General features: G+C 53.0%; 6 protein-coding genes across 10 annotated transcripts in view; 3 read left to right on the top strand and 3 right to left on the bottom strand.

Annotated features, from left to right (window-relative positions):
• Positions 1 to 5,734: 5,734 nt before the first annotated feature.
• On the bottom strand, positions 5,735 to 8,880 carry LOC138811360 (SERTA domain-containing protein 1-like). 3 transcript variants are annotated; one of them, XM_069999104.1, is made up of 2 exons: positions 8,745 to 8,880; positions 5,735 to 6,782 (listed from the first exon to the last, which is right to left on the bottom strand). In XM_069999104.1, the coding sequence occupies exon 2, from the start codon at positions 6,780 to 6,782 to the stop codon at positions 6,072 to 6,074; it is 711 nt and encodes a 236-aa protein (XP_069855205.1). In that variant the 5' UTR covers positions 8,745 to 8,880; the 3' UTR covers positions 5,735 to 6,071. The 3 variants fall into 3 exon arrangements, with proteins under 3 accessions (XP_069855205.1, XP_069855207.1, XP_069855206.1); XM_069999106.1 differs by lacking the exon at positions 8,745 to 8,880 and adding an exon at positions 8,382 to 8,702; XM_069999105.1 differs by lacking the exon at positions 8,745 to 8,880 and adding an exon at positions 8,402 to 8,702.
• A 4,900-nt stretch (positions 8,881 to 13,780) lies between these two features.
• LOC138811215 (SERTA domain-containing protein 3-like) lies at positions 13,781 to 17,169 on the bottom strand. The gene is made up of 2 exons (XM_069998895.1): positions 16,515 to 17,169; positions 13,781 to 14,969 (listed from the first exon to the last, which is right to left on the bottom strand). Exon 2 carries the CDS (start codon positions 14,961 to 14,963, stop codon positions 14,370 to 14,372), a length of 594 nt encoding a protein of 197 aa, XP_069854996.1. The 5' UTR covers positions 14,964 to 14,969; positions 16,515 to 17,169; the 3' UTR covers positions 13,781 to 14,369.
• Positions 17,170 to 18,849: 1,680 nt separating this feature from the next.
• Positions 18,850 to 29,572, bottom strand: LOC138811214 (flavin reductase (NADPH)). The gene is made up of 5 exons (XM_069998894.1): positions 29,410 to 29,572; positions 22,514 to 22,678; positions 22,285 to 22,374; positions 19,755 to 19,883; positions 18,850 to 19,098 (listed from the first exon to the last, which is right to left on the bottom strand). The coding sequence occupies exons 1-5, from the start codon at positions 29,486 to 29,488 to the stop codon at positions 18,941 to 18,943; spliced, it is 621 nt and encodes a 206-aa protein (XP_069854995.1). The 5' UTR covers positions 29,489 to 29,572; the 3' UTR covers positions 18,850 to 18,940.
• Positions 29,573 to 33,162: 3,590 nt separating this feature from the next.
• On the top strand, positions 33,163 to 93,637 carry LOC138811212 (spectrin beta chain, non-erythrocytic 4-like). Of its 2 annotated transcripts, XM_069998892.1 has the most exons (36): positions 33,163 to 33,286; positions 35,094 to 35,280; positions 38,991 to 39,142; positions 39,894 to 40,067; positions 40,544 to 40,635; positions 41,671 to 41,751; positions 42,987 to 43,102; positions 44,030 to 44,142; positions 44,228 to 44,415; positions 44,500 to 44,617; positions 45,708 to 45,866; positions 46,838 to 47,140; positions 48,271 to 48,421; positions 50,822 to 51,791; positions 53,812 to 53,949; positions 54,940 to 55,690; positions 56,923 to 57,125; positions 58,917 to 59,007; positions 62,488 to 62,634; positions 63,924 to 64,187; positions 75,506 to 75,730; positions 76,695 to 76,784; positions 77,427 to 77,705; positions 77,825 to 77,955; positions 79,905 to 80,109; positions 81,121 to 81,501; positions 81,935 to 82,179; positions 83,934 to 84,072; positions 84,166 to 84,250; positions 85,717 to 85,913; positions 86,897 to 87,522; positions 88,695 to 88,767; positions 90,085 to 90,377; positions 91,175 to 91,348; positions 91,518 to 91,560; positions 92,525 to 93,637. In XM_069998892.1, exons 2-36 carry the CDS (start codon positions 35,109 to 35,111, stop codon positions 92,681 to 92,683), a joined length of 7,728 nt encoding a protein of 2,575 aa, XP_069854993.1. In that variant the 5' UTR covers positions 33,163 to 33,286; positions 35,094 to 35,108; the 3' UTR covers positions 92,684 to 93,637. The 2 variants fall into 2 exon arrangements, with proteins under 2 accessions (XP_069854993.1, XP_069854994.1); XM_069998893.1 differs by lacking the exons at positions 33,163 to 33,286; positions 35,094 to 35,280; positions 38,991 to 39,142; ... (13 more) ...; positions 56,923 to 57,125; positions 58,917 to 59,007 and adding an exon at positions 60,433 to 60,510.
• A 611-nt stretch (positions 93,638 to 94,248) lies between these two features.
• On the top strand, positions 94,249 to 104,875 carry LOC138811211 (SH3KBP1-binding protein 1). 2 transcript variants are annotated; one of them, XM_069998891.1, is made up of 18 exons: positions 94,249 to 94,369; positions 94,603 to 94,656; positions 94,795 to 94,840; positions 94,974 to 95,047; positions 95,604 to 95,662; positions 95,908 to 95,988; positions 97,165 to 97,326; positions 97,408 to 97,498; positions 97,606 to 97,796; positions 99,005 to 99,120; positions 100,291 to 100,378; positions 100,470 to 100,586; positions 101,584 to 101,754; positions 101,890 to 102,045; positions 102,454 to 102,550; positions 102,825 to 103,003; positions 103,303 to 103,414; positions 103,551 to 104,875. In XM_069998891.1, exons 1-18 carry the CDS (start codon positions 94,284 to 94,286, stop codon positions 103,780 to 103,782), a joined length of 2,112 nt encoding a protein of 703 aa, XP_069854992.1. In that variant the 5' UTR covers positions 94,249 to 94,283; the 3' UTR covers positions 103,783 to 104,875. The 2 variants fall into 2 exon arrangements, with proteins under 2 accessions (XP_069854992.1, XP_069854991.1); XM_069998890.1 differs by having other exon boundaries at positions 103,300 to 103,414; positions 103,551 to 104,870.
• Positions 104,876 to 113,101: 8,226 nt separating this feature from the next.
• LOC138811210 (latent-transforming growth factor beta-binding protein 4-like) overlaps positions 113,102 to 130,934 on the top strand; it is a 22,804-nt gene continuing 4,971 nt past the window's right edge. The window contains exons 1-23 of the mRNA XM_069998889.1: positions 113,102 to 113,356; positions 116,439 to 116,630; positions 116,761 to 117,008; positions 117,086 to 117,201; positions 118,765 to 118,826; positions 118,910 to 119,032; positions 119,251 to 119,415; positions 120,028 to 120,177; positions 120,253 to 120,426; positions 120,886 to 121,017; positions 121,113 to 121,238; positions 121,971 to 122,096; positions 122,438 to 122,680; positions 123,227 to 123,352; positions 123,439 to 123,558; positions 124,599 to 124,727; positions 125,013 to 125,138; positions 125,476 to 125,598; positions 125,924 to 126,055; positions 127,550 to 127,681; positions 127,767 to 127,892; positions 129,123 to 129,269; positions 130,632 to 130,901. Of these exons, the coding sequence (XP_069854990.1) occupies positions 113,116 to 113,356; positions 116,439 to 116,630; positions 116,761 to 117,008; positions 117,086 to 117,201; positions 118,765 to 118,826; positions 118,910 to 119,032; positions 119,251 to 119,415; positions 120,028 to 120,177; positions 120,253 to 120,426; positions 120,886 to 121,017; positions 121,113 to 121,238; positions 121,971 to 122,096; positions 122,438 to 122,680; positions 123,227 to 123,352; positions 123,439 to 123,558; positions 124,599 to 124,727; positions 125,013 to 125,138; positions 125,476 to 125,598; positions 125,924 to 126,055; positions 127,550 to 127,681; positions 127,767 to 127,892; positions 129,123 to 129,269; positions 130,632 to 130,901 (3,529 nt within the window). The 5' untranslated portion in view covers positions 113,102 to 113,115. The remainder of the gene's footprint in view (positions 113,357 to 116,438; positions 116,631 to 116,760; positions 117,009 to 117,085; positions 117,202 to 118,764; positions 118,827 to 118,909; positions 119,033 to 119,250; positions 119,416 to 120,027; positions 120,178 to 120,252; positions 120,427 to 120,885; positions 121,018 to 121,112; positions 121,239 to 121,970; positions 122,097 to 122,437; positions 122,681 to 123,226; positions 123,353 to 123,438; positions 123,559 to 124,598; positions 124,728 to 125,012; positions 125,139 to 125,475; positions 125,599 to 125,923; positions 126,056 to 127,549; positions 127,682 to 127,766; positions 127,893 to 129,122; positions 129,270 to 130,631; positions 130,902 to 130,934) is intronic.

Raw genomic sequence — 130,934 nt, 5'->3', positions numbered from 1 at the left:
CTCCTCTGAGGGCCTGGAGGGTGGGGGGCGCAGGACCAGGATGGCAAGATGCCAGAATGCTGGGGACCTCCCTCCTCTCTTCCAGAGTGTCCCCCTGCCCACTCTTAGCCACTGGGGAAGATAGGAATGTGCTGAGCTCTGGGAAATGCCTTCCAGGCCTGGGGCGGGGCCGGGACCCAGCCAGCACCGGCGCCAGCCTTCAGGGACCATGGAAGGAAATGGGCCTCTGTGGTCAGCGTTGCTGGAAGAGAGACCTTCCCTCTCTCACTGTCTCTCTCTCTCCCGCCCCCCTCTTTCTGATTGACTCAAAAACATTCCCTTATTCATTTATTCATTCAACAAACCTTCCAGAGACTGAACCCTTGGGGGGACCTCCATCTTGGGGATAGACTGGCTGGAACCACAATCCTCAGATTGCAGCCTCCTGAGGAGCTGACATGACTGTGAGCCACTAGCACCTGGCTTTGTTGGTTGTCCTGGGGCTTGAACTCAGGTGCTGTCCCTGAGCTTTGAGTTTTTACTCAAGGCTACCACTTGAGCCACAGCTCCACTTCGGGTCTTTTTGGGGTGATTAATTGAGATGAGAATCTCATGAGCTGGGTGCTGGTGGCTCACGCCTGTCATCCTAGCTACTCAGGAGGCTGAGATCTGAGGATCATGGTTCAAAGCCAGGCCAGGCAGGAAAGTCCGTGAAACTCTTATCTTCAATAAACCACCAGAAAACTGGAAGTGGTGCTGTGGCTCAAGTGGTAGAGCGCTCGCCTTGAGCTGAAATGCTGAGAGACATCACCCAAGCCCAGAGTTCAAGCCTCACAACTGACAAAACAAAAAAAGTCTCATGGACTTTGCCTACCCAGGCTGGCTTTGAACCTGAGTAGCTAGGACTATAGACGATGGCCACCAGCACCCATCTTTTTTTTTGGGGGGGGGGCCTGGGCATCAGCTCTTCAGCTCAAGGCTAGCACTCTACCACAGCACCACTTCCAGTTTTCTGAGTGGTCTATTGGAGACAAGAGTCTCATGGACTTTCCTGCCTGGGCTGGCTTTGAACCACAATCCTCAGATCTCAGCCTCCTGAGTAGCTAGGATGACAGGCGTGAGCCACCTGCACCCAGTGTTCATTTTTCATTTTTAAAACTGTCTCACTCTGTAGCCCAGGCTGTCCTTGAATTTATCATCTTCCTGCCCTCAGTCTGCCTAGTGCTGGGATTTCAGGTGTGTGCCACTACATGCAGCTCCTCTGTTTTTCTGTCTCCCTGTCTTGCTTCCCTTCATCCAAGGGGGTGTGGCTAGAGGAAGTTGAGTTTAGCAGGCTGGGGGGGGGGTCTGAGGGGTGGCACTAGTGTCCGGTTCCTGCCCAGGTCACTCCAGTAAACACAGGACATCCTGTGGGGCTGGGGTGGGGGGATGGGGAGGAAGGCGGAAGCCACTCCCCCAGGGACCACCCTCTCCTGTCCCAGGCAGGCAGAGGACTCATCCTGTCCTGCCCAGTGAGGCCCAGCCCATTCATACCCACCCTTTCTGCCATGCCCGCTCTCACTCCCTGCTCTGGGAGCAGACCCCCTGCTTTGGGGCCCTTTGCACCGGCTTGCTCTCAGATCTGCTCTTCCCCCTGGTCACCATCCCTGGGCACCCCGATCATCCCCCTCAGGTCCCCACACCTCCTTGCACACCCCATCCTCCATCACCCTCACAAGTCCTGCGGCCTCCCTGTCCCTCCCCTGGGCTTCTGGACTCCATTATTTACTTATTTATTTTTTTGGTGCCAGTCCTGGGACTTGAACTCAGGGCCTAGGTGGTATTCCTGAGTTCTTTGGCTCAAGGCTAGAACTCCACCATTTGAGCCACAGCTCCACTTCCATTTTTTTCGGTGGCTCACTGAAGATAAGAGTCTCATGGACTTTCCTGCCCGGGCTGGCTTTGAACCTCGATCCTCAGATCTCAGCCTCCTGAGTAGCTAGGATGACAGGCGTGAGCCACTAGCGCCAGCAGAAACCTCCCCTTCTCTTTCAAGCTCCTTCCCTCAGTAGTGTATGAATGTCATTACATTTCTGCAAGGTAATATTCTCCCCTGTATCTGCTTGGCCTATGATTTTCCCTCTCTCCAGTGCTTCTGAGTTCTGTTGTGCAGACAGCCTCACACACAGACTCCATATTAAAAAAAAAAAAAAAAAAAAGCATATCCTCTGTACAACTAGTCTCCATATATTTGTTTGTTTCTTTGCTTTGCAGATCCTGGGGCTTGAACTCAGGGCCCTGGGAGCTGCCCCTGAGCTCTTCACTCAAGGCTAGCGCTCTACCATGTTGAACCACAGTGCCAATTCTGATTTTCTGGTAGTTCATTGGAGATAAGAGTCTCATAGACTTTCCTGCCCAGGCTGGCTTCAGACTGTGATCCTTACATCTTAGCCTCCTGAGTAACTAGATTACAGGCATGAAGTACCAGTGACTGGCATACAACATCGCTCTTAACAAGTACTCAGTTGCTTATCATATGATGCTCTATCTTTGGCAGAGAAAAGGGTAGGGAATTTTGTTTGTTGTTTTGATTTTTCTTTTGCCAGTCCTGGGGCTTGAACTCAGGGCCTGGGCGCAGTCCTTGAGCCTCGTTGTGCTCCACCACTTGAGCCACAGCACCCACTTCCAGCTTTCTCTGGGTAGCTTATTGGGAGGTAAGAGTCTCATGGACTTTCCTGCCAGGGCTGCTTTGAACTACAATTCTCAGAGCTCAGCCTCCTGGTTAGCTAGGGTGACAGGGTGAGTCACCAATGCTTAGTTGTTTTTTGAGTTTTTTTAAAAAATATTTTTTGGTACTTGGGGGGGGGGTGTCAAAGCTAGGATGTTGCACTTGCTAAGCAAGTGCTCTCTTCAACCCAGCCCTTATGTCCATGTTTATGGTGACAGTTTTACAACAGAGGCCTGATACCTTGGGAAAGGAGCATGTCCTTTTGCACAAAAGTACCACTCTGGTCCCATCCTTCTGGAATCCCTGAGCATATGAGGGGTTCAGGCCTGAGACCCTGCCTCTCTCCACCTCTGGCCCCCCTTCCATGCTAGACTCCCACATGTTGGGTCGGCCCCTGGGGGCCAGGGCACCTCAGCCAGCAGATTCCAGAGCCCACGTCATTCCCGGCAGAGCCGCCCGCCCTGGCACCACTACTGCTTTTCACAGTGCCTTTGTGTATTCCAGTGGGGACCCCCCACCCCAGCCCCACCACCCACCCCAGGCCAGCTGCGCCCTAGAGTGTTCATTGACAGGCAGCCCTGCTACCCACACACATTTCCTGACACCTGGAGAGCTGTCTTAAACTTTCTCCCCTCCCTCATTTTTTAAATCCTTCCATCATTCAGCAGAGATTTATGCCCACACCTCGTGTACCTAGCCCCAGAAAAAGTTTGGTGGTCTTTTTTTTTTTTAAGTCGGTCGTGGGGCTTGAACTCTGAGCCTGGGCACCGTCCCTCAGCTCTTCAGCTCAAGGTGAGCACTCTACCTCTTGAGCTACAGTGCCACTTCCAGTTTTCTGGTGGGTAATTGGAAATAAGAGTCTCACAGACTTTCCTGTCCAGGCTGGCTTTGAACCACGATCCTCCGATCTCAGTCTCCTGAGTAGCTAGGATTACAGGCGTGAGCTACCATCTCCAGACTCCTTTTTAGTTATTTCTCAGATAAAATCTTGGGCTCTTGCTCATGCTGATCCCAACTCCATCCTCTAAGTCCTTGCCTTCTAAGTAGCCAGGATTACAGGCATGCATTACCACATGGGACCCCGTTTCACTGCAGACCAGCAGACTAGCTGAGAGTGCAGGATGCAGAGATTTCCCCACCCCACCCCCAGCAGAAGCAGCCCCCCAACCCCTGTGCCCGGTGAGCAGAAGGTAAGGCCGACCTGGCCCTCCCGCTGGGCCCCCCCCCCCGCCCCTCCCGCAGGACGCAGGGCCGGGCGCCAGGGGGCGCCGGCGAGCGCGGCGCGGACTCCCGCGGTCTGGGTGGTTCGCGCCGGGCGGGGATTCACCGGGGCGCTGGGGAAGACCCTCATGCCAGCCCGGGCACCTGGACACACCCCCCCACCCGCCTCCCCCGGGCCCGGCACGGCAGCTCCGGGAAGCCGAGTTCCGGCCGCCCCATCCCTCCTCCCAGCTCCACCCCGGGCCGGCCGCCGCGCCCGGAGCTTCCGGCCCGCGGGGAGGAGAGGGGAGGGGGAGGGGGAGGGGGAGGGCCTGGGGTCGAGTCCCGGCCGGCCTGCGGCCCCGCCCCGGCCCCGCCCCCTTCCGCCCCTCCCCCGCCCGCCCCCGTCCCGCAGGAAGGACGCCGCCCGGTCCCGTGCCAGGCCCGCGCGCGCGGCCCCGCCCAGCCGGGCCAGGAATGCGGCTGGACGGCGGGGGCGGCCGCAGGCGCCCGGCCCCGGATCCGGCTCCAGCTGCGGCTGTGTGGCTCTCGGGCCCGGCCTGGCACCTGGGCAGGTGACCCTCCCAGCCTGCCCCCGACCCCGACTGGCTGCTTCTGGAAGGAGAGCCCCACCCCGGGCGCCGGTGCTCCCTCTCCCGGCCACCGAGCCAGGGGGCTCCGGTTTCAGCTGTCCTGCCTGCCCTTTGCCCAAGGCGATCAGAGGCTAGGAGACTTTTTTTTTCTTAACTGAGGCCGTGTCTCCCTCTCCCTCCCCACCCCCCTTTTACTATTTTCCTAGAGAGTTTGCCCTTGCCCTGTGGGGTTCTGCTTTCCTTTCTAGCCTATTCTCTTGGTTAGCTTTTTACTTATTTTGGCCAGGTCTGGGTTTGAACTCAAGTCCTGTGCGCCGTCCCTGAGCTTCTTTAGCTCGAGGCCGGTGCTTTACCACTTGAGTCCCAGCTCCACTTCCAGCTTTTTGGTGGAGATCAGAGTCTGACTGACTTTCTTGCCTGGTCTGGCTTCCAACCGTGATCCTCAGATCCCAGCTTCCTGACTAGGTAGGATGACAGGTGTGAGCCACCAGCACCCAGCCTGGTTTCCTTTTTGAAGTAGGGGTTGGCTGTGTATCTCAGGCTGGCTTTGAACTGTCTGCCCTCTTGCCTCAGCTTCCCCAGAGCTGAGACTACAGGTGTGATCTATCTTGTCCTTTCTAGAAGCACTCTTCCCTCTCCCTGCAAAATACACTGGGAAGGACAGATTTATTCTTTTTTAAGTGGCCTAGGGCTTCACACTTAAGAACACACAGGTGGGGCAAGGAAACAGGGCTAGGTGTTCTGGAGAAAAAGTCCCACCAGTTGTCAGACTAGTTCTGCTTCTTCAGTGAAATCCATGGTTTGAAACAGTTCCCCCAGTGGTCATTGCCAGAGCCTCAGTCTCTGTCATGGTTGTTTTGGGATTAAGTGAGCTAATACGTGTCAATGCTTAGAACAGGCCTGGAGCCCCATTTATGCTCAGTAAAGCTTCATATCTTCGTTTTAATAAACTTACGTATTATCAGCTGTGGGGCTAGAACTCAGGGCCTAGGTGCTGTCCCTGAGCTCTTTTAAGGATAGCACTCTACCACTTTGAGCCACAACCACACGTCCAGTTTTCTGGTGGTTCATGGGAGATGAGTATTACAGACCTTCCTGCCTGGGCTGGCTTTGAACATGATCCTCAGATCTCAGTCTCCTGAATAGCTAGGATTACAGGCATGTGCCACAGCTGCCTGGCCTATGATTTTTTTTAAGGTGCTATAGCTCATGCTTTTATTAATGAGATCAGACAAAGAAGCACACAAAGTTGAGATTTCTCAAGAATGCTTTTAATTTCAAAAAAATAAGTTGAGATCTCTTCCCATATTAGGGAAGGAAAAGCCAGGGTTAGTGCCCCAGGAAACACAGTCTAGTACAGGGCCTGGGCCAAGCATGTCAATCACCAGGTCCTGTCACTCATCAGTAGGGGCCTATTCCACTCCACCACCAGCCCCAGACAAGAGGATGGACGTGAACTTGCCCAGGGACTGATTCTGTCTCTCCAAGATGGCCAGGCCCCATCCTCTGTTCCAGGGAAGCAGCCGTTTGTCTCTAGGAAGGGCTGGTCCTACCACCAGACTCAGCTCAGCTAACTATCCCAGCCCTGGGGGTCAGCGCTCAAGCCCCTGTGTGCCCACCAGCACATCCATGAGGTAGTCCAGCTCCGCCTCATCCAACACAGGCGCTTCCTCCTTCCCCAGCCCGTTCTCAGAGTCCGGTTTATGGCCCTCGGCAGCTGCAGGTGCCCAGAGTTCGCTGTCATACATAGAAGTATCAATATCCTCAAACAGACCCTCCAGTCCATCGTCCAGCAGACAGCCTGTGGCTGGGCCTAGCAGGTCCAAGGCACCCAAGCCTGCTGGAGTTCCCCCAATGGGGCGGCCTGGTGGCCCCTCGTCTGGAAGGGGTTGTGGGGCCTGACTCAGGCCCTCAATATGGCTAAGGTCCTCCAAGAGGCCAGCCATGGATGCTGAGAGGGCGGCATCTGAGCTGGCCAGCAAGTTATCAGTCTCCATGGGGGCCGGGGGTGGGCTGGACACGGAGGGGAGGGCTGCTGAGGGGGCCATGGAAGCCTGGATGCGGCGTAGTGTGTTCACCACCAGCACCAAGTGTCTCAGGTCAGGTTCGCTCTGCCGTAGGCTGTGATGGAGCTTGAGCACGGAGAGGTCAAAGAGGGAGTTGGAGGCCACAACTGGAGGGGCTTGTGCTGTTGGGGGGCCTGAGTCCAGCCACCAGGGATCCACTGTCAGGGTTTCCTTCTCCACCACCTCCTCCTCCTCTTCCTCCTCCCGCTTGCGCTTTAGACCCTTGCTCAGCATCATCTGCAGGGAGGGAGAGCAAATATTAAGTTCACACACTGGCTGTGACACACTGGACGTTGGTTTGTTTTCTTCCTTTTTTCTTTTTCTTCACCCCCTCCCCTTTTTTTGGTACTATCCTGGGACTTGAACTCAGAAACCTCAGACTGTAGCTCAGCTTTTTTTCTCTCATAGGTGATGCTCTATTACTTGAGCCAGGCCTCCAGTTCTGGCTTTTTGCTGGTTGATTAAAGATGAGTGGCTCAAACTTTCTGTCTGGGCTGTCTGGGCTGTCTTCAAACCATAATCCTCAGACCTCAGCCTCCTGAGTCGCTAGGATTACAGGTGGGAGCTACTAGTGCCTACTTTGAGCCTGGGCTTTCTAAGGAAACTTTGAAGATTTGGATGATAGTTATTCCTACTTTATGCATTGTTTCAGAGATTAAGTGAAATAAACAAAAAGGACTTGAGGGAAGGATGGGTTTAATGGGATACATTGTATGGCAATGAGACCCTGGTACAACTAATAAATGCTAATTTAATGAAAGCACTAGCAACACTGCCTGTTACTTGGTAATTGCTCTTATTACTAAATAACTTCATAATATCTCTTCACCAAATGATGTGGAATACTGAGCCTTCTTTTCATTTACAAAAGCACCTGTTCGACATAGCGTATCTGTTATGCATTGAACACTAAATTTAAAAATGCAGATAGTCCTAAGAAGACACCAAAAGATTCTAGAGGTAATCTGGGAAGACTTCCTGAAGGAGGTGACATTGGAACTGAGCCCTGATAATACGAGGTAGGAGCCATGGAAGACCCAGGGGAAAAAACATTCTGGGAAGAGGTCACAAGGCAAAGAAACATCCAGAAGCTTGGTAAACCAGAGCTGCAAAAAAAAAAGGAAAAGTCCAGTGTGTGGCCTGCCCACTCTGAGGGACCCCCGCAGGGGTCCGGGTGGGGGTGGGGCACAGGGAGAAGACCGCAGCTGGGAGGAGCAGGGAGCTGGGCTTCTGAGTGGCGGGAGTCACAGGCCGGAGGGTGTCAAGCAGGGTGTGATCTGATTAAGTTTCCAGAAGATTCCCCTTGGCTATGGCAAGGGGGAGGGGGTGTCGCAGGGCGGTTGTGGGGTCTGAAACCCAACCCATTGAGGGGGTCTCCCTAGGTAGGACAGGAGATGCTGGTGATGGGCATGGAAAGGGGTTGAGGACTTCTACGGGAGATAGAGTTGGACGGGGCTTGCGAATGGGGGTTGGCGGCAATCGAGATGGGCACCGTGGGGGGGGGGCGGTGAGAGACAGACAGGGGGTCGGTGACTGACAGACGTTTCAAGACGCAGGGTGCGAGGGCCTGAAGGTGTTTGGACCACTGACCCCAAACTACATGGGGGGGGGTTACCAGGAAGATCACAGGGTCCAGCCCCCCCGAGACGCTTCCTAGGCGAGATCTCACGACTCAAAACGGTAGTCCCCTTGGCCCCCTCGGCCACAGGCAGCCCGGGAGTCCGGGAACCGCAGGAATTCAGCCCCCACCCTGGCTCCGCCCCCGGGCCCGCAGCGCCCCCTAGCGGCGTCCGGGACGCCCCCACCCCCATCCCAGGGGATTCCGGCCCTTCTGACCCCGGGATCCCCAACACTGCCTTCACTCTCGCCCTGCGACTTCTGCCTGCCGGGCACGACGTCGGGACCCCGCGACGGGCGGTTCTGTACGCCCCGGGCTTCCGGAAGGCCGTGGAGGCGGCGGCGGCGGCGGCGGGGGCGGGTGAGTCACGCAGCCGGAGCCAGGGAGCCCGGCGCCTCCGCCCCCTTCTCGGGCTGCGGCGTGATTCACCCAGCCCGGCCCCGGGCGGGTGGCACGTCAAGGCCCGGACGTCTCGATCCTAGGTAAACCTTCATCTAACCTAAGCCTTGAGGATCGAACACGCCAAGAAAGCGGGGCCCGCCGGTAACCCCTTCTCGCCCCAGGCCCCTTCATTTACATACCCAGTTCACTCGCTGCCAATCAGAACGAAGACGTAGCCACCTGCAGCCAATCAGGAAGTGGCGGCGGCAGCATCGCTCGCTCACTTTCCACCGGCAACCGGCGCCCGGCTCGGGAGACGCAGTTCTGACTCTGGCGCACGACTTCAGACTCTCGACTACCCTTAAGGGCCGCCCACTCGCGTGGCGACCACGCCCTCCTTCCCAATGATTGGTCCTTGGCGGGGGTGGGCGGAGCCTGGATGCGGTCGATAAAAAAGGCGAGGTCGGCTTTAAAGGCGCATGCCCAGCTAGCTGCTGGCGGCTAGGAGTGATTTGCCCGAAGGGAGGCGGGAAGGGAGGGGAGCTGAGGCAGGTTGGAGAGGCCTTTTTGGCTTTTGAAACTACAGATTCGTGTTCCTGCCAAACCCAGTGGGTTAGGTACCCAGACCCTCAAAGGGGGTACACTCTAGGGCTCAAATCCTATCTCTATAACTCACTAACCTGTGGAGAAAGGCCTGAACTCTGCGCCAAAAATCTGTTAAATGGGAGTCTTCTTGCTTACCTCTTGAGAGTTAAGGTCAGATCGTGTCTGTAAGAGCATTCTACCAGATTCAGCGGATGATGGACAGTTGGATTCAGTTGTGGTTGAAGACCCAGGGTGAGGTGGGAAGGGAATGTCACCTATGGGTGCCACCTAGATAGGCATAGGTGGCTTATTCTTGTAATCCTAGCTATGCAGGAGACTGAGATCTGAAGATGGAGGTTTGAAGCCAGCCAGGGCAGAAAAGTCTGTAAGCCTCTTATCTCCAAATAAACAGCTAAAAGCTAGAAGTAGAGCTTTGCTCAAGCGGTAGAGCACCAGCCTTGAGCAAAAAGGCTTAGGGACAGAGCTCAGGCCCTGAATTCAAGCAGCAGTACCAGCACAAAATGAAAAAAAAAAACAAAAACAAAGGGAAGGGGGGTGGTAATTGGGGGAGAGCCCTTGAAAAATACTATGTAGTATCTTTATTGCAACCAAAGTAGCAGGTGAACCTTTTAGTTAGTTCTTGAGTTCGGATAGAAGGAAAGCAACTGTAAATGACTTTTACCCAGGCATAGCAGTGTCTACTGGGAGTTCTAAGCTGGGAAGGATCTCCTGGGTTCAAAGGCAACAAAAGATATTTGAATATGAACTGGATAGTAGGGGCTGTATTAGGAAGATCTTCCATCTCCACTACAAATATCTTAAGGAAAGTAACTTAATGGGAAGAATTATTTTACTCAACAGTTTCAGAGTTTTCAGTCCATCCTGAAGGAGGGGTCGTGAGGAAATACAGCAGCTCACCTCCTGGCAGCCAGGAAGCAGAAAGAGGGAGGGGGAAGAGGGAGGGGGAAAAAAAAGAGAAAAACAGAGTACTAGCTTTTTACTCTAGGAAGCGTCCTCCTTTGTAAACCCTTTTCCTTCAGTCAACCAAGTTCTGTGGGATGGTGGCACCAGCATTCAGGGCCAGCCTTCCCCCAGAGTTAATCATCTCTGGAAATACTTTCATAGACACACCCAAAGGTAAGCTTCAACTAATTTCCTAGGCACTTTCCAGTGCAATCAAATTGGCACTTAACTTTAACCATTGCAGGTGATATTGTGGAATTCTCCATTCTCTTAATATGGGAAATAGTATTTCACTTGTGGTTTGTAAGTGAATATTCTTTATTTCTTTTCTTTCACTTTGGGGGTATTGGAAGAGAAGCCAGTGACCTCAGGGTGTTAGGCAACCACTCTGACACTCAGCTCTACCTCAGTCATCACCCCTAGAAATATCATTGACCATTTTTTCTTTCTTTCTTTCTTTCTTTCTTTCTTTCTTTCTTTCTTTCTTTCTTTCTTTCTTTCTTTCTTTCTTTCTTTGGCATTGGTTGTCTCACTGTACAGCCCAGATTGGCTTAGAATCCAAAATCCTCCTCCTATAGCCTCTCAGTGCTGGAATTACAGGTATGCATCCCCATGCTCCACTTAACTTTTTTCTTTCTTTTTTTCTTTTTGCCAGTCCTGGGGCTTGGAATCAATGCCTGGGTGCTGTTTCTGAGCTTCTTTTGCTCAAAGCTGGCCTTCACCACTTGAGCCACAGCTCCACTTCTGGCTTTTGGTGGTTCATTGGAGATGAGTCTTATGGTCCTCCTTACCCGCGCTGGCTTTGAACCATGATCCTCAGATCTCAGCCTACAGAGTAGGTAGGATTATTGGCCTGAGCTACCAACATCTGGTGGGCTGATGGCTTTTTTTTGGTCATGGGGCCTGAACTCTGGGCCTGGGCGCTGTCCCTCAGCTTTTCAGCTCAAGGCTAGAGCTCTACCACTTGATTCACAGCGCCACTTCTGGCTTTTTTCTTTTTGCTTATGTGGTGCTGAGGAATCGAACCCAGGGCCTCAGGCATGCAAGGCAAGCGCTCTACCACTGAGCCACCTTCCCAGCCCTCCTGATGGCTTTTTAAGAGGCAGAAAGTCAGAACTGGAGGCATGGCTTAAGTTACAGAGCACTGAGTTCAAGCCTCAGTATAGTAATGAGGGAGGGAGACACAGGGGGAGTGGGGGGGAGAGAATCCTTGAGCACTGTGGCTCATGCCTGCAATTCCAGTTGTTCAGGAGGTAGAGATCAGGACAGTCCACATTTGAGGCCAGCAGAGGCAAAAAAAAAAAAAAAAAAAAATTGTGAGACCCTTATCACACCCAATATGATTTCAATTAAGCAGGAAGTATTGATAGGAGGATCATTGTCTGAATCAATCTGGGCAAAAAAACAGGAGACCCTATCTGAAAAATAACTAAAGCAAAACAGGGTTGGTGGTAGAAAGGCCTACCTTCAGTTCAATCCCCAGTACTTTCACAAAACAAAGGAAGAAAAGAAATACAAAGGGGCCAGGCAGGTGCTGGTGGCTCATGTCTGTAATCCTAGCTACTAAGGAGGCTGAGATCTGAGGTTCATGGCTCAAAGCCAGCCCGGGCAGGAAAGTCCGTGAGACTTAATCTCTAATAAATCACCAGAAAACTTGAAGTGGCGCTGTGGCTCAAGTGGTAGAGCACTAGCATTGAGCTGAAGAGCTGAGGGACAGTGCCCAGGCCCACCCAGAGTTCAAGCCCCACAACCGACAAAAAAACGGGGAGGGAGAATAAAGTACAGAGGGAGAGAAGTGAGGAAGCGTCATTTGAGCAGACATGACAAAATTCAAGCAGCAGCAAAACTCTGGGCATTCTTACTGGGAACAGCCAGTGCAAAGGCCCTGAGGTGCTATATGTCAGATAGCAAAGTTAATTGAATTGGGAGCTGCCTGGGAGATGGAAGAATGTATCAGGACCTTTGGATCTTTTGGTGGATCTTCTTTCTCCACCTGCAGAATTGGGTGATGCAAAAATCCCTGGAAGATGAATGAAGACAAAAAAGAATTTCTGCTTGTGTTCAGGGCTAAAAGAGAAGAGAGGCCTGGGAGTGAGGGGAGGGGCCTTGGCTAGGGGGATTAGACTGAGCTTCTCCCGAGGATCCGGAGCAAGGAATTCAAAGTTGGGGAAAAGAGAGGGGGGGGGGGGAGATAAAAGGGGATCAGAGAGGGGGGAGGGAGAGGAAGGAGGAAGGGGGAGGGAGAGTGGGAGAGCGAGAGAACGAGAGCGAGCGAGAGAGCCAGCAGCACTTGAGAAATGAAACCAGAAGGGAAGCCACCAACCCTGGGGGGGGGGGGGGGGGAGGGGGAGGGAGGGCCGATGGCCTGGGGAGTTCAGCCTCAGCCACTGGCCCCGCCCAGCCTCGGCCTCCAGGGAGGGAGGAGGTGCCAAGGCGACTCCAGCGGCCTTAGTCTCTCTGGTCTCCTTGCTGGCTGGCCAGCCAGGGAGGAGGGTTGGTAGGTGGGAGGGGCAAGGCCTCCCTGTCCCGCCCAGGGCCACCTCGGCCCATTTTACACGCCCCCCCCCCCCCCCCCCGCAGTACGGCGGGGGAGGACGGGTTGGGGAAGGTGGACTCTGCCCTCAGGGGCTCCATTCCTCCTCCACAGGGCCAGCCTTTCCACTTCTGCAGCCAGCGTTTTGCTGGGTGTCACAGGAGCCTCGATGTTCCCCTGCACTGGGGGGAGTGACCCAACTAGGCCTCTTGTCTTGCAGCCCAGTAGCAGTGGCTCACATCTGCAATCCTAGCTACTTTGGAGGCTGAGATCTGAGGATCCAGTGGTTTGAAGCCAGCCCATCTGTATTGATCTAATTAACCAACAAAAAGCCAGAAGTAGAGCTGTGTCTCCAGTGGTAGAGCACTAGCCTTGAGGAAAACAAAAAAGTGACAGCACCCAACCTTAGGACTGGAATGCATGTGTGCACATAATCTTTCATTTAAAACGGAATGAATGTTGTGCATGCTACAAGAACCTAGGGTCTGGGGCTGGGAAGGTGGCTCAGTGGTAGAGCGCTTGCCTTGCATGCCTGAGGTCCTGGGTTCGATTCCTCAGCACCACATAAGCAAAAAGAAAAAACCCGGAAGTGGCGCTGTGGCTCAAGTGGTAGAGCGCTAGCCTTGAGCTGAAGAGCTGAGGGACAGCGCCCAGGCCCAGAGTTCAGGTCCCACGACCAGACCCCCCTTCCCACCCCCTTCCCCGCACACAAAAAAAAAGATAAAATTAAAAGAACTTAGGGTCTGAGACTTGCTCTACCACTGATTACTCCAAACCATCACACTTCAAGGATTTCCTAGGTAATTAAACTCTGGGCCTGGGCGCTGTCTCTCAGTTCTTTGGCTGAAGGCTATTGCCTTACTACTTGGTCCACAGCACCACTTCCCATTTTCTGGTGGTTCATTGGAGTTAAAGTCTCATAGACTTTCCTGCCTGGGCTGGCTTTGAACCTCAATCCTCAGATCTCAGCCTGAGTAACTAGGATGACAGGCGTGAGCCACCAGTGCCTAGCATACAACAGTGCTTTTAACAAGCACTCAAACACTTACCATACAAGGATACATCTGCTCCATCTTTGACAGAGAAAAAGGTAAGAAATTTACTAGATCCCTCCCATCATCCCAGGGACATTTACACACTGAAAGCAACATCAGCTCTCTCCAAAATACTTTTATTAAAAAAAAATTACAATAATAAAAAAAAAATCCCCAAACCCACAAACCCTGCCTTTCTTAAATATAATGTGGTTTCCATCCATTATTGCACATGGTCCGGCCTGGTTATGAATCAGGCTGCTGGAACTGGGCTTCTGCCAAGGAAATGGGGTTCAGCCTGGGAGGAAGATGATGGAGGGAGACCAGTCTCTCCTCCTCCCTCAGAACAAGCTGGCTGCACAGTGCTGTCACTCTTGGACTGGCCCAGTTTCATCTTTCCTGAGGCCCCTGTGTGGTCAACCAGGGGAGTGGGAGGTGGACATGGACGAAATGTGGTCATGAGAAGGCAGACTCCAAGCAAGAGTCTCATTAAGGCATCTGGAGCAGATAAATTAATTCAGGAAGAGCCACCTTCACAGAAGGGTGCGGTAACCGGACATACACACGTGCGGGACAGTTTGTGGAACCCTGGACAGGAAGAAAGGAGGTCACAGTCTCTTTTTCAGAGTCTAGACACACACATACACACAAAGTCACATCCAGGGACCCAGCCCACTAAGGCTGACTGGAAGAAGGATTGTGGATGGGTTTTAGGACCCCAGAATGATTTCCATAATGTGGTCTAGTTCATTCCACTCCCAGGACCCAGGGGCACAGAAGAGGTTGTGTGAAGGTTCTGGGGCAGCCAGTGCAGGTTCCTTTTCCACTCCAGATGTGTCAATGTCCATGAAGAAGTCATCCAGGCCAGAGTCCCCCAGGTACCTAGAGCTCAAAGCTTCTAAGAAGACTGGCCCAGGTTGGGCCAGCCCTTCATTCTGAAGGCCTGGGGCAGCCACTGGAATCTGAGGCGATTCTGTCTCCATGGAGGTCTCCAGCTCCCTGAGGATGGAGCCAATGGTCGTGGAAAGGGAGAAATCTTCTTCGCCCAGAAAGAGGGGCTCAGGGGGTAGGGCCGGAGCTGGGGACAGATGAATGGCAGCCTGGAGCTGTTGCAGGGTGTTGTGGATGAGGACATGCCTACGGAGGCTGGGAGCTCGGGGGCCCAGGCTTTGCTGGACTTTGTCTAAGGAGATTCGGAGCAAGGCCTGGTGATAGCTCTGAAGGCGTGCTGGGCTGCAGTCCCATTTCTTTTCCTCCTCTTCCTCATCTAAGTCCGAGTGTTTCCTCTTCAAGCCTCCCACCATGATGCCCTGTGGAGAGACAAATGACAAATAAGGCATAATAGTGGCCTGAAATCGCATTTCTCAGGCAGGCCTGTGGAGCTGGAAGTGATTTTGTCTGTGTGTGTGCACCAGTCTTGGGACTTAAACTCAGGGCCTGGGCAGTTTCTCTGAGCTTTTTTGCTTAAGGCTGGTGCGCTAACACTTGAGCTACAGCTCCACTTGGGACTTTTTGGTGGTTAATTGGAGATCAGAAGTCTCACATACTTTCCTGCCAGGGCTGGTTTTGAACTGCGATCCTCAGATGTCAGCCTCCTGAGTAGCTACGATTAAAGGCTTGAGGCACCGTTGCCCTGCTGTCTCGTTCTTGGTCTTAACTGACTGGGAGCGCACCCAAGAGCAAGGAAGGAGCCGCCTTCCACATTCCTTCCAACAGCGCCTCTGATTTCCCTAAAGTGCGCCCCAAAGGAAAGCTTGCTAGATCTCAACTAGCGCCAAGCACCGCCCCCTCACGGATCACCCAACCAGACCTCGGCGTCCCAGAGGCCCCGCCCTCCCCCGGATAGCTATTGACCATCTAGGACCGCCCCCACTTGCCCCGGCGGCTTCTGGGAAATGTGGACCCACAGTAGCTCGGCACGCACAGTGACGTGAACGGGCACTACAATTCCCAGGGGGCTTTGCTCTTCAAGGGGACGGGTTCCCCCGCCCCCACCGCGGAGCAGGCGCACTAGGCTCCTGGCTGGTGGGGGGAGGGGAACCCGGACGTCCAGCTGCCGGGCGCCAGCCGAGCCCCGCCCTCTATTGCCTCCGGGGCTGTGGGTCTGAGCTCCACGCCCGGAACACCCATCCCCCACCCGACTCCAGCTCTAAGACTGCTTTCACCCCGTCCCTACAATCGCCCCAAGGTCCGGGATTCTTCCCCAAACGGCGGAGAAGTCTAGAAACCCGGGCTCTCATCAGTTTGTTCCAAGCTTTCTGATACAAATGCTTTTGTAGGGGGAAGACTTAGTATCTCAATTCTGAGATTTTCCCCCCAACCCCTATTCTCCGATTATTTTCCTATTCTCCGACTACACGACACCCCTAGATTTCACCTCCTAGTGCCACGTCCGGCAGCTGAGACCCTCCAACACTGAACTCTTTCCCGGCATACACTCCCTGCCACGGCGTCTGGTGAAGAGTCTGGGGATTCCACAAGTCTCGGGATTGTCTAGAAATGCTCGACACCCCAGCCTTACAGTTTTCCCAGAACCATCACGAAGTTCCCAATCCAGGCCGTCCCGAGAAGAGCCGAACTGTCCTATTAAATTCTTTGCTCTCCAAAAGTTTCTTCCTCTGATTCGCTCTCGTATCCAAACCCGCTCCCCTCGCCAAAGCGCAACTCTAAACTTCCTCCAGTTCAAAAACCTTTCCTTGCCTCCCCTCTGGGATCTCGAACTCAAGTCTCCTCCGGTCCTTAGCCCTCAAAACCGCATCACTCAAGCTTAATAAGGAGCGTCCTCTACTCCGGCTCAGACTCCTCCTTCGCCCGTCCCTTCCCGCCCCCAACCACAGGTAAATCCCACTCCTCACCACAGCCTCCAGGTTCGCAACCACCACCTCCAGGGACGCCGGCCAGACGAGCGTCCGAACAGAGCCGAGTAGAATCCTCGCTCACCTTCCTTGGGCCTCCGAGTCTCGGCCTGGACCCATCCAGCCCCGCCCCATCCAGGACCGCCACCTGCGATTGGCTGGAATTCTGCCCAGGGCAGGGCGACGATTGGCTGGGCGGAGCCGCCGCCCGACGCCCGGCACCGCCCTCCCTGCCTGCCCCTCCCTAACGCCCGGGACCATTTAAAGGATTTTTGACTTGTCAGGGGCTGGGTTAAGTCTCTGGGCTGGAGGATGGCGAGGCCATCAGAACGCTTTTTTTTTTTTTAGTTTCGCCGGGCGCCGGTGGCTCCTGCCTGTAAACCTCGCTACTCAGGATCTGGCGATCGTGGTTCTGAAGCCAGCCCAAAGAACCATCCACAAGCCGGAAGTGAAGCGGTGGCTCAATAGGTAGAGTTCTAGCCTTCAGCGAAAAGCTCAGGAAGGCGTCCCAGGCTCTAACTTCAAGCCCACGACGGACACACACACACAGAATCTCTTTTTTTATTCGGCTAAGATTCCTGCCACATAGAGCTCTCTCTCTTTCTCTCTCTCTTCTTGGGCTGAACTTCATCTGGAAGAAGGAAGGGTGGCACTCCCCACCCCCACTCGGCGTCTCCCCCCCTCCCCCCCGGCTTCACAGCAGGGCGGGGCTGAGCAGCCGGAGCAGGCCACGCCCCCGGGTTTCCCGAGGCGGGCGCTTGGGAGCGGAAGGTGATGACGCACTAAATACCAGCCAATAGTATGGTGCGGCCTCTGTTGCTTGGCGACCTCAGCCCCGCCCCTCTTAGGCTCTGTGCACCCGAAGTAGGAACCCTGTTTTAAGGTTGGTTGGTGGTTTCTCTGCGCGTTTTCTGGTGGTCCCTCCCAGATAGCCACTCTGCAGCTGGAAAGTTTTCATGACTCCCCACCACTCTGGAAATAAAGTTCAAAGCCTTTGTTTGTTTGTTTGTTTGTTTTTGAAACGGACTGTTTCAAAGGGCCAGGCTGGCCCTTCCATTTTCCTAACTCCACCCCTGAGTGCTAGGATTATAGTAGCACCACTACCCTTGGCTCAAACTTCTTACTTTCCCCTGGAAGCCTTTCAGGATCAGGCCAGAGACGCCTGGCACTATAAAATTCACTTTGTTTCCTGGCTATAATCTTGGCTATTCCAGAGACTGAGATCTGAATATCCCGTTCAAAACCAGCCTGGGCAGACATTAGGATTCCCAGATTTCTAGTTTCAATTAACCAGCAAAAAGTGAGCCAGGTGCAGGTGGCTCTAAAGATCTCCTCTAGCTGGGCGCTGGTGGCTCACGCCTGTAATCCTAGCTACTCAGGAGGCTGAGATCTGAGGATCGCGGTTCAAAGCCAGCCCGGGCAGGAGAGACCGTGAGACTCCTATCTCCAATAAAACCACCAGAAAACCGGAAATGGCGCTGTGGCTCAAGTGGTAGAGTGCTAGCCTTGAGCTGAAGAGCTGAGGGACAGTGCCCAGGCCCAGAGTTCAAGCCCCAGGACCGACAAAACAAACATACAAACAAACTAAAGATCTCCTCTGTGATCCTATCTACTCACAAGGCTGAGGATCACATGTTTGAAGCCAGCCCAGGACAGGAAAAACCAGAAGATTTTTTTTTGGGGGGGGTCCGGTCGTGGGGCCTGAACTCTGGGCCTGGGCGCTGTCCCTCAGCTTTTCAGCTCAAGGCTAGCGCTCTACCATTTGAGCCACAGCGCCACTTCGAGCTTTTTTCTTTTTGCTTCTGTGGTGCTGGGGAATCAAACCCAGGGCCTCAGGCCTGCAAGGTAAGCGCTCTACCACTGAGCCACCTTCCCAGCCCCCAAGCCAGAAGATTCTTATCTCCAACTAACCTTCAGAAAGACAGAAGTAGAGCTGTGGTCTAAGTAGTAGATCATCAGCCTTGAGCAAAAGAAAGCTCAAGGACAATGCTTAGACCCTGAATTCAAGCCCCAGTAACCAAAATTTAAAACAAAACAAAACAAAAAACTTGAGAAAAGGGCTGGGAATGTGGCTCAGTGGTAGAGCGCTTGCCTTGCATGCCTGAGGCCCTGGGTTCGATTCCCCAGCACCACATAAGCAAAAAGAAAAAAGCCGGAAGTGGCACTGTGGCTCAAGTGGTAGAGTGCTAGCCTTGAGCTGAAGAGCTGAGGGACAGCGCCCAGGCCCAGAGGTCAGGCCCCACGACCGGACCCAAAAAAAAAAAAAACTTGAGAAAAGAATAAGTGAACAAAGAGATAAGCTGAGAGAAGAGTCACAGAGTTGAGTCTTCTGGAATAAATTGAAGCTCTGGGCTCAAGATTTACTTATCGGTCATTCCTCAGGGCTCATTTCCCAGAATCCCAGCCTTCTAGGCAGGGGCAAGGTCTTATTCATACTGATGGGATGGGTAAGTACAGTGCCCATTGTACTCATCCGTGGTAAGACAGCGCAGCATGAAGTGACCCAGGTCATGCTTAGAGATGACCCTCGAAGGTCCCCGTCCATCCAGAGTCACAGTGTAGGCCCCAGTGAGTGGCTGGTCCCCTGAGAAGTAAAGAAAGGCAGGGTGAATTTGATGTCCTTTTTTTTTTTTTTTTTTTGGGGGGGGTCTGGTCATGGGGCCTGAACTCTGGGCCTGGGCACTGTCCCTCAGCTCTTCAGCTCAAGGCTAGCACTCTACCACTTGAGCCACAGCGCCACTTCCTGCTTTTTTCTTATGTGGTGCTGAGGAATCGAACCCAGGGCCTTGAGCATTCAAGGCAAGTGCTCTACCACTGAGCCACCTTCCCAGCCCCTTGATGTCCTTTCTTTCTCCTCCCCTCCCCCATTTTTCCTACTGTGTATGTGTATGCCAGTACTGGCACTTGAACTCAGGGATGAAAATGTGTCATCAGAATTTGTTAAAACAAACAACAACAAAACCATAAAAAAAAAAAAAAAGCTGGGTGTTGGTGTGGTTCACACCTACCCTTTTAGTTCCTCAGGGGGCTGAGATCCAAGGATTTGGGTTCACAGCCTGTCTAGGCAGGCAGGCAGGAAAGTCCTTGAGACTCTCATCTCCAATTAATGAATTAGCCTCAAGTGCTGAGATGACAGGCTTGTGTCTTCTAACCCAGCTCAATTTTTACTTTTAGAATAATGAGAAGAATCCCTATAGATACCTCTGGAAGGTGTGGTGGAACAGGCTGGTGACAACTTACCTATATGTGGAGGCATAACAGCCACATACTTCAGGCCAGACTCCTGCAGAACTTTGTGCATCCGTATGTGGTCATTGGTCACGTCCTGCAGGCGCGGGGGCACCTTGGCAGGGTCCCATAACAGAAAAGCTGCAAGGGTGGGAGGGAATATATGGAACAGGTCAGCCAGAGCTGCCTTGTCTTTACAGTAAGGACAGAATCTTTCAGCAGCTGAGTGCTAGTGGCTCACACCTGTTAATTCTAACTACTCAGATGGCTGAGATCTGAGGATCGAAGTTCCAAGCTAGCCCAGGCAGGAAAATCTGTGAGACACTTAGCTCCAATTAATCAGAAAAAGCTGGAAGTGAAGACACAGTGCAAATGGCTGAGTGCCAGCTTTGTATGAAAAAGCCCAACGAGGCTGGGAAGGTGGCTCAGTGGTAGAGCACTTGCCTTGCATGCTCGAGGCCCTGGGTTCGATTCCTCAGCACCACATAAGCAAAAAGAAAAAAGCCGGAAGTGGCGCTGTGGCTCAAGTGGTAGAGTGCTAGCCTTGAGCTGAAGAGCTGAGGGACAGTGCCCAGGCCCAGAGTTCAGGCCCCATGACTGGAGCCCCCCTCCAAAAAAAAAAAAGAAAAAAAAAAGAAAAAGCCCAATAAGATCATGAGTCCCTGAGTTCAGTACCAGCACCAAAAGAGGGGGGAAAAAAAACCCCAGAAAAACAAAAAAACTTGGCCTGGTGAGGCAGGCATTCAGGAGGCTGAGGCAGGAGGATCCTAAGTTTAAGGTTGGCCTGGGCTACACAGCCACATTATGTCTTCTTCCAACACACTTCCTTTTGGGTTCCATTTCCCCTTCAAAGTTTGAAGTAAATGAGTCTGATGGCTCACACCTGTAATCCTAGCTACTCAGGAGACAAGGATCTGTTTTTGTTTTGTTTTGTTTTTTTTGGGGGGGGGTCTGGTCGTGGGGCCTGAACTCTGGGCTTGGGCGCTGTCCCTCAGCTTTTCAGCTCAAGGCTAGCGCTCTACCACTTGAGCCACAGCGCCACTTCCGGCTTTTTTTCTTTTTGCTTATGTGGTGCTGAGGAATCGAACCCAGGACCTCATGCATGCAAGGCAAGCGCTCTACCACTGAGCCCCCTTCCCAGCCCAGGATACAAGGATCTGAAGATAGAGGTTCAAAGCCAGCCGAGGCAGGAAAGTTTTTGCCACTCTTATCTCCAATTAACCACCAAAAAGCTGAAAGTGCAGTGCCCAGGCATTGAGTTCAAGCCCCCATACCAGTACACACACACACACACACACACACACACACACACACACACACACACACACACACACACACAAAGAGCAACAGAAAGTGCAGTGCCCAGGCATTGAGTTCAAGCCCCCGTACCAGTACACACACACACACACACACACACACACACACACACACACACACACACACACACACACACAAAGAGCAACAGAAAGTGCAGTGCCCAGGCATTGAGTTCAAGCCCCCGTACCAGTACACACACACACACACACACACACACACACACACACACACAAAGAGCAACAGAGATGACTTTACTCAAAGGCCTCTGGGCCTTTGCACATGCTGTACTTGCTGCCTCAGACCCCTTATCACTATCTGGCAGCTTTCCAACAATACAATCCAGCTGCTCCCTCACAAGGGAGGCATCTAAGGATGATGTCTATGATGACAGCTATGGAGAGACTCTGGTGTACCTGCCAACTGCCAGCGGTGTCAGCTGAGATGCAGTAAACCCAGCTGGGAGCCAGCCATTGGGTTTGCTGCTTCCTTCGTGGGAGAGTCTTACACACAAAGGAATTCTGAGTTCCCTGAGAGGCTCTGACAAGGGTTTCAATAAATGCTGCTACACTGATTGCCTGTAACTCTTGTTAGCCACCGCAGCCTCCCTTCAGAGCAGAGTGTGTGTGTGTGTGTGTCTGTGTGTGTGTGTGTGTGGTGGAACTTGAACTCAGGGCCTGGGTGCTATTCTCAATCTTTTGCTCTCAAGGCTAGCACCCTGCCCCTAGAGCCACAGCGCCACTTCTGGCTTCTGGGTAGTTCTCTGGAAATAAGAATCTCACAGACTTTCCTGTCCAAGATGGCTTCCAACTGTGATCTGCAGATCTCAGCCTCTTGAATAGGTAGGATTAGAGGCATGAGCCACTGGCTCAAGCTTTTTTTTTTTTTTTTTCCTTTTCTCTTTCTTTCCTTTCAGTGCTAGGAATGGATCCCAGGGCCTCATGCATGCCAGGCAAGCACTTGGGCCTTGGCCTTGGCTAGATCCCAGCCCCTCAAGACATCTGATGGTATAATGGACATCCATCCATAATGGGGTCACCACCTGGAACCCCTCTGTGAGCTCTGTCAAGCACATTCAACTGGCCAACAGTTTGTCCCTTGAGTCAGCCAGCACACAGGTCAAGGCACACACTTGGTGCTCAACAGATGCTGGAAATGCGAGAGCCCTGGCTCACCAGCGCGGTTGGCACCTCCCAGCTCAGCCCCACCTCCAGGACCCACCACCCACCCGAGGTGCACGCCACGACCTTGTCCACTCCGTGCACCTTCATGGCCGCCACTATATTCCGGGTGCCCTGGGACATCACAGTCGTGGGACCTTAGAGGGGACAGAGAGTGGCTGTCACTGCTGGGTGGCGGTGGCGGTGGCAGGGGTGGCAGGGGAGGGGCTGGGGGTGGGACTGGTGCTGGGGGCCGCGGTGCAGGGGTGGGCCGTGGGCACAGGGGGGGCTCAGTACTGAGGTCAGTGCCAGTGCCCAGGAGGATAATGATGGCTTCCTGTCCGGCCACCGTCTTGTCCACATCGGCGGCCTGTAGAACGTCACCCACGACCACGTGGGCCGGCTGGGGCCCCTCAGACGGCAGCCTGGATGCGTCCCGCACCAGCACAGTGACTTCATAACCTGTGGTCAACCAGAAGTGAAAAGGGAGGTCAGCGGATTTGTGGGAGAGCGCTTTTGGAGTCTGGATGGTGCCATAAGTCCCCAAATCCATTGCCCACATCCACTAGGCTGAGACACTGGTTCACTGGTATAGGATTTTTGTTGTTGTTGTTTTCTGCCAGTCCTGAGGCTTGAACTCAGGGCTGGGCACTGTCCTTGGGCTTCTTTTGCTCAAGGCTAACACTCTACCACTTGAGCCACAATGCCACTTCTGGCTTTTTCTGTTTACCTAGTACTGAGGAATTGAACCCAGGACTTCATGCATGCTAGGCAAGCACTCTACCACTAAGTCACATTCCCAGCACTGAGATACTGGTTTGAAAGGTACTGGTTTGTAATCATTTCCCTCCGCCCCCTCTCTTTTTGTTGGTTGTGGGGCTAGAACTCAGGGCATGGGTACTATCCATGAGCTCTTTTCCTCAAGGCTAGCACTCTACCCCTTGAACCACAGCTCCACTTCCAGTTTTCTGATGTTTAATTGGCACTTTCCTGCCTGAGCTGGCTTCTAACTGTGATCCTCAGATTTCAGCCTCCTAAAGAACTAGATTACAGGCATGAGCCATCAGTACCGTCCCCCCCTTCCTTCCTCCCTCCCTCTCTTCCTTCCTTCCTTCCTTCCTCCCCTCCCTCTCTTTTCTTTCTTTCCCCCTACCACTTGAGCCACAATTCAACTTTTGAGATAAGACTCTTGGGGTTGGGAAGGTGGCTCAGTGGTAGAGTGCTTGCCTTGCATACATGAGGTCCTAAGTTTGATTCCTCAGCACCACATAAGCAGAAAAAGCCCAAAGTGGCGGTGTGGCTCGAGTGGTAGGGCACTAGCCTTGACGTGAAGAGCTGAGGGACAGTGCTCAGGCCGAGTTCAGGCCTCACTACCGACAAAAAAAAAGAAAAGAAAAAAGAAAAGGCTCTCATGGACTGGACTTTGCTGCTTAGGCTGGCTTTGAACCATGATCCTCAGATCTCAGCCTCCTGAGTAGTTTAGGATTACAGGTGTGAGCCACCAGCACACACTCTCTCTCTTGTTCTACCACTTGAGCCACAATTCTACTTCTGACTTTTTTCTTCTTAAACGGAGATAAGAGCCTCATAGACTTTTCTGGCTGTGTTGGCTTTGAACTACGATTCTCTGGTCCCAGTCTCCAAAGTAGGTAAGATTACAGGTGTGAGCCACCAGTGCTGGACTCCAAGACTATGGTCAGAGCAGGTAAATCCACAGAAACAGGAAGTGGATAAGTGGTTGCCTCGGGCTGAGGGAAGGTTAGGGCAGAAAACAGTGAGTAGGTGGGTGGGGGCAGTGAGAAAGGAGATGACTTCTAGAAGTTTCTTTCTAGGATGATGAAAATATTCTAAATTGATTATGATATCCTTTGCCGAACTGTGAATATATTGAGAGCCATTTAATTGCTTTTGTTTTTTGTTGGTCCTGGGGCTTGAACTAAGGGCCTGGGCACTGTCCCAGAGCTTTTTAGCTCAAGGCTAATGTTCTACCACTTGAGCCACAGTTCCATTCTAGTTTTTTTTTTTTTTGTTAGATAAGAGTCTCCTTGACTTTCCTGTCTGAGTTGGTTTTGAACTGTGATCCTCAGACCTCAGCCTCCTAACTAGCTAAGATTACAGGTGTGAGCCATTGTTGCCTGGAGAATTGTGCATTGTAAATGGAAGAGTTCTATAGTAAGTGAATTATAGCTCAATAGAACAGTTACAAGAAAAAAAAAAAGCAGGGTCTGGGAAGGTGGCTCAGTGGTAGAGCGCTTGCCTTGCATGCATAAGGCCCTGGGTTCGATTCCTCAGCACCACATAAGCAAAAAGAAAAAAGCCGGAAGTGGCACTGTGGCTCAAGTGGTAGAGCGCTAGCCTTGAGCTGAAGAGCTGAGGGACAGCGCCCAGGCCCAGAGTTCAGGCCCCACGACTGGACACTCCCCCCCCCAAAAAAAAAAAAGAAAAAGCAGCCAGGGCATGGCACTTCATGCCTGTAATCCCAGAACCTGAAAGGCAGAGGCAAAAGGACAAACCTGGGCTTCATAGTGTTCTACCTGCTCCTATCTTTCCGGACAGATCTTTCCAGTTATGTCTAAGTGTCTCCTTGATCAGATTCTTCTAGGGACCTGCTCCCCCCGCCAAGCCTTGATACACAGCCTATTCTCCTCAGTACTGTCTCTTCCAGGACCCCTCAGGACCAGGCCTGGTCTATCCAGACACTGCACTCCTTTCTGTTCCTCAAACACACATGATATTTCCTGTCCCCTGGCCTTTGCATGTGCTGTGCCTCTGTCTGGATCACCCTTCACCTTCTTTCCCCATGTCCCCTAGCCATTTGTACTTCCTCTGTCACCGTGCTCCTGCTGACAGGAGAAAAACAAGAGCCCTGCAAGTACAGGGCTGAGTCATTTGTCACTACTGTCTCCCTGACCCCACACAAACGTGAAAACTCAGGTTTGAATGCCCCGTGGACCTGTTTTTGTTTTGCTTTGTTGTTTTGTTTGTTTTGAAATAGCCCAAGCAGACCTCGAACTCTAGACCTCAAGAATCTGAGTTTACACACTGGCTTGGTTACTGATTGCCTAAAGAAATTCATATAATGCCTTCCTCCACTGGGCCTCAGCTGCCTCTCCTGTAGTCACTCCCTGTGATCACTCTTCTTTCAAAAAACAACAGAAAAAAGACACACAAAAAAACAGTGGGCACTGGTGGCTCCTGCCTGTCATCCTAGCTACTCAGGAAGCTGAGATCTGAGGATTGTGGTTCAAAGTCAGCCTGGGCAGGAAAGTCTGTGAGACGCTTATCTCCAATGAGCCACCAGAAAACTGGAAGTGTAGCTGTGGCTCAAAGTGGTGGAGCACTAGCCTTAAGTGAAAGAGCTCAGGGACAGCGCCCAAGCTCTAAGTTCAAGCCCCACAACCAACAATAAAGAAAGAAAGAAAGAGCTGGGCACCAGTGGCTCATGCCTGTACTCCTAGCTACTCAGGAGGTGAGATCTGAGGATAGCAGTTCAAAGCTAGCCCAGACAGGAAAGTCCATGAGACTCTTATCTCCAGTTAACCACCAGAAAACTGGGGGTGAGGCTGTGGCTCAAGTGATAGAGTGGCCAGGCCCAGAGTTCAAGCTCCACAACCAACAAAAGGGAAAAAAAAAAGAAAGGAAAGAAGGAAGGAAGGAAGGAAGGAAGGAAGGAGGGAAGGAAGGAAGGAAGGAAGGACACAGGCCTGGTGTTGGTGGCTCTGTAATCGAGGCTCATCAGGAGACTAAGAGGTATCTAAGCTATCAGTTTTGTTTTTTATTTTGTTGCTGTTATTTTTTTTTTAATTTTTTTTGGGTCCGGTCGTGGGGCCTGAACTCTGGGCCTGGGCGCTGTCCCTCAGCTCTTCAGCTCAAGGCTAGTGCTCTACCACTTGAGCCACAGCGCCACTTCCGGCTTTTTCTGCTTATGTGGTGCTGAGGAATCGAACCCAGGGCCTCAGGCATGCAAGGCAAGCACTCTACCACTTTCCAGCCCTTGTTGTTGTTATTGTTGAAGGCTTCAGCCACTCCTCCACTTCCACCCTTTTGGTGGTGAATTAGAGATGAGCTCACAGAGTTTCCCACTGGGCTGGCTTTGAACCAAGATCCTTAGAGCTCAACCTCCTGAGTAGCTAGGATGACAGGCAGGAGCAACTAGTGCAGCAGCTAAAATACATTTCTGTCGTTGATAAGCCATCTAGTGGATAGTATTTGTTATGGCAGCCCAAACAGTTCTCAACTCAGCCCTGGCTTTGACTCTGAGTTGGTGTTAAGTAGTAATGAGAGGCGACAGACACACAGAGAATTTCCAACGTGACAAGGGCTCTGCTTCACTCTTCTCAGGAGTGAACTGGGTGCTTTTTGTTTGTTTTTGGCTTTTTTACTTCTTGTAGTGATGGAATAGAACCCAGACCCTGGGTTCTATCCATGTAAGGTAAGCAAGCACTCTTTTTCTTTTGTGCCCATGCTGGGGCTTGAACTCAGAGTCAGAGGCTGGGTGCTGTCCCTGAGTTCTTTCACTCAAGGCCAGCGATCTACCACTTGAGCCACAGCTCTGCTTTTGATTTTTTGCTGGTTCATTGGAGATAAAGAATCTCTCAGGGCTGGGAAGGAGGCTCAGTGGTAGAGCGCTTTCCTTGCATGCCTGAGGCCCTGGGTTCGATTCCTCAGCATCCACATAAGCAAAAAGAAAAAAGCCAGACGTGGCGCTGTGGCTCAAGTGGTAGAGCGCTAGCCTTGAGCTGAAGAGCTGAGGGACAGCGCCCAGGCCCAGAGTTCAGGCCCCACGACCGGACCCCCCCAAAAAAATCTCTCAGACTTTCCTGCCCAGCCTGGCTTTGAATCATGATCTTCATATCCTAGCCTCCTGAGTAGCTGGGATAACAGGCATGGACACCAGTACCTGGGATTACAGGTGTGGGCACCAGTACCTGGCTCCAACAGACCTCTTGGCCTTAACAGAATCACAAGGAGATAAATAAGCCCCAATTTATCCAAACCCTTCCTATTTCCTTTTTTTTTTTTTTTTTTTTTTTGTTGGTCATGGGGTTTGAATGCTGGGCCTGAGCACTGTCCCTCAGCTCTTCAGCTCAAGGCTAGCACTCTACCACTTGAGCTACAGTGCCACTTCCTGTTTTCTGGTGGTTTATTGGAGATAAGAGTTTCACGGACTTTCTTGCCTGGGCTGGCTTTGAACCTTGATCTTCAGATCTCAGCCTCCTGAGTAGCTAGGATTACAGGCGTGAGCCATCGGCGCCGGGCTAGCCCTTCCTATTTCTGATAGGAACAAGGGAGACCTTGCAGAGTTCTCAGAAAAGGCTGAGCACCCCTATGTTCCCCACCCCCTTAGCCCACAATCCACTTGGGTCAGCCCAGGGACCAGCAGGCATGTAAGTGAAACCTATGGATTTAGGGATTAAGGTGAAAGTAGTCACACACACACACACAAAACCAGATATTTAGGATGACTCAGCATGTTCCAACTTCTCCCTCTTCCTTCCTATCCAGTCCCTAGAAATGCTTATCAGCAAATTAAAATTTAATTGAGCCCTGGGCTCACTACTTCCTCAAATCCAAGATCCTCATACAAGGCCCTAGGAGCAGAGGACAGCCTGCCTAGTAGTGGAGAAGAGTCCCCTCTCCCTAGCAGCAGGCCATGGTAGGGCTCCTATGCAATCCCAGCCGTTGTGAGGTTGCGATGGAGGATTGTGAGTGTGAGATCAGACTTCCAAACTGTCTCCCCACCCCCCCCCCCAAAAAAGTGCTGGGCAGTGGTGGCTCATGCCTGTCATCCTAGCTACTTAGGAAGCTGAGATCTGAGGATCATGGCTCAAATCTAAGGGACAGTGCCAAGGCCTTGAGTTCAAACCCCAGTTTACAGAGAGAGAGAAAGGGGGCGGGGGGGGGGGAGACATTGGCTGAAAACAGCAAATTCTGGATACTGAAGATCTCCACTCCTTTTGGGACACACAGATATTTTATCTTCAGGGTCCCTGAGGCTTACTGGGGTGGAGCCCCATATCTGGAAGTCCCAGGCCCTGCTGGTCACTGGTAAACTCTAGAATGAGGGGCAAGAGGTAACAGATAATCCTGCACCCTCTCCTGGTGTAACCAGAATTTTCAGCCCTCACTGACATTTCTAGGATTAGAGCAAGTGTTCACAACAACCTTTCCTGTAACTTTTTCAGTGTTCTTTTTCTGTTATCCAAGTCAAAAATCAGCAAATTCCTTTTGTGCTTAAGAGCAGGACCTGGCACACTCGTAACCCTAGCTACTCAGGAGGCTGAGATCTGAGGATTATGATTTGAAGCTGCCAGACGTTGGGGCTGTGGCTTCAGTGGTAGAGTGCCAGTCTTGAGGGAGAAAGCTAAAGGACAGCACCTAGGCTTCTGAGTTCAAGTCACAGTACTGGTGCGTGCACACACACACACACACACACACACACACACACACACACAGAGGTGTTTAAACCTTAGCACTACCACCTAACTCCTGTGTTATATTGGGTGAATCATTCTCTGGGCCTCAATGGTCTCCTCTATCAAGTTGCCCTAATACTATCCCTCTCCCCAGATGAGGGCTGTCAGGTTATAACACAAGTGAACAGAAAGCACTGCTGGATGGCAGGCAGAAGCTGGCTGGGTAAATTCTCTCTGGGTGTACCCACAGTCACCACTACAATCACCGTGAATTGCACAAGAGCCCTGGATTTACCCACTGCTGTGTCACTGGAGTCCCCCAGGCCCTCATGAGCTGATTTCAGTTTTTTGTGCCTTAGACTCATGTAAAACGAAATCTCGTGGCCTCCCTGCATTCATTGGCCCCGTGGTCTTCTTCCTTTGCTCCCTGACTCTTCAGTGCACCTGACTGGGACACTGAGGGCTCTATCCAGCCCCCGCCTGGTCCTATGACACCCTTTCTTTTTTTTTTTTTTTTTTTTGTCGGTTGTGGGCCTGAACTCTGGGCCTGAGCACTGTCCCTGAACTCTTCAGCTCAAGGTTAGCCCTCTACCACTTGAGCCACAGCGCCACTTCCGGCTTTTTCTGCTTATGTGGTGCTGAGGAATTGAACCCAGGGCCTCATGCATGCAAGGCAAGCACTCTACCACTGAGCCACCTTCCCAGCCCTGACACCCCTTCTTAATGCTCTGCCATGTGCACCGCCCCCATCCCACCAACAACGACCCCTGCTCATGCCTGCTTGCACCGCCTGCGCCATGGTGGTGAGTCCGGTCTTTCCAGTGGCACCGAAGATTGCGATCTTCTTGACAGTCATGCTGCCGGGGGGTCCAAGGGTCTGCCTGACCTGAAGCTTGGGACGGGCGGGAACCCAATGGCCGCTGGCAGGGTTCTCCGCCCTTCTTTAGTTGGAGGGACGGGGCGGAGCTAGTTTAAAGAGCCACGCCCCAGGCCCGCCCCTGGTTTACAGATCCAGGGGCGTGGTCATGAAACCACGCCCCCTCGACTGGGCGGGGCAGGAGTCCGTTTTCACTTCCTCACTGTCTAGCGCCACCCTCTCTCACGCTTACACTTGAAGGCCCCGCCCCCCATCTGGGAAGGGCGCGAGTAGGAGGAATCAAGAGAGCTTGTCACTCATCATCCCGCCTCCACGCTCCAGCCAATCAGAGAAAGCCAGGCTGGGCGGGAGTCACGCCCACTGCCTCTGCTCCCTTTCTCCCAGTCTTCCCAGCATCTAGGGTCGGAGGTGGGACTCTGTTCCGCTTAGAGCTTTCCTGACAAGCTAAGGGCCAAAGGACAGGGGGCGGTGGGGGTGTGCCACTGTAACGGTGTGACTATGCACTTGTGTGACCGTGCTTGTGGGTGCCGTCCCGTGTGTGTGTGAAGGCGTGTGATCCCACGTGTGGGCGGCACTCCATGTGTTCTTTGGTGACCTTGGGTGACACTGTGACAGCTAGTGTCAGCCTGTGAGACAGCACAGGAGTGTGGCACACGTGTTGGGGATTATTCGATTGTTACTGGGACACCACATTTGTCATGGAAAGATGTGTGAGCTCAGAGCCCCATAGTCGGTGTCTCTGGGGGTGTTACTAATGGTGATGACCATGTGATTGATGTCTGAGTGTGTCCCCTTGTGCCTGGGTGTTTGGTGTGACAAGTTTGAATTATTATTATTTTTTTAAATATTGGTCGTGGGGCTTGAACTCTGGGCCTGGGCGCTGTCCCTGAGCTCTTCAGCTCAAGGCGAGCACTCTACCACTTGAGCCACAGTGCCACTTCCGTGTTTTGGTAGTTTATGAGAGTTTCATGGACTTTCCTGCCCCGGTTGGCTTTGAACCATGATCCTCAGATCTCAGCCTCCTGAGTGAATAGGATTACAGGCGTGAGCCACCAGCGCCCAGATCACAAGCTTGAATTTTACTTACTTATTTTTGTGCTGGTATTGGGGGTGGAACTCAGGGTCTGGGAGCTGTCCCTCGGTTTTTGTTGTTTTGTTTTTTCTTCACCCAAGGCTGGTACTCTACCACTTGAGCCACAGCTCCTCTTCTGGATTTTTTTTCTGCCAGTCCTGAGGCTTGAACTCAGGGCCTGGGCACTATCCCTGAGCTTCTTTTGCTCAAGGCTAGCTAGCACTCTACCATTTGAACCATAGCACCATTTCTGGCTTTTTCTTTATGTGGTACTGAGGAATGGAACCCAGGGCTTCATGCATGCGAAACAAGCACTCTACCACTGAGCCACCTTCCCAGCCCTCTTCTGGATTTTTTGCTGGTACATTGGAGGTAAGAGTCTCATGGACTTTCTTCCCCGGGATTGGGGTTGGGGTTACTCAGCCTCCTGAGTAATTAAGATGACAGGTGTGAGTCACCGGCACAGGTGGCTGATGTGACAAGCTTGAGTGTGTAAACATGAAGGCAACTATGAGCTGGTGAAGATGGGTGATGGTGTACAACACCACATTGTTGTTGATGGTGATAGTGTCCTATTTGCACATGTCACAGTGGGACAGACACTCTCTTCTTGTGTGGGATAACTGGGTGTGACAGCTTGAAGGTCTGACCCAGAGTGATCTCACACAGGGAGTGACACAGATATGGAGAATGTGCTTGTGATGTTGTGGTGACCCAGTGTGTGTGTGTGTGTGTGTGTGTGTGTGTGTGTGTTTGTGTGAGTGAATGTCAGCGTGGGAATGTGTGTGTCAGTAGGGGTGTGGGCAATGTGTGTGTGCATGTGTCAGTGTGGGAATGTTAGTGTTGTGTATCAGTGTGGGATGTGTCTGTGTGTCAGTGTCAGTGTTTGTGGGGGTGTCAGTGTGGGAGATTTCAATGTGTGTGTCAGTGTGTGGTATGTTCTGTGGGTGTCAGTGTGGGTGTGTGCAACAACCGGTGTCAGCGTGTCAATGTGTATGTATCAGTGTGGGAATGTTAGTGTGTCAATGCGTGTGTCAGTGTGAGATGTGTCCATATGTATGTCCATGTGTGTGTGTGTCAGTGTGGGTGGTGTCAGTGTGGGCAGTGTCAGTGTGGGATATGTGTCTGTGTGTGTCAGTGTAGGTGTGTGCAACAATGTATGTCAAGGTAAATGTGTCAATGTGTATGTGTCAGTGTGGCAATGTTAGTGTGTCAATGTGGGCAGTGTCAATGTGTGTTGTGTGTGTTAGTGGGGTTGTCAATGTGGGGGTGTCTGTGTAAGTGTGTCAGTGGGGGTGTCAGTGTGGGGTGCCAGTGTGTGAGTGTGTGTGTGTCTGTGTGTCAGTATTGTGACAGTGTCAATGTGTGTCTGTGTGTCAGTATTGTGACAGTGTCAATGTGTGTCTGCGTATGTGTCAGTGGGGGTGTCAATGTGTGACAGTGTGTGTCAGTGTGCATCTGTGTGTGTTGTGTCTGTAGGGTTGTCAGTGTCGGAGTGCCAATGTGTCCGTGTGTGGGTATCAGTGTGTGAGTGTGTGTCAATGTGGGGTGTCAGTATGTGGGTGTCAGTGTGTGTCTGAGTGTGTCAATGTGGGGTGTCAGTGTGTCAGCGTGGGTGGGTTTCAGTGTCTGTGTGTCTTCTGAGTGTGTCAGTGTGGGAGTGTCAGTGTGTGTGTCCGTGTGGGGGTGTCATTGTGTGTGTCAGTGTGGGGGTGTCAGTGTGTGTGTCAATGTGGGGGTGTCAGTGTGTGTGTCAGTGTGGGAGTGTCAGTGTGTGTGTGTCTGTAAGTGTGTGCAGTGTGGGGGTGTCAGTGTGTCAGTGTGTGTCAGTGTGGGGGGTGTCAGTGTGTCTGTCAGTGTGTGTGTCCGTGTGTGTCACTGTGGGGGTGTCAGTGTTTGATAGTGTGGGGTGTCAGTGTATGTGTTAGTGTGTGAGTGTGTCAGTGTGGGGTGTCAGTGTGTGTCCATGTGGGGGTGTCAGTATGAGTGTGTGTAGGGTGGGGTGTCAGTGCGTGATAGTGTGTGACTGCGCTGTGCCCTCTCTCCAGCGGAGCGCACGCCGCGTGCGGTGGGGGTGAGGCCGCGGGATCCTGGGGTCCGGGGCGGGCGCGCGGGGTCCTGGGGTCGGGGGCGGGCGCGCGGGGTCCCGGGGTCCGGGGCGGGGGGGGCGCGGGGTCCCGGGGTCCGGGGCGGGGGACGCGGGGTCCCGGGGTCCGGGGCGGGGGGCGCGGGGTCCTGGGGTCCGGGGTGGCGCGCGGGGTCCCGGGGTCCGGGGTGGCGCTCGGGGTCCCGGGGCCCGGGGCGGGGGGCGCGGGGTCCCGGGGTCCGGGGGGACGCGCAGGGTCCTGGGGTCCGGGGCGGGGGGCGCGGGGTCCCGGGGTCCGGGGCGGGGGCGCGGAGTCCCGGGGTCCGGGGGGACGCGCGGGGTCCCGGGGTCCGGGGTGGCGCGCGGGGTCCCGGGGGCGCGCTCCGCTCGGCGGCGGCGGCCGCGCTCGTGGGGGAGGCGCCCAGGCTGGGGGAGGCGGAGGAGGCGGCGGCGGCGGCGGCGGCGGCGCATGCGGATCTGGCCGAGCTGGGGACCAGCGGGGCCGAACCGAGCCGGGGCCGGGCCGGGCCGCGGACACCGGCGACGGGGAGGAGAGCTGCCGGGCGCGGCGACGGCGATCGGCGGGGAAGGCAGCCCCGGCGTGCGGCCGCGGGCCCAGGTGAGCGGCGGTGCGGGCCGGGCCCCTCCCGCAGCATCCTCCCCGGCGCCCCGGCCTGAGCCCCTGCCTCCCGCATCCCGACGCGGATCTCCCAGAGCTGAATGGAGGCTGGGGTGGGGGGTGGATCGGAGCAACACGAGCCCCCGACCCCCCATCTGGTCCGTCCTCGGAGCCAGGTCTGCCCGCAGGCCTTGTCCTTCCCCGGCCCCCCCTCCCCAGGATGACCGGTCCTGCGGGGACACAGGGAGGCATTGCCGCTCGGAAACGCCTGGCATTACCCATCCCACCGCGGCCCGGCTCTGCGGCCCGGCCAGGACCCCGCACCCCTCCCCTCCCATCGCCTTCTCCTCTCCCTGCTTCCACTCGGTTCTCACCTAAGGCCACTGCAGCTCCCCGGCTGTGTGCGACCCAGCTCGCCAAGTGCTGTATAGAGCTTTGAGCCCTACTTCACAGGGAAGGAAACTGAGGCACCGAGAGGCCAAGTGGAAGATAGCGGCTGAAAGATACAGAAAGAATACAAGCAGGGAAGTGGAGCTGTGGTTCAAGGGGTAGAGTGCCAGGCTGGAGTGAAAAAAAAAAGCTCAGGGACAGTGCTCAGGCCCTGAGTTCAAGCCCCAGTACCAGCACACACTAAATCAGAAATCGTATTGAGAGCCTGCCGTGTGCCAGATACCACAATCCCTTGCTTTATTCACTCGTTTTATCTTTCATCACCCCCTGGACTTTAACAAAGGAACCAACCGAAGATCAGAGAGGGGACGTGATTTGGCCCAGGTCACACAGGTGGTCATAGACTTGCTTAACAGCTTTCCCGAGAAGCAAAGAATAGCAATGGATTTTGGTGTGTCCACGAAAGGAGATAATTAACTCCACTTGGGGCTACAATCCAGTGGATTGCAAGTGTCTGGGTCTTTGTGTATGTGTGTGTGTGTGTGTGTGTGTGTGTGTGTGTGTGTGTGTGTGTGTGTGTTGTGTGTGTGTGTGTAAGAGAGAGAGAGTGTGTGTTATGGGGTTTGAACTCAGGGCCAGGGCATTATCTCTGACCTCTTTTGCTCAAGGCTAGTGTTCTACCACTTTGAGCCACAGCTCCTTCTGGTTTTCTGGTGGCTCATTGGAGATAAAAGTCTCCTGGGCTGGCTTTGAACTGCAATCCTCAGCTCTCAGCCTCCTGAGTAGCTAGGGTGACAGGTGTGAGCCATGGGCACCTGGCTCTTATAGACACTTTTGCATGGCTTGTTTTCTCCAAGCACTCTGCTGCTTGAATCTACTTCTGGCTTTTTCTTGATTAATTGGAGACAAGAATCTGATGGTCTTTTCTCCTTGGTCATTAGTGTTATTATTTATTTATTTATTTTGGGTCCAGTCATGGGGCCTGAACTCAGGGCCTGGGCGCTGTCCCTCAGCTCTTCAGCTCTCTATCACTTGAGCCACAGCACCACTTGCGGCTTTTTTTTTCCTGTTTATGTGGTGCTGAGGAATCGAACCCAGGGCCTCAGGCATGCAAGGCAAGCGCTCTACCACTGAGCCACCTTCCCAGCCCCTCATTAGTGTTATTTTACTTTGAGTTCTGTTCTTAATGTTATTGTTTAATAATAATAACAGTGACAGGTTGTGGAGTGGTTTTTCTGGTGTGTGCCACTAAGTCATGTGACATTCACATAGTCTTTTGAAAGTAGTCAGGATGTCACCCTCTCTCAGGGACAAAGGCTACTGGACTCAAAACCAGTCATGGGGGGAGGGGGAATCTGAGCTCAGACTGTGGTTCCAGCCCTAACCTACCTTTTCCCATCCCTCTCCCCCACCCCAGGCCTTACGTTCCCCAATGGCACAGGTTCCAGGGGAACTGGACAACATGGAGGGCTTGCCTGCCCCCAACAACAACAACCCTGCAGCCCGCTGGGAGAGTCCAGATAGAGGCTGGGACCGGGAGCCAATGGCCACCTCCACAGCAGCTGCTTCACTCTTCGAGTGCTCTAGGATCAAGGCCTTGGCAGGTCTGTAGAAGAGGGCTGAGAGTGTGGGATGGGGCGGGGAAGCGGGAGGACAGAGCCGGGAGAAGAGAGGGAAGTGGGAGGGGATCTTGGGGGAGCCTTAGACACATTACTGCCTAAGAACCTTGCTAGCTGGGAGTAAGGAGGAAAGTAAATGAGCTTTGCCCAACAGAACTTTCCATTGTGAGGGAAGCCTGGCTCTGTGGTGGCTCTAGAGCACTTGAACTGTGGTTAGTGCCACACTTGAGGGACCACTTTACATCTTAGTGTTTTAATTACTTTTAATTTATGTAACCACGTGGAGCTCAGCGCAGAGCTGAGCATGGGCCAGCCCCACCTTAGAAGCAAGCTCTCCCTCAGTAGCTAAGGTAGCTTCAACTCCCTGTGTAGCCCAGCCTGGTGGCAAACTTGAGACCCTTTGCCTGAGCTCCCTGGACGGCTGGGATTATAGAGGCAAAGCACTATTCCTGGCTCATAAAATGAAAATAATTGCAAATATATAACTTTACAGTCACAAGCCTTAGAAATGTGTGTGTGTGTGTGTGTGTGTGTGTGTATGTGTGTGTATGTGTGTGTCTCGCTTGAACTCAAGGTTTCTAGTACTCCCTTAGCTTTTTTTTTTTTTGTCAGTCATGGGGCCTGAACTCTGGGCCTGGATGTTGCCCCTCAGCTCTTCATTTGAGCTACAGCTCCACTTCCGGCTTTTTCTGCTTATGTGGTGCTGAGGAATCAAACCCAGGGCCTCATGCATGCAAGGCAAGCGCTCTACCACTGAGCCACCATCCCAGCCCCGCCCTTAGCTTTTTTAGCAAGGCTGGCACCCAACCATTTGAGTCACAGCTCCACTTCTGACTTTTTGTTGGCTAAAAGATAAGGATCTAGCAGGCACTGGTGTTCTCTGCCTGTAATCTTAGCTACTCAGGTGGATCTGAGATCTGATATCAGAAGATCTGAGGATGTTGGTTCAAAACCAGCCTGGGCAGGAAAGTTCATGAGACCCTTTCCTCCAATTAATCACCAAAAAACTGGAAGTGGAGCTGTAGCTCAAAGTGGTAGAGCAATAGTCTTGAGCAAAAGAGCTCAGAGACAGCACCCATGACCATGACCAAGAAGAAAAGAAAAGAAAAGAGCTGGGCACCTGTGGCTCTACGTGTAATCCTAGCTACTCAGGAGGCTAAGATCTAACGATCAGGGTTCAAAGCTAGCCTGGGCAGGAAAGTCCGTGAGACTCTTATCTCCAAACCACCAGAAAACCGGAAGTGGTGCTTTGGCTCAAGTGGTAGAGTGCTTGCCTTCAGCTGAAGAGCTCAGGGACAGCTTACAACAACCAACCAAAAAAAAAAAAAAAGAAAAAGAAAAAGGTAAGAGTCTCATGAACTTTCCTGCCTAGGCTGGTGTCAAACCAAGGTCCTCTGATCTCAGCCTCCTGAGTTGCTAGGATGACAGGTGTCAGCCACCCAGGCCCAGTGCAAGCCTTAGAAACTTTGATCCCTGGCTCCAAGGATTGCAAAGCTGTGAAAGACTAAACTCTAATATACATAGATCCTTAAGACATCATTTTGAATTGTTAGTGTTGCAGATTAGAAATAAGGAAATCTGGGGCTAGGAATGTGCCTTTGTGGTAGAGTGCTTGTCTAGTATGCATGAAGCCCTAGGTTCGATTCCTTAGTATCACATAACAGAAAAGCCAAAAGTAGCACTGTGGCTCAAGTGATAGAATGCGAATCTTGAGCTGAAGAGCGGAGGGACAGTATCCAGGGCCAGAGTTCAAGTCCCACAATTGACAAAAAGAAAAAAAAAAAGGAACTGTGATGTGATCTTACAACTGTGGATTTTTCCTGGTGTTTGAGTGGATTGGATCCAGGACCTTAAGATATCAAAGTATCAAAGTCTGAGAATGTTCAAGTGCCTTATTAAAAACAAAAACAAAAATAAAGCTAGCATAATAGGGCTCAGACTGAGTTCAAGCCTCAGAACTGGCAAAAAAAAAAAAAAAAGAAGTGGATGTGGCTCAACTGGTAGAGTACCAGTCTGACCTTAGACCATAAGGCCCTCATGTATTCAAATCACAGTACCAGCATTAAAAAACCACCACCGGGGCTGGGAAGATGGCTCAGTGGTAGAGTGCTTGACTTGCATGCATGAGGCCCTGGGTTCGATTCCTCAGCACCACATAGCAGAAAAAGCTGGAAGTGGTGCTGTGGTTCAAAGTGGTAGGGTGCTAGCCTTAAGCTGAAGAGCTGAGGGACAGTGCCCAGGCACAGAGTTCAGGCCCCACAACTGACAAACAACAACAACAAACAAACAACCTACCATCACAATAAATAATAATAATAATAATACTGCTACTCAGAAGTCTGAGATTTAAGGATTGCAGCTTGAAGCCAGCCTGGGCAGGAATCTCCAATGATCCACCAGAAAAACCAGAAGTGGCATTGTGGCTCAAAGTGTTAGAGCACTAGCCTTGAGCAAAAGAGATCAGGGACAGCACTCAGGCCCCAAGTTCAGGCCCCACAACCAACAAGAAATAAATAAAAATTAAAAAAAATAAAGCTGGATGCTGGTGGCTCACACCTGTAATCCTAATTACTCAGGAGGCTGGGATTTAAGGATCAAGGTTCAAAGCCATCCAGGGCAGGAAAGTTGGTAAGAATCCTATTATCAGTAAAGTACAAAAAATCCTGTAGTGGAGCTGTGGCTCAAGTGGTGAGCACTAGCCTTGAGCAAAACAAACTCGGGGATAATGCCCAGGCTTTGAGTTCAAACCACAGGACTGGCAGAAAGAGAGAAAGAAAGAATGAAAGAAAGAAAGAAAGAAAGAAAGAAAGAAAGAAAGAAAGAAAGAAAGAAAGAAAGAAGTAAATTTGATACTATGTAATTTATACCTTATACTGGAGATGTAATAATAGTAGTATTAATATTAAAACAGCTAGGAAATAGGCTCCTGATCAATTTCTCTGTAGCCAAATGAAACAAATTTTCTGCTTTCTTCTGCTACCTTCTCATGTACCTTCTGGTACCCTTGGGAGGCAGGAAATGTAGAGTCAGCTTGTCCAATCCTGTTGCTCTAGACAGAGAAGGCCTTCTTGTCTGTTCTCCACTCAGCAACCAGAGGAATTCCTGAGCTATACCTGTCATCTGGACACTCTCCTCCTTAAGTGTTCACTCACCATATTGTCTGTGTCCCCACTAACCTGCATTCTGTAAATACAGTTCCAAGAATGGAGTGAGCACCTGGTGCACAAACGAATGAAAGTTCCAAATAGGCTAGCAAACAGGAAAAGATATTTCAGGAACGTCTGTGCTGGTGGCTCATGCCAGTAATTCTAGCTATTCAGGAAGTTGAAATCTGAGGATCTCAGTTCAAAGCCAGCCTGGGCAGGAAAGTCTGTGAAACTCTTATCTCCATGGCTTTTTAGCCATAAAATGGAGCTGTGGCTCAAGGAGTAGAGAGCTAGCCTTGAGTTAGTCAGGGACACCATCCAGGCTCTGAGTTCAGACCCCAGGACCTGCACCAAACAAACAAACAAAAATATTTCAGGATAACTTCATAAAAGAAAGCAACCTTGTCACCAGGCACAGCATCCCTGGTGGGAGAAGCTGCCAAGACGTAGGCCTGAGCAGGGTTCAGCTGGGTGGTGGAGGGCTGGAGAGGAGCTGGAAAGGGCCCCCAAGGCTTCGCGGAGGTAGGATTCATGAGGCCCCTTCCCCAGATGAACGGGAGGCCGTGCAGAAGAAAACCTTCACCAAGTGGGTGAATTCCCACCTCGCCCGCGTGGGCTGCCACATCGGGGACCTCTACACCGACCTGCGGGACGGCTTCGTGCTCACCAGGCTCCTGGAAGTGCTGTCTGGGGAGCCGCTGGTAAGGGGGCCAGATGGGCTGGAGAAAGGGGGTGATCCTGGGGGTTGGGCATGGCTGGAAGGGCTGGATTCCAAGCAGGGGGTGGGGAGCCTAGCTAAAGGTTGGGTAGGGCACCCCACAAATGCCCTCTGAGTACAAAGCGCCTTGGTTTGAATGGGTGGAGCCCTGGCACAGGGATGAAGCTTGGTAGTGAGGAGTTGGGGTGCCTAGATTGCCGAGGAACTATTGGAGGGGGCGTGGCTTCACTGAAGGGGGCGTGGCTCCCAGGAAGGGGTGGGGCTTTATTAGAAAGGGATAGCCAGGTTGTGAGCTAGAAAGGGGCCTGGCTATAAAAAAGCCAGAAAGAATTCTGTTGCAGGGAGTCAGTGGATTCTACATTGGGAGATAAGACTTAATGAAGGGGAGGGGTCTCGTGGTGAGGGCAGAGACCCAATGGAAGGGGCGGGGCTTCATGATGAGCGTGGGCAGACCCAATGAAGGGGCAGGGCTTCAAGTGGAGGGGCGGGGCTTTCAGGGAGGAGGTGGAGCATCAGTGAATAAGGGTGAGATCAGAAAGTTGAGAAGTCCACGCAGTGTGACTCTGGAAGGGATCTACAAGTAAGGATTTCTTTCTTCTGGCCTGGGTGGGTTTTGAATCGTAGATAGGACTGAAGGGGCGTGGTCTGGTCTTGGGGACAGGGGCGTGGCTACGTGAGGGCGTGGCCGAGGGCACCTTGCCCACTGCCCCTCTCCCACCCTCCCGCTGCCCTAGCCGAGGCCCACGCGGGGCCGCATGCGGATCCACTCACTGGAAAATGTGGACAAGGCCCTGCAGTTCCTCAAGGAGCAGCGCGTGCACTTGGAAAACGTGGGATCGCATGACATCGTGGACGGGAACCACCGGCTGACACTGGGGTTGGTCTGGACCATCATCCTGCGCTTCCAGGTGATCACCGAGGGACCCCTGATCAGCTCTCCCCTTCCCCATGGGTCCTCGGGAGGACGTCCACCATCCGTTCCCTAGGTGGTGGGAAGGGAAATAAGGAGAAAATAATTGTCAACTCATTATGATCATGTCTATATTGTTTATTCTGTGTGTGTGTGTATGTGTATGTGTGTGTGTGTGTGTGTGTGTGTGTGTGTGTGTGTGTGTGTGCCAGTACTAGGGCTTGAACTCAAGGTCTGGGCACTGTCCTTTAGCTTTCACTCAAGGCTGGTGCTCTATCACTTGAGCCACAGCTCCATATCCAGCTTTTTTTTTTTTTTTTTGCTAGCTAATTGGAGATAAGAATCTCACAGATTTGTCTGCTTGGGTGTGCTGGCTTTGTACCATGATCCTCAGATCTCAGCCTCCTGAGTAGTTAGGATTCCAAGTTCAGCCACCAGTGCCTGGCACTCAAACCTTTCTTTGCATCTTCCCAGATTCAAGTCATCAAAATCGAGACCGAGGACAACAGAGAGACGCGCTCAGCCAAGGATGCTCTGCTTCTATGGTGCCAGATGAAAACAGCTGGGTGAGCGCCCCCTCCTCACAGACAGGTGGGCCCCTAGCCTTTGGGGTTCCTACTGGGACAAGAGCTTAAGGAAGAGCCAGCCGGAGCTAACAAATTGGTAAATAAAACATGTCCACTTGAAGGCCAAGTTCAAATGTGGTGGTGTGGAGGGAGGGGGAGGTCCCAGTGCTGGGGAAGTGGTGGTGTTCCTCTGCCCCCTTCCCCATCCCTCCCTATACATCCGGAGATTCCCCAGCCCATGTCTTAGCTCTGGCCACTCTGACTCTTGGCAGCCACCACTCTCTTTAACAGGGTACTTGCCTGGTCTCCAGCAATCCAGGAAATGTAATTAAGGGTCCTGGGCACCTTCTGTGTAGTTGAGATGATGAAGGCAGACATGGGCTCTAGTGGGTGTGTTATGTTGGCGGCCCAGTGCTCTGCCTTGTGAAGGGAGCATGGCCTAGAACTCCAGCACACCGAGGAAAGTAGAAGGGATAGATGGCAAGGGGGGTGGGCTTCTTGGTGACTTGCCATTCTGGGGCTGTCTATGCCTTGCAGTGAGGACTGTGACTCCATGTGTGTCTTTACCTTTATGTCTGCTAGTCCCTGGACTGACCTCACACCTGCCCTACTTTCTCTCTGCCTTCCTGTCCCTCTGTCTGTCCCGTCCCTCTGTCCTCCTGTCTCTTTGGGTTTTTTTTTCTGTCCTCTCCCCCCATTTCTATCTCTCTCTCTCCTCTTTCTTCTCTCATTTCTTTCCTTTTCCTCTCTTGTATTTCTTCATCTCCCTGGCTCACTTGATTGATCGATCAATTCTATTTATCTGTCTGTCTGTCTGTCTATCTATCTATCTATCATCTATCTACTTTCTATCTTAAATATTCATCTACCTATTATCTATCTGCCTATCTATCTCTATCCATCTGTCCGTCTATCCACCCATTCATTGGTACATTTCCCTACCCCTACTGGACATCCATCTTTTATGTCCTCCCTTCCTGTATTCCATCCTGACTCTGCCCACCTCTGCCTCTGCCTCTCCCTCCCCACTGCTAGTTACCCAGAGGTGAACATACAGAATTTCACCACCAGCTGGCGGGATGGCCTGGCCTTCAATGCCCTCATCCATCGGCACAGGTACCACCTGCTCGGGGGCAGCCCAGCTCTGATCCACCTCCTGCCCTGTGCCTCTGCATTTACACCTGTGTGTGTGTGTGTGTGTGTGTGTGTGTGTGTGTGTACAGACCCCCACACCCCCACAGCTTCCATTCCTTTATTCCAACACACACATACACATTCATTTCCCTTTCCACATCTGCCCTTCATATTTTTCAGGCAGGCACACCCACATAAAAAACTTTTGGGAAGAGTTGGCAGTACTGGGTTTAAACTCAACACTTGCTAGGCAAGAACTATACCATTTGGGCCACATGCTGTCAGGCCACAGTTCCACTTTCAGTTTTTTGGTGGTTCATTGGAGATAAGAATCTCACAGACAGCCGGGCGCTGGTGGCTCACGCCTGTAATCCTAGCTACTCAGGAGGCTGAGATCTGAGGATCGTGGTTCAAAGCCAGCCTGGGCAAGAAAGACCATGAGACTCCTATCTCCAATAAACCACCAGAAAACCGGAAGTGGCTCTGTGGCTCAAGTGGTAGAGCGCTCGCCTTGAGCTGAAGAGCTGAGGGACAGCGCCCAGGCCCAGAGTTCAAGCCCCACGACCGACAAAAAAAAAAAAAAAAAAAAAAAAAGAATCTCACAGACGTTCTTATGCAAGCTGGCTTCAAAAGACAATCCTTATATTTCAGCCTGCTGAGTAGCTGGGATTATAGGCATGAGTTAGGATCATCCCACAAAGACTCACACAAACATTTCTTCCACAAGCCAGGCGCTGGTGGCTCATGCCTGTCATCCTAGCTACTCAGGAGGCTGAGATCTGAGGATTATGGTTCAAAGCCAGCCCAGGCAGGAACGTCCATGAGACTCTTATCTCCAATAAACCACTCAGAAAACCGGAAGTGGTGCTGTGGCTCAAGTGGTAGTGCTTGCTTTAAGCTGAAGAGTGCAGGGACAATGCCCAAGCTCAGAGTTCCAGCCCCACGACCAAAAACACCAACAACATACACAAAAAACCAAACATTTCTTCCACAGATTGGCAAGCCCACATATTGGCATGTAGACTGATTTACAGGTGCCCAGCAACAAACGCACATACCATGTACACTCCTAAGGCTGTTCACAGCACAGATACACACAGCTCAGCCCCACACCAGCACCCCTTGGCTTTGTAGGGTCCCCTTGCTCTGGGTGGGGCTCAGATGAGGCTATCCCTGGGAGCCTGCCTGCTGACTGCCTGCTCTGTGCCCATACCCAGGCCCGATCTTGTGGATTTCGGCAAACTCACCAAGTCCAACGCCAACTACAACCTGCAGAGAGCCTTCCGCACAGCTGAGCAGCATCTGGGGCTGGCACGTTTGCTGGACCCTGAAGGTCAGCCCTGGGTGACCCTAGCCCTGATTTCCTCCCTGGGGAGGGGGAATGGCCAAGATCAGTTCCTTCTCAGATTCCATCCCTTCTAGCACTGCCACAGCCCAGACTCAGTTCAAAATCCCACCTGTATCCCAGCCCTGCCTCCCCCTCGATTTCCCTTCCCACACCCTCCCCTTAGCTCTCCCAACCCCTTCTCCGGTATCTCCGATTTGATTTGTGTGTGTGTGTGTGTGTGTGTGTGTGTGTGTGTGTGTGTGTGTGTGTGTGTGTGCGTGTGCCAGTAGGTACTGTCCCATAGCTTTTTCACTCAAGGCTAGCACTCTACCACTTGAGCCACAGCTCCACTTATGGCTTTTGCTGGTTCATTAGCAGTAAGAGTCTCAGAAGCTGGGTGCCAGTGGCTCACGCCTGTAATCCTAACTACTTAGGAAACTGAGATCTGAAGATTACAGTTCAAAGCCAGCCTAAGCAGGAAAGTTCTGTGAGACCTCCAAAACAGGAAGTAGAGCTGTGGCTTAAGTGGTAGAGCACCAGCCCTGAGCAAAATAGCTCAAAGACAGCATCCAGGCTGTGAGTTCAAGCCCTAGGGCTCTCTCCCCCCCCCCTCCAAATAAACCAACAAACAAACAAATAAGGGGTTCAAAGATTTTCCTGCTTGGACTGCTCTGAACTACAATCCTCAGATCTCAGCCACCTGAGTATCTAGGATGACAGGCGTGAGCCACGGGCATGAGGTATAGACTAATCTCATCATGGTTTCTATGTGTCAGGCACAATTTAACTTCATGAGGTGGGTTCCCCCAGGGGACAGATACAAAAACCAAGGGACAGGCCATGTCACTGAAGGTCACAGCTACTGAAGTCTCCATCATGTGCCCTTTCTTCCCTCCCCGCCCCCCCCCCACCTCCCTTTCCTCTTCCCCCCAGATGTGAACATGGAAGCTCCGGATGAGAAGTCAATCATTACATATGTGGTGTCTTTCTACCACTACTTCTCCAAGATGAAGGCCCTGGCGGTAGAGGGCAAGCGGATTGGGAAGGTTAGGAGGAGCAGGGGAGCGGGCCTGGGAAGTGGCTGGGGCTAGGAGCCAATGACACTAAGTCCACCTTCCTTTACTGGCTCAGGTCCTGGATCAGGTGTTGGAGGTGGGAAAAATCATAGAGCGCTATGAGGAGCTGGCAGCCGAATTGCTGGCCTGGATTCATCGCACCATAGGTCTTATCAGCAACCAGAAGTTTGCCAACTCCCTGAGCGGGGTGCAGCAGCAGCTTCAGGCTTTCACGGCCTACTGCACACTGGAAAAGCCTGTCAAGTGAGACCCCAGCTCAGGAGGAAGGGAGAGGGGTTGGAGATGGAGGCATGGGAACAACACCGCCTGAGTTCATGCCCCTTCAAGGTTTCAGGAGAAGGGGAATTTGGAGGTGCTTCTCTTCAGCATCCAGAGTAAATTGCGTGCATGCAACCGTCGCCTCTTTGTGCCTCGGGAAGGCTGTGGCATCTGGGATGTTGACAAGGTAAGGCTGGGGGTGTAAAGGACAAACGAAGTTGTTGTTGTGCACTGTTCGAGAGAACACATTATAGACAGTATGAGTCAGATGCTTATTAGTTTATTAGATACTTTCTCAGGAGTTATAAGGAAACTTTGTTTTGTTTTGTTTTGTTGGGTCTTCAGCTCAGGTCTTCAGCTCAAAGCTTATGCTCTACCATTTGAGCCACAGCACCACTTCCAGCTTTCTGTAGTTTATTGGAGACAAGAGTCTCAGGAACTTTCCTGCCCAGGCTGGCTTTGAACCGCGATTCTCAGATCTCGGCCTCCTGAGTAGCTAGGATTACAGATGCGAGCCACCAGTGCCCTGCCACTTCTGGCTTTTTTTTTTTTTATTGGTTAAATGGCGATAAGAGTCTCATGGACTTTTCTTTTCTTTTCTTTTTTTTTTTTTTTGGGTCCGGTCGTGGGGCCTGAACTCTGGGCCTGGGCACTGTCCCCCAGCTCTTCAGCTCAAGGGTAGCACTCTACCACTTCAGTCACAGCGCCACTTCCGGCTTTTTTCTTTTTGCTTATGTGGTGCTGAGGAATCGAACCCAGGGCCTCAGGCATGCAAGGCAAGCGCTCTACCACTGAGCCACCTTCCCAGCCCTCTCATGGACTTTTCTACCCAGCCTGGCTTCCATCTGTGATCCTCAGATCTCAGCCTCCTAAGTAGCTAGGGTTACAGATATGAGCCATTGATGCTTGCTTACACTCCCCCCTCCCCTAATTTGCATTAAGGTCTTATCTCTGACAGAAATGGTCTCCAACAGGGTCATTAACGTGGGAGATAAGCTGGGTGCTGATGACTCTGGCCTGTAATTCCATCTACTCAGGACGCTGAGATCTGAGGATCGTGGTTTGAAACCATCCTGGGGAAGAAAAATCTGTGAGATTCTTATGTCCAATGAACCACCTCCAAACCAGAAATGGAGCTGTGGCTCAAGTAGTTGAGCACCAGCCCTGAGTAGAAAAAGCTAAAAAACAGCACCAGGCCCCGAGTTCAAGCCCTAGGACTGGCACAAAAGTAAAGTGGGAGATACTGTTGAAATCTGACTGAGTTTTGTCTTCCTCAGGCCTGGGGTCAGTTGGAGAAGGCAGAGCATGAGCGGGAGGCTGCCTTACGGGCTGAGCTGATCCGGCAGGAGAAGCTAGAACTGCTGGCCCAGAGGTTCGACCACAAGGTGGCCATGAGAGAGAGCTGGCTGAATGAGAACCAGCGTCTGGTCTCCCAGGTACACGGTGGAGCTGGGTTCCAGGGGAAGGGAGGGAACGTAGGACATATGGCGTTGAGATCAAGGGAACCTTGATCTCCTTAGCAATGGGGAAGGGTTGAACTCACCGCCTAGGTTGACAAATGATGGCAAGAAAGGTGTCTTAAGAGATGAGAGGAAGCCGGGTGCTGGTGGCTCACACCTGTCACCCTAGCTACTCAGGAGGCTGAGATCTGAGGATCGTAGATCAAAGCCAGCTAGGGCAGAAAAGACCATGGTGCTGTGGCTCAAGTGGTAGAAAAAGCCAAGGGACAGTGCCTGGGCCCTGAGTTCAAACTCCAGAACTGGCAACCCCCTCCCCCCAAAAAAGAGAGAGAAAGTGGAGCTGAACTCCAGGTGAACAGAAGAGGGAGCATGGTCCCCAGGAAACTAAAGAGGAAAGAATTTATTTCTTTGGAAATAGCGTTGTAACTGGTGTGGGAACTCAGCAGGATAGAATTGGGCTCCTAAGTAACGGAAGAGTAAACCAGACTCGAGGACAATGGGAAGATGGGGTCTGCTTCCTGGGTGACAAGCTGAGGGGTTAGAGATGCAGCAGAGGAGAGGGAGAGATTGGTCCCCAGCATCATGGAGGAGGTTAGGGCTCAGTTCCAAGGTAGGTGGGCAGGATGGGGCTGGTCTTCAAGGTAACAGGAAACTAGAACTGATTGTTAAGGTAATTGGAAGGTGGGGCTGGTTGCCAAGGTAACAGGAGGAAGGTAGGGCTGACTTCCAGGGGAGCTGAAGATGGTGGAGCTGGTTTCCATGGTAACTGGGAAAGATGGGGCTGGTCTCCAGGGCAACAGAGGATGGTAGTATTGGCAGGCAGGATAAGTAGAAAGTGGGGAGTACCTGGTATCTAGGGTGATGGGGAGTGGGGGGAGTAATCAGGGCCCAAGGTAACAGCTGGACTGCTGAGGCCCCATGCTGAGCATCTGGCCTGCACTATTCAGGACAACTTTGGGTACGAGCTGCCAGCCGTGGAAGCAGCCATGAAGAAGCACGAGGCAATCGAGGCAGACATCGCAGCCTATGAGGAGCGGGTGCAGGGCGTGGCCGAACTGGCTCAGGCATTGGCCACCGAAGGCTATTACGATGCCCGGCGTGTGGCGGCTCAACGGGACAGTGTCTTACGCCAGTGGGCTCTGCTGACCGGGCTGGTGGGTGCCCGGCGGACCCGCCTGGAGCAGAACCTGGCTCTGCAGAAGGTCTTCCAGGAGATGGTCTACATGGTGGACTGGATGGAGGAGATGCAGGTGGGGACCAGAGGAGGGACTGGAGGCCAGTGGTGGTTCTGGAGGACAGTGGGGTCAAAGAGGTAGAGATGGAGTGAGAGAGGCGAAGGACAGAGATTAAGAGACAGAGAGCCAGGCACTAGTGGCTCATGCTTGTAACTGCAGCTACGCAGGAGGCTGAGATCTGAGGATTGAAGTTCAAAGCCAGTCTGGGCAGGAAAATTCATAGGACTCTTATTTCCAATTAATCACAAACAAACAAACTCTAGAAGTAGAGATGTGGCTCAAATCCAGCCTTGAGCAAAAAAGCTAAGGGACAGTGTCGCGGGTCTAAGTTCAAGCCCCAGAACCAACACACACACACACACACACACACACACGCACACGTACACACACACACACACACACACACACACACACACACGACAGAGAGAACTAGAGTACAAGCACAAAGTTTGATTTGATCTCTTTAGATCTACAGAAAATTACATGCTGCTAATGTCAATTTGGGAACGAAAAGACATTGACAAAGATAAGTGAATAGCTGGGCATTAGTGGCTCATGCCTTCCATCCTAGAAACTCAGGAGGCTGAGATCTGAGGATTGTGTGGATAAAAGCTAGCCAGGCAGGAAAGTCCTTGACACTCTTATCTCCAATGAACCACCAAAAAGCCAGAAATGGAGCTGTGACTCAAGTGGTAGAGTGCTAGCTTTGAGCAAAAAAACCCTCAGGGACAGCACCCAGGCCCTGAGTTCAAGCCTCAGGATTGGTGTGCACGCACACGCGCATGCACACACACACACACACACACACACACACACACACGATAGATGGAGACAGACAGAAGGGATGGAAGGAGAAAGAGAAGACGACAAAGGAGCAGGAGTAGAGGTAAGGAGTTATGAGATGAAGGCAGAGAGGGGATCCCACCGAGATGGGGGGCCAGAAACAGAGGTGAGGGAGAAACACACCCAGGGAAAGTCAGAAACAAAGTCCACTCAGGCAGAGATCAGAGTTCCAACCATGATATCCTGTAGCAGAGGGCTGGTATGGGGGAGGGGATGAAATGGAATAGATGAGTGTCCTCCCGCCCGCCACCCCCCCTCCCCGGCCCCACAATGCCATATGCTTTGTGCTTCCTGCTCTACAGGCTCAGCTACTGTCCAGGGAGTGCGGACAGCATCTGGTGGAGGCGGACGACCTGTTACAGAAGCACGGACTGTTGGAGGGGGACATCGCGGCCCAGAGCGAGCGGGTAGAGGCTCTCAATGCTGCGGCCCTGCGATTCTCCCAGCTGCAGGGTAAGTCCAGGAGGAGGGGTGAGTTGAGGTGTCTGAGGATTGGCACTGATGGAGGTGAGGAGGATTCCTGAGAGACGGAAGAGAGTGAGAGCCTTGTCTGTGGAGACATGTAAGCAGAGACTAGGTTCTCTGTCCTTTTCCATTTCTGTCCAAGACTGGGACTTGAACTCAGTACCTGCTGCTTTCACTCATTGCCTGGAGCTCTACCAACTGAGCCATGCCTCCAACCCTGTGACTAGGATCTCATGTTCATTAGGAAATTTTGGAGAGAGGTTAGCCCCCCTGACCCCTTCCTGCTTTGAGATTCTACAGTAAATAGCCCATATTTATTGAGCATTTAAGGGCTCAGCCTTTCCCAGGTCAATCCCAGTGAACACCACTAAAAAAACAACATGCTGGGCACTGGTGGCTCATGCCTGTCACCCTAGCTACTCAGGAGGCTGAGATCTGAGAATCATGGTTCAAAGCCAGCCCAGGCAGGAAAATCCCTGAGAGTCTCCAATGAACCACCAGAAAACTGGAAGTGGAGCTGTGGCTAAAGTGGTAGAGTGCTAGCCTTGAGCAAAAAGAGCACAAGGACAGTGTCCAGGCCTACAGTTCAAGCTCCAGAACCAGAAAAAAAAGTCACCCCCCCCCAAAAAAATTGGATAAGATAATACCTAATCAAGACCTGTTTGATAATACCTAGTCAGGACCTGTTCAGTCAAGACCTGTTCAGTCAAGACCTGTTTGAAAGTAACGGATAGAAACTCAATGCACTCTATATGAAGGAGTCAAGAGAAGTATATTAGCCTATGTAACTAAATGACTAGGGAGGCATGTGGTTCTATAATGCTTTCAAGACTTAGTCTCTCTCTGTTTCAAGTGTCTGTGTTAGTGTCACTGTCAGTCAGTTCCTCCTCTTGTGGTGAAAAATTGGGGATGCTTCGTCCTTGTATCCACAACATCCCAACCACTTAACACACCCAGAAGGAGACAGTTCCCCTTTCTCTCAAGTAGTTCTGCCAAAAGGTCCAAGGAAGGATTTCATTGGCCCACTGTGTTTTCCATCTTCATTGCTCAGCCAATCATGTGGCACCAGGTCATGCAAGGCTTTCATTGGCCTATATCTATGTGATATGTCTGCCCGTTCCAGGGCTAAGAAGAGTGTCAGACCCCTGACTGAGAAAATCAGGAAGATGGGTCTCGCTTCTCGAAAGCAGAGCATGGGTGCTGATAGACAAAACTAAGATGGCATCTAGAAGGTTCCTGTTTACTGAAGCCAATGCCCATCAGTCAGAGAATGCCAGGAAGCTCTCTGTAATCCAACCAAGGTGGATTGGTTGGCTATGGGCATACTTGGGACACCACATAGCCTGTCAGTAAGAATCATTACAAGGAGGCTGAGTGTGATGGTATATGCCTGTAATCTCGGTTACTCAGGAGGTAGAGGTAGGAGAATCACCATCTCAATCTGGCCCAGGCAAAAGTGTAAGACTCTGTCAGAAACAGCATAAAACATAAAGGGCTGGCGTCATGGTTCAAGTGGTAGACATTTGTTTGGCAAGACATTTGTTTTGGCCCAGAGTTTAATCCCTGGTATACCAAAACAAAACACCCCACAAAACTTGCAAAAGGACTTTTTGGTGGGATTTGGTGCTGGCTTAGGTGAGGAGATGGGTCAATGCAGTGGGTGTTTTGGATAGGAATGAGAGGAAATTACATGATTGAATGTACATGGTAATTGCTTATTTTGTGTGTATGTGCTAGTACTGGTCTTGAACTTAGGGTTTGAGCACTGTCCCTTAGCTTTCTCACTCAAAGATGGTGCTCTACTACTTGAGCCACATGCACTCCAGTTCTGGCTCTTGGCTGGTTAATTGGAAATAAGAGTCTCATGGATCTGTCTGCCTGGGCTGGCTTCACTCCGTGATCCTTGGATCTCAGCTTCCTGAGTGGCTAGGATTACAGGTGTGAGCCACTGGTGCCTGGCTGTATTTATTATTTTTGTGTGTATGTGTTGGGATGGGATTGAATTTAGGGCCCTAATGTTGTCCTTTTATCTATTTTGCTCAAGGCTGGAGTTCTACCACCTTAGCCACACACATACCTCCACTTCTGGCTCTTTGCTGATTCATTGGAGATAGGAATCTCACAGACTTTAGTGCTTGGACTTGTCTTTGATCTGCGATCCTCAGGTCTCAGCTTCCGGAGTAGCTGGGATTACAGGCGTGAGCCACCGGGTGGGGTGGGGGGAAACACTCAGCCACAAAGATTTTCTAAATGATCTTCCTTTCTCTTACCTCGTGGGCCTTGGAGAAGGGACAGCTTCTAATGGGATGGAAAGGAGGTCTGGATAAGTAACGCGAGCATCATCTCCTCTCGGAGGTCCACACCCAACGCCACCCTCTCCTTCTCCAGGCTACCAGCCTTGCGACCCGCAGGTCATCTGCAATCGCGTGAACCACGTGCACGGCTGCCTGGCGGAGCTGCAGGCGCAGGCCGCCCGACGGCGCGGGGAGCTGGAGGCGTCGCGGAGGCTGTGGGCGCTGCTGCAGGAGCTGGAGGAGGCGGAGAGCTGGGCCCGGGACAAGGAGCGGCTCCTGGAGGCGGCGGCGGGGGCCGCGGCGGGGCCGGCGGCGGGGGGCGCGGCGGGGCCGGCGGCGGCGGCGGCGGGGGGCGCGCACGACCTGTCCAGCACCGCACGCCTGCTGGCCCAGCACAAGATCCTGCAGGGCGAGCTGGGCGGGCGGCGGGCGCTGCTGCAGCAGGCCCTGCGGCGGGGCGAGGAGCTGGCGGCGGCCGGCGGCGGCCCCGATCTGGGCCCCGGCGCCGACGCCGTGCAGCTGGCGGGTTTGGCGGAGCGCGCGGCGAGCGCCCGGCGCCGTTGGCAACGCCTGGAAGAGGCGGCGGCGCGGCGGGAGCGGCGGCTGCAGGAGGCGCGGGCCCTGCACCAGTTCGGAGCCGACCTGGACGGGCTCCTCGATTGGCTTCGCGATGCTTACCGTCTGGCAGCCGCCGGGGATTTCGGCCACGACGAAGCGTCCAGCCGGCGCCTGGCGCGCCAGCACCGCGCGCTCACCGGGGAGGTGGAAGCGCACCGCGGGCCCGTGGGCAGCCTGCGCCGCCAGCTGGCGACGCTAGGGGGCGCGAGCGGCGCGGGGCCGCTGGTGGTGGCGCTGCAGGTGCGCGTGGTGGAGGCCGAGCAGCTGTTCGCCGAGGTGGCCGAGGTGGCGGCGCTGCGGCGCCAGTGGCTGCGGGACGCGCTTGCCGTGTACCGCATGTTCGGCGAGGTGCACGCGTGCGAGCTGTGGATCGGCGAGAAGGAGCAGTGGCTGCTCGCCATGCGCGTGCCCGACTCCCTGGACGACGTCGAGGTGGTGCAGCACCGGTGAGCGCGCGCTCTGGGGTGGCGGGGTTGAGGGAGGGTGTCCCCCAGCCTCCGGATGCTTTGCTCAGTCCCCAGGCTCATCCTTAATGGGCTTTGTGACGATCTGGAGCTTGTCCAACCTCTCTGAACCTCTCATTTTGCCCATCTGTAAAATGGGGAGGAAAGCCAGGAGCCAGAGGCTCACGCCTGTCATCCTAGCTACTGGGGAGGCTGAGATCTGAGGATCGCAGTTCAAAGCCAGCCCCGGCAGGAAAGGCCATGAGACTCTTATTTCCAAGTAACCACCAGAAAACCGGAAATGGCGCTGTGGCTCAAGTGGTAGAGTGCTCGCCTTGAGTGGAAGAGCTGAGGGACAGAGTCCAGGCCCAGAGTTCAAGCCCCACTGCCAACGAAAAAAAAAAGGGGGGGGGACAGTTCCACAAACTGGTAGGAACATAAAATGAACTCAGGAGGGAGGGAGTGCGCTGGTGGCTCAAGCCTGTAATCCCAGCTACTCAGGAGGTTGAGCTTTGAGAATCACATGTTCAAAGTCAGCCTTGGGCAGGAAAGTCCTTGAGACTTTTACCTCCAATTAACTACCAAAAAGCCAGAAGTGGAGGTATGGCTCAAGTGGTAGAGCACCAGGCTTAAGGGGAAAAACCAAGGGAAAAGCCAGCCCTATCTCCACCTCTTGTCCCTCGCCTGCTTTACCTTTACCTCCCACCTTCCTGCTCCATGTATCATGCACCAAGTTGTCTGTGGCCTGACCTAAGCCTGAGTGTTAAATTAATGGGTGGAGGGCTGGGAAGTTGGCTCAGTGGTAGAGCGCTTGCCTTGCATGCATGAGGCCCTGGGTTCGATTCCTCAGCACCACATAAGCGAAAAGAAAAAAAGCCGGAAGTGGCACTGTGACTCAAGTGGTAGAGCGCTAGCCTTGAGCTGAAGAGCTGAGGGACAGCGCCCAGGCCCAGAGTTCAGGCTCCACGACCGGACCCCCCAAAAAAATGGGTGGACATCTGTCCTCTACCTACCCCCACCCCAGCATCTTATCCATACATTCATCCATGCATGTATGCATGCATGCATGCACAGGGATTTTTCTGAGTTCATCTCCAATTCCAGAGCTGGGCTTGAATAACTGTGCCCACAATTATCCAGTTGTTTTATACATTTTGTTTTTTTTACAAGAGCAGACCATGCTCAGTCCCCTGGCAAGCCATGTGGAGGGGCAGGTTGGAGCAAGAAACAGCTGGAAATTTAGAGAGGCAGCTAGGTTGGGGACTCGTGTTGGAAGGAGATAGGCTTGAACTATAGTTAAGAGTACAAAGCCAGGTGCCAATGGCTCACGCCTGTAATCCTAGCTTACTCAGGAGGCTGAGATCTGAGGATGGTGGTTCAAAGCCAGCCTGGTAGAAAAGTCCGTCAGACTCTTATTTCCAATAAACCACCAGAAAACTGGAAGTGGCGCTGTGGCTCAAATGGTAGAGCGCTAACCTTGAGCTGAGGAGCTAAGGGACAGCACTCAGGCCCAGAGTTCAAGCCCCATAACCAAAAAATAAATAAAATAAAAGAGTCCAAGTAAACTGGCCCTGGCCTGGGGGCTGATGGACTGGGATCGAGGTGCTAATCAAGGCCCAAGGGGGTCAGTTAATCTTGGAAGAGGAAGGCCAGGGCAAAGTCACAATGGCCATGAGAGCCCCAAGGAAATGTATAGCACGCTTTAAGGTTAGAGGTAGATCAAAAAGGAGTTTAGGCTGGTGACTGAATTGTGACTGGTGGTCAGGAGTTCGAGGTGTGGGGTCTGAAGATGTGGGGGGTGGGTGAGATGGGCCAGGGAGGGTGTGATGGACAGCCCATAGTCTCAGGATGAGGTGCTTAAGCAACCAAACATGTCTGTAGCCAATCAAAGAGGAGGAACTGGCAAAGGATTCTGGGAAATAGCTGGAAAGGTAGGACCAGAGCCAGGAAAGGGGAAGTGAATCAAGACTCAGGGCAGGGCTCCAGAAGTCTGACCCATGAGCACCTCCATCCTCTTTTTCAGATTCGAGAGCCTAGACCAGGAGATGAATAGTTTCATGAGTCGCGTCCTGGATGTGAACCACACGGTCCAAGAGCTCGTGGAAGGAGGTCACCCCAGTTCAGATGAGGTGCGCTCTTGCCAGGACCACCTCAACAGCAGGTAAATGGGGACTGGGCCTGGAAGTTCTTCCTGATATTGTACACTGGTTTTTCCCATCTTTCTCTTCATATTCAACCACCATGATAATCAAACCAAATTGTAGCAAATTGGTAGCCTCCTCCTTCAACTTTTCCTCCATCTCCTCGTCCTCCATCTCCTCCTCCTCCTCCTTCTTTTTCTTGTTGATTGTGGGGTTTAAACTCAGAGCCTGAGCACTGTCCCTGTCCACCTTTGTGCTCAAGGCTGCATTCTAACACTTGAGCCACAGTGCTATTTCCAAGTTTTGAGTGAATGGGTCTCATGGGAACTTCTGTGCCTGGGCTGGCTTCAAATCACAGTCCTCAGATCTCAGCCTCCTGAGTAGCTAGGATGACAGGCGTGAGCCACTGGCAACCAGCTCCAACTGGTTTCTTTCTTCTTAAAACACTTCCTGAATGTTCACTGTGGGTAGAGCTCATAAATTGTGTGTGCATGTGCGTGTGTGTGTGAGAGAGAGAGAGAGAGAGAAAGAGAGAGAGAGAGAGCATGTGTGCCAATACTGGGGCTTGAACTCAGCACTTGGGTGCTGTCCCTGAGCTTTTTCACTCAAGGCTGGTGCTCTGCCACTTGAACCACAGCTCCACCTCTGGCTTTTTGCTGGTTAACAGGAGATCAATATCTCTGCCCCCCACCCCCGGCTGGCTTCAAATATCTCCCCCCTCCCCCCACCCTCTGCTGGCTCCAAACAGCCATCCTCAGATCTGAGCCTCCTTAGTTGCTTGGATTACAGGCTTGCGCTACCAGTGTCTGGCTTGCTCTGCATCCAGGACCTGTTTGCTCGAAGCTGTGTGCTGGATGGGGCTCCATTTTAACAGGCTAACGGGTCTTTTCCAAGTCCGGGCGGGCCGTGGCCTGGCTTCTCTTCGGGATGGATGGGTGGGGCTGGGGGGAGGGCCCCTCCCTGCATAAGCCGAGCCCCTGCCCTCCCTTCGCCCTCTTTCCCCTGGGCAGGTGGAACCGCATTGTGGAGCTGGTGGAGCAGCGCAAAGAGGAGGTGAGCGCGGTGCTGCTGGTGGAGAACCACGTGCTGGAGGTGGCGGAGGTGCGCGCCCAGGTGCGGGAGAAGCGGCGGGCGGTGGAGAGCGCACCCCGGGCCGGCGGCGCCTTGCAGTGGCGCCTGAGTGGCCTAGAGGCGGCTTTGCAAGCGCTGGAGCCACGCCAGGCGGCCCTCCTGGAGGAGGCGTCCCTGCTGGCCGAGCGCTTCCCAGCGCAGGCGGCGCGGCTGCACCAGGGCGCCCAGGAGCTGGGGACCGAGTGGGGCGCCTTGGCGAGCTCGGCCCAAGCCTGCGGCGAGGCGGTGGCGGCGGCCGGGCGGCTGCAGCGTTTCCTGCACGACCTGGATGCTTTCCTGGACTGGCTGGTGCGTGCCCAGGAGGCAGCGGGGGGCAGCGAGGGGCCCCTGCCCAGCAGCCTGGAAGAGGCCGATGCACTGCTGGCGCGCCACGCTGCCCTCAAGGAGGAAGTGGGTCAGCGCGAGGAGGATTACGCGCGCATCGTGGCGGCCAGCGAGGCGCTGTTGGCGGCCGACGGCGCCGAGCTGGGCCCGGGCCTGGCTCTCGATGAGTGGCTCCCACACCTGGAAATTGGCTGGCACAAACTGCTGGGCTTGTGGGAGGCGCGCCGGGAGGCCCTGGTTCAGGCCCACGTCTATCAGCTCTTCCTGCGTGACTTGTGCCAGGCGCTCGCTGTGCTGCGCAATCAGGTGCCAACTCACAGGGGGTATGGGGCTGGCATGGGTGGGGGTCCTGGGCCCCCTGTGGGGACGGTGGGAAGTGATCTAAGTGCGTGATCTAATTTCCAGATCATTCTGGGAAGGGAACCAAATATAAGAATTTAGAGGATAGAAAGCCTCAGTTCAGGGGCTGGGAAGGTGGCTTAGTGGTACAGTGCTTGCTTAGCACGCATAAAGCCCTGGGTTCAATTCCTCAGAAAAATCTAGAAGTGGCACTGTGGTTCAAGTGGTAGAGTGTTCGTCTTGAGCAAAGGAAGCTCAGGGACAGTGCCCCAGGACTGGCAAAAGAAAAGAGGGGGAGGGGGTCTGGGAATGTGGCAATGTGGCTTAGTGGTAGAGTACTTGCCTAGCATGCATGAAGCCCTGGGTTCGATTCCTCAGTACCACATACACAGAAAAGCCATAAGTGACGCTGTGGCTCAAGTGGTAGAGTGCTAGCCATGAGCAAAAGAAACTCAGAGACAGTGCCCAGGCCCTAAGTTCAAGCTCTAGGACTGGAAAAAAAAAAAAAAAAGAAAAAGGAAAGAAACTTTCAGTTTAGCCGGGCGCTGGTGGCTCACACCTGTAATCCTAGCTGCTCAGGAGGCTGAGATCTGAGGATCACCTGTTCAAACCTAGCCTGGATGGGAAAGTCCTTGAGACTCTTATCTCCAATGAATCTCTCTCTTCCTCTCTCTCTCTCTCTCTCTCTCTCTCTCTCTCTCTCTCTCTCTCTCTCTCTCTCTCTCTCTCTCTCTCTCTCTCTCTCTCTCACACACACACACACACACACACACACAGAGCCATAAGTGGAGCTGTGGCTCAAGTGGTAGATCACCAGCCTTGAGTGGAAAAAGCCAAGCAAGAGTGTAAAGCCCTGAGATCAAGCCCCTAGTTCCAGCATACACACACACACAAAGCTAAAAACCAAGGCAAAATCAAGAGCTGACAGCAGGTATACGCTATGGGCACCAAGTGCAGTTGAAGGATATACTTGCTAGTTTGGCAGAGACTGATAGTTTCAGAGACTTAAAAAAAGAGGAGACCGCCCTGGTGCTATCTAGAGGTCAGGCAGAGCATTCAAGCATGAGCAAAGGCCTTGAGGTAAGGCCATTTCTGGCATGGTGCACTTGAACCCAGGAAAGGGGAATGGGAAGAGTGATTGGTACTTGGATGGTAGCTGGAGCTGGAGGAAGCTGACCTGTGTTCCCTTTCATTCCCAGGAGGTGGCGCTGTCCCGCGCAGAGCTCCCAGGCACGGTAGAGTCTGTAGAAGAAGCCATAAAAAGACACAGGGATTTTCTCACCACGATGGAGCTGAACCAGCAAAAGATGCAGGTGGCGGTGCAGGCTGCCGAGGGCCTGCTGCGGCAGGGCAACGTCTACGGGGAGCAGGCCCAGGACGCTGTGACCCGGCTGCTGGAGAAGTAGGTCCTCACACGGAGGGGGCCCGGGACAGGCATGCGCTCATGCCAATGTGGGACCCATACCTTTTAGAAACCTGGGCCTACACTGTGAGCAGAGGCCAGGCTGACTGGAGATGGATGTCTGGGCCTGGGTCCAGCCTGCTAAGTGTTCTCAGGGCAACACCTGTCCCCCCCCACCTCCCTATGCCCTGTGGGGGCATCATCCTGCCTCCCTGTGCTCCAATGCCATCTCTCTCTTCTCTCTTTGCATTTCTGCCATCCCCTGTCTGTCTACCAGACTGATTTCCTGGTGGCATCTGACCATTTCTCTGCCTGTCCCTAACTGGGGTCTCCCAACTTCCTCCGTCACTTCCCTCCCTCTTCCCCTCTCTTTCATTGTCTGAAACTGCTTCTCTTTGTGCATATATGTGCTGCTACTGGGGCTTGAACTCAGGGCCTGGACACTGTCCCTGACCTTTATGTGCTCAAGGCTATCACTCTACCACCTGAGCCACATTTCTACTTTTTTTGGTGGTTCATTGGAGATAAGAGTCTGTGGATTTTTCCCACCCAGGCTGACTTTGAACTGTGAGCCACAGATCTGCCTCCTAAGTAGTTAAGATTACAGGTGTGAGGGGCTGGGAAGGTGGCTCAGTGGTAGAGCGCTTGCCTTGCATGCCTGAGGCCCTGGGTTCGATTCCTCAGTACCACATAAGCAAAAAGAAAAAAGCCGGAAGTGGGGCTGTGGCTCAAGTGGTAGAGCGCTAGCCTTGAGCTGAAGAGCTGAGGGACAGCGCCCAGGCCCAGAGTTCAGGCCCACGACAAAAAAAAAAAAAAAAGAGAAAAGATTACAGGTGTGAGCCATCCATGCTGGGCTCTTTCCTCCTCCCCTTCCCCCTCCCCCTCCCCTTCCTTCCTTTCTTCTTTTCCTCTTCCTCCTCCTCCTCATCTTCCTCCTCCTCCTCCTTCTCCTCCTCCTCCTCCTCCTCCTCCTCCTCCTCCTCCTCCTCCTCCTCCTCCTCTTCCTCCTCCTCCTCCTCATCCTCCTTCTTCTGGATTTACCAGGTACTACACAAGTGTTCTACTACTGAGCCACATTCCCTAGCTGTCTGTTTCTCTTTCTCCTCCACCTCTTTCCTTGTCTTTGTGCCCCTATGGGTCTCTGTCAATATTTCTCTCTTGAGGTCTCTGCTTTTTTTGGTCTCTGGCCATGTTTATGTGTCTGTGTCTCTATATTAATACCTCAGGCTCTTTTTGCCCCCCCTCCATCTCTCTCCTTTTTTACTTAGTTTTAGTTTCTGAGTATCTTTTACTTTATCTTTAGTTCTGTATTATTTCTGGGCTTGACTCTCTTTTTTTCCCCATTTTTGCTTAATTTATTTTGACTCTCTTTTTCCCCTGATTATGTGTGTGTGTGTGTGTCTGTGTCTGTATACGTGCATGCCAGTCCTGGGGCTTGAGGGCCTGAGCACCATTTCTGAGTGTTTGTGCTCAAGGCTAGTGCTCTACCATTTTGAGCCACAGCACTGTTACTGGCTTTTGATTAGTATATTGGCTGGACCTTCCTGCCCAGGTTAGCTTTGAACCATGATCCTCAGATCGCAGTCTTCTGAATAGCTAAGATTACAGGTGTGAGGCACCTGTTTTCATTACCTCTGTCTCTCCAGATTTGTCTAATTCTCTCTGTCTCACTGCAGTCCAGTCCCTGCCTCTGTCCCACCTCCTCCTCCACCCTTTCCTCCCCCTCCTCCTCTTAAATTTTTGTGTCTCCCCACCAGGGTTTCTCCCAACCCTTCCCTCTCCCATCCCTAGGAGCCAAGAAAACCAATTAAGAGCCCAGCAGTGGATGCAGAAGCTATACGACCAGCTTGGACTGCAGCACTTTCTCCGAGACTGCCATGAGGTAGGACCTCCAGCTGGGCCCCCGGGGGCCTGGCAGGGAAGGGGGGCAGTGGTGTCCCCTTTCCTGGGGAGGGACTTGCTCCCTGGCAGAGGTGTGTGGGGGTGGGGACGCCCCATCCAAGTGGGTCGTGGAGCGATGCTCCCCCTGCGCCACCAGGGGGCGCGCGGGAGCCCGGTCTCAGTGCGCATGCCCCGCGGCGCTGGCCCGCCCACGCCGGCTCCAGGGGACAGGGGTGGGGCCCGGGCGCCCCTGGCAACGGCGCGCGCCCGCGCCTACGGGTCCCGCGGGGACGAGCACTGATCTCACCTCTCTAGAGGTCTGAGAAAAGCGATCTGTTCCAGGAGCTCCATAGAGTGGGGGTGGGGTTTTGGACAGTTGGGGGTGGACCTTGACTCAAACTTTGGGCCCCCTCCCCACAACTCTAAAAGCGTTCTGGAATCTAACGTCTTCTACACACACCTAAGGCCGGGTCCCTATCAGAGATGATGATTCAGGAGACTGGCTGCTTCCCCTTCCTTCTAGAACTGTGGTAGACTCTGCTCACATTAGATACGGCCCAGTATTTCCCTAACCTCTAAAGAGAGACAATCCTAGCCCCAAAGATCTTCCATCTGAGCCCCTTCCCCCCCCCAGATCCTCCACCTGAGCCCCAGATCCTCCACCTGAGCTCCTTCCCCCCAGACCCTCCACCTGAACCCCTTCTCCCCAGATCTTCCACCTGAACCCCTTCCCTCCATCCTCCATCTGGGCCTCTTCCCCCCAGATCCTCCACCTGAGCCCCTTCCTCCCCCCCTCCTCCATCTGAGCCCCTCCTCCGCCCTGGATCAGTATGATGAACCGGAGATGGCTTTGGAGTCAAGTCCTTGTTCTCCTCCCACCCCAACTAACGATAGTTCCACAGGGAACCCCCAAACACGCCATGGACGAGGGGACCTCCGCACCCCACCCTCCTCCACGCGCAGGTGGCTAGGCCAGGACGCGAGCCCAGCGGGGATGGTTGTCCTGCGCGCCCCCGCCCCGCAGACGGTCCTGGAGTATTACAACAGATGTTCCAGGTCCCCGTCCCCTATTTCCTTCCTCCATCTGGATCGCCAGATGCCTCAGGGGGTGCCTCGCATCTCCTCGAGTCCTCCCCACCCCGGGGCTCAGGTTCCCCCCACCCTCGCCATTGCATTTGGTCCAGTGCGCCCCCCCCCAACTCCTGAGACCGGAGAGTGTCCTAGACCCAGAGGTCCCCACGGGAGCCGGCTCAAAATCCCCTACCTCCCCCCAGCGTCAGGGGGAGTGGTGAGTCCTCCTTCACCCCAATTAGGGCCTCCTCCCCCGCCCCCCCCGCATGGAGGCGGGCCCGGAGGCCGGGGTGGGGGGGGAGAAGGCGCGCGCGCGGGCGGGCGCGCGTCCGCGGCGCGGGGGCGAGGAGGGAGGGGGCGCGCGCCCGCCGCAGCTCCGCCGCCGTCCCCGCCGCGGACTCCCCGCCACTGCCGCCGCCGCCGCCGCCGCCAGGTCTCGGGGGCGCCGGGGGGGGGGGGCGGCGCGCGCGCCCGCGGGCGGGGCGGGGGGCGGGCGGGGGCGGGCGGGGCCGCAGCGGGGACCCCCGCCCTGGGGGAGGGGCGAGGGCGCCGAGAGCTGTCCGCGGTGCTGGCGCGGGGCGGCGCGGGCGCGGGCGGGACTTGGGGAGCGGGGAGGGGGGGAGGGAGGGGGTCCCCCAGGAGAGGGAGGGGACGGGGGCCACTTAACAGACCTCCTGCTAGGGGAGTCCGCTATCTTTGGGGGCTCAGCCTCTGGGGGGGGGGCTCTGCTCTGGGTCAGGAGGGCGATGTGAGGTTTGCCGTGGGGTTGTCCATCTTCCGGGGTTCTGGCGGGGGGTCTGTGTCAGCTGCGGGTGATGGGGGGGGTGAATCACTTTTGCGGGGGCCTCTGCTCTTGGCGATAGGGTTCGCGGATTGAATCTGTGTTTGGAGGGGAGGGTGACTGACTTGGGGTGTCTTGGTCATTGGGGAGTTCGGCTTTATCCGCAGTGATAAGAGGTGGTAATTACTTTTTTGGGGGAGGGGGGAGGTCGTTACCTGGAGGACCGGTACCGTCTCCTCCCTGGGGGGCTTTGCCTTCGCCGTGGGCTCTGGCTGCCAGGGAACTCTGCCCTGCGTTGGGGCAGCTGGGGATTGATTGATCTGGGGACTGGGCATTTGTGCGTGCCTGTGTGTGTGTGTGTGTGTGTGTGTGTGTGTGTGTGTGTCCCCCTGGGGAGCAAATACTTAAGGGGTGCGGGGTGGGGCCTGGCCAGCTTGGGAATTGTCCTTCGGTATGACAGCATCTGCCTCCGGGGACCGTGGTGTTGGAGTCCGTGGTGTTTCTCTCTCTCTCTCTCTCTCTCTCTCTCTCTCTCTCTCTCTCTCTCTCTCTCTCTCTCTCTCTCTCTCTCTCTCTCTCTCTCTCTCGGAGGGGGGAGGAGGAGGATCTTATGACTAGATGGGGGGGGAGGAGCAAGCTTGTCTCAGGTGTCAGGTCTGGCCATAGCAAAGAGGTTGTAGCTTGGTGGGGGGGGGGGGATCGTCCTGTCTTGCCTTTTATTTGTATTTATTTATTTTCTTGGAGAAGGTCTCGGAAAACCCCTGGTCCTGTGTGCAGGGAATTGAGCGGATGCCGTGATTACATTTTGAATGGTTTTGTTGCTGGTTTCTGTTTGGGGAGCAGAGTGTCAGAGAGGTTTGGTTTAATTTACCTTGGAGAGTCTAGGGCTGGATTTTGGGGGGCTTGGCTGGTTCGGGGAGCAAGAAGGCAGCCTTGTTGCTCTCATTTTTTTGGGTGAAGGTGCAAAAGGATTAGCTTTGATTGGGAATTTAAGCTGATCATGGTTTGGGGAACCACGACCTGGATTTAGGGAGCCCTGTGGGTTCCTCTTGGGGGGGAACACTGGAATTCAGTTGTGTAGGATTGGGTCTGCATTAGATGGGGGGCTATTGGGGTTCAATCTGGCTGCATTGGTGTGAGTGCTGGAGTTAGGTGGAGGGAGTATATTAGAAGAGGGTGAAGATCTTGAACCAATCCTTAGGTAGGGGAGCAGGTGACTGAATTGATAGGTCTAAGCTTGGGGCTGGGAGCTGAATTGGGAGTTTGCTAGATTTGTTTGGAGAGCTTGTTTTGGTGCTGACCATGCCCCTGGTCTTGCGTGGAGACTTGTCCAGTCTCAGGACAGGCGAACTGAAGGATTTGCTAGTATTTGGGGACCTTTCCATACATATTCTACAGAGGACATAGCTTGAGTTTGTCCCTCTCCAACCACCCAGCCACCACCAATGTAAAGGCCTCCCTTGCAAAGATTTGCCCATCTCTACCTCGTTTGGATGGTTCAGCCACCTGCTCTCCCATCCCCCCCCCACCTACCATAACAGCCCAGGATCTGACAAATGGGGTTTCCTGTAAAGGCTGAGATGGGGTGGGGGTGGGGGTGGCTGAAACATCCTGCCATGCCCTGCACAGCTGGATGGCTGGATCCACGAGAAAATGCTGATGGCGAGGGACGGCACACGTGAAGACGGCCACAAGCTTCACAAGAGATGGCTCCGGCACCAGGCATTCATGGCCGAGCTGGCTCAGAATAAGGAGTGGCTGGAGAAGATCGAGAGGGTGAGGATCCCCAAGGCCCCTCTGCCTCATTTCCCATGCCTCTCCGCGGCCATCCTGCTGACCTTGCACCCCTGAACTGGTTCAAGCCAGCTCTGTGTCCTCCTAGCAGTGCAACCTCTTTGAGCCTCAGTTTACCCATCCACCTGCAAAATGGCCAGCCTCTCTTCTAAATGATACATTCTGTTTGTGAATTCTTCCACCTCCTGAGGCTTGAACTCAGAGCTTCATCCTCTCCCCTCATCGTCCCTCCCTCCCTCCCTCCCTCCCTCCCTCCCTCCCTCCCCCCCTCTCTCTTTTCCCTAGTTAATTGGAGATAAGAGCCTCTAAGATTGATCTCCCCAGGCTAGGAATGTGGCTTAGTGGTGGAGTGCTTGTCTAGCATGTATAAAACCCTGGGTTCCATTCCTCAGCATCACATAAACAACAAAAAAAGTGGAAGTGGTGCTGTGACTCAAGTGGTAGAGCACTAGCCTTGAGCACAGAGAGGGCTGGGCACAGAGCCCAGGCTCTGAGTTCAAGCCCCAGGACTAGAAGAAAAAAAACAAAACCTGTGATCCTCAGATCTCAGCCTCCTGTTGTGAGCCATCAGCACCCGGCTTGTGGTAGTATTTTTAATATGTAAGATCCATGTGGCTGAGCCGGGCGCTGGTGGCTCACGCCTGTAATCCTAGCTACTCAGGAGGCTGAGATCTGAGGATCATGGTTCAAAGCCAGTCCGGGCAGGAGAGACCGTGAGACTCCTATCTCCAATAAACCACCAGAAAACTGGACGTGGCGCTGTAGCTCAAGTGGTAGAGCGCTTGCCTTGAGCTGAAGAGCTGAGGGACAGCGCCCAGGCCCAGAGTTCAAGCCCCACGACCGACAAAAAAAAAAAAAGATCCATGTGGCTTTGGGCTACCAAAGTACTGGATCATTTTGGAGGCATCCAGGTAGAGAATTACTTACGATCCAACTCCCAAATCTACCTTTACTGCCCATGTAACTGTAACTCCTCTGTACGGTATTCTCACACACACACACACAAAAAAAACTACCCTTACTCTGCCTGAACCCCTAGACCTGCAAGCCCTGGAAACCCCCAATCTTCTTCCTCAGATGAAGAGATGGAGATTGTCCTTATACCTTGAAATAGCCATTGGTACCTCATAAATGGTAGCATAGAGCCAAGTCCAGTTTTCTGGACTAGGAGTTAAATGGAAATTCATTCTTTGCCTCTTGATCACTCTCTTCTATCTCTCCATTCTGCCCGCCTCTTCTTCCTCACTTCCTGCCCTCTACCACTGCCGCAGGAAGGCCAGCAACTGATTCAGGAAAAGCCAGAGCTGGCAGCCTCTGTGAGGAAGAAGCTGGGTGAGATCCGGCAATGCTGGGCCGAGCTGGAGAGCACCACCCAGGCCAAGGCCCGGCAGCTCTTTGAGGCCAGCAAAGCAGACCAACTTGTGCAGAGTTTCGCAGAGCTGGATAAGAAACTTCTTCACATGGAAAGTCAACTGCAGGATGTGGATCCTGGTGGGGACCTGGCCACTGTCAACAGCCAACTCAAGAAGCTGCAGGTATGGATGGCTGGGGATGTTCAGGTTCCACCCCCCCCCCCCCACCAATGTATTTCAACCTGAAGGGATTTAATGCTGGGATTTATTATTTCAAGCTTGTGGAAGAGCTGGAAGAGCACAAAGGGAATACTGAGGCAGTATTTGTTAGCGATAACTGTTAGAAGCAGTCACTACTCACAGGGCATGGAAAGGAAGCTGGGCACTGGTGGCCCACACCTGTCATCCTAGATACTCAGGAGGCTGAGATCTGAGGATCGCAGTTCAAAGCCAGCTCAGGTAGGAAAGTCTGTGAGACTCTTATCTCCAATGAACCATCAAAAACCAAAAAGCCAAAGTGGCACTGTGGCTCAAGTCGTAGAGTGCTAGCCTTGAGCGCAAAAGCTCAGGGATAGTACCCAGGCCCTGAGTTCAAAGCCCAGTACCGACACAAATTAATTAATTAAGAAGAGCCAAGGAGCAGTAGATACATAATTAGCACACTGAAGCTCTCTCTAGATCCTAGTATCTTTTGTTTGAAGAAATGAAGGATCAGAGGTAGAAAAGTCATTGAGACTCCAATTAACCAGAAAATAAAAATGCTGAGCTAGAAATAAAGCTGTGTCCCAAGTAGTAGGATACCAGCCTTGAGCAGAAAAAGTCAAGCAAGAGCCGGGTGCTGGTGACTAACTCCTGTAATCCTGGTTACCCAGGAGGCTGAGATCTGAAGATCTAGGTTCAAAGCCAGACCAGGCAGGGAAGTCCATGAGATTCTTTTTTTTTTTCTTTTGGTGGGTTGTGGGGCTTGAATTCTGGGACTGGGTGCTGTCCTTCAGCTATTCAGCTCAAGGCTCTACCACTTGAGCTACAGCACCACTTCCAGCTTTTTCTGCTCATATTGTGCTGAGGAATCAAACCCAGGGCCTCATGAATGAAAGGCAAGCACTCTACCACTGAGCCACCTTCCCAGCCCTTCCATGAAATTCTTATCCCCAATAAATTACAAAAAAAAAAAAAAAAAAAAAAAAAAGCTGGAAGTGGAGCTGTGTCTCCAGAGGTAGAGTATTAGCCTTAAGCAAAAGAAGCTCAGGGGGGCTGGGAAGGTGGCTCAGTGGTAGAGCGCTTGCCTTGCATGCATGAGGCTCTGGGTTCAATTCCTCAGCACCACATAAGCAGAAAAAGTCGGAAGTGGTGCCATGGCTCAAGTGGTAGAGCTCCAGCCTTGAGCTGAAGAGCTGAGGGACAGCGCCCAGGCCCAGCGTTCAGGCCCCATGACCGGACCTCCGCACCACCAAAAAAAAAAAAAAAAAGAAGCTCAGGGATAACACCCAGACCCTGAATTCAGGCCCCAGTGCTGGCACACACACAAAAAATCAGTAGCCAAAAGCTGGGTTGGAGGCATGACTCAAGTGGTAGGGCACTAGCCATGTACAAGGAAACTAAGCAAGGGTGGAGCATAAGAAGATATGATTTAACCAGGCACTGGTGGCTCACACCTGTAATCCTAGCTACTCAGGAGACTAAGATCTAAGGAACTTGGTTCAAAGCCAGCCTGGGAAAGGAAAGTCCACGAGACTCTTATCTCCAGTTAGCCACTTAAAATGGGAAGTGGCACTGTGGTTCAAAGTGGTACAGCACTAGCCTTGAGTGAAAGAGCTCAGAGATGGTATCCAGGCCCTTAGTTCAAGCCCTACAACTGACAAAAGAAAAAAGAAAAGGAAAGACAAAAGAAAAGAAAAGAAAAAAGTGCTGCACACATGTGCTTCTGCATTTGATCTGTTGCTGTCCCCTCGGTCATCTTGTTTCTGAAAAACTCTGTGGCACACTCCATAGGGCATTAGAAGGAGAAAGGCAAATAAGACCTTACTTTTATTTATTTATTTATTTTAAAGTTGTAACTAACTAGTAGCCAAGTGTGGTATTACTTTCCTGTAATCCCAGTCACTTGTGAGGCAGAGATTGTAGTTTTGGAGTCTGGCTTTGGGCAAAAAAATGTAAGATACTTATTTTAAGGAAACAAACCAAGCTGGGTGCTGGTGGCTCACACCTGTAATCCTAGCTACTCAGGAGGCTGAGATCTAAGGATGGCAGTTCAAAGCCAGCCTGGGCAGCAAAGTTCGTGAGACTCTTTATCTTCAATAAACCATCAGAAAATCAGTAGTGGTACTGGCCCAAGTGGTAGTGAGCTCGCCTTAAGCTAAGAAGAGCTGAGGGACAGCACCCAGGCTCAGAGTTCAAGCTCCATGACCACCACCACCATCACCAACAAAGAAAGAAAGAGAGAGGGGGGGAGGGAGAAAGGAAGGAAGGAAGGAAGGAAGGAAGGAAGGAAGGAAGGAAGGAAGAAAGAAAGAAAACCAAAAAACCAAAGCACTGAGGATGGGATTTCCCTCTGAGACCCTTAATTCAATCCTCAGTACTGAAAACAAAACAAACAAAACCCCAAACAGTGACCTTGTCCACAACCTTGACAAGATGCTGGATTCCAGGGTGTCGAGGCCACACTTGGAGACGCGCGGATGGCTGCACCAGGCTGTGCCTGGCACCGTTAGCCCCGCCTCCTCTCTGCAGCATTGCCAGCAAGCCACCGTTACCTCATGCGTCCAGAAAAAGCCACTGCGCAGCAAGCATCTGTGGTTAGCTCAAGGTCACACAGCCACCAGGTGGCTGTGTAGTACCCTGTTAATTCCCCTCCACCTTTCTCCCTGGATTACTTGTGGACCCCATTAGAGACCTGTGGCGATCCTCAGGCTGGCTTCTGACAAATGAGTCACAGCTGAGATCTCCAGGCCCCTCCCTGGCTGGCAGGTACTGAACACAGCAGTGACTTGGCTGTAAGTCTTCTCTTCTGGGTGTGGCCAGTAGTGTAGATGGCCAGACTCGAGGAAACAAACAGGAAAAGCAGCCAGGGACCCAGGGAGGAGAGCCTGAGCTCAGTTCCCAGCCCAGATGCATGCTCTTATTTCCCCCACATCTCCCCTCTTATCTCAAGGAACTCATCTGTGTGAGCTTCACTGGGCATAGAAAGGTGCCACTTAAGCCAGGCCTGAGGATCACAGGTCAAAGCCAGGCCAGGCAGGGAAGTCTGTGAGACTCTTATTTTCAATGAACGGCTCAGAAAAACCTGGAAGGGGCGTTGTGGCTCAAGTGGTAGAGCACTAGCCTTGAGCACAAAGAGGCTCAGGGACAGCACCCAGGCTGAGAGTTCAAGCCCCAGGACCAGCAAAAAAGAAAAAAGAAAGGAGCTGCTTAGCACAGTATTTTGAACCTGAGTTCAAGTCCAGCCTGAACTACAGAGCAAGTTCCAGGCTAACTTGGTCTATCCACTGAGACCCCAGCCCCTAAATAACTGGGGCTATGGCTCAGTGGACAGAATACCTGCCTAACATGTTTGAGGCCCTGGGTTCTATCCCCAGGGCTGGAAGTGATAGATAGATAGATAGATAGATAGATAGATAGATAGATAGATAGATAGAGTGGCGTCCTGATGGCTCCTACCTGTCATTCTAGCTACTCAGGAGGCTGAGATCTGAGGATCATGGTTCAAAGCCAGCCCAGGCAGGAAAATCCATGAGATTCTTATGTCCAGTGAACCACCAGAAAACTGGAAGTGGTGCTGTGGCCACAGTTATTTTTTTCTCCCCCTTTCCCTTGGTTATGTTTTACTTACGAATTTCATTTGTTCCTGTTCATATCCCTCTTGGGGCACTTTTCTCTGTGTTGTTTAAAAATATATTTTGAGGGGTTGGGAAGGTGGCTCAGTGGTAGAGCGCTTGCCTTGCATGCCTGAGGCCCTGGGTTGGATTCCTCAGCACCACATAAACAAAAAGAAAAAAGCCAGAAGTGGTGCTGTGGCTCAAGTGGTAGAGCGCTAGCCTTGAGCTGAAGAGCTGAGGGACAGAGCCCAGGCCCAGAGCTCAGGCCCCACGACCGGACGCCCAAAAGAAATATTATGAGGGTAGCATATAGAATATGAATCCACTCCCTGCATTTTGCCAATTATGGGGCGTCTTATGCAGAGTGATGCTCCAGCCCACAGGCACTCCCATCCCCTCCCCCCCTGGGGCCAACACCTGGGGTCCCCACCGCAGCCTCTCCCCCTCTCCACAGTCAGATGGGTGGGACTCAGGCAGCTCTCTCTGTGGCCCTCCCAGAAGTGGCCAGCTTGGGCCTTGCGTCCCTCTGGCTGGCCATATTGGTGTCAGAGGGCAGACATGGGGCCTCTGGGGTGTGGGGGGGTAACAATGAGAATGGGGTGTCCATTATCGAGAGGAGAGGCTGAGATCTGGGTAGGACAAAGGATCCGTGGTCAGAGGGATGGGGAAGGGCAGTCTTGGCACGCTGGGCTCTGTCCTGTTCCCCAGCAGAGGGAGCTCGAGGCAGGGAGTGGGACCCAGTGGGGCCAGCGCCCCCAGATGGTGCCCAGCTGGGGCCTTAGAAGCTGCAGAGGGGAGGGGCGGGGGGCCTCCCGAGGCCCTGCTGTCCCCTTGGGGCCTGGCCATCCAGCTTAGTGTGTGGCCCTGACTGTCCCCCCCCCCCCCCGTCTTTGTTCCTTCCGTCACCACCTCAAGGTTTACCTTCTGGATCCTTCTCTCTGCTGGCCACCTCACTTTTTCTTTTTATTTGAATTTCTCCTCTCTGCTACTCTTCCTCCAGCTGCCCTTACCCCCTGGTGTCCTCCCCAGGTCTCCACTACTCCAGTCGGGATGTCACCTCCCTGCTCTAGGCCGTGTGCTCAGCATCCTGGCTCATGGCCTCTTGCCTGTCCTTACTGGCCCAGGGAACAGATGGTGGCGTCCTGAACCCCTGATTCTCAGCCCTCAGGGGCCCTCCAGCCAGCTGGTCCTGCTGAGTGTGATGGGGGTGTGGGGGAGGGGATCCTTCCCCACCCCCCTCTCCCGGCTGTGCACCCCAGGGTTTGAATCTCTCTTGTGAGACCCAGATCTGTGACGCCCACCTACTTGAGATGCACAGTCCCGTTTATAGAGAAGCAGAATGGCCAGGAGTTTGGCTGGTGAACTGTGGTCCTAGGTTCAAAATCTGACTCAGGGAAGTTTTTACTCTGGGCCAGAGATGGCTCCCGTTCCTCTCGGAGCTTCAGTCTCCACAGCTGGAAGTTGGAAAGGAGCATGGAGGATCCAAGTGGGAAGGAGGCTGATCCAACACCTTGACTACTGTATGACCAGGGACTGAGGCTGCTATGCAAGAAGGCTCTTCTGTTTTGTTTTGTTTTCTGGTCATCCTAGGGCTTGAACTCAGGGCCTGGACTCTGTCCCTGAGCCTCTCTGTGCTCAAGGCTAGCACTCTACCACTTGAGCTACAGCACCACTTCTGGATTTTTCTGTGTATGTGGTACTGAGGAATGGAACCCAGAGCCTCATGCATGCTAGGCAAGAACTCTACCACTAAGCCACTTCTCAGCCCCTATTTTGTTTTAACTTGGATACCTTAAAAACAAAATAACAGGGCTGGGAAGGTGGTTCAGTGGTAGAGCACTTGCCTTGCATGCATGAGGCCCTGGGTTCGATTCCTCAGCACCACATAAGAAAAAAGAAAAAAGACAGAAAGTGGTGCTGTGGCTCAAGTGGTACAGTGCTTGCCTAGCATGCATCAAGCCCTGGGTTCGATTCCTCAGTACCATATAAACAGAAAAAGCTGGAAGTAGTACTGTGGCTCAGGTGGTAGAGTACAAGGCTTGAGCAAAAGAAGCTCAGAGACAGTGCCCAGGCCCTGAGTTCAAGCTCCAGGACTGGCAAAAACAAAAACAAAAAACAGAAAACCGGAAGTGGTGCTGTGCCTTGGCTGAAGAGCTGAGGGACAGCACCCAGGCTCAGAGTTCAGGCCTCACAACAGGACCCAAAAACAACAACAAAAAAAAAAAACCAAAATAACAAAATAACAAGCCAGGCGTGGGGGAATACACCTGTAATCCCAGCCCTTGTGAAACTGAGGCAGGGGGGTCAGGAGTTCAAGGCCAACCTAGGCTAGGTACTGAGACTCCTGTCTTAAAATAAAACACCCCCAAAACTGTTACATAGTGTGCTACAGAATGGTTTGGTAAATTTTTTGTTTTGTTATGTTTGGTGCTGAGGATGGAACCAAATCCAAGACTGCATACAAGCTAGGCAAGTGCTTTAGCACTTGGGTTGACTTGGGTTGAGCTATAGCCACAACCCAAAAGTCTAAAAGGACCATTTCTTCTTTAATTCTTCTTTTTTTTTTTTTTTGGCACTTGTGTGGCTTGAACTCAGGGCCTGGGCACTGTGTCTGAGCTCTTTTGCAAGTCTAGCACTCTACCACTTTGAACCACAGCTCAACTTCCAATTTTCTGTTTATTTATTTATTTAATTTTGGGTCCGGTCATGGGGCCTGAACTCTGGGCCTGGGTGCTGTCCCTCAGCTCTTCAGCTCAAGGCTGGTGCTGTACCACTTGAGCCACAGCGCCACTTCCGGCTTTTTTCTTTTTGCTTATGTGGTGCTGAGGAATCGAACACAGGGCCTCAGGCATGCAAGGCAAGCGCTCTACCACTAAGCCACCTTCCCAGCCCTCAACTTCCAATTTTCTGGTGGTTAGTTAGAGGTAAGAGTCTGCTTTTTTTTTTTTTTGTAAATCTTTTTTATTTTACCGCAATTGTAATTGTTCATCTGTTTGTGTGTGTGTGTGTGTGTGTGTGTGTGTGTGTGTGTGTGTGTGTGTGTGTACTGAGGCTTGAACTCAAGACCTTATGCTGTCCCTTAACTTTTTACTCAAGTCTAGCAAATGGAGTCATAGCTCCATATTTTGTGTGTGTGTGTGTGTGGTTAATTGGAGATAAGAGTCTCATGAGCTTTTCTAGCTGGGCTAGCTTCCAAATGTGATCCTCAGATCTTAGTCTCCTGAGTTACTAGGATTACAGGTGTGAGCCACCAGTACCCAGCAATTGTGCCTTTTAAATTTCCATCTTACAAAGTTTTGATTTGTGAAGTGCTGAATTTCTCCATGCCGATTGTGCACTAGATATGTTGGGTTTGTGGGGTACAGTTCACACCCAAATCAACTTAGGCAACATAAACTGAAAATCCCAGGGCTTGTGTAGCCACAGGGATGGCTGGATTTGTTTTCAAGTTAAGTTCTCAGGAATCTGTCCATTTTTGAACCTTGTGTTAGTCTTTGGGAGGCAGGTGGTCATGGGCCTTGAACTCAGGGCCTGGGTGCTGTCCCTGAGCTCTTCAGCTCAAGGCAAGCACTCTACCACTTGAGCCACAGTGCCACTTCTGGTTTTCTAGTGGTTTATTGGAGATAAGAGTCTCACAGACTTGTCCTGCCCAGGCTGGCTTTGAACCGTGATGCTCAGACCTCAGCCTCCTGAGTAGCTAGGATTACAGGTGTGAGCCACCAGCACCCAGCTTTCCCTGAGCTCTTTGACTCAAGGCTAGCGCTCTACCACTTGAGCCATTTCTGGTTTTCTGGTGGTTCATTGGAGACAAGAGTCTCACAGACTTTCCTGCCCAAGCTGGCTTTGAACCACAATCCTCAGATCTCAGCCAGGGTTATAGGGGTGAACCACCAGCACCAGCCCCTGTGTTAGTCTTACCAAGTTTTGCCCTTCCTGGGGGTGGGGGGAGGGTCTGCAGTAACCTTACACTCTGTCAGCTTAGGAACCCCATGGGAAACTGAGCACACACTTTCCCAGCCTGGGAGAAGAGTTTTCATTGGCTCATCTTGGGTCACATGCCTACCTTGACCCAATCAAAAACTGGGATGTTTCAAGTTTTCATTGATGAGCCCTGAGCCACATGACTAGGATTCATCTCCCCCCTCCCTCCCGGCCCCCAAGAAAGCTAGAAGTGTTTTCATTGGTCTACTTTAGGTAACTTGACCATATCTCACCCAATCATGATTGCCAGAGTAACTTTACTGTTCTGATTGGCCATGACCTAGGATGGAGCTCTAGGTTTGATTAGTTCCTCGGTGGGATTTAAGATCTTTGTAAAGGAGGGAATGGGTGTTGGCCCTCAGGCAAAGCCACAACTCTATACTACAGAACATTAGAATGAACATTTTTACTTGGAAACTCTGAGAAAACCCTGGAAACACTGGAAATCTCAGCTATTGGGAAGTTGAGGCAGAAGGATCATGAATTGGAGGCCTCGGTTACATAGCAAGACCCTGTCTCAGAAACAAAACAAGAGCCAGGTGCTAGTGGATCACACCTGTAATTGTAATTATATAGGAGACAAAGATTTGAAGATTAAACTTGGAAGCCAGCCTGGGCAGGAAAGTTTGTGAGACTCTTATCTCCATTTAACCACCAAAAAGCCAGAAGTGGAGCTGTAGTTCAAGTGGTAGAGCGCCAACGTACAACACCTAGGCCCTTAGTTCGAAGCCTAAGGCCAACCACACAAACAAAAGCAAAAACAAAAAGCCTTGACTCAGTTCTCAAGTTGTAATTTTTGGTTTATAGCCATTTTCTATAATCTGGTACCTCTTAATTTTATTATTTTGTTTTCTTCTTTAGCTTTCCTTCATCTGTTTAGAATCACATAAGTAATAGATAATCATATTCTTTTGATTAACTCACTAACCTAGAAGTCTTCAATAAAACATCTCCCTTGAACCTCTACATCCACTCAAACACCCCAATATGAACCTTAGGTTTTACTTGGTGTGCATATTTCCAGATCAGTGAAGAATATTTTTATTGTACATTTACAATCTCTTCTTATAATTGCATTATACATTCACTTCTTTGAAAAATACTTACTTTTATTAAGTAGTGTGCAAAATACATTCACTTTTAATGCTTTCATCTTATTTATCTTTCATCTTTGATTTGCACGTTTGAAAAACTACATCTTCATGGTTCAGGCATCAAAAATAATATTTAAAAAGATCCTTTGTGAAATTTTTTTCCATCAGTCTATGTTCCTTTCACAAAGTTCCCATCCCCCACCCCATCAATGCCACCTGCTATTAATTACTTGTTTACTCCCAGGCAATTTTTCATGCATGTACAATTCCCTACAAATACATATCATATGGAGGTTTCTCGATGGCTTTTTTCCTCTTCCTAGGAACTCTGCTCACCCACGCTCACGCAGATTTGGTTAACTATTTCATTCTGGCTGGGCAGTGAGGTCATTCCCAAGTTTTTCTCATTACAAACTCCATCCACTACAGTGAAATTCCTGGACACATCTTTTTTTGTGCGTGGGTGCCAGTGTGTCTGGAGCTCGTTCCTCGAAGGGGAAGTGCTGGTGCCCAGTTAAGCATCTACACATTTTGCATTTTGATTAAGACCTGCCAACTTGCTTTCCAAAGAGGCTCAACCAATTCACACCACCCATGGTGGCTGAACACTTCTATCTCCCTCCATCCCTCCATCTCTGCCAACCCTAGATACTATCCGTGTGTGTGTGTGTGTGTGTGTGTGTGTGTGTGTGTGTGTGTGTGTGTGTGTGTGTGTATTTGTTATTGCTGGTGGTGGTGGTTGTGGGGCTTGAACTCTGGGCCTGAGCACTGTTCCTAAGCTCTTCAGCTCAAGGTGAGTGCTCTATCACTTGAGTCACAGCGCCACTTGTAGTTTTCTGGTGGTTAATTAGAGATGAGTCTCAACGGAATTTCCTGTCTAGGCTGGCTTTGAACTGTGATCCTCAGATCTCAGCCTCCTGAGTAGCTAGGATTATAGGTGTGAGCCACCGATGCCTAGCCATCTTGTATATTTTTGCCAGTTAGATAGATAGAAAAGAATATCAAGCTGGGCATGCCATGGGCTCACACCTGTAATCCTAGCTACTCAGGAGACTGAGATCTGAGGATCATAGTTCAAAGCCAGCCTGGACAGGAAAGTCCAGGAGAGTCTTTTTTTTTGGGGGGGGGGTCTGGTCGTGGGGCCTGAACTCTGGGCCTGGGCGCTGTCCCTCAGCTCTTCAGCTCAAGGCTAGCGCTCTACCACTTGAGCCACAGCGCCACTTCCGGCCTTTTTCTTTTTGCTTATGTGGTGCTGAGGAATCGAACCCAGGGCCTCAGTCATGCAAGGCAAGCATTCTACCACTGAGCCACCTTCCCAACCCCAAGGAGAGTCTTATCACCAGTGAACCACCATGAAAAACAGAAATAGAGCTGTGGCTCAAGTGGTAGAGGTGTTAGCCTTGAGCAAAATTTCAAGAACAGTGCCCAGGCCCTAAGGTCAAGTCCCAGGACCAACACATACACATACACACACACACACACACACACACACACACACACGCACACACACAGACACAGTCAAGCTGGGTACTTGTAGTTCATGTCTAAATTCCTAGCTACTCAGGAGACTGAGATCTGAAAACCTCCGTTCAAAGCCAGCCCAGACAGGAAAGTCCACGAGACTTCAACTAGCAAAAAGTTGGGCTGGAAGTGTGGCTCAATGGGTAGAACCACACTATCCAACTTTTAAAATTTATTTTATCAGATACATTTTGTCCTGGGGAAGCCGTAGATTACAGTCCTTTTACCTGTCCCCACCTTATAGCTAGGACAAGTACACGCCGTCATGCCTGGCTTGCTGGATGAGATGGGCTATTGCTTTTTCTCCCAGGTGGCCTCTAACCTGAATCCTTCCAATCTCTGCCTTCCAACTAGCTGGGATTACAGGCATATGCCATCACATCTCGCTGCTTTTGCACTTTCTGCCTATGTTCAAGGTCCTCCGATGATCCAAATTACTATAGTTTTGTATTTCTTTTTGCTATATGGCAAAGTAATGTAGCCCTTTGGAAAAACTACTTCACCTCTGTGAACCTCAATTACCTTCTCTGTAAAACTGATATGATCAGCGGAGAGGGTGGCTCTGAGGATGGATAGACCATCTTAGACCTGAAGGTTAGGTAATCTTCTTTAAGTGGGTTATTTTATTTTATTTTATTATTTTTTATTTTTTTTGCTGGTCCTGGGGCTTGGATTCAGGACTTGGGCACTGTTCCTGGGCTCTACTACTTGAGGCACAGCACCACTTTGGTAGTCAATTGGAGATAAGTCTCACAGACTTTCTTGCCCGGGTTGGCTTTGAACCGCGATCCTCAGATTTCAGCTTGAGTAGCAGGGATTATAGGCGTGAGCCACCGGCTCCTGGCTGAGCAGGTGATATTTGAGTTGAAGTCTGACTGGCCAGGATAAATGTGCCTGGCAGAGGAACAGCAAAGCAGAACCCGGAGTCAGGGACTGGCTCAGACTGCTGCGGTATCATACGATACCCCTCACTGTGGCTGGTCAGCACGGATCTCACTGTGGCCTCGGTTCCCATCGGAAGGGAACTGGGGAGCCACAGCAGGCTGGCAAGGACGGGCACAGCATAGTGACGCTGCCCCTGTCCCCACAGTCTATGCAATCTCAGGTGGAAGAATGGTACCGAGAGGTGGGGGAGTTGCAGGCGCAGACGGCCTCGCTGCCGCTGGAGCCGGCGAGCAAGGAGCTGGTGGGCGAGCGGCAAAACGCGGTGGGCGAGCGCCTGGTGCGGCTGCTGGAGCCGCTGCAGGAGCGCCGCCGCCTGCTGCTTGCCTCAAAGGAGCTTCACCAAGTGGCCCACGATCTGGATGATGAGCTGGTGAGAAGAGGAGGGAGGGAATGGGGGCGGGGAGTGTGAGAGGGGGAGGGGGGGAGAGCTGGGTGGTGGCCATGACAGGTCCAGGCTGACAGCCCTTCACCCCCTCCCCCCTGTTCCTGCCACTCACTGAATTATTCATGAAGGCATTTATTTATCCACTCATCCATTCTTTATTCTGTTTTATCTACTTCCGGTGCATTCTCTCCTCTATTCATTTCCTCCTTCAACCACTCCACTCCTAAGTTTGCTCATTCATTTACTGGAGCAAGAATTTGCTGGCCCACTCCATCACTCTAGGTTCAGCCCTGTGTTTAGAATCTATCCTGGTCAGCAGGATGACTGCCCACAGACAATTCAGCGTCTAAAGGGAAGCCGGGCGCTGGTGGCTCACGCCTATAATCCTAGCTACTTAGATGGTTGAGATCTGAGGATCATGGTTCAAAGCCTTCCTGGGCAGGAAAGTCTGTGAGACTCTTATCTCTAATAAACCATTAGAAAACAGGAAGTAGTGCTGTAGCTCCAGTGGTAGAGTGCTTGCCTTGAGCTGAAGAGCGCAGGGACAGTGCCCAAGCCCAGAGTTCAAGCCCCACAACCGACAGAAAAAAAAGGTGGGAGGGGGGACACAGATTTGCGATCACTGGGCCCACTTATGGCAAAAGTTCAAAGTTATGGAGGGCTGTCTGAGGACTTAAGCCTCTGAGGTCAAGGAAATCCAGGAGTGAGAAGAATGGGCAGGGAATTTCAGGAAGCAAAACCTCCATGCAGCATGTGCAAAGGTCCTGGGCTAAGCAGAATCTGCCAAAGTACAGACATCAAGACCAAGTGTCAATGCAGGCAGCTCAAGGCAAGTCATGGCTCTTAGGCAAAGGACCTTGAATACTGTGGCAGAGGGCTCGAAGGATTCTTGGGCTGTAGGCACTCTTGGAGATAGTCTCTTTGACCTGGCTCTCTGTGTCCTTCCCAGGCTTGGGTTCAGGAACGGCTGCCTCTGGCCATGCTGACTGAGCGAGGGGATGGTTTGCAGGCTGTCCAGCAGTACATCAAAAAGAACCAGGTGAGCGGAGCCCATTGACACACAGGGAGAAACAGCTCAAGGGGGTAAGTAAGGGAAAGACAGACAGACAGATGGGCACCACAAATTTTTCTTAGATTTTTTTTCTTAATTGCTCTGTGTATGTACACAGGTGTGCACTGGGGCTGGGGCTTGAACTCCCTCTCACTTGGCTTTTTTCCATTCAGGACTGCCACTCTACCACTTATGCTACTTTTTAAAAACTGACTCTAAAGGTGATGTGCAGAGGGGCGATTCACAGATCCCAGCCTCCCTAGTAGCTGGGATTACAGGCGTGAGCCACTGCCATCCAGCCTTAAAGCCACTTCTTTTGTATTTTGATGAAATACTATGGCCAGTGGTTCATCCTTGTCCTAGATGATGCGTGGTTTGTTTGTTTGTTTGTTTTGCTTGTTAGGGTTTTTGTTTTGTTTTGTTTTCTGAGAACAAGCTGGCCTCCAACTTGTGGTCCTCCTGCTAGCAGCCTCTTGAATGCCACGATTAAAGGCATGGGGTTTATGAGTGATCGAGTACTGGCAAAATGGTAGCTAGCCCGTGGTCAGTGATGGGTGGGTGTCACTCAGTGGATCCTGCTTCTCGGGGTCTCGGGAGGCCCCCCTCTATTCGGATCTCCCCCCTCTGCAGAGCCTGCGTCGCGAGATCCAGGCGCATGGGCCGCGTCTGGAGGAGGTGCTGGAGCGCGCAGGCGCCCTGGCCTCGCTGCGCAGCCCCGAGGCCGAGGCCGTGCGCCGGGGCCAGGAGCAACTGCAGAGCGCCTGGGGCGGGCTGCGGGAAGCGGCCGAGAGACGGCAGCAGTCGCTGGACGCCGCCTTCCAGGTGGAGCAGTACTACTTCGACGTGGCCGAGGTGGAGGCGTGGCTGGGGGAGCAGGAGCTGCTCATGATGAGTGAGGACAAGGGCAAGGTGCGCCCGGGCTGGGGGCCGCGGGGGGTCCGGGGGCGCCGCAGCCGGGGGCCCGGCCGCTGCCGCCTCATGGCAGGCGCCCTGTGTCCCTCCCTCCCTTCGCCACCCCCCCCCCCCAGGATGAACAGAGCACCCTGCAGCTGCTCAAGAAGCACCTGCAGCTGGAGCAGGGCGTGGAGAACTACGAGGAAAGCATCGCGCAGCTCTCGCGCCAGTGCCGGGCGCTGCTGGAGATGGGGCATCCGGACAGGTGGGCGGCTGAGGGGGCGGGGCAACGAGGGGCGGGGCAACGAGGGGGCGGGCCGGTTCCCAGGAGAGGGGCCAATAGGAACCGAGGCTTCACTGTTAAAGGGACCAATAGAAACTGAGGCTTCGCTGTTAAAGGGGCCAATAGGAGCCGAAGCTCCTCTGTTAAACGGACCAATAGGAACCAGGCTTCGCTGTTAAAGGGGTCAATAGGAGCCGAGGCTTCACTGTTAAAGGAACTAACAGGAACCGAGGCTTTGCTGTCGGAGGTTGGGGCACGACTGGGATTGGATGTTGGAGTGGGATGGGGTCCTCATGGTCGTGTACTGGAGCCCTTGGATTAATGGCTGGATACAGAATTGTTGCCACCATGGGACCAGGAACAACTGGGAGGAGGGTCGTTGGATATCAAGGAGTGAATTAGGGAAGCCATGGCCAAGACAGGCTGTGTTGGGAGGACAGAAAAACCTGGGGTGTGGAGATGGGTATGGAGGCCAAGGCTTGAGGCCTCCTGATTTGGTTGGGTGGTGTCACTTCACTGGGCCTCTGGGAAACCTGGCCCTGGGGTGGGATCTGTTAGGGGGCACACTTGATATAGACATTGGGAACTGGGCACTTGTGGCTCATAGCTGTAATCCTGACTGAACAGAAGAGTGAGATCTGAGTGTTGCAGTTCAAAGTCAGCTAGGGCAGGAAAGTTTGTGAAATTCATTTCCAACTATCTAGCAAATCTGTAAGTGAAGGTATAGTTTAAGTGGCAGAGCACTAGTCTTGAAGAGAAAAAGCAGCTAAGGGACACTGACCAGGCCTTGAGTTCAAGCCCCAGGGCTGACACAAAAAGAAAGGGAGAGAGAGAGAGAGAGAGAGAGAGAGAGAGAGAGAGAGAGAGAGAGAGAGAGAGAGGAGGAAGGAAGGAAGGAAAGAAAGAAGGAAGGAAGGGTTGATGATCACTGCAAAAGGAATTAGATGATTGTGACTTAAGTGGTAGAGTGCCAAGAAAGCTTAAGGTCCAGAGTTCAATTCCCTAGTACTGTGAAAGAAAGAAAGAAAGAAAGAAAGAAAGAAAGAAAGAAAGAAAGAAAGGAAGGAAGGAAGGAAGGAAGGAAGGAAGGAAGAAAGAAAGAAAGAAAGAAAGAAAGGAAGAAAGGAAGGAAAGAAAGGAAAGAAAGAAAGAGGTCAGACCCAAAGAGTGAGCAAGGGGCTGGGAATGTGGCTTAGTGGTAGAGTGCTTGCCCATCATGCATGAAGCCCTGGGTTCGATTTCTCAGTACCACATAAACAGAAAATCATGGCTCAAGTGGTAGAGTGCTAGTCTTGAGCAAAAGAAGCTCAGGGACGGTGCCCAGGCCCTGAGTTCAAGTCCCAGGAATGGTCACACACACACAAAAAAGTGAGCAACCCTCACAGCAAAAACCAATAGAAATTGGGGGCTGGGTAGGTGGCTCAGTGGTAGAGCACTTGCCTTGCATGCCTGAGGTCCTGAGTTCGATTCCTCAGCACCACATAAGGAAAAAGCTGGAAGTGGCGCTGTGGCTCAAGTGGTAGAGTGCTAGCCTTGAGCTGAAGAGCTGAGGGACAGTGCCCAGGCCCAGAGTTCAGGCCCCATGACCGGACCAAAAAAAAAAAAAAGAAAGAAATTGATCAGGAAGGGCTAACAGCATAGCTTAGTGGTGGATAGTTTGTAAAGTGATTGAGTTCCCTGGTTCCTGGCCAGAGAAGGGGCCAGGTGTAAAAGAAACTGGGTGAGTCTGGATTGGGGTCAAGCTTGGATGTAAACACTTTCCCCAAGTGCTGAGATCCAGTGCAATGGGCTGAATCTGAGACTTGCAGAACACAGTGGGGGACATGACCCTTGCCTGGCAATGCAGGGGAACAGCCTTGCTGTCAGAAGAGGAGATTCCAGGGTGGGAAGCCTCAAGGGGCTCTTTTCCTGCCCCTCCTTTCCCTCATCAGTGAGCAGATAAGCCGGCGTCAGTCTCAGGTGGATCGTCTGTACGTGTCACTCAAGGAGCTGGGCGAGGAGCGAAGGGTGAGCCTGGAGCAGCAATACTGGCTGTACCAGCTCAGCCGTCAGGTGGATGAGCTGGAGCATTGGATTGCAGAGAAGGAGGTAGTAGCTGGCTCACCTGAGCTTGGCCAGGACTTCGAGCATGTCTCGGTGAGCATCATGGGGAATTGCATGGGTATACATCAGGAGCAGTTACTGAGTATGCTAGTAAGGCTTTCTGGGTCTCAGTTTCCCTATTCAATATCATGGGGATAGCAGAAGCACTCCTAGCTCTATTATGAGACAAATTAACACAATGCAAAGCACTTAAAACTATATGTGAGACTGGGCACTGGTGGCTCACACCTGTTATTCCAACTATTCAGGAGGCTGAGATCTGAGGATCACAGTTCAAAGCCAGTGAGGGCAGGAAAAATCCATGAGACTTTTATCTCCAGTTAACCAGCAAAAAGTTGGAAGTGGAGCTGTGGTTCAAGTAGTAGATGCTAGCCTTGAGCAAGAAAAGCTCAGGTACAGCACCCAGGCCCTGAGTTCAAGTCCTAGTCCTGGTATAACACATTTTCATTTATTTATTTATTTATTTATTTTATTATTTAATTTATTTATTGCCAGTCCTGGGGCTTGAGCTCAGGACCTGTGCATGGTCCCTGAGCTTCTTTTGCTCAAGGTTAGCACTCTACACTTGAGCCACAACACCACTTCCAGCTTTTTCTGTTTATGTGACACTGTTGCTATGGTACTAAGGAATTGAACCCAGGGCCTCATGTTTGCAAGGCAAGCACTCTACCACTAAGCCACATTCCCAGCCCCACAACACATTGTAAAAGGCTGAAGATGTAGCTCAGTGGTAAACACTTGCCTGACATGCGCAAGATCCTATGCTGAATTCCCAGCATCTGACAAAGTACAACTGTGCATAGCACATACTCAATACGCAGCACAGTGTAAATTATTAATACTCTATTATTATATGATTCTATTATTGCTACAGATTGTTTAAGAAGTGTTAGATGTTATTTCTATTTTACCGGTTTATTGTTATGACTGTATCTGACATAAGGGAGCAGGTTGGAAGGGCTGGGGGTGCAGAACTTTTGCCCACCTTGATGCTGTGCACCCCCACACACCCACACCCACACCCACACCATGGCCTTGTGGCAGGTGCTGCAGGAGAAATTCTCAGAGTTCGCCAGTGAGACAGGCACAGCCGGCAGGGAGCGGCTGGCAGCCGTGAACCAGATGGTGGATGAGCTGATCGAGTGCGGGCATACGGCAGCAGCCACCATGGCCGAGTGGAAAGATGGGCTGAACGAGGCCTGGGCCGAGCTGCTGGAGCTCATGGGCACGCGTGCCCAGCTGCTGGCTGCCTCCCGGGAGCTACACAAGTTCTTCAGCGATGCCAGAGAGCTTCAAGGACAGATCGAGGAGAAGCGGAGGCGGCTGCCCCGCCTGACCGCTCCGCCGGAGCCGAGACCCAGTGCCAGCTCCATGCAGAGGACCCTGCGAGCCTTCGAGCACGACTTGCAGCTCCTCGTGTCTCAGGTGGGCGCCAAAGGTGCCAAGTGGAAGGGGCCTGGACAGCAGGGCCAAGCGAAGTGGGCCTGAGCCAGAGGGGAGGAGGAAGGGGCGGGACCTGGGCCACGGGGGCGGGGACTGAGGGTGGGGCCTGGGCCACAGGGCGGGGCGGGGGCGGGGCCTGGACTGCAGGGAAGGGGTGGGGCATGGCCTGAATCATACGGATTGGTGGAGAGGCCTTAGCCATGGGGGGAGGGGCGTGACCTGTGCCGCAAGGGGGCGTGGCCTGGACAACGGAGACGAGGAGTAAGGGCATGGCTTTGGACCACAGGGGAGGTATGGGGCGGAGCCTGGGCCTCAGGGGAGGGGGTTGAGGGCGGAGCCTGGGCCACAGGGGCCGAGAGAGAGCAGAGCCTGTGGCAGGTGGAGGGCTGGCCCCCCGACCTGGCATGCCCCTCAGGTGCGGCAGCTGCAGGAGGGCGCAGCCCAGCTGCGCACCGTGTATGCGGGCGAGCACGCAGAGGCCATCGCCAGCCGGGAGCAGGAGGTGCTGCAGGGCTGGAAGGAGCTGCTGGCTGCCTGCGAGGATGCCCGGCTGCACGTGAGCTCCACGGCCGACGCCCTGCGCTTCCACAGCCAGGCCCGGGACCTGCTGTCTTGGATGGACGGCATCGCCAGCCAGATCGGAGCAGCTGACAAACCCAGGTTGCCCTTCATCCCACTTGGGGCTTCCTAGATGCTTCTAGCATCCTTCCCCAGCCATCCCCAGCCTATGTCCAGTCACCTTCCTGTAGCAAAGAGCTGATATCCGGGCACAACCTGTGTGTGCCAGACTTGTCAAGATTCCTGTCAGGCCTAGCATTGGGTCAGATGGTTACCCAGGAGACCTAAGAACCACATGCTTCTAACTAGTGGCCTGTCCTGTCTGCCAGGGAGGCTGAGGCCAAGTCCAGGAGTGTGCACTAGAAGATAAGGACCTGAAGGGCAAGGTCACGTGGCATTGTTCTTGTGATTATGGGCCTTGAGCCTTCTTTACTCAGCAAAGATTGTTTTTATTTTATGTATTTATGTATATATTTATTTATTTGCCAGTCCTGGGGCTTGAACTCAGGGCCCAGGCACTGTTTCTGAGCTTCTTTTGCTCAAGGCAAGTGGTCTATCACTTGAGCCACAGTGCCACTTCTTGCTTTTTCTGTTTATATGGCACTGAAGAATCAAACCCCACTCTACCACTTAGCCACGTTTCCAGCCCAGATTTTTTATATTTTTGTGCCAATCCTGTGCCAGGCCTCAGGGTCTGGGCGTGCTGTTTCTTAGCTTTTTCACTCAAGGCTGGCACTCTACCCCTTGAGCAACAACCACTTGGGCTATTGCTGGTTAAGTGATGGGAGCCTCAGGGACTTTCCTGTCTAGGCTGGCCTCAAACCTCAATCCTCAGATTTCAGCCTTGTGAGTAGCTAGGATTACCCCACAGCGAAGATTTATAGATTTGATGTTGGGCCTTTCATATGCCAGCTCATGTGCTACTCTGAGCTGCTAGAAAATATTTACTGAATGCTTGTTGGGGTCTGGATGGTGAACAGGCTGAGCTCTTGCCCCAAGGCTGCTTACATTCTGAGAGGGAAGACTAAACTACTCTCCCCCAAATATTAGTTCATAGAGTGAAACATTGCAATGAAGAAAAATAAAGCCAGGTGCTGGTATTTTTTTCTTACACCTTTTTATATTTTATTATCATTATATAGTTATACAGAGAACTTACGGATGGTAGGGGAAAAACAAAGGAGGAGGTAACAATGCTTGATAGGAAATGTACTCATTACCTTGCTCATGTAATTGTAACCCCTCTGTGTGTTATTTTTTATTAAGTTTTTGTGAAAATACTGTACAGAGAGGTTACAATTACATGAGCAAGGTAATGAGTACATTTCTTATCAAGCATTGTTGTTGCCTCCTCCTTTGTTTTTCCCTTACCATCCCTGCCCTCCCATCTCCATGACTACATTGCTCTCCCTGCCCCCCCCACAGATGCTGGTATTATACCTATATCCTAGCTGAGATCTAAGGACTGAGATTCAAAACCAGCCCAGGCAAAATGTGTGAAATTCTTCCTTACAATTAATCACAAAAAAAGCCAGAAGTGGAGCTGTGGCTCAAGTGGTTGAACACCAACTTTGAATGAAAAAACAAAAACAACATAAACAAGTGTGTGAGCCTTTGACCTCAAGCCCTAGTACCAAGACACAACACACACACACACGCAAGCACACACACACACACACACACCTCTCCTTGAATTAGTGAAGATGCTTCAGACCCAACTTGGTCATAGGAGGAGGTGTGAGAAGCTGAGAAGAATCCATTTCAGGGATTTGGGCTCATTAGCACCTGCCTATGGGGGACAGGCAGAGGCAGGGCAGCTGCCTGTGGCTCAGGTCCCCGCCCACCATCCACTGCAGAGATGTGTCTTCTGTGGAGGTGCTTATGAACTACCACCAGGGCCTGAAGACGGAGCTGGAAGCACGGGTGCCTGAGCTGACGGCCTGCCAGGAGCTGGGGCGCTCTCTCCTGCTCAACAAGAGTCCCATGGCTGATGAGGTAGGAAGGGGTGGGAGTGGAGGGTTCTCCTCTGCCCCTCTCATTGGCTCAGGAGTTACCCCTGATGTTCTCCCACCCAATCATTGATCTCAGATCCAGGCTCAGCTAGACAAACTGGGAAGTAGGAAGGAAGAAGTGTCGGACAAGTGGGACCGCCATTGGGAGTGGCTTCAGCAGAGTGAGTGGAGACCTGCACACGTGTGTTTCAAGGACACAGATACTTCATGGCTGACCGAGGTTCCAGGGATGACACGGACATATTGCATCCAACCCATAGGTCCCAAGAAACAAATCTAAGGGCCTGGGAGAGTGAATATGAGGGCTCCCTTACTATTGAATCTGGTTGGTATTGAACTACAGGAGAGAGCCTGGAACAGGTGGCTGAGATCTGAGGATCATGGTTCAAAGCCAGACCAAGTAGCAAAGTCTACTTTCAATAAACTAGTCAAAAAGAGGGTGAGGGGAAGGCTGGATGCGGGCACTGGTGGCTCACGCCTGTCATCCTAGCTGCTCAGGAGACTGAGATCTGAGGATTGCCTTTCAAAGCCTGGGTAGGAAACTCCATGAGACTATTTATTTACTTATTTTTTGTTGGTTGTGGGCCTTGAACTCTGGGCCTGAGCTCTGTCCCTCAGCTCTTCAGCTCAAGGCTAGCGCTCTACCACTTGAGCTACAGTGCCACTTCTGGTTTTCTGGTGGTTTATTGGAGATAACAGTTTCATGGACTTTCCTGCCTGGGCTGGCTTTGAACCACGATCCTCAGATCTCAGCCTCCTGAGTAGCTAGGATTACAGGTGTGAGCTACCGGTGCTCAGCATCCTTATGTCAGTTAACCACCAGAAAAATGGTAGTGGCTCTGTGGCTTAAAGTGGTAGACCACTAAAAGGGCTTAGGGACAGCACCTAGGCCCATGACTAACCAAAAAACAACAACCAGAAGTGGAGCTGTGGCTCAAGTAGTACAGTGCTAGCCTTGAGCACAAAAGCTCAGGGACAGTGCCCAGGTCCTGGGTTCAAGACCCAGGACTTGGTTCAAAAGCCAGGCACCAGTGGCTCACACCTGTAATCCTAGCTACTCAGGAGCCTAGATCTGAGGATTGTGGTTCAAAGCCATCTTGAACAGGAAACTCTGTGAGACTTTTTTTTTTTTTTGGGTCCGGTCGTGGGGCTTGAACTCTGGGCCTGGGCGCTGTCCCTCAGCTCTTCAGCTCAAGGCTAGCGCTCTACCACTTGAGCCACAGCGTCACTTCCGGCTTTTTTCTTTTTGCTTCCGGCTTTTTTCTTTGTGGTGCTGAGGAATCGAACCCAGGGCCTCAGGCTTGCAAGGCAAGCACTCTACCACTGAGCCACCTTCCCAGCCCATCTGTGAGACTCTTATCTCCAATAAACCACTCAGTAAACCATTAGTGGTGCTGTGGCTCAAGTGGTAGAGTGCTAGAGTGCTAGCCTTGAACTGAAAGGCTGAGGGACAGCGCCCAGGCCCAGAGTTCAAGCCCCACGACCGACAAAAAAAAAAAAAAAATAGAGGAGATAGCTCTAGGTTGACTCTGCTGTACAGTCAGCGTGTCTGGGCCAGGGATGGGTGGTGAAGCAAAAGAGGGATTAGATGTCCCCCCAACGGCTTTCCCTGCATGCCTGCCCCCAGTGCTGGAAGTACACCAGTTTGCCCAGGAGGCGGTGGTGGCTGATGCCTGGCTGACAGCTCAGGAGCCCCTCCTGCAGAGCCGGGAGCTGGGCAGCAGCGTGGACGAGGTGGAGCAGCTCATCCGGCGACATGAAGCCTTCCGCAAAGCAGCCGCAGCGTGGGAAGAGAGATTCAGCTCTCTACGGCGCCTGACCACGGTCAGCACCCCAGACTCTGCCTCCCACCTGGACTTGGGGGCCTTGGTCCTGTGTTGAGAGTGGAGACAGATGCTTACTGGGCAATCAGCAGGTGTGAAGGGGGCAGGAACAGACTGGCACTAGGAAGAGCCAGAGGGTATAGGATACAGGGAGCCTGGATGGCAGAGGCCCAGAGGGCCAGGAGAATCTTGATCTGGTTGGAAGAATGAGGTGAAGAGACCATTTATAACTTACAGTCTGGGGGCTGGGAATGTGGCTTAGTGGTAGAGTGCTTGCCTAGCATGCATGAAGCCCTGGGTTCAATTCCTCAGTACCACATACACAAAAAAAGCTGGAGGTGGCGCTGTAGCTCCAGTGGTAGAGCGCTAGCCTTGAGCTTTGAAACAAAGCTCTGGGACAGTGACCAGGCCCTGAGTTCAAGCCCCAGGATTGGCAAATAATAATAATAATAATAATAATAATAATAGTAATAGTTGGAATATTAAAGAAAGTCTGAGTTGGGATATTAAGGAATTAGTGTAGAGGGAGGTCAGAAAGGCACCTGTAAAATAATCACAGCTACTCTGGAAATTGAGCTCTGGAGGCTCTTGAGTGAGCTCAATTTCCAGAGCTCAATTTCCAGGCCAACCCAAACAAAAAGCTAGTGAGACCCCTATCAACAAATAACAGGAAGTGGGTGGGGAGACCAAAAAAACAAAACAAAACAAAACCAAAGCCTGTAATACCCTGTCTGAAAAATCACTAACGCAAAAAAGGACTGAGCTCAAGAACCTGCCCTGACCAGTTCAAGGCCCCGAGTTCCAACCCCAGTGCCATTAAAAATAAAGATTTGGCCTTCGTTTTCTTGAAGAATAGGCATTCATTAAGCAACTGGTAGAGAATAATAACGCAGGGCCTGGAATCCTTGCTCCTACAAAGCTGAATGTCCAGGCAGAACCGCCCCTCCAACTGACCCCTCTACCCCCACCCCTTCTTGACTCCAGATCGAGAAACTGAAGGCCGAACAGAGCAAGCAACCACCCACCCCTCTGCTGGGGCGCAAGTTCTTTGGGGATCCCACGGAACTGGCAGCCAAAGCAGCCCCTCTGCTGCGACCAGGGGGCTACGACAGAGGCTTGGAGCCCCTGGCCCGAAGGGCCTCGGACACGCTGTCGGCCGAGGTGCGGACCCGGGTGGGGTACGTGCGCCAAGAGCTCAAGCCCGAGCGCCTGCAGCCGCGCATCGACCGGCTGCCCGAGGCCCCGGCCAGGGCGGAGCCCGTGTCCCCGCCGGCCGCGCCCTCGGACACGGTGGACGCGCCAGTGTCCCCCATCACGGTGGTGGAGCAGGTCCGGCCTCGGCCCGAGCGCCAGGAAGCAGCAGATCGCGCCCCCGAGGAGCTGCCCCGGAGGCGGCGGCCTGAACGCCAAGAGTCGGCCGATCAACCCGAGGAGACTTCCCGGAGGCGGCGGTCGGAACGGCAGGAGTCTGTGGAGCACGAGGCGGCGCACAGCCTGACGCTGGGCCGCTACGAGCAAATGGAGAGGCGAAGAGAGCGGCGGGAACGGCGGCTGGAGAGGCAGGAATCCAGCGAACAGGAGACGCCCACCAGAGGAGAACTGGTCAAGGGGTGAGGCCTCCCAGCGATCGGGAAGGGTGCGGGGAAGCCAGACCTCCCCGAACCCCAAAGGCCCCCAAGAGTCAGTAAGGAACCCCAAGGAGCAAGGTGGCATCCTGGGTCCCGCCAGAGGTGGATGGGCCTATGGTTCACATGGGCAGCCTGCTTGATTGATTGGAGGAAGAGCAGAGACCAAATCTATCCTAGCTCTGCCTCCAGGAAGCTCAGAATCTGGGGGGAGAAGTCCCTGAGGGGTGACAGACTTGTCACCAATCAATGATAGGGCTGGGATGAGGATCCCAGTGGAAGGGAACTCAGGGGAGGGGTATAGAAAGGTGACAGTGGGTTGGAACACTTGGAGATGGCAACTTGCTTTTTTTTTTTTTTTAATCCTGAGACTGGTTAAAATTCAAAGGGGGAGCTGGGCACTGGTGGCTCACTCCTAGACTCCTGGCTACTCAGGAGGCTGAGATCTGAGGATCATCGTTCAAAGCCAGCCTGGGCAGGAAAGCCTGTGAGATTTTTTTTTTTTCTTGTCGGTCGTGGGGCTTGAACTCTGGACCTGGGTGCTGTCCCTCAGCTCTTCAGCTCAAGGCAAGCGCTCTCCCACGTGAGCCACAGCACCACTTCCAGTTTTCTGGTGGTTTATTGGAGATAGGAGTCTCACAGACCTTCCTGCTCAGGCTGGCTTTGAACAATGATCCTCAGATCTCAGCCTCCTGAGTAGCTAGGATGATGGGCGTGAGCCATGACTGGCCGCCTGTCGGATTTTTAAAAATCTCTAACTTCCCAGCCCAAAGCAGGCAGTGGAGAGATGGTTCAAATGGTAGTATGCCAACATTGAGCAAAAAAACTAAGGGACTATACCCAGACTATGAGTTTTCACAGCCTTAAGTACTGGCGTGCGTGTGCAGGCATGCACGCGCACACACACACACAATCTACAAGAGATACTGGTGCCATGGCTCCTCTGAGTTTTAACCTCAGTACTGTCAAATCTTAAAGGGAAGAGAGGCTTTGTATTGGGCATTGGTATTTTCACACATCTGTGGAGACAGTGAACAGTGGACAGGCACTGGTGTTTTAGGCTAACAGACAGAAGCCCCTCTCTCTAGTCAGGCATGCCAGGCTCTGATAAAAACGCACTCCTGCTCCATTGAATCTTTTTGTCCCTCCTCCCTCAGGAAGGCCACCCTGGCTGACATTGTGGAACAGCTGCAGGAGAAAGAGGCAGGCCCGGGGCTCCCAGCTGCAGTGGTAAGTTGACCAATGGCTGGCTGTGGGGGACTATGAAGACCCCTCTCCTTAGAGCAGGACCAAGGATCTCAGAAACAGTGATCAGTGTCCATCTCTGTACCTGCACCTGCACAGCCAATGTGGAACTCTTTTTTTATTTTTTGGCCTGTCTTGGGGCTTGAACTCAGGGACTGAACACCAACCCTGAGCCTCTTTGTGCTCTAGCACGATCCACAGCGCCACTTTCAGCTTTTTCTGAGCAGTTTATTGGAGATAACAGTCTCACGGACTTTCCTGCTTAGGCTGGCTTCAAACTGTGATCCTCAGATTTCATCTTTGAGTTGCTACGATTACAGGTGTGGGCAGCACTCAGCTTCAACATGGAACTCTTAGGACACCGAGAGGCGCCCTACAATCTGAAAAATTCTCCCTTAGGCCTGGTGTTGATGGCTTACACCTGTAATCCTAGCTACTCAGGAAGTTGAGATCTGAGGATCGCCATCCAAAGCCAGCCCAGGCAGGAAAGTCTGTGAGACTCATCTTCAATTCACCACCAGAAAACCAGAAGTGGCACTATGGCTCAAAAGTGGTAGAGCATTAGCCTCAAGTGAAAAAAGCTCAGTGACAGTGTCTAGGCCTGAGTTCAAGCCCCACAAATGACAAAAGAAAAATCCTTAGAAAGGTGGAATCTCTGGCTGGGAATGTGGCTTAGTGGTAGAGTGCTTGCTTGCCTAACATGCATGAAGCCCTGGGTTCATTCCTCAGTACCACATACACAGAAAAAGCCACAAGTGTTGCTGTGGCTCAAGTGGTAGAGTGCTAGCCTTGGGCAAAAGAAGCTAAGTGACCAGTGCCAGGTCCTGAGTTCAAGCCCCAGGACTTGCAACACACACACACACACACCAACACACACACACACACACACACACACACACACACACACATAGGTAGAACCTCTAACCTAAGAGATCATCCCCTCCCCAATCCTTACCCTTCACCCTACACACATAATTAGGCTCATGTCCTGGACTCCCTATTTCTTCAGCCTGTGGGGACCCAAATTTCCTCATGGACAGCCACAAAAAAGAGAAGACACCCCTAGATTTCCCTTTACACCCGACCTATAGGTCCAGCCCCCTTTTCTTCCCACATTTGGGCAGGATTCCTGGCAGACTCACACCCAAGATCTAAAGGAGCCCCCAAAGAGTTAACCAACCAGTCCCGAGTTCCTTCCATGCTAGCCTCCAAGGCAGAGGATGAGCCCTGCAGAGGGATGGGACCCAGACCCAGGGCACCTCCAGACAGATAACCTCCATGCCCTTCCCTTCATTCACACAGCCATCGCTGCCCCAGCCTCGCGAGCTTCCCCCCGGCCGCCTGCCTAATGGGCTTGAGCCGCCCGAACGGACACCTAGGCCGGATCGGCCGCGGGCTCGGGACCGGCCCAAGCCCCGACGGCGGCCGAGGCCCAGAGAGGGTGGCGAGGGCGGGGGAAGCAGGCGCTCACGCTCCGCCCCGGCCCAGGGAGGCTCCGCCCCCGCGCCTCCGCCCCCGCCCACTCACACGGTGCAGCACGAGGGCTTCCTGTTGCGCAAGCGCGAGCTGGACGCCAACCGCAAGTCATCCAATCGGTGAGCATGTGGGCGGGCTTTCGAAGGCGGAGCCTCCAGGCTCACAATGTCCAATCAGTGAATAGCAAAGCATGTGAGAGGCGGGACTCAACTTCTAGGTAGCGAAAGCTATGAATGGGAGAGGGTCTAGTTCGTGGCTGAGTGGACGGAGATGGGTTGGGACCTTGACAAAAATGTCCTGAAGCCGGGCACTGGTGGCTCACGCCTGTCATCCTAGCTGCTCGGGAGGCTGAGATGTGAGGATCGCGGTTCAAAGCTACAGACTATGGTTAAGGAGCAAGCCAGAGGTGGAGTCTTGTCACGAGGGTTCCAGTGACATATGAGGTAGAGGCTCAAGATGTCATACACCATCTGGGAGTCTTGAGGAGGCATGCCTGTCTCAGTCACTCAGGAGGCTGAGATCCGAGGATCAAGAGTTCAAGCCAGCCCAGGCAGAAAAGTCTGAGAGATTCTTACCTTCAATTAATCAGCGGAAAGCCAGAAGTGAAAGGGTGGCTCCCGGTGGTGGAGTGCTAGCCTTGAGTAAGGGATGGTGATGCACAGAACCTGGAGGAGACAGTAATTGACTATAGTGGGAGTAGGCTAAAGAAAGACAAGCCCTGGAGGCACCGCACTGAGCAATAGGCTTGATATTGGGAGCCTTAGATGATTCCCACAGTGCAGGAACAGCCAGCCACAGGAAAGAGAGTCCTGGGTAAATGTGCTAACTAGCTTGGACAAAGGCCTATTGGTAGGAAGGTCTACTGCCAAGCCACAGTGTTGTAGCTTTGCCTAAAACTCTTACGTCATCTACCCAGGTCGTGGGTGAGCCTCTACTGTGTGCTCAGCAAGGGGGAGCTAGGCTTCTACAAGGATGCCAAAGGCCCAGCCTCAGGGGGCACGCATGGTGGGGAGCCACTGCTCAGCCTGCACAAGGCCACCAGCGAGGTGGCTAATGACTACAAGAAAAAGAAACACGTCTTCAAGCTCCAGTGAGCAGGCCCCCATCCCCCGACCCCATCCATGGCAGGTGGGAGGGATCCAAAAGGCCCAGCTTCCTTTACCCAGCAGGCCCTGGGCTCCCCTGAAGGACATTGGGAAGGGAGGAAGAGGGAAACTGGGCCGCTTGAGATCTTTCAAGTCCTATGTCTCCTCCTCCAGGACCCAAGATGGCAGCGAGTATTTGCTTCAGGCTAAAGATGAGGTGAGATGACCCTCTGTGTAGCCCTCAAAGTGATATGGCTGGTTGGGTGACTGGGTCCTGATCCAGAGTGATAGGGCTATAGCAGGTATGTACATAGGCTAGAGTTATCAAGGCTATAATGACAAGCCTATGGGTAGTGGGAACCCAGGGAAGGCCCCTAAACCAGGAGTGGTAGGAAGAGGCTCAGCGAGGGCTGTAGTCCCTGATGCCAAAGTCCAACTTCCTTACCTTGGGTACTTAGGTGATACTGGAAAGATAAGAGGAGAGACTAATTTCCAATAGGGGTGATCCAGGGTCTGGGCACCAGTGGCTCACACCTGTAATCTCAGGATAAGATCTGAGGCTCCAGGTTCAATGCCAGCCTGGGCAAGAATAGCCCATGAGACTCTTCGTTCCAATTAACCCACAAAAGAAATACGGGAAGTGGGAGTGAGGCTCAAGTGGTAGAGCACCAGCTTTGAGTGAAAAAGCTAAGAGACAGTGCAAAGCTACATTGCCAGCACGTGCGTGTGTGTGCGCGCGCACACACACACACACACACACACACACAACTGTGAAGTAGGCCTTATTCTGCCAGCCCTCATTTTCCTTATCTGTAAAATAACAAATCATTTTGTTATGATAGTGTATTTGTGAGAATTAAATTAGTTGATACATACAAAGTACTTTACTCAGAGTCTGGAAAATATCACTGAACTGTATCTGCCAGGATATTTTCCCTGTTTTGATGATTTATCTCTAGCAGAGATTGCATATAATCCTAGATATGTGTAAGTGAAAGAATTCACAAAAGTGCCCTGGACAGACAATGGTACATTATAGATTGCTGTGTAAGTGCTTGTGTCCTCATCTTTATTAACATGATTACCCCGGTGTAATAGAGGGGGGAATGAGGGCATTCTGATCTAGATCATTCAGTTCCTGTCTTCCAAATATGGACCCTGTGTCCTGCTTCTTCCTCCAGGAGGAGATGAACGGTTGGCTGGAGGCTGTGGCCGCTTCGGTGGCCGAACATGCAGAGATTGCCCGTTGGGGCCAGACACTCCCTACCACATCGTCTACAGATGAGGGCAATCCCAAGCGAGAAGCCGGGGAGCGCAGGGCCAGTGGGCGCCGGAAGTGATCCCCAGCACCTGCCCCCAGGTTCTGACAAATCTCCCTGGCCCTCCTCTCTTGCACTGTGGGCACAAAGACACTTTCCCTTCCGCAATGGCCGCGGAGGCACCCTGACGGGCACTAGAAAGGAGGGGACTTCTCCCACACCCCAAGAAATGGGTGGGTGTATGTGTGGGGGAATTGCTGCCCCTATAGCCATATCTTGGGCCCCTTCCCGCTCGCCAGCCCCATCCCCCCACCCCAGGTGCTGGGGATCCATTATTTTTATGCAATAACTGAGCTTGGGGGGTGGCGGGCAGGGGGCCACTTAAGTCAAGCCCCTCCCCTACTCCAGTCCCCAGATCCTGCCCCCCCAAAAAAAACTGAAGTGGTGGGGGCAATCATTCCTGGACTCCTCTCCGCCCTAAGGATGGGCACGGGGGGCGCTGGTGAGGTCCCCTGGACCATCCAGGGTGCTAGGGGTGGGGAGGGGACAGCCCCTCCTTGCCTTTACCTCACTTCCAATGCTGCCTTGACTTCTGTCTGGGAGGGGGGAGCTAAGGGGCCCAGGTCCCTGCACTCTGCCACCTCAGAGCCATGCGGTTAATTCCTGACTTAGTTTATTTTTGCAAAACGTCGACCCCCACCTCTATCCTTCCCCACTCCCCCACCTCCACCCGCATCCGCGCCAAGGCTTTTAAATGGGAGGGGCGTCAAAGCTCAAGAAAAACAAACACCTGTCTTCCTCTCTCCTCCCCCCCCCAACTGTAAATGACATGTCACAGGAAGGGAGGGGAGAGGGAGAGCCCTCCCCCCTGCATGCTTCTGGCTGGAGCACCTCTCTGGGGAGTCTGGCAGGGTATCGGGTTGTGGCAGTCCCCCCATGGCCGCCTGGAGGAGCCGCTGGAGCCCCGGGGTGTGGGTATGGGGCAGTGTGGCTGGCGCACACTGTATGTACCTATAATAAACCCTTTGGCTTTGACGATCTGTACTGGTTTGTTCGCGTGTTACCGGCTCAAGCAGGAGGCTTGAAGAGTGGGCTGGGGTGGCGGGGTGCAGGGACCATCTTTATGTACCCCTCCGTGTGGGCTGATTTCTTGGTCTAAATACATGCTCCTCTGTACTGGTACTGGGCGCTGGACTCAGGGCCTGGGCACTGTCCCTTAGCTTTTTCCTTCAAGGCTGAGCACTCTACCACTTAAACCATACCTTCACTTCCGGCTTTTTGATGCTTAATTGGAGATGAGTCTCATAGACCTGCCAGGGCTGGCTCTGAACCCAGATTCTCAGTTCTCGGCCTCCTGAGTAGCTACAATTCCAGTCATGAGCCACTGGCACTCACACGTGCGCTTTGATGAACCACTAAAGTCACATCTAAACCGCAAACCCTGAAGCGATGGAAAAAAACAAACAAACTTCCCCAAAGAAGCCACGGCGCCCGTCCGCTCCGTCCAGGGCAGGAAAGGCGGATCCCTTTAAGGAGGCGGAGAACTAGTTGCGACCTGCGAGCACTCTGTCCAATCACCAGCTGTCCCGGGAGTCTCCTAACCAATGAGCAAGCATCGGGGGCGGGATTTGAGTGCACACCCGGAAGTGAGTGCAAGCTGGCCGGCTCACCCCCAGGGGCCATGGCGGCGGCTGAGACGGCGGCCGAGGGGGTCCTGGGTCGCGGCCCTCCCGGGGAAGTGATTCATCTGAACGTAGGAGGCAAGAGGTGATGGTGCGAGATTCCTTAGACACCCCCTCCCCGCCCATCCTCGGAGCCGGGGAGCCGGATGGGAGTCGTAACTTCATCCCTGTCAATCAAGGGTCGCCCCGCCCCCGTGCGGGGAGGCCCGGAGCCTCCCGGGGTGGGCCGCGAACTCGCGGCGTCCGGCGGGGGGGGGGGCAGGGGGCGTCGTGTTTCACCCTCCTCCCCATTCTTCATCTCTTGCTTTCCCGGTTTAGATTCAGTACCTCCCGCCAAACGCTCACCTGGATCCCAGACTCCTTCTTTTCCAGGTGATCGGGGAAGGGAGTTTGGGGCGGGGTAGGGGTGGGAAAAGAGGGCGGGGTGGGAGGGGGGGGGAACCTAATCTGCACCATTTTCCCTTCTCCCATCTCTGGTGTGTGATTACCTGCTGTGTTTCCTTCCTGTAGTCTTCTGAGCGGACGCATCTCGACTCTGAAAGATGAGACTGGGGCAGTGAGTAGTCAAGCCAGGGTTGAAATGGGGCGGCCCATAGCGGGGAAAGCATCCCACTCAGTCCCGCTCTTTGTCCTGTCCATCCTTTTCAACCCCCCCCATCTTTCCATCCCTCCCTCTGTTCCTCCCTCAGATCTTCATCGACAGGGACCCCACCGTCTTTGCCCCCATCCTCAACTTCCTACGCACCAAAGAATTGGACCCCAGGTTAGTATGGATGAAAAGGAGGGAGGAAACACCACCATCTTCAAACCCTTAGAAATGTCTTAAGATAACCAAAAAGCTCCGCTCCATTTGGCTTACTTAGAATCTTGATTCTAGTAGAAATGAGTGCTTTGGCTAGGGAGAATGGCTCATAACTGTAATTTCAGCTACTCAGGAGGCTGAGGTCTGAGGAGCACAGTTCAAAACCAACCCAGGCAGGAAAAGTCTAGGAATCTCATATCTCCAAAAAGTTGTGAGAAGTATTGCTATGGCTCAAGTGGTAGAGTGCCAGCCTTGAGTGAAAAAGCTCTGGGACTGCAGTAGGCCCTGTGTTTAAGCAGTAGTACTGACAAATAAAAAGAAAGAAAGAAAGAAAAAGAGAGAGAGAGAGGGAGGAAGGAAGGAGGAAGGGCAAGGAAAGAAGGAGGAGGGAGGGAAAAGAAGGGAAAAAAAACTGCCTTCCCAAATTTTCTGTACAGTTTTCTTTAACTTCCCCTTCAGAATTCTTTGCCCTTTCCTATACTCCAGACCTTGACCCCTAGTCAATTCCTTTACCCAGGGGTGTCCACGGTTCCAGTCTCCTTCATGAAGCCCAGTTCTATGGGCTTACTCCACTAGGTAAGTGGGGATTCTCAGTTAATATGCTCACTGCATAGGCAACCAGCCTTCCGGGGATGCTTCCTGAATGTTCCCTATCTTTATTCCCTCTCTCTCCTGAAAGAGGGTTGGGTTAGAACTAAGACCACAGGGATTTGGCTCTGCCTCTGAGGGGATTTGCTTATTCTGTAGAGAAAGAGATAGGGAGGTAGAAAGGGACCTGCCTCAGCATCCCTTAAAGCCCAGCTTTGAGTCCTTTGTTGCAGTTCGTCGTCTACAGCTGAGGGAGGAGTTGGATCGATCTTCCTGTGGAAATGTTCTCTTCAATGGTTATCTACCTCCACCAGGTGAGAAATCCCAAAGGATAGGCTGTAATCTATATTTCCTACAATGCTTCAGCCTTGTGAGTCCTGAGACCTGATGGGAATTGTAGTTCTCTATCAGATGTTTGGCCTGATGCTTGGAGAGGAAGTAGGAAACAGTATTTTCCATGAGGCAGTGGGCCAGCTAATTCCTTGAAATCTTAAAAGCATACACTAGAGCACAATGGAAGTTGTAGTCCAGCATTGTTTTCTGTTTGGGAAGATTTTGGAATAACTAGGGTCCTTCACATAGAAAGGAGGAAATTATTGATTAGACTCCCCAAGACAACCAGCCAGTCCACCTTTTGTAGAAAGTGCCCCCAGAGGCTGTTGGGATTTGTAGTCCACTAGACTGCTGATTAGTAGAAGGGACAGAATGGGGAGATTTGATGTATGGCTTTATTTCCTTAGCCTCAGTCATTATCTACAGTTGTAAAGTTTGCCAGGACCTATGCTATTATTTTCCTTAGCTTTACCCGTTTCCAAAAAATATATGTACATGCATGCATGCACACATGAATGCTAACACTGGGCTTGAACTCGGGGCCTTAGGCTCTCACTTGGCTTTTTCTTTTCTTTTTTTTTTTTTTTTTGGTCGGTCATGAGGCTTGAACTCGGCCTGGGCGCTGTCCCTCAGCTCTTCAGCTCAAGGCTAGCACTCTACCACTTGAGCCACAGTGCTATTTGCGGCTTTTTCTGCTCATGTGGAGCTTAAGAATTGAACCCAGGGCCTCATGCATGCAAAGCAAGCACTCTACCACTGAGCCACCTTCCCAGCCCTCACTTGGCTTTTTCATTCAAGGCTGGAGTTCTACCACTTGAGCTACACTTTCATTTCCAGATTTTTTTGTTGGTAAATTGGAGCTAATTGTCTCCTGGACTTTCCTGCTGGGGCTGACATTGAACCATGATCCTTAGATCTCAGCCTCCTAAGTAGCTAGGATTATCAACATGAACCACTGTGGCTGGCTGAAAGCTTCTCTTCATGTTAATATTGTAGTAGCCCTAAACTCTGCTCTGCAATAGACTTACAGGCACTGGGAAGGGACAAATTTGCTGTGTGACTCAGTGTCATTGAATGCTGCATCTGTATGAACATGAAGGAGGCAATATACACCCATAACTGTCATTACAACTATCACTACTCTATCCCTCCCCCAGTGTTCCCAGTGAAGCGCCGAAACCGACATAGCCTGGTGGGGCCCCAGCAGGGTGGGGTACGCCCAGCCCCTGTACGTCGAAGCAACACGATGCCCCCCAATCTGGGAAATGCAGGGCTGCTGGGTCGAATGCTGGATGAGCGAGGCCCTTCTCCACCATCAGGTAGCTTTCTGTCTTCCAGGGAGGTAAGGACAGCCTGTGGACCCCTGTGATCCTATTATAGGCCCTTCTCTTTTTTCCAAGGACAACCGGAGGAACCTGGGATGGTGCGATTGGTGTGCGGTCACCACAACTGGATTGCTGTGGCCTATGCCCAGTTTCTTGTCTGCTATAGGTGCCAGGAAAGGGGAGCTGGGGGGGGGGGAGGGTCTGATCTTAGATGGGGATGGTCTGAGATGGTGGTTGGTAATCTCTCCCCTCCCTTCTCCTCACATCCATCAGGCTGAAGGAAGCCTCTGGCTGGCAGCTGGTATTTTCTAGCCCCCGCCTAGACTGGCCCATCGAGCGCTTGGCACTAACGGCCCGCGTACCTGGTGGAGCACTGGGAGAGCATGACAAGATGGTGGCCGTGGCCACAGGCAACGAGATCCTGCTGTGGGCTCTGCAGGCGGAAGGCGGAGGCTCTGAGATAGGTACTGCTGCTGGACTTTTCCAGAACCCTCTGTCCTGGAGAATTCTGTAGCCTGTTAAAATAGCCCACCCCACAACATTCTTAACCCCATGAGAATTCTCTGTATCCCATGAGAATGCTCCAACCCTTCAGAATTTCATATCCTGGCTGAGCATCATGCTTCACACCTGTAATCCTAGTAACTCAGGAGGCTGAAGTTTAGATCTCAGTTTGAAGCCAGTCTGGGGCAGGAAAATCGTTGAGATTCTATTTCTGATATAACCAGCAAAAAGCCAGGGAAGCATGGCACAAGTGGTTGAGCACCAGCCACGCATGTGTGAGGCCCTTACTTCAAACCTCAGTACTGGGTGAGAAAAAAAGAATTTCAAATCTGGTTGGAATTCTTTGGTCTCTTAGGAAAATCCTCTTCTTAGGAAAATCTTCTTAGGAAAGTCCTCCCTGGTACAATTTTCTCCATCAAAGTCTGCTCTTTGTTAGATCTCTTTGCTCTGTTAGAATGTTCCATGGGAGTAAAATCCCAGGGCCTGTTAGAATCTGTGTTGCTGTTGGTGCTCAACTTTTTTTTTTTTTTTTTTTTTTTTGGGGTCTGGTCATGGGGCCTGAACTCTGGGCCTGGGCGCTGTCCCTCAGCTCAAAGCTAGCACTCTACCACTTGAGCCACAGCGCCACTTCCAGCTTTTTTCTTTTTGCTTATGTGGTGCTGAGGAATCGAACCCAGAGCCTCATGCATGCAAGGCAAGTACTCTACCACTGAGCCACCTTCCCAGCCCAGTGCTCAACTTTTAAACCAATCTGTCCTTGGGAAAAAATATATCCATCCTAAATCAACATATTTTTATTCATTTGTTTTTGTTTGTGCAAATACTAGGACTTGAACTCAGGGCCTGAGTGCTGTCCTTTCGCTTTTTCACTTAAGGCTGGTCCACTTACTGCTTTTTGCTGAGAAATTGGAAATAAGAGTCTCACAGACTTTCCTGCCTGAGCTGGCTTTGAACTGCTATCCTCAGATCTCAGTCTCCTGTAAATGGAGGATGATAGGTATGGGCTACCTGCACCCAGCTTTTTTTTTTACTTTCTGCTGGAATTTCTACTGGAGAGAATTCCATGGCCCAATAGGATCCTCTGAGCCTTGGCGTTCCTACTGCCACATCCCTCCCTGTGAAATGGGGTCCCGTCTGACTCTCCTTGTCCCCTCCTTGTCCCCCACAGGAGTCTTCCATCTGGGTGTGCCTGTGGAGGCCTTGTTCTTCGTGGGGAACCAACTCATCGCCACAAGCCACACGGGACGCATTGGGGTGTGGAATGCTGTCACCAAGCACTGGCAGGTCAGAGCTCTGGCCAGCCTGGGGTCCCCCTTTCCAGATCATGTAGCCTGAAAGAGGAGTTCCTTTCTTTCCCACTCTACCTAGAGAAAGCCAGGAGACCCAGTGGTGGGCAGAGCCTGGTTATGTGTGTGTCAAAGGTCTTCCCAGGCCAGGCACTGGTGGCTCACGCCTGTAATACTAGCTACTCAGGAGGCTGAGATCTGACAATTGGGGTTGGAAGCCAGCCTGAGTAGGAAAGTCTATGAGACACTTACCTCTCATGAACTACCAGAAAACCAGAAGTAGTGCTGTGACTCAGGTAGTAGAGCACTGGCCTTGAGCAAAAAAGCTCAGGGACAGTGCCCAGGCCCTGAATTCAAGCCCTATGCCCAGTACACAGAAAACAAATTGAGGAGAGACAGAGATGGAAGTTCAAAAGGGAAGGCCATGTGCTGGTAGCTCAGACCTGTAATCCTAGCTACTCAGGAGGCTGGGATCTAAAGATCACAGTTCAAAGCCAGCCCAAGCAGAAAAGTGTCCATGAGACTCTTATCTCCCATTAACCATGCAAAAACTAGAAGTGGCGCTGTGGCTCCAACTGTTAGAGCATTAGCCTTGAACAAAAGAGCTCAGAGTCCTCCACGGTAGAATCCCTGTTTTCACTGTATTTGATGTTGGTATAATTTGTGGAGGGGAAGGGAAAAAACAAATTGTTTAAGCAGGGATACAGGTGGACCCATTGCAACAATGAGATATGTACAAGATGTTATGGCAGAGGGGGGGCCGGGGAGATGGGAGGGCTGGGATGGGAAGGGGAAACAAAGGAGGAGGCAACAATGCTTGATAAGAAATGTACTCATTACCTTGCCCATGTAATTGTAACCCACTCTGTATGGTATTTTCACACACACACAAAAAAAAAAACCTTATTAATAAAAAAAAAAAAAGTTCAGAGACAGCTCCCAGGCCCAGAGTTCAAGCCCCACGACTGACAAAAAAAAAAAAAAGTTCAAAAAGGAGGTACAGGACACGTAGAGATAGACTATACCTGGCCAGGCTGGGAGAAGTAAATTTGGGACCAAGGTGGGTCTTGGAGGGAAGGAGGGCACCTTGTGAGAGGTACAATAGAAGCGAAGGTGTGGAAGGTACCATACTACCTACCACCTCCTGCCCTGCCTGTCCTGGCTTCAGGTCCAAGAGGTGCAGCCAATTACCAGCTATGATGCAGCTGGCTCTTTCCTCCTCCTGGGCTGCAGCAATGGCTCCATCTACTATGTGGGTGAGCAACAGCTTCCTGGGGACCAGAGGGGTCCAGCTGGGTGCCTGGAACCGGCCTCACTCACCCCTCCCCACTCCCCCATCGTCCCCAGATGTACAGAAGTTTCCACTACGCATGAAGGACAATGACCTCCTTGTCAGCGAACTCTACCGGGACCCTGCGGAGGATGGGGTCACCGCCCTCAGTGTCTACCTCACCCCCAAGACCAGTAAGCTCTCACACAACTTACTCTGCCCCCACCTCATTACCAGCCAGCCCAGGCCCAGCCTGTAGCCACGTTGCCACTTGTGTGGCCTAGCATGGGATTTATTATTGAGTCATTTAGCAAACATTCATGGAGCACTGTTTTTAGGGCTTAGCTGGGGCCAAGCCTCTCCACTGGAGGCAGAACTGGCCTCTGGGAGTTCATTTTGATGTTTCTCTTCCATCCCTATGGTCAAGACATGACTTTTGTTTGTTTGTTTGTTGGTGGTGGGGCTTGAACTCTGGGCCTGGGTGCTGTCCCTGAGCTCTTCAACTTAAGGCTCTACCACTTGAGCCACACTGCTACTTCTGATTTTCTGGTGGTTAACTGGAGATAGGAGTGGTTAATGGCAAAACTCATGGGAGTTCCTGCCCAGACTGGCTTTGAACGGAGATCCTCAGATCTCAGCCTCTTGAGTAGCTAGGATTACAAGCGTGAGCCACTGGCACCAGTCTAAGGCATGACATTTGTATGTTCATAAAACCAGAAAGGTAGCTGGGCATTGGTGGCTCACACCTGCAATCCTAGCTACTCAGGAGCCTGAGATCTGAGGATTGTAGTTTGAAGTCAACCCCGGGAAGAAAAAGTCCTGTAGACTTCCTGCCCAGCAGACTTTCATTTTTCTCTCTTCATGTCATATCTATCTGTTTGTCTGATTCTGTGTCATCCTAATTCAGTTTCCCAGTTCCCCGTGTCTCTGTTTTTCTATCTCTTCTCTCTTATTGTCTTAAATTTTGCTTGTGGTCTTTGTACTCTGCTCCTTTGTCTTCCTAGCCCCGTATTTCCCTCATCTTAGCATCTCTCTCTGTCTGTCTGTATCTGTCTACCTGCCTGCCTGCCTGTCTGTCTTGTCTCTCTGCCTTGCCCCCTGCTCTCTGGCATCTCCCCTGGATCTGCCTCTTTCTGTCCCCCTTGGTTTTTGTCTCTCTGTGATGCAGGTCCTGTCTTTGTCCCCCACCAGGTGACAGTGGGAACTGGATTGAGATCGCCTATGGCACCAGTTCGGGGGGTGTGCGAGTCATTGTGCAGCACCCCGAGACCGTGGGCTCGGGGCCCCAGCTCTTCCAGACCTTCACTGTGCATCGCAGCCCTGTCATCAAGATCATGCTGTCTGAGAAGCACCTCATTTCAGGTGGGTCCCCTGCAGGAGAGACCAGCTGGATGGCCGCAGAGAGGCAAAAAAGAGTCACTCTGGGGTTCTGGAAGGGTTGAGCTTTGTGAATCCCATGGCTGAGCCTGACTCTCTGCCGTCCTGTGCTCTCCTTAGTCTGTGCTGACAACAACCACGTGCGGACATGGTCCGTGACCCGCTTCCGTGGCATGATCTCCACACAGCCGGGCTCCACGCCCCTGGCATCCTTCAAGATCCTAGCTCTGGAGTCAGCTGATGGGCATGGAGGCTGCAGTGCTGGCAATGACATTGGTACTTCCTGGCTCCTGGCCCCTCCCCACTGCCATGCCCGCCCCTCTCCATTGACCCCTGTAGGTCTCTATCGACCAATTGAGCTGCTCTAGTTGACCTTCACCATTGATTGCTGGCCCCTGCTAACCTCCACTTGACCCCCTGATGACTCCTGTGGGGCTGTCACATTCACCAATTCCTACTGATAGCCTCCTGGCCCAGGGCCTCACCCACCCCCACAGTCCAGCACCCAATCCCCTGATGGGCTTGAATTAACCACTGGTCCCTCTCTTCTTCCCTGACCCCACCCAGCAGCCTGGGAACAGGACCTAGGTCTAGAAGGGGGTTCAGCAGTGGGAAAGCAGGCCTTAGGGTCTGGAGGTCCAAGGGTCCCTGGCTAGCCCTGAACACCCACCCCTGGCTGTCCAGGCCCCTATGGTGAGCGAGATGACCAGCAGGTGTTCATTCAGAAGGTGGTGCCCAGCGCCAGCCAGCTCTTCGTGCGTCTTTCAGCCACTGGGCAGCGGTAAGGACTGTCCTCTGGGCCACAGAGGCCAGAAATGGGGTCTCCACGGCGGGGGGGGGGCAAGCATGCTTGGTGGTTCAAATGGTAGAGTGCTAATCTTAGTGGAAAAGTTAAGGGATGGTGCCCAGGCCCTCAGTTCAAGTCCTAGAACCAGCAAAAGCAAAACAACACACACACACACACACACACACACACATACACTCTCTCTCTCTCTCTCTCTCTCTCTCGCGGACTTGCACAGCCAGCGCAGCCCCTGATGGCTTGTTGTCCACAGGGTGTGCTCCGTGCGCTCCGTGGACGGCTCTGCCACGACCGCCTTCACCGTGCTGGAGTGCGAGGGATCCCGGCGACTGGGCTCCAGACCCCGGCGTTACCTGCTCACTGGGCAGGCCAATGGCAGCCTGGCCATGTGGGATCTGACCACAGCCATGGATGGCCTTGGCCAGGCACCTGGTACTCCCTGCCTCACTTTGGAAGGCAGCTATGCTACCCACTATACCACCAACGCCCACCCTCCCTGCCTCAGTTTGAACCCAGCCCAGGGCCCCCCTGTCACTCCAGAGCCTGAATCAAAGCCTACTTTGGTGTGATCTCCCTTCTTACCCTGTCCTCCAGCTCCTTACCCTCACTTCCCTGCCCCCCCTTCACCTCTGACCCCTGCCTGGCACTCTCCAAATCTTTTCATCCATCTCAACCCTGGATGCTTACACTACTGTCTTGCTCCCTGACGCTGCTTTCTGGGCCCCCAGCAGGTGGTCTGACGGAGGAAGAGTTAATGGGACAGTTGGAGCAGTGTGAGCTGGCCCCGCTGGCTTCCTCCCGGGCCTCCCTCCCCAGCCCCTCACCCCGGACCTCACTTACCAGGTAGTAGCTCTATTTCTCCCCCATTTTATGGTGTGTGTGGAGGGGGGTAGGACAGGCGACAGCAGTGTAGCCCTTGGTGGGAGGGGCAGCCCACTGCCCCATGATGCCTGGTGCCCACCTCCCCCACCCCCTTCAGTCTCCACTCAGCCTCCAGCAACACCTCACTGTGTGGCCGCCATGGGAGCCCCAGCCCCCCACAAGCAGAGATCCGGCGCCGAGGGGGAGGCAGCTTTGTGGAAAGATGCCAGGAACTGGTACGGAGCGCGCCAGAGCCCCGGCGGCCACCCACACCAGCCCCTCGGCCCTCGGCGGGTCTTGGGACACCCCTTGCATCTCCCAAGAAGAAACTCAATGAAACTTCCTTTTAAACGCAGCTTGACAAGGTGCCTTTGGATACTCTGCTCCCAGGGGACTCAGGTGTCCTCCCTCCCCTCCCCCCCCTCCGCCTGCTTCCAGTGGGAGCCCTGGGTTCAGGGCCAGGGCCTCCTGGAAGCAATCATTTGTTACTAGGTCTCCATTTCCCCTCCTCCCCTCCCCCCCCCTACTTTTTTAGGAAGCCAAAGTCACTCTCCTCAATAACATTTTCACTGCCAACACCCTATTTTGTATTCTTAGATTTTTTTGGGCGGGTGTGGCCCCTAGGGAGATGTGGGTCCTAACCAGGTTCCTGGTGGTAAATTTATGAGTATTTGCCTCTCCTGGTTTAAGAAATGGCTTACCATCTGACTTCAGGCATGGCTGGATCCAGGGGTTCAAAACCCTCATCCCCCAATGGTTTTCTCTTATCTCTTGGATTTGCTTTCCTCTAGGATGCATCATAGTCAATCAGTGGCAAGACGATCTTAGGGAGCTCTTTAACATTCTTTTGCTTTCTAGCAGCAGAAATCATAGGGCTGATGATCATTGGCTGGAGTTGGTTCAGATGAGCATTTCTGAACCCTTTAGTATGCTCACTGTGATGGATGGCTGTAGGTCTTGTCTCCCAAGTAGCTGGAATTATGGACATGGACTACTATACCCAAATGGCATGGAGATTCCTGACTCTCAAAATCTAGAGTAAACAGTTGACCTAAAAGGAAATGGATTCTAAAACCTGTGTGTTTCAGATTTCCTCAAACTCCAAAGCAAATTTTGTTTTGCTTGGTGCTGGGGATAAAACCCAAGGCCTTAGCTGGGCGCCTGTGGCTCACACCAGTTATTCAAAGTCAGCTCAGGAGACTCTTTATCTCCAATAAACCACCAGAAAACCAGAAGTGAAGCTGTGGCTTAAGTGATAGAATACTCACCTTGTGCTGAAGAGCTGAGGGACAGTGCACAGGCCCAGAGTTAAAGCCCCACAACGGAAAACAAAACAAAATCAAACCCCAAGGCCTTATGCATGCTAGGCAAGTTCTCAGCCACTGAGTTGCATGCCTGTCATGGATTTTTGTTTTAAATATTCTAGGACATTCAGAACACTGAGAAATATGTGACTGTTAGGAATTATAGAAAAGGGGGAGGCATATAAAATGGCAGCATGTCTAGAATACAGAGATATTATATAATGCTCCCCCCATCTAAAATACTGACATCATTGCCCAATGCAGAGAACTCTTGTGAATGTGGAATCTCATGATCTTAAAGTAATAGAGAAAGATGGGATGTTATATCTGGAACACTGAAGGGTTGTTCTGAAGGTTGTTTGTTTTTTTTTTGGGGGGGGGGTCTTGGGGCTTGAACTCAGGGCCTGGGACCTATTCCTGAGCTTCCCTCCCCCCGCCAGGCCTGCACTGTACTATTTTGTTTGGTTGGTTTTTTTGGGTCCGGTCATGGGGCCTGAACTCTGGGCCTGGGCGCTGTCCCTCAGCTCTTCAGCTCAAGGCTAGCACTCTACCACTTGAGCCATAGCACCACTTCCAGCTTTTTTCTTTTTGCTTATGTGGTGCTAAGGAATCGAACCCAGGACCTCTGGCATGCGCTCTACTACTGAGCCACCTTCCAAGCCCCGCACTGTACCATTTTGAACCACAGCACCACTTCCAGTTTTCTGGTGGTTAATTTGGAGATAAGAGTCTCACAGGCATTCCTGCTTGGGCTGGCTTCCAACTATGCTCCTCAGATCTCAGCCTCCTGAGTAGTTAGGATTAGTGCCACAGGCACCTGGCTTTTGTTGTTGTTGTTTTTCTCCAAATAAGACTAAACAGAGCCAGGCAAGGGTAGAGTAGCTAAGCCTATAATCCTAGCTACTCAGGAGGCTGAGATCTGAGGAGCATGGTTCAAAGCCAGCCAGGACAGTCAAGTCCTTGAAAACTGGGAGTGGCACTGTGGCTCAAGTGGTAGAGTGCTCACCTTGAGCTGAAGAGCTCAGGGACAGTGTCCAGACCCAGAATTCAAACTCCACCACTGATATACACACACACACACACAAAGTAGGGATAAAAGTGTGTAGAGAGGAGAATGATAGGGAGAAGCTTCTGGAATGCCTTAGGACTAGATCTCTGAGAGGTTCTGAAGGGTTAGTAATCAGAGCAGAATCCAGGGATGATAACATCGATAAGATACTGGAAGATAGGAAAAGACTGGGAGCTGGGTACTCCAAATAATGGGGAGGGGAGGAAGGGAGGCCAATACCATCCCCGGAAGTTGCAGTGGTGAGCCAGAGGCTGTTGCCTAGCAACGAGCATTGAAGATGCCCTGGATCTCAGGCAGAAGGGAGAAATTTCGGCAGCGCCCCCAGCAAATGCTCCAGCCACAGGGTAGGATGTGGGAAGGGGGATGGAAATGGGTGAGGGACCATGGTGGCCTGTAGGGCCATGTGAGTGGGGATTTTGAGGTCACGCAAAGGCAAAGGCAGAACTCGTGGGCAGAGCCGGGCACTCTGGCCTCCAGCTGGGTCAGTCTCTGAATGGCTGTGATGAGACAGCCATGCCATTGTTAACTGCCCCAGGGGGATGCCTGTCCGTGAATGATGGTGGGCCCAGATTTCTAGGTGTTTGTATGAGATAGGGATTGCCGTAGGTGGCTATCACGGTGGAAGTGTAGCAGTGTGAGTCAGCCTGAGTGTCTCACTGCGAGGGAGGGGTGAAAGCTTCACTCCGCACACCACTCGTTGGCAGGAGTAAAAATAAGGAACCGGTGAACCTAGATTTTTGTTTTTAGTCTGCGGTGGGCTCTGCAGGTAGTACCAGGGGCCAGTGCCTTGTGTAAACTTAGCCCAGGAATACTGAAGATGGGCTATTGCTATAGGACTAAGGAAACCTCAAGAATCAGATGGCTGGGCTGGGAAGGTGGCTCAGTGGTAGAGCGCTTGCCTTGCATGCATGAGGCCCTGGGTTCGATTCCTTAGCACCACATAAGCAAAAAGAAAAAAGCCGGAAGTGGCTCTGTGGCTCAAGTGCTAGAGTGCTAGCCTTGAGCTGAAGAGCTGAGGGACAGCACCCAGGCCCAGAGTTCAGGTCCTATGACCGGACCCCCCCAAAAAAATCAGATGGCTGGGAGAGAACACAGAAGCTGAACAAACATAGAAAGCAGGGGAGGGCGGCTAGGATCCTAAGTATGGGACTTCTCTGGAAGAGGTATGGTGTGACCAATCAGGAAAATGGAGGTGGTCAGGGGGCAGGGTCTGAAGCCCTACAAGCAGGGTCTTAGGGGGAAGAAAAACAAGGCTTATGTGAAAAGAGGGCAGAAATTTGTATTTACCCCTGACTCAAGTATGAGCAAGAAAGCTGAGCGAGAGTGCAAACCCCTGAGTTCAAGCCCCAGTACCACCACCTCCACCACACACACACATGCAAATTACAATGAGCTGCTGGTCACTGGTAGCTTCATGCCTCTATTAGCTATTCAGGAGGCTGAGATCTAAGGATTGCAGACTGAAAGCCCAGGTAGGAAAGTCCCTAAGACTCTTATCTCCAATTAACTACCCAAAAAGATTGGAAGTGGTTTCAGTGGTAGAGTGCCAGCCTTGAGCAAAAAAGCTCAGGGACAGTGCTCAGGCCCTGAGATCAAGCCCCAGGACCAGCACAAATAAAAGATGCAAGCAGTAAAGGAATCTAGTAGCAGGAAAGGAATCTAGTACCTCCTAGGAGCAGAAGCAGGGTGGTGCTGAATAGGGCAGAGCTGGAGTTCTCTGGGAACAGAATCTGTGGGTAGAAGAAGCCAAGAGTGGTTCTCCCCACCCCCCAGGACAAGCTCTTGCAGATGTTGATCCTGGAACAGAGGGATAGGGCCTTGGGAAGGGACAAATCTTGGAAAGTTTAGGGTGGCTCTGGGACCCTCTGAAGAAAAGACCTGAACCTGGCCCATACTATTTCTCTGAAGAGGCAGGGATAGTCGGGGATAGGATCTTGATATGTGGGCCAGGCTGGCCTTGAACTAGAAGCTCCTACCTCAGCCTCTCTAAGTACTGGGATTATAGGTGTAAGCTACCAGGATTTTCACTCCCAAACCAGGTGTTTTGGAAGTGTTTTGGGAGTGAAAATCAAGAGGCTGGGATCTGAGGAATCTAGTTCCAAACCAGCCCTGGCAGAAAAGTGCATGAGACTCATCTCCAGGTAATCAGCAAAATGCTATAAATTCAAGGCAGTACTGGCTCACACACACACACCCCAAAAGATTTTCACCCCCAAATCTTTAGTACCCTTGGCGTGGGAAATGGGTACTGTGGGGCTGTGACTTGTACACCAGTCAGAACTGTGAGGGAGGATGTGGCCTGCCCGCAGAAATCTAATTCAGGGACCCTGCGCCTCCTTGTGCATGCCTCCCGGTTGTAAGCAACCACCTCATCGGGAACCTTTACTGCCTAAGCGGGTTTGAGGACTCGGTGCCCGACTCCAAGATTGCTTCTGCCGCCTTGAAAACTTCAGACCCCGGCCTCCCTCCGCCGCCCCCGCCCCGCACCTGTCCATCTAGCCCCGCCCCTGCCGCCACCTGATTGGCTAAATGCAGAGCGCTGGCAAGCGCCGGGGTCTGATTGGCGGGAAGTTTGCAGCCTGCAGGCTGGGACAGTGGAGAAAGTGAGTCGTCCCTGGAGCAGGGGCGGGGGCGGAGGCGGGGCTGGGGTCCCGCGGAGCTGGACCGGCCGGACAGACCGCCCGCCGGGAGCCGGACAAGATGTGGCAGCTCGGCCGCCGCAGCCGACACCCTCTCTTGACGCTGATATTGCTGATGCTTGCGGCCGCTGCCCACCCCAGGCCCGACCCCAGCCCCGGCCCCAGCCCGGCCATGGAGGTCGCGGAGGACCTGGGCCGCCCGGCCGGGTAAGCCTCCCTCTGCAGCCCCTTCTTCCTGGTGCACCCTCCACCCAGTAAGTCTGGAGGTCCGGGAGAACCAAGGCTTTCGGATGTAGGGGCGTACAAACACACGGACATAGTGATGAGAAGAGGACCGAGCCCTGGGATCCATTAGGGTCCCTATTGTGTAGGGGTCAGACTCCTAGAAGGACTGGGATTTTAAGAGGAAAGCGCCCCTCCCCTCCCCTAGTATGGTGCAGAGAGATGGATAAGGTCCTGCAAATCCAGGGACTTACTTTTTTGGGGGGGAGGGGAGGCTGGGGAATATCCCCAGTTGATTTCGGAGAAGAGGCTTCTTCGGATTCTATTAAGAATGATAGAGATGAGCTAGGACGGAGTTGCCCAAATTTAGGGAAGTTCTCAAGGAAGAAAGGTGTTGGGAGCCTCAGGAGAGTGTTTACGGGAAAGTTGAGATGTATTGGATTTCCAGGGACACTGGATTCATTTACAAGGACCTTTTGATTTTTCTAACAGATTAGGAAGACATGGATTCTGGGGGTGCTGGCATGGGGATTTGGGGGGAATCGTGGGAGGGAGGAGATCTTCAGGTTTGGGCATGCCCTAGGACTCTAGGATTGAATGAGTTACCATTTATTTCGCGGCGGGAGATGCAGAATGTCCTACTGATTGGGGAGTTATAGGCACCCCCTCCTATCCAGGGGTGACACGATCCAAACAAACAGTCTGCCCAGCACCCCACCCCCTTGCCCAGCGGCCCAGCACTCCGTTACAAAGGCCTCGGGCTCTGCTCCCGCCTTGGTCTCTGCGAATGCATTTAGTAACCCGAGCCGCGCTGGGGGGCGGAGCCGGGAAGGGGTTAACCCGAAGAAAAAGCAGGAGGGATCGTGACAGGATTGAAGGGGGTGTCAGAAGTCCCTTGGGTGGGGGAGGGGAGGCCTCCTTCTCCAGTGGGCCCCACATGTCTGGAATAGGTCCAATAAGCGGATGACCCCTTTCTCAGCATCCTCCATTGCTCTGCTCTGGGGGTCTGGGCGCAAGCCCTCATCCCTCACTCCCCCCCTTAAGCCTGAGGATAATGGACTTGTCTGGAGGGGGGGGGAGAGTGGTGCAGGCTGGATTGCCATGTACTTGGCCACTGAAACTTTTCTGGGTGTAGAGATGTCTTCAGGAAAGAGTCCTTCCTCCTGTCTAGGCAGGAAGCTGAGACCCACTGATCAGGAGATGCTGGCTCCAGCATGGAAGGCAGGAACGGGGTAGAACTCAGGCCTGGAGATTGCCTATCCTGGATGTCAGTAGCCCCTTCCACATCTCAGCACCCTGCTGGACCTACAGTCACAGGGAGCAGATAGCAACGGTGCCCAGTCGCAGAGACCTGAGGTTGTAGCACCACCTATCGACCAGGCCTCAGGGTGTCGCCTGAATCTCAGATTTGGGCTGGAGGGTTAGAATAGGGGGGTGGAGTTCTAGATCCTAACCAGTCGGGCATTTGGGAATGTTCTTAGAAATCTTTATTTTTTTTTTCTTTTTGTCCGTCGTGGGGCTTGAACTCTGGGTCTGGGCACTGTCCCTCAGCTCTTCAGCTCAAGGCTAGTGCTCTACCATTTGATCCTCAGCGCCACTTCTGGTTTTCTGGTGGTTTATTGGAGACAGGAGTCTCACGGACTTTCGTGCCCAGGCTGGCTTTGAACCGTGATCCTCAGATCTCAACCTCCTGAGTAGCTAGGATTACAGGGTTGAGCTACCTGCACCCAGCTTAGTTATTTTTTTTAAATAACAATTTAAAATCTATCCTGTAACAAAGCCATAGCTGCCAAGTGAACCTCATAAGATTACATGAAAGTAACTTTGCAAGCCAGATGCCCATGGCTCATGCCTATAACCCTAGATACTCAGGTTGCTGAGATCATGGTTCAAAGCTTGCCTGTGCAGGAAAGTCCATGAGATTCTTATCTCCAGTAAACTACTCAGAAAAAGCAAGAAGTGCTGCAGTGGCTCAAATGGTAGAGTGCTAGCCTTGAACAAAAGAAGCTCAGAAACAGCATCTAGGCTTTAAGTTTGAGCCCCAGGATTGGGGGTGGGGAGGGGGAATAACTTTGTTTTGGCCTTTATTCTTCTAGTATCTAAGCCCATTGCACTGATGGGGAAACTGAGGCAAGCAGAAATTAAAAAAAAAACAATTTTAATGCAAGTTTGTCACACACTTAAAGAATCCTTTCCTCCTTCCCTGCCTTCCTTTAGGGGAAGTTCTGAGTTGGGAATGGGAATGGGGTTATTCTTCTCCCCTATTTTTTATAGCATTGCTTCTTGCCATTGCTGCTTAGACCAGGCACCTAGGAGGAGCCGTTGTATCCGAGGTGGGTTCTTCCTTCTTCCTGATGGGATATGGGTAGGGGGTGAAAGAGGGTAAGGGCTGGAGGCAGTGGGGGGGCTCCATTCCCCAGTTTCATTCTAGTGGGAAAATGAGATGTACTAGGTAGGCTGGTCCTGCTTCACTTAGCCCTAGCTGTCTCTGAAGCCTCCTGCAGGGTCCGAAGCTGCCCACCTGAAGAATGCACAGGCCTCCAGCAGTGCCCTACCCTAGTACCCCCAGTGCCAAGCCCTAGTCCCAGCCCCAGCCCCAGCGAGAGCAAGAGACAGGTGTCCCTCAACTGGCAGCCACTGACGTAAGTGACCATTCACTTTCCTATCCAATCTTTTTTTTTTTTTGGTCAGTCCTGAGGCTTGAACTCTGGGCCTGGGCACTGTCCCTCAGCTCTTCAGCTCAAGGGGAGCGCTCTACCACTTGAGCCACAACACCACTTCCTATCCAATCTTTTGGGGACACCCTCCCCTCCTTTCACTATTGGCCTGTGTCAGTATTTCTATTTCTTTTTTTCCAGCCTAGCTGAGATTCTTCAGTGTTCTGTTTCTGTCTTGCTGCTTCTCTTTCTGAATTTGTTCTTTTTCTTTCCAAGCTGTCTACAGAACACTGAGGCCTGTTCACTGTAAAGGAGCTGGGGAGTGGGTGAGGTGGGGGAGGGGGCTCATCTCCACTGGGAGACCTCCTGGTGTGGGAGGCCCTTTCCTTGGAGGGGTGGGGTGTCAAGCTTCAGTGCAGCCCAGCCCTTTCTCTGCACCCCCCCCCCAACCAGGCTACAGGAGGCCAGAGCCTTGCTGAAGAGAAGGAGGCTTGGAAGGCCAGGGGGCCGGGCACTACTGAAAAAGAGGCCCCCACAGCGCGCCCCAGTGGGCCAGGCTCCGGGTAAGAACATCCGCTTTTCCTCCGCCTGGGGAGGGGTGGGGGGGGGTTCCGGGTCTGATAAAACCGTCTGGTTCCCACGGTCCAGCTGCCGCCTGCAGCTGGACCCATTGTAGCTCAGTCTCCCCCACCCTCTCCCAGGACTAGGCCACCTCTAGGGACCCCTGCCTCCGGCTGTGCGAGGTGAGCCCGGGACAGGACTAGACGCAGGCCAGAGGCCCTGACCCGTCGGGGTGGGGCCGGGAAGCCAGGCGTCCGGGCTCCCTCAGAAGAAGAGGGGGGCGGTGGCCCACTGGCCCAGCAGAGAACGAGGCTGAAACCAGCCCAGACAACAAAAGCGATTGTGCGGGTTGGAGCCTGCCCCAGAACAGAATGCCCAGGATTGGGGGTGGGGGGCTGGGGGGGGTCAAAGCTGGCCCTCCCCTGCTGTGCCCTGGGGACCCTTCCCCAGCTCTCCCCAGACTAGAACACCATCTAGAATCAACCATCCTCAACCGTCCCCCTTCTGCTGTGGTCTTCGGCCCAGATGTGTCCCCTCCTTCCTAAAGTCTTCCAGATGTGGGCCCAGGGCCAGATGTGAGGACCCCTGCCCGCAACTTCAATCCATCCTTTCCCTTTATCCATTCTGCTGGCTTTCTCTGACCAGGTGTGTGTGTGTGCCCCCTCTCCAGCCTCCTCTCCAGGATCTCGACCCCTCCCCCCCAATTCATTTAGATGCCACGACCCTTCTCACCCCCCAGATGTCACCTGGCTGCTCAGATGGGACACAACAGCTGCCTATCTAGATGATCAACCCCAGGCAGATCAGCCTTCAGCTGGCTTCCCAAATGCGAGACCCTCCCTCCCCCAACTCCCCCCCCCCTGCCCCTCACTACATTTTATGAATTTCCTCTTGAATGGATTTAACTCTGTGTGGGGGGTGGGGGAGAGGAAGTTCTTCCACCCCCACCTGTTCGTTTCCCGGATGCTCCCCTGCCAGTTCCTGCCACTTGTTGGAGTGCGGGGTGGGCGTGCGGAGGGGGCGCCCCCCTTCCCCCTGCGCGTCTAGCGCCCAGCCTTCGCGCCTCTGGCTAAGCGCCCAGCCCCACGCGCCCCTGCGCGGCCGCCGGGGAGGGAGTGGTGGGGAGGGGGGGCCTGGGCGGGGGCGCGGCCGCCCTCCCCCGCGGGCGGGCGGGCAGGCGGGCGGGCGCGGCCGGGCCCCTCGGGCGGGCTGGGGCGGCGGAGCTGCAGCCATGGCGGGCGGCGCGCGGCTGCTCTGGGTGTCATTCCTGGTGCTGCTCGGGCCCCAACCCGGGCAGGGCCGGCCCCGAGAGCGGCTCCGCGTGCGCTTCACCCCGGCCGTGTGCGGCCTGCGCTGCATCCATGGGCCCAGCGGCTCCCGCTGCACCCCGACCTGCGCGCCCCGCAACGCCACCAGCGTGGACAGCGGCGCGCCCGGCGGGGCGGCCCCGGGGGGACCCGGCTTCCGCGCCTGTGAGTGCGGGGAAGGGGGGGCTGTGATGCTGCGAAGGAATCGGGGGTGCCCTGAGGGAGGAGGACCCCAGGAGATGGGGGGGGGAGAGACAAAAATCCTGCTGGGAGAAGGAGCCCAGATTTTATGTGCATCAGTGCTGAGGGGTGGAGAGAGTTAATGCTTAAGGTAGTGAAGGAAAGATGAGGGGCTCACACTCCTAGATCGGGGTGGTGGGTCGTCAGGGTCTGGATTTTGCAGTTTGAGGTCCCGGGGACCAGTGTTGTCCCACGTGAGGGGGCTGGGGCCGGCTTTTGCCTCTGAGTCAAAAGTGGGAGCGTCAGAACTTTTGGGAAGGGAATTAACTTGGAGTCTCTATGTAATGGGTCCCCGGGGAACCAAGGGAACACTTTTTTCCTTTTTTTTAGGGCTGTGTGGGAGCAGCGGCGGAGGGGGGGTGTGGGGTGGAGGCTCCCACTTTCTGTGCCTTTGGGGGGGGAGAAGGGCATTTTACAGGGGGGGGTCCCACATGCTTCAGAAATCCAGAAAGGAGGCCTGGGGAAGGGGCGCCCCCTGGGGGGCGGAGGAGACTGGAGAAGAGTATGCACCGGTCGTGGGGGGGGGGTTGAGCCTTAGGAGTGGGGGCTCAGGTGAGATGGAAAAGAACGGCGGACACCTGTTGTTCCAGATTGTGGAGGTGGGCAGACTACAGGGAGGGTCGAATCCTCCCTGCCTCTCATCCCTCAGGTCCTTTGGAGTGGGGAGTGGGGGCCCCTGGCGCCGAGAACTCGCCCAGCCTGGCCTCTAGCCAGCCTAACCCGGGCCCCGGCGTGAGCTCATCTCCCGCCTGAGCCCCCGCCCGCTGCCACTCCCTCTCTCCTCCCCTTCCTCCCTCCTTCCTTCCTTCACTCCCTCCCGGCCCAGCCCCTACGTGCCCGTGCCAGGCGCCGTGCCCAGGCGGGTGCCAAGCCCCTGGAGGCACAAGGAGGGGCATGTGGAAGGAAGGCTGACCTCAACAGGACCCCTATGTCCTCATCTCATCTAGCTGAACGCTCCAGCCTGGGCACCTTTCAAGGGAATCGAGGCTGGTAGTCTCAAACCAGGCCCAAGATAAGGCAGAGAAGGACTTTCTGCAGCTAGGAAGTGCCTCTGGGTCTGGCTGGCTTCCCAGGATTTCCATCCGAGACCCTTCCCATTTTGGAATCTCGATTCTTAGAGAAATGAGATTAGTGAAGCTTCTTATAGGCCCTGCCACTCAAAGCCCCCCCCCCTTACAGTATTTGGAATCCAGATATGCTTCTAACCAGGGACCCCTGAGTTTCTGCTTCTAGATTTAGAGTTCCCTCCACACCCCTGCTAACAGACTCTGGAGACGAACTCCTCCTGCCAAGTTCCCTCCCAGTCTTTTAAAGTAATTCCCCCAAACTGTGGCCCTCTCTGGAGAATGCTAGTATTGTCCCTTGACCACTTTTTCCATTTCCAGGAGAAACCCGAGACTTTAAGCGCTGTGCAATGATAACTCCTCTCCCTGGTTGGGGAGCCCACAAAGGGGTCACATTTCCTTAGATTTCCAAGGGAATACCCCAATCCCATCAGAGATCCCTAATTCCTGCCTCTCCAAATCCAGCTGATTCCCTTCCCAGGAACTGAATCTCCTCTGTCTTCAGAGAACTTCAGAGTTGGTCCTGATGGGTGGATTATCCCCCAAACTCCAGATTCATCTCTCCCCTCCCCTAAGTCAATTCAAAAGACCTAGGGCAGGGTGGTACCTAATCTCTTGGTTGAAGGGGTTTCCACAGTATTTTAGGGTCCCAGCCAGTGAAGGTTCTTAGGTGCTGGAAACTACCACTTCATCCATGCTTGCTCTGATTGCCCTGATTTCTACATAACTCTCCCCTAAAGGACTTAAAAGGGATCCTCCGTTTCCTGAGTTAGCCTTCTCTGTTCTAGAAACTTTAAGCTGTCTTTGAACACCAGAGTACCGGGAACCTAGCTGATGTCCTCCCAGGACTCCTGTCCCCTGACCCTTCTAAATTGAGGTGGCCTTTTCCTGTGCTTTCCCCCCCCCCCCCTACAGTGGTGGCTCAGAATCCCAACTCCCCTCTCTGGACCGCCCTGGCGGTCTGCCGACCCTCCTTCCCCTCGGCACAGCTGTCTCCAGCTGTTTTCAGGGGAGGAAGGAGAGGGAGGGGTGCCTTCCATAGACACGTCCAATCTCCCTTTGGCTCTGTGGTCCCGGGGCTCCCCAAGGGTGGGGAATGTGGGGACACCGCCCTGCCCCCGCCGCACGCACCCCCTCTCTTTTGTTTACCCCGCCGCACAGCTGGCAGTGCCCCGCCCAGAGGTGGCCTGGGGCCCGGCGAGGGCGTGCAAAGGGGAGAGGAGTCGCGTTCCTGCTGCTTATCCCGCCCAGGTTCTACTGGGGGGGGGGGGGGAAGACTGGGTATAAAGGAAGGAGGGCAAATAGGGGTGAGGACGAAGGGTAGACGGGACTGAAGGTAATAGGTTAGACGATTGGGTGAGGCTGGGAGACCCGCAGCCACAGGTGATGAGAAAGGGGTGCTTGGCCAGTGGGCGGGGCCCATGATCAATGGCAGCGCTGGGGCAGTGGGCGGAGATTCATGGTTGGTGGGCGTGGTCGAGGAGGTGGGCGGGGCCGGGACACCTTGTTCTTGCAGAAAGTGGATATTGCTGTAATATAGGCGAAAGCAGGTGTCAGTTATAGGGAACTGGGAATGTGGCTTAGTGAGGAGTGATTACCTAGCTTGCATGAAGCCCTGGAATCCATTCCTCAGTATCACATACACAGAAAAAGGCTGGAAGTGGTGCTGTGTTCAAGTGGTAGAGTGCTAGCCTTGAGCAAACGTCCAGGCCCCGAGTTCAATCCTCAGGACCAGCACACACCAAAAAAGAAAGGCTGAACCACTGTATCCGGTCCAAGCAAACAACCAGAAGATGTCCTCCGCCTAACCCCCCCTCCCCCCGTAGCTTGGCGGCCTACTTGCCACGCTGGAGGCTGACTTAGCATGGGGTGCGTGGGCATGAGGGGAACCTGCCCTGTGTGGGCGCTGGTCTCGCATGTCCTCGATTCCTCCCCACCCACAGTTCTGTGTCCCTTGATCTGTCACAACGGCGGGGTGTGCGTGAAGCCTGACCGTTGTCTCTGTCCTCCGGACTTCGCCGGCAAGTTCTGCCAGTTGCATGCTTCAGGAGCCCGGCCCCCCGCCCCCGCCATGCCCGGCATCACCCGCTCTGTGTACACCATGCCCCTGGCCAACCACCGCGACGACGAGCACGGTGAGGGGCGCAGTCCCTTGTCCCTGTTGTCTGACCTCCAACTTGGTGACATTCTCCTGTACCTCTCCTCCCGGCTCCCCCACCCCCAGGAGACACCCCTTTATAGACATCCCTTTGCCCTCTCTGCCAGGCGTGGCATCCATGGTGAGCGTGCACGTGGAGCACCCGCAGGAGGCGTCGGTGGTCGTCCACCAGGTGGAGCGAGTGTCGGGCCCTTGGGAGGAGGCGGATCCCGACGCCGTGGCGAGGGCGGAGGCGGCGGCCCGGGCGGAGGCGGCTGCGCCCTACACGGTGTTGGCCCAGAGCGCTCCCCGCGAGGATGGCTACTCGGACGCCTCGGGCTTCGGTTACTGCTTTCGGGAGCTGCGGCGAGGCGAAGTGAGAAGAGGCCCGTGGGGAGGGGCCCGGGGAGTGCCGTCAGGTGGGGAAGCGCTCATCCAATGCATCCCCCACAGTGTGTATCACCGCTGCCCGGGCTCCGAACTCAGGAAGTGTGTTGTCGAGGGGAAGGCGTGGCCTGGGGCGTTCACGACTGTCAGCCATGCTCGGAGCACCTGGGTAAGCCTCAAGGGTTGTTCCCCCCCCCCCCGCCCCCAGGTACTGGGAGCCCCAGTAACTTTTTTTTTTGGTCTATCGTGGAGCCTGAACCCTGGGCCTGGGCGCTGTCCCTCAGCTCTTCAGCTCAAGGCTAGTGCTCTACCACTTGAGCCACAGCGCCACTTCTGACTTTTTCTGCTTATGTGGTGCTGAGAAATCAAGCCCAGGGCCCCATGCGTGCAAGGCAAGCACTCTACCACTGAGCCACCTTCCCAGCCCCCTAGTAACTTTTCCTACTGCCCTCCCAAGGGCAAACCTTCACTAATTCTAGCTAGGACTAGAATTTTATCATTTTTATGCTACATCTACAATTTTCTTTTCTTTTTTTTTTTTTTTGGTCGGTCATGGGGCTTGAACTCTGGGCCTGGGCGCTGTCCGTCCCTCAGCTCTTCAGCTCAAGGCGAGCACTCTACCACTTGAGCTACAGCGCCACTTCCGGTTTTCTGGTGGTTTATTGGAGATAGGAGTCTCACGGTCTCTCCTGCTGGGGCTGGCTTTGAACCGCGATCCTCAGATCTCAGCCTCCTGAGTAGCTAGGATTACAGGCATGAGCCACCAGCGCCCAGCCAATTTTCTTTTGTGGGGCTTGAACTAAAGGCCTGGGCACTTTACCATTTAAGCCATAGTGCTACTTCTGTTTTTTGAGTGGTTAACTGGAGATAAGAGTCTCACCAGGCCTGGCACCTGTGGCTCATGCCTGTAATCCTAGCTACTCAGGAGGCTGAGATCTGAGGATCGCATTTCAAAGCCAGCCCGGACAGGAAAGTTCGTGAGACTCTTATCTCCAATAAACTGCTAGAAAACCGTTAGTGGTGCTGTGGCTCAAGCAGTAGAGTGCTCGCCTTGAGCTGAAGAGCACAAGGACAGCGCCCAGGCCCAGAGTTCAAGCCCCATGACCAAAAAAAAAAAAAAAAAAAAAGTCTCACCAGGACTTTTCTGCTCAACTGGCTTTGAACTGTGATCCTCAGATCTCAGCCTCTTAAGTAGCTAGGATTACAGTCATGAGCCAACAGTACCTGGCTACAGTTTTCTTTGGGTGTCTGCTGGGGCTTGAACTCAGGTCCTGAGTGTAGCCCCTTAGCCTTTTCACTCAGTGCCAACGCCCTACCACTTGAGCCATAGGTCCACTTCTGGCTTTTCGGTGGTTAATTGGCGATAAGAGTCTCACTGGCTGGGAATGTGGCTTAGTGGTACAGTGCTTGCCTAGCATGCATGAGGCCCTGGGTTCGGTTCCTCCGTAACACATAACAACAACAAAATACAAAAATTAGAAGAAAGAAAAGTCTCTCAGACTTTCCTGCCTGAGTAGCCAAGATGGCAGACAGGTGTGAGCCACCAGCGTTGGTCTCTACGCCATTTTCTGACTTTGGCCCCTGGGTTCTCAATGCTTTTGTGCCTTGTTGATATCCATGAACTTCAAGAGCCTCCCAAGTGAGGGTGCACAGGCCCCACTCCTCTTAGTCCCTACCATCCCATCTTTGTTCTGCACCCACTAATTTCCTCTCTGCCACCCCTCTCTTCTCTCCGCAGGAAACAGAGTGGGTGGAGCCGATGGACCTTGCCCCACTGGCTTTGAGAGGGTTAATGGATCCTGTGTAGGTGAGGCGTGGCTTGTTTCTCGAGTCGGAGGGCTAGTAATCACGTGGCCCTTTCCACGGTGAAGTTTTACCCAACTCACGCAGATGTGGACGAGTGTGCGACCGGAGGGCGCTGCCAGCACGGGGAATGTGCCAACACGCGCGGCGGGTACACGTGCGTGTGTCCCGACGGCTTCCTGTTGGATTCATCCCGCAGCAGCTGCATCTGTGAGCTGCCAGCAGAGGGGCTGGATCCCCAGTCGGCTCTGACCTCAGACCACATCCCAAACCAATCCTGGGCCCTTCATTGTCTTAAAACGTTCCCCCCAATTCTGCCCCCACCAAACTTTTCCTGGGGTGATCCCTCTACCTCCCCAATCTCGCAGTCCTACCCCCCACTCCCCCCCTGCCCCCCCCCCTCAGACAATGCTCTCGCCTTCCCCCAGCCCAACACGTGATCTCAGAGGCCAAGGGGCCCTGCTTCCGTGTACTTCGGGATGGCGGCTGCTCGCTGCCCATTCTGCGTAACATCACCAAACAGATCTGCTGCTGTAGCCGTGTGGGCAAAGCCTGGGGTCGAGGCTGCCAGCTCTGCCCACCTTTCGGCTCGGGTAAGTGCCTCCAGGTTGCCAGGATCCACACAGGCGTCTTCCTAGGAGGTTTAGAGCACTCAAGCCCCCTGCCCCCCCTCCAATGGTCCTAGCTTTGGCCACGCCCCCAGTGCCCTCTTGATTGGCTAGAGGTTTCACCTTCATCCTTAGCCACACCCACCCCTGCACCACTCCACGTTAAAGTTAGTCTGTCTCCAGTACATTCTCCTCCCCTCAACCCCCTGCTCCTGAGATATGGAATTCTGTCTCAGAGCTTTAGTCAGAGCCCCAATTCTGGAGACACAGCCTTCAGTTTAGGCGTCATCACCCCCCCCTTAGAGCACTCCCTAAGAAGTTCTACCACAGATAGGGTTCTGTTCCCCCAACTCACCCTTATAGCTATCAAATTAGATTCTATTCTTACCCCCAGTCCCTGCCATCATCCCAAATGGGTAAAAACTGTTTGTAGTTTCATCTTCACTCTCGAAGACTTGCAGGACACCACCCCGTCCCTGCATCCAAGCAAAACTCCTGGCATACTCTCTCAAACCAAGCCCTGTCCCCTAGCCAAGGCCCTCCTGTCCACTCTTCTCCTCCGCTTCTTTCCTCTTCCTCTCCCTGTCTTGTTTCCAGAGGGTTTTCGTGAGATCTGCCCTGCTGGCCCTGGCTACCACTACTCAGCCTCTGACCTCCGATACAACACCAGACCCCTGGCTCAGGAACCACCTCGAGTATCTCTCAGTCAGCCACGTGCCCCAGCGGCCACCTCTCGGCCACCTACAGGTGAGCTGGTTCTAGGAAGTGGGGGGACATTATTTCAAACTCAGTCCCCACTCCCTAATACCTTTTCCTTACCAGGCTTTCTGCCTACTCATCGCCCAGAACCTCGCCCTCAGCCTCAGCCTTGGCCTCAGCCTCGACCTGAGCCTAGACCTGAGCCCCGCCCTGAGTCCAGACCTGAGTCGAGACCTGGCCCTGAGTTTCCTCTTCCCAGCATCCCTGCCTGGACTGGCCCTGAAATTCCTGAGCCAGGTGATGTAGAGAATGGAGTGTGTTGGTGGCAGGGATTCTGGAGGGAAGAAGATGCCAGAGGAGATCAAATACAGATAAGGGTACGGTAGGAAGAGATAAGAATGTGTGGAGGGTTGCATGGTAATTAGATTGGGTGCTGGCACCAGAATTGGTCTAAGTTCTCTATTAGTGGAGAGAGACCTTTAAGTCCTCTGAGACTCAGTTTCTTGTGCTGTAAAATGAGGACGGTCATGAGGTTTCAATGAGATACCTCTGAAGTATTCACCAGCTAGAGAGCCATGGTGGGCAGATTCTGACAGCTCAAATGCAAGTATTTCAAGATAAAGAAGAATAAGATTCTCCTCTAAGATTGGACTTGGGGAGAAGTGGTCCCTAAAGGTGTTTTAGGTGGAGAATTTGAGGGAATTGAGATCAGAATTGGAGGAACTTCACTGACTAGACCTCTTTCTGTTTCCCCAGGTCCTTCTTCTGGTGTGTGTCAGCGCAACCCTCAGGTGTGTGGCCCAGGCCGATGTATATCCCGACCTGGTGGTCACACTTGTGCCTGCGACTCGGGTTTCCGGTTGAGCCCCCAGGGTACCCGCTGTGTCGGTGAGCTGGACTGAGGAGGTGGGCGGGGCGTGGGTGCTGGGGATAGGGTGGGACCCTGCCCATCACCTGGTGACCCTCCCCTTCCATTCACTCAGACTTAGATGAATGTCGCCGTGTACCCTCTCCTTGTGCTCCGGGGCGCTGCGAGAACACACCAGGAAGCTTCCGCTGTGTGTGCGGCCCGGGTTTCCGAGCCAGCCCGAGGGCTACGGAGTGCCTGGGTGAGACACTTATCAGCCTGGCTCCAGGTCCCACCATTGCCTGGCTCTGGGCTCTGCTCTCACTCCAGAGTCGCAGTGACCTTCCTTTCTTTCCCCATAGGGCCCAGCCCCCTCCTTTAGATCAGCTCCAGACCTCTTTTTGGCTCCTGCCCTGCCCCCTCTTCCCAATCTGGCCCTTCTTTTCCTGGCGGTTGGCCTCTACTGTTGCCTAGCTTTCTTCCAAACCAGGCCCTGGCTCGGCTCTTCTGTTGTCCCCTCCTCTTCCCCATCTCTGACTAGCTCCGTCCCCAGGCCCCGCCTCTGTCCTACAAACCTTCCCGATTGCCCTGATTGCATCCCTCTCGCACCAGATTCCCCATCTCAAACTGCCCTTCTTTCTCTATCCCTGCTCCTGCTTTCCCTTTCTTGTGCTCAGAGGTTCCTTCCATCTCCTTCTCACATTGCCCCCTCTCACGGTCTTCCTCTGGTCCTAGCCAGGACAGCCGCCCTTGTCTGGCCTCCTGGCTCAATCCCTTCCTTTAGGCCTTCCCACTTTCGGGCTCCGCCCCCAGGCTCCGCCCCCACTTGGGTTCCGCCCATTGAATCCACCCCAGGACCAGGACCACGCTCGCAGACTCCGCCCCCACTCTGATATCAGCACGCTGGCCACGCCCACGGTGGCCACGCCCCCTCCAGTCTCTCCCGGGACTCGCTGCCCGCTCCCCAGCCACCCCAGTTCTGTTCTGCCTATAGATGTGGACGAGTGCCGCCGCGTGCCGCCGCCCTGCGACCGCGGGCGCTGCGAGAACACACCCGGCAGCTTCCTGTGTGTGTGTCCCGCCGGGTACCAGGCTGCACCTCATGGAGCCAGCTGCCAGGGTGAGGGGCTGAAGGGAAGCGGGCAAAGGGGAGCCTCCAGCAGGGATGAGGGTTGGTGAGTGGATCATGGAGAAAAGTGAAGTTGGCTTGGTGGAAACCCCAGGTCCTGGAACCAGATCTAAGGCCTTTATAGAGTGACCCGAGGCAGCAGAGGCCAATTAATGGGATGCAAGAAAGGCTGAATGCGAGGATGGAGAATTAGAACAACAGGGACAGGCAGGGAGGGGGTATGATGGAGTTGTGGAAGGTCAAGTTGATGGTCAGGGAAGCCAGGTGGAGCCTCAGGGAATAAAGGAGCAAGTGATCCTACGTCCTCTTGCCCCCACCTCTCCACCCCACAGATGTGGATGAATGCACCCAGAGCCCGGGCCTCTGTGGCCGTGGGGTCTGTGAGAACCTGCCTGGCTCTTTCCGCTGTGTTTGCCCGGCTGGCTTCCGGGGTTCAACATGTGAAGAGGATGTGGATGAGTGTGCACAGGAGCCCCCACCCTGCGGGCCAGGCCGCTGTGACAACACCGCTGGCTCCTTCCACTGTGCCTGCCCTGCTGGCTTCCGCTCCCGAGGACCAGGGGCTCCTTGCCAAGGTGAGGGTGCTGGGTCCTGCAGCACCACTGCTTGCTGTGAGAGCCGTATTACTGTGGGACAGAGCAGCCTAATTGGGCTCAGAGACCAAGGCCAGGGGCAGAGGGATGGGATACTGAGAAGGTGGGGAGTGTGTCACTAACAAAGAGGCAGGGAAAGGGATCTGGACGAGGTAGGGTAGGCCGAGAGCCTATGACATGGGCAAAGAATGGTTTCATCAGGCACCAATGGCTCATCCTATCTACTCAAGATGTTGAGATCTGAAGAACCCGATTCAAAGCCAGCCCAGACAGGAAAGTCCCTGAGGCTGACATCTCAACTAACCAGTAAAAAGCCAAAACAGGAGATGTAGCTTAAGTGAAATGAGTGAAAAAGACCTTGAGTTCAGGCTCCAGTACACACACACCACACACACCACACCACACACACACACACACACACACACAGCCTCCTGGGAGGCTGACTCAAGGCTGGAAAAGTAGATGGAGCTGACAGTGGGGAGGTATCTAGATCCCTTTCACAGCTTGACTGGTTCCCCTCTGACCCAGATGTGGATGAATGTGCCCGGAGCCCTTCGCCCTGTGCCTATGGGCGGTGTGAGAACACAGAAGGCAGTTTCCAGTGCGTCTGCCCCACAGGCTTCCAACCCAACGCTGCTGGCTCGGAGTGCAAGGGTGAGGCCGGGGAGGGAGGGAGGAGTGTGGATGGGGGAGGGCTTGTCAGGTTGCTTCTTCAAGGCACCCTCTCCCCTGCTCCTCAGATGTGGATGAGTGTGAGAACCACCTGGCCTGTCCTGGGCAGGAGTGTGTAAACTCACCTGGCTCCTTCCAGTGCAGGGCCTGCCCTGCTGGCCATCATCTGCATCGTGGCAGATGCACTGGTAAGACCATGACCCCTGACCCAAGACCATGACCCCCAGACTGCCCACAAGCTTGACTTGACTCCTAACCTAACCTGGACCTTAGTCCTCTTACCTGGACAACAACTCCCAGCTGTGACTCTTTACCTGACCAGACCACAATCCCTGAACCCATCCTGGGATCAGTCTATCAGCCAATCTATCTTGAATCTTATCTATCTTGAACCTGTCTTAAGTCTCTCTTATCTTTCTTTTTTGGTCAGTGGTGGGGCTTGAACTCGGCCTGGCTTGAACTCAGCTCTTCAGCTCAAGGCTAGCACTCTACTACTTGAGCCACAGAGCCACTTCTGGTTTCCTGGTGGTTAATTGGAGATGAGTCTCCCTGACTTTCTTGCCTGGGTTGGCTTTGAACTTTGATCCTCAGATCTCAGCCTCCTGAATAGCTAGGATTATAGGCCTGAGCCACCTGCGCTATTTTATCTATCTTGAATTATCTATTTATTTTGAATCTATCCACCTATCAATCTACCTACCTCAATCTTTGTGCCAGTATTGGGGCTTATACTCAGGGCTTCAGCACTTTTTCCACTCAAGGCTGGTACTCTAGCACTTGAGTCACACAATTCTTGCTTTTTGCTGGTTAATTAGAGATAAAAGTCTTCACAGACTTTCCTGCTGGGGCTGGGTTTGAACCAGGATCCTCAGATTGCAGCCTTCTGAGTAGTTAAGATTATAGGCCTAAGCTCACTGGTGCCCTCCTGGTCCATGAATCTATTTTTTTGGGGGTCCGGTCATGGGGCCTGAACTCTGGGCCTGGGCGATGTCCCTCAGCTCTTCAGTTCAAGGTTAGCACTCTAACCACTTAAGCCATAGCGCCACTTCCAGCTTTTTTCTTTTTTTGCTTATGTGGTGCTGAGGAATTGAACCCAGGGCCTCGTGCATGCAAGGCAAGCGCTCTACCACTGAGCCACCTTCCCAGCCCTGGTCCATGAATCGAAAGGTGACTCCTGACTCCCTGACCTGTGAACATGAAACTTGATTGTGTCATTTGACCCCCATAGATGTGGATGAGTGTAGTTCAGGAGCCCCCTGCGGTCTCCACGGCCATTGCACCAACACCGAAGGCTCTTTCCGCTGCAGTTGTGCACCGGGTTACCGGGCGCCATCGGGTCGACCTGGACCCTGTGCTGGTGAGCAGGGGAGCGACCCCCCGGGCCTGAGTTAGGGCCAGGGCTCCTGAATGAGGAAGCCAGTTGGAGAAGTGTGAGAAGCTGTGAGAGGGATGGGCACTTAGGTGGGACTTCAGGGCGGAGACACAACTGTTGTGGGCGTGGCCATAGATGGTGGAGGCGGGCTTACATCAGTGTGGGCGGGGCTTGTGTCTAGTGGGCGTGCCGCTCTCTGGCGTACCCTAGCCCGCTGTGGGCGGGGCTTGTGTCTAGTGGGCGTGCCTCTCTCCCTCTGGCGTACCCTAGACATAAATGAGTGTCTGGAAGGTGACTTCTGCTTCCCCCACGGCGAGTGCCTCAATACCGACGGCTCCTTTGCCTGCACTTGTGCCCCTGGTTACCGGCCCGGACCTCGCGGAGCATCTTGCCTTGGTGGGTACCTTGAAACAGTGGAAGAGGGTCGAATAGGGTCTCTACATAATTGGGGAGGGGAGGGGTGTCTCCTTGCAATAAGGGAGGTGGGACTTCCGGGAGTGTCAGGGTGAAGCAGGGGAACGCCGACTGGGGGAGGAGGAGGAGTCTGGGTAGTGGTTGGAAAGGATCTTCCCTAAACCTTTGGGGGCGGGATTTTCAGAAAGGGTCGGGGCCTCGCCAGGTGAGGTAAGGCTGTACGGGCCCAGGAGTGGCTGGGAAAAGGGCAGGGGAGGGGTGTGTGGCTTGGGATGTTAATGGAGGAAAGAGGTGAACTCTGGTTTGGGACACTCTGCAGATGTAGACGAGTGCAGCGAAGAGGACCTTTGCCAGAGCGGTGTCTGTACCAACACCGATGGCTCCTTCGAGTGCATCTGCCCTCCGGGACACCGTACAGGCCCAGACCTGGCCTCTTGCCTGGGTGAGGGGACCCCTGATCTGATCGCGCCCCAAAACTCTTCCTCCCTCCCCTCCCAGCTTCGACATCCCCTCCCAGCTCCCCCTGCCACCTTTGTGGGAAAGACTTTGGCACTTAGTTGGGACTTGTGGGTGGAGCTACAGGTATATGGGGGGCCATGTCATCATGGGGCGGGGCTATGTGGTTATGGGCGGGGCTTAGGTCTAGTGGGCAGGCCAGGTGACCCCATCTCTTCTCTACTTACTTCCCCTCTAATTTGTCTGTCCCCTCCAACTCGCCTGACCTCCCCCCTCCTTACCCCATCTGACCTTCATGCCTCCCTCCTCAGACATTGACGAATGTCGTGAACAGGGCCCAGCCCTCTGCGGGTCCCAGCGCTGTGAGAATTCCCCTGGCTCTTACCGCTGTGTCCGGGACTGTGATCCTGGCTATCACACTGGCCCGGAGGGCACCTGTGATGGTGAGACAGACCCACCACTCCAATCTGCTTCCTGGGTGATGAAAAGGGTCTGGGAGGAAGGCACCCTTCCCCTAACTCTTACCGTTCCCCTTCTTCCATGTCCTTGCATTCTATTATGGAGGCACAGGCTTAGGGAGGACACTTCCCAGTCACCTGGACAAGCCAAGAATCACCTAGCACAGAGCTAACCAAGGCAGGAGGCTGTAGGGCTTGTGGGCTGTACTCCTACTCAGGAGACTGAGATCTGAGGATTACAGTTCAAAGCCAGGCTGGGCAGGAAAGTTTGTGAGACTCTTATCTCCAATTAACTACCAGAAAACTGGAAGTGGTGCTGTGGCTCAAGTGGTAGAGCGCTTGCCTTAAGCTGAAGGGCCAGCACCCAGGCTCAGAGTTCAATCCCTACAACCAACAAACAAAAAATGCTTGTGAGTTGCCTTGGGCTCTCTGCTTGCTAAACCTCAATTAGTGTCACTAGATCTCATGCATTAATTCCAAAAGAACTTATTAAGCACCTAGTATAGTATGTGCCAGACACTCAGACCACAAACAAGAAAAGAGTCAGGGCTGGGAAGGTGGCTCAGTGGTTAGAGCACTTGCCTTGCATGCTCGAGGCCCTGGGTTCGATTCCTCAGCACCACATAAGAAAAAAGCCGGAAGTGGCACTGTGGCTCAAGTGGCAGAGTGCTAGCCTTGAGCTGAAGAGCTGAGGGACAGCGCCCAGGCCCAGAGTTCAGGCCCCATGACCGGACCCCCCCCCAAAAAAAAAAAAAAAAAAAAAAAAGAGTCAGATGAAAATCTCTGTTCTGGGCTGGGAAGGTGGCTCAGTGGTAAGAGTGCTTGCCTTGCATGCATGAGGCCATGGGTTTGATTCCTCAGCACCACATAAGCAGAAAAAGTCAGAAGTGGCGCTGTGGCTCAAGTGGTAGAGTGCTAGCCTTGAGATGAAGAGCTGAGGGACAGTGCCCAGGACCAGAGTTCAGGTCCCACAACTGACAAGAAAAAAGAAAGAAAGGAAGGAAGAAAGAAAGAAAGAAAGAAAGAAAGAAAGAAAGAAAGAAAGAAAGAAAATCTCTGTTCTCATGGATCTAATATGTAGGAGATAGGCAATATGTAAATTAGTTCAGGATTCATAATGAATATTATGGGGTCCTTACTATATGTAAGGCACTGTTTTATGTCTTTATTTTTATCTTTTATTTTTTGGTTGGTCATGGAGCTTGAAGCAAGGCAGATTGACATGAGAGAGGAAGCAAGGCAGATTGCTGAATGGCGGGTATACCTGACAGAGAAGAGCAAATACAAAGGCCCTGAGGTTGATTCTGATTGCGCCATTTGAGAAATGACAGTGTTCTGGGCACTAACTCATCTCTGGAAGCTCAGATTCCTTGAATATCAGATTCACGACAACTTCTCAATTGTGGGACGTGGAGGTGGCATTCAGAGCCCATCCATCCAGCCCTTGAGCTCACTTCCCTCTTTCTTTTTCTCTTGAAGATGTGGATGAATGCCAGGAATATGGCTCTGCTATTTGTGGAGCTCAGCGTTGTGAGAACACCCCTGGCTCCTACCGCTGCGTACCAGCCTGTGACCCTGGCTATCAGCCCACCCCGGGCGGCGGCTGCCAGGGTGGGTGTTCGTCATGCAGTGAGTGAGATGTGGGGGGGTTGAGGTGGAAGTTCCAGAGGTGTCCTGATGTCTTTGATGGTTGCAGATGTGGACGAATGCCGGAACCGGTCCTTCTGCGGTGCTCATGCAGTGTGCCAGAACCTACCTGGTTCTTTCCAGTGCCTCTGCGACCAGGGATACGAGGGGGCAAGGGACGGACGTCAATGCGTGGGTACGGGGCTCCTGGGGGTGGCTGGGGCCGGAGGGTAGGGAAGAACTAGCTTGTCAGTTCGTGTGTGTGTGTGTGTGTGTGTGTGTGTGTGTGTGTGTTGGTCTTGGTTCTTGAACTCAGTTCATGTGTGTGTGTGTGTGTGTGTGTGTGTGTGTTGGTCTTGGTTCTTGAACTCAGGGCCTGGATGCTGTCCCTGAGCCTTTTTACTCAAGGTTGGCACTCTACTACTTGAGTCACACCTCCACTTAGGACTTTTTAGTGCTTAATTGGAGATTAGACTCTCCCAGACTTTCCCTGCCCAGGCTGGCTTTGAACTATGATCCTTAGATCTCAGCCTCCTGAATAGCTAGGATTAAAGATATGAGTCACCAGCACCTGGCTGATTCTAACCTGCTTTCTTTCCTGTCTGTCCATGAATCTGTATAATTTTGGGGGCAGATTCTATCATTAGACTGTGGGCCCTGGTACATAAATCCCTCGAATTCTTCAGTATTTATGCATATCATTAACTAAAATTCAGTATGTTTTGTGGGTATTTTTATTTGAAGTCCAATTCATATATAAAGTGCATGATTCTTTTTGGCAGTACTGGGATTTGAACTTTGAGCCTTTGGTGTTTTGCTAGGCAGATACTTTTTTTTTTTTTGTCATCCATAGGGCCTGAACTCTGGGCCTGGGCACTGTCCCTCAGTTCTTCAGCTCAAGGCTAGCACTCTATCACTTGAGCCACAGTGCCACTTCTGGCTTTTTCTGCTTTTTTTTTTTTTTTTTTTTTTTGGGTCCGGTCGTGGGGCCTGAACTCGGCCTGGGCGCTGTCCCTCAGCTCTTCAGCTCAAGGCTAGCGCTCTACCACTGAGCCACCTTCCTAGCCCCCAGATACTACTATTGAGCCACTATTTTTCTGGTGTGTGTGTGTGTGTGTGTGTGTGTGTGTGTGTGTGTGTGTGTGTGTTGGTTCTGGGGCTTGAACTCAGATATAGTTGCTGTCCCTGACCTTTTTTATTTTTTGCTCAAGGCTAGTGCTCTACCACTTGACCCATACTTCCACTTGCTGGTTAAGCATGCTGGGGGCCTGGCCCAACTGTGAAGTGCCTGCCTAGCAAATATGAAGTCCTGAGTGTTCCATCAATTTCTAGTACCAGACAAAATTTTTTTTTTCATTACAGTAGAAAGCACAGATTTTCAGAGTTCAGGGAATTACAGATGTGTGTTCCTATCTCCTGCTTACAGATGTGAACGAGTGTGCAACACTGCAGGGTGTGTGTGGAACTGCCTTGTGTGAGAACGTCGAAGGCTCCTTCCTGTGTGTCTGCCCTAGCAGTCCTGAGGAGTTTGACCCCATGACTGGACGCTGTGTCCCCCCACGGACCTCTGCTGGTGAGAATGGTTTGTTTATTTGTTTAGCTGGTGGCTGCTGACCCTGTAGGAAAGCACTGTGGCCTGACCAGCCCTGATATGGACAGCTGCCACCAGTTAGTGCTATTGTTTTCAACAGCAACAACAACAACAACAAGAGTCCTGACCCAGTGGGTTGCCATGGATATTAGGACTCTCTCAGGAGATCTACATCCTGGCCTAGATGCTGCCAAATTACTGCATTCAGGAGGTGTTCACAGAGTGTTTAATGTGTTGAGACTTTATTGTAGCCACTGAGGTCTCAGTAATGTTCCAAATCTCTGTCCTTAAGGCCTCAAAGTCTAACAGAAAGCTAAGCTTGGTGGGTCACACTTGTAATCCCAACACCAGAGAAACTGAGGCAGGGAGATGGAAAGTACCAGACCAGACTGAGCTCCAAAGTGAGATCATGTCTCAAATAACAACAAAAGAGATGGGGGACAGTCATCTTAGCTAGTCGGGGAGGTAGAGGTCTGAGAATCAAGGTTCACAGTCAACTCACCCAGACAAATCTAAGTGACTCTGATCTTAATTTCATTAGCAAAAAAGCCAGAGTAGAAGTATGGATTAAGTGATAGATTGCCAGCCTTGAGAGAAATAACTAAATAAGAGTGTGAGGCCACTGGGCAGTGGTGGCTCACGCCTGTCATCCTAGCTACTCAGGAGGCTGAGATCTGAGAGGATCATGGTTCAAAGCCAGCCTGGGCAGGAAAGTCCGTGAGACTCTTATCTTCAATAAACCACCAGAAAACCAGAAGTGGTGCTGTGGCTCAAGTGATAGCATGCTAGCCTTGAGCTGAAGAGCGCCAGGACAGTGCCCAGGCCCCGAGTTCAAGCCCCATGATTGACCCCCCAAAAATAAAAAAAGGCCTGGAATTCAAGCCTCAGTACTAACACACACACACACACACACACACACACACACACACACACACACACACACACACACGTGTGCACAAGGCATAAATTAGAAAGATCATGACAGATTAAGAAGTATGAAGTGGGGGCTGGGAAGGTGGCTCAGTGGTAGAGTGCTTGCCTTGCATGCCTGAGGCCCTGGGTTCGATTCCTCAGCACCATGTAAGAAAAAAGCCGGAAGTGGCGCTGTGGCTCAAGTGGTAGAGTGCTAGCCAGAAGCTGAAGAGCTGAGGGACAGCGCCCAGGCCCTGAGTTCAGGCCACAGGACCAGCAAAAAAAAAAAAAAAAAAAGAAGTATGAAGTGTTCTTGTGCCACTGATGACTGGTGCCATGCTCAGGGCCTCGGCTTCCCCCTCTGTGACATGGAGGGTTAAGTGTTCGACCCACACTGACCTAACTCCCTCCCCCCTATTTTTTCCTCTCTAGGCACCTTTCCAGGCTCACAGCCCCAGGCACCACCTGCCAGTCCCAGTCTGCCAGCCAGGCCACCCCCTCCATCCGCACCCCGCCGGCCCAGCCCACCTAGACAGGGGCCTGTGGGCAGTGAGCGACGGGAGTGCTACTTTGACACGGCAGCCCCGGATGCATGTGACAACATCCTGGCACGGAACGTGACGTGGCAGGAGTGCTGCTGTACCGTGGGCGAAGGCTGGGGCAGCGGATGTCGCATCCAGCAGTGCCCAGGCACTGAGACAGGTGGGCACAGGGTGAGGGTTTGGATAGAATTAG

This window comes from Dipodomys merriami, unplaced genomic scaffold (assembly GCF_024711535.1).
Source record: "Dipodomys merriami isolate MVZ:Mamm:240054 unplaced genomic scaffold, mDipMer1.0.p SCAF_52, whole genome shotgun sequence".
Classification (NCBI taxonomy): Eukaryota; Metazoa; Chordata; class Mammalia; order Rodentia; family Heteromyidae; genus Dipodomys; species Dipodomys merriami.
The sequence above is the reverse complement of the archived record's forward strand: the minus strand, read 5'-3'. Positions and strand labels throughout refer to the sequence as shown.

What these genes read in the sequence shown, in the direction of transcription:
- LOC138811214 (XM_069998894.1), bottom strand. Translation starts at nt 29,488, where the DNA reads ATGACTGTCAAGAAGATCGCAATCTTCGGTGCCACTGGAAAGACCGGA. An exon ending in GGCGCAGGCGGTGCAAGCAG is followed by an intron (nt 22,679 to 29,409) that starts GCATGAGCAGGG and finishes GGTTGACCACAG; the next exon opens with GTTATGAAGTCACTGTGCTG. An exon ending in TGTTATGCCTCCACATATAG is followed by an intron (nt 19,099 to 19,754) that starts GTAAGTTGTCAC and finishes TTTACTTCTCAG; the next exon opens with GGGACCAGCCACTCACTGGG.
- LOC138811212 (XM_069998892.1), top strand. Translation starts at nt 35,109, where the DNA reads ATGGCACAGGTTCCAGGGGAACTGGACAACATGGAGGGCTTGCCTGCC. An exon ending in GCGATTCTCCCAGCTGCAGG is followed by an intron (nt 48,422 to 50,821) that starts GTAAGTCCAGGA and finishes CTCCTTCTCCAG; the next exon opens with GCTACCAGCCTTGCGACCCG. An exon ending in AGAGTCCCATGGCTGATGAG is followed by an intron (nt 84,073 to 84,165) that starts GTAGGAAGGGGT and finishes CATTGATCTCAG; the next exon opens with ATCCAGGCTCAGCTAGACAA.
- LOC138811211 (XM_069998890.1), top strand. Translation starts at nt 94,284, where the DNA reads ATGGCGGCGGCTGAGACGGCGGCCGAGGGGGTCCTGGGTCGCGGCCCT. An exon ending in ACCAAAGAATTGGACCCCAG is followed by an intron (nt 95,048 to 95,603) that starts GTTAGTATGGAT and finishes TCCTTTACCCAG; the next exon opens with GGGTGTCCACGGTTCCAGTC. An exon ending in CAGTTTCTTGTCTGCTATAG is followed by an intron (nt 97,499 to 97,605) that starts GTGCCAGGAAAG and finishes CACATCCATCAG; the next exon opens with GCTGAAGGAAGCCTCTGGCT.
- LOC138811215 (XM_069998895.1), bottom strand. Translation starts at nt 14,963, where the DNA reads ATGGTGGGAGGCTTGAAGAGGAAACACTCGGACTTAGATGAGGAAGAG.
- LOC138811360 (XM_069999104.1), bottom strand. Translation starts at nt 6,782, where the DNA reads ATGATGCTGAGCAAGGGTCTAAAGCGCAAGCGGGAGGAGGAAGAGGAG.